This window comes from Geotrypetes seraphini, chromosome 3 (genome assembly GCF_902459505.1).
Source record: "Geotrypetes seraphini chromosome 3, aGeoSer1.1, whole genome shotgun sequence".
Lineage (NCBI taxonomy): Eukaryota > Metazoa > Chordata > Amphibia > Gymnophiona > Dermophiidae > Geotrypetes > Geotrypetes seraphini.
In genome coordinates, this window is record NC_047086.1 from 3452390 (window position 1) to 3578250 (window position 125861).

At 43.1% G+C, this 125861-nt stretch overlaps 1 protein-coding gene across 3 annotated transcripts; it reads left to right on the plus strand.

The window, feature by feature from the left end:
* The first annotated feature begins 349 nt into the window (after positions 1-349).
* On the plus strand, positions 350-100048 carry TUBE1 (tubulin epsilon 1). Of its 3 annotated transcripts, none has more exons than XM_033939736.1 (12): positions 350-472; positions 1712-1785; positions 12059-12111; positions 23258-23318; positions 25030-25145; positions 40552-40673; positions 44428-44615; positions 53175-53347; positions 72253-72393; positions 73435-73575; positions 85835-86009; positions 98138-100047. In XM_033939736.1, exons 1-12 carry the CDS (start codon positions 448-450, stop codon positions 98294-98296), a joined length of 1428 nt encoding a protein of 475 aa, XP_033795627.1. In that variant the 5' UTR covers positions 350-447; the 3' UTR covers positions 98297-100047. The 3 variants fall into 3 exon arrangements, with proteins under 3 accessions (XP_033795627.1, XP_033795626.1, XP_033795628.1); XM_033939735.1 differs by lacking the exon at positions 350-472 and adding an exon at positions 853-901 and having other exon boundaries at positions 98138-100048; XM_033939737.1 differs by lacking the exon at positions 350-472 and adding an exon at positions 1577-1616 and having other exon boundaries at positions 98138-100048.
* The last annotated feature ends 25813 nt before the right edge of the window (positions 100049-125861 follow it).

Here is a 125861-nt window from a genome sequence, read left to right on the forward strand (position 1 = left end):
TCCTGGACCTGCTGGGCTCTGACCCAGCAGAGGCATTGCTTATGTTCCTCCACTGGTAAACTATCTCCTGGACCGTGGAATGTCTAATGTCAAATTCTTTTGAGATCTTTTTCAATCATGTGCACCTGTGTGTGTGTGGGGGGGGGGGGGGAGGGGTCCTCATTTAGAATGCAATGTGTGTGGATCACTTTCTTTCCCCATGACTGTCTATATTGAGGGCAGGCTTGCACGGCCTGGGTCCCCTAGAGGGAGAGGCGCTCTCGAGGCCAAGGCGATTGATTTCGCCTCAGCCGGCTCCGAGAGCGACTTCCCGCCTCCGCCCGACAGACAGAGACGCGCAGGCGCTGCGCTTCTCCGGCGTCACCGCGACCCACTGAAGCCGACGTCACGCCGCCTCCGTTTCCCTGGTGACGGCGCGCGGCCTTCGAACGAGAGCGGCGGCGCGACATGACCCAGTCGGTGGTGGTGCAGGGTGAGCGCGAGAGGGCTCGTGGGGGGGGAGGGGGGGGAATGCGGAGGCGTCTCGAGGGCTCCCTCAACCGCTTCAACTGCGCTTCCCTTCCAAAAGCCCCTCTGTAATGGGGGTCCCCTCTGACGTCACTTCCTGGCAACGGGTTCAGGAAGTGAGGTCAGATGGCAGTTGCTGCTCCTGCCCCCAACATTACAGAGGTAGAGGGGAAGGGAAGCAGCGCAGGGAGAGCAGGATGGCTGCTACGTCCCCTTCTCCTCTCTACGCTCTTCCCATGTCCCATCACTCCTTCCGTGTATGCAACGGTGGCCCCTCCCCCGCGGTACCTCCGCACAAGATATTGCCATCCTCCTGGACAAGTCACTCAATCCTCCACTGCCCCAGGACAGAGAGGGAAAATGCTTGAGTACCTGGGCTATAAAAATACATATGGTTTTAAATTCTTTATTCATTTTTGCATATTACAACAAGTGTATTAGATAAAATCATATGAACTTATAAATACACACTTGATTAACTCTCATATAACATTTCATTACATATTTATATTCTATAATATCTTGAATATTATGTAATACACCTAATATTCAAACAATTATTATTAAATAGAAACCCTCCCATCCCCATCCCCTCCCGTAACAGAATTTCATACAAATATAGTGAGACTATTGATATATTCCTATGCATTATGAGATAAATAAAAATAATAAATAAATAGTAGTACACTAAACCTCCGCAAATCCCAGGCTCCAACCGCCTCTTCCTAGTACTAAAGTCATGGTTACACCAATCAGGAGCTGCTTTGATGTGCCAGATAATGTGTCGAAGCAGCTCCTGATTGGTGTAACCATGACTTTAGTACCAGGAAGAGGCGGTCGGAAAATGTGCCCAGCTTCATAAGTACAATTTTAAGCACACGCCGGCACACCAGCTGCCCTCTCCTGCCTTCAATCAGCTGAAAACCCGTATTCGTGGTTTTTCAAAATTTGTGGTTCCTGGAACGGAATCCCTGCAAATTTTGAGGGAGTATCTCAATGTGGCCTTGTGAGAAGATCAGGGCTTCCTTACCTCACTCTCTCTTTCTCCTTCTCCAGCTGAACTTCAGCTTCTATCTCATACTTTATGGCAGCTACTGTATTTGTTGCAGGTGCCAAGGACTTAATGATATTTTCCTCTTCTGCAGGTGGGGGCTGCATAGTGGCTCCTACTCATTTTAATGGCATTTCTTTCATTCTTTCTCAGTGGGCCAGTGCGGCAACCAGATAGGCTGCAGATTCTGGGACCTGGCACTGCGGGAGCATGCCGCTGTCAACAAGGTAAGGCTGCTCTTCAAAACCGTAACAGCTCAACCAGGGCAAAATGTGCATCTTTTAATATGATTTTCTTTGTTTGAAAGAAAACAAAAAGCATAGACATTACAGCTTTCTATTCACGGTAACACTGCAAATAACAACAAATAAAGATCTCCCTAGTTCATCCAGTCTATCCAATAGTCACATTCATTATTAAAGCAGTGTTGAACCAACAGTCCAGTATATAAGTTTCCAAGTTTATTTACATTTTAATATACCGACCATAAACATGTATCTGGCCGGTTTACAAAGCTGAAAACGTTAGAATAAATTTAAGAATGTAGTAAAATAAAAGCTTGGACATAAAATAGACAAGTACATTGACGTACACAATTTTGAGGGAGAGGAGGACAGGAAAGTTTGTAATCTCTATTATTACATTTTACTTGCTAAGTCCCACTATAAGATCTCTGAGATATGCAAAACCTATACTCGGATGATATGAATGTGCTAAAAAATACTCATACTTTCTACTGATCCATCCTTGCTATTTTTAGGATCGGACCATAAAGTCTGCCATGCACTGGCCCTCCATCCCAAAACCTACTCCAGCCCATCCTGCTCTATATATGGGACACAGACCATAAAACTATTTTTACCATCAGTTTTACTTCCCCACTACTGGAGTTACCATTTAAGCACCACTCCTGCACATCATAAACAGATTTGTAGCTCTTGATGTGTCACATTTTACTTACATACTATCCTCTTTCTATTTAGGGATCCTTTGTGTCTAGCCCAAGCATTTTTAAACTCTATCACTATTTTTGTCTTCACCTCTACTGGGAGGGCATTCCAGGCATCCGCCACCCTCTCTATGAATACATATTTAACATAGAAACATGATGGCAGATAAAGGCCATTGAGAGCCTGTGGGGTCTGCTCATTTGTTTGGGTTTGTGAATTTTAAAAGAGTGATGCTCTCCTTTAAGATGACCTCCCTTCTCAAAGGTAGCACAGAGTCTGCCATACTTGGCGTGGCCACTCGTACCCTGTGGCTTCGAGGTTGGTTGGTGAATACAACCTCTAAGTCTGAGCTCTGTAAATTTCCCTTTCAGGGTTCCTTCCTTTTCAGGGAGTACTTGGACAAGCTTGTTCAGGTCGAGTGATTCTAAGGTGCCTTGGCTTTCGGAGGATCATCCTCACCTGGCTTCTCAAGGTGGTGCCACTCGTGGACATCTGCGTGATTTTTGTCAGTATCGCACTGACTAGGACTCTGTTTTTTTCCCTTCAAGAAGACGATTCTTTCAGAGCATGCAATCCTTTTGAGGAGCCTTCCCAGTGTGGGGGGGGGGAGGTTGTCGTGACTCCACCAGTGGCTCCACCTCCGCCCATCCAGCCCATTGACTTGTTTTGGGTCCTTCCCCTGGTTCCGGTGGGATCCCGTTTGCGGGATTATTACCGGATTGGGGGAGGGAGCGAAAACATAACATCAGTGTGTCCTACAAGTGATTTGGAATGGCTATGCATCTAGAGTTTTACCAGTCCTTACCGAATCTTTTCCTCTCTTCTCCTTGCCAGGCAACTTGGAAGAAGTGGGCGTTTCATCAGATCCTGCAAAGGTTGCTGGACCTCAAAGCAGTGGTTCCGGTCCCACTTCAGGAAATTTGCACTGGCAAGTGCCCAAGAAAGAGGGGTCTATTGGACCCAGATTCTATCTTTTTGCATGGAATCCCTGAAGTCTGTGATTCTTGTGGTTCAGTCTGGGTATTTTCTGACTTCTCTTGACCTGACAGCCTACCTTCATGTTCCGATTTGGGCCTGCCATCAGCGATTCCTTCGCTTTGCGATTTTGGGAAAGTTTTGTGCACTTCCTTTTGGTCTGGCCACTACTCTGCAGACTTTCACCAAAATTATGGTGTTGGTGGCGGTGACCTTGCACAAGGAGGGGCATTCTGATTTATCCCTATCTGGATGACTTGTTGATTCGAGCAATCTTTTCAGGAGAACTCCTGGGTCATGGGTAGTGGAGTTTCTGCAGTCGCTGTGCTGGGTTGTCAACCTTTCCAAAAGCCGGTTGACTCCGTCTCAGCGCTTGGAGTATCTCGGCGTTCTCTTTGATACTGGCCTGGGGAGGGTCTTCCTTCCTGAGGCCTGGGTGCAGAAATTGCAGTCGCAGATTCGCTCCCTGATGAATTGTCGTTGCTCTCGGGCGCAGGATTTTCTGCAGATCTTGGGATTGATAGCGGCCTTCTTCGAAGTGGTGAGGTGGGCTCAGGCTCACATGCGCCCCCTTCAGTATGCTCTACTTCAGCGGTGGTCTCCGCAGTTTCACGATCTGGACTCTCCAGTTCCTCTTCGGGGGTTGGTTCATTGCAGCCTGCACTGGTGGCTTGTCCTCCAGTCTGGTTCAGGGAGTGAGTCTTGATCATCCCCAGTGGACAGTGCTTCTCATGGATGCCAGTCTCCTTGGTTGGTGAGCCCAATGTCTCGGTTGCTCGGTTCGGCAGCTAGGGGCCAATGGAAGCTTCCTGGTCGATCAGTATTTTGGAGACCAAAGCCATTCAATTGGTGTTAATAGCTTTCCAGTCATTGCTGGATGTCAAGTCAGTTCAGGTTCTCTCAGACAATGCCACGGCAGTGCCTTACATCAGTCATCGGGGGGAACTAAGAGTCATCTGGTAGTGCAGGAGGCAGCTCTTCTAATGGAATGTGCAGAGGCTCGGCTTCCCATATAGTGGGAGTGGACAATGTCCAGGCGGACTTCCTCAGTCGTCATGTGCTGGATTCTGGCGAGTGGTGTCTCGAGCTAAAAGCTTTAGAGTTGATTGTTTGGTCGTGGGGTTGACCGGCCATGGACCTCATGGCTACGAGTGTCAATGCCAAAGTGCCAAGGTTCTTCAGTCAGTGCAGGGATTACCAGGCTGAGGGGCTGAATGCTCTGGTGCAGGCTTAGCCGACAAACAGCCTGCTCTATGTCTTTCCTCCATGGCCACTGGTGGGCAGAGTTCTTCGCATTGCTTGGCATGCTGACTGCATAATCCTGGTGGCTCTAGATTGGAATCCAATATACAATTGGCTAACACACTTAATTCCTCGGAACAAGAGTCTGACCTGGGAAAATATAACCTGAATAGAAAAAATTCTTTAAATAATGGACATCAGTATGAGTCCTTAGTGAGTAAACAGAAACTTATGGCTCAGGCCGTGTCTCATGGGTGACCAGCACCAGACCGAAGTCTAAATGAGAACTGCCTCATACATCATTTATTCCTTTACAAAGTTATCAAACGTGTGGATGAAATCACACTCCCAGGAAAAAAGTGTAAATCAGACTTGCACACTGAGGGAGAAAGGATAGAGAAAACACAATAAATACATACACTCCCTAGAAACCAACCCAATAACAGATAAAATGTAATATAATATTAATATGATATAAAGTGCAAAAGTGATCGATAATAAAAGCTAATTATGATATAATGTAAAGTGCAAGTGCTCACATACAGTTCATACTATTCATGCTATAACTAACACAAAGAGTCATGTGATAATAGGCAGAAAATGCTAATACCTAAAGTAAAATTCATGCAGATTCAAGAAGCAAAGAGTTAATGGATAAATAAATAGACAATCCTAGTTCATAAAATAGGCTGAAGAAATACTGATACTATAAAAAATCCATGCTTTCTCATAATAAATCTTAGTCACTTAAAACATTCAGTCTGAAGTTCATGCATGCAATAAGTAATACTGCTTGGAGAGGTGAAAAAATTAATCAGACATTCTTCAAATATTCAAAAATTCTAACTGTCCAAAATCATAAAAAATTTGTAGGAACATGAACGTTATTCATAAGTCCAAAGGAAATAAATAGAAAAAGTTCATGTCCATAGCCCTAAGATTGTGTCCTTGGCACCGTTTATTTTAGGGCACCTCTCAATCAATGGCATTATTCACTTAATGAAGAAATTCATTCACACCAAATCACCCATAGAATAAATATCATCACTGGATACTTTATCACCACTCGACAGGCGCCTGTGGTATACAGATCTGGTTCATCTTCTTGTGTTACATCCTCTTCCTCTCGCCCAACCTTTGGACTCAGGGTCTCATTCCCATGTTCCGTCCAGTCCCTTTTGTCTTACGGTTTGGCTCTTAAAAGGGAATGAGAAGGTGCTACCGGAGGGTGCTTGAAGAGAGAGGAGATTTTTGCCTGCACTAAAACAGCCTCAGCAACTTTCATTGTTTGCTTCAACTTTCTCCTGCCTGCAGGACTGGTGCCAAATCGGGCAGGCATCGGAGGAGACAGCTGGTGACGTCATCGGGGTCCATCTCATCTGTGTGTAAAAGCACTGCCGCTGATGAGATCTGAGGAGCTACTGGAGGGTGCTTGGAGAGAGAGGAGATTTTTGCCTGCACTAAAACAGCCTCAACAACTTTCATTGTTTGCTTCAACTTTCTCCTGCCTGCGGAACTGGTGCCGAATTGGGCAGACATTGGAGGAGACGGTCAGTGACGTCATCGGGGTCTGTCTCCTCCGTGTGAAAAGCGCTGTCGCTGCTAGGCTTTGCCAAAGGGCATAGCCAAAGGGGCATGCCCTGCCCCTTGGGAGCCCCTTGGAGCCGCGAGAAGTTGGGAGGTGTTGAGGGGATATACCATCAAATTGGGTAAGATTTTTTTGTACTTATATTAATGGGTAAAAGAAAAGCTAAACCCAAAAGTTTCACCCCTGCTGCAGCCGGCCCTATGGACCACCATTTAATACCCGTGACCCTCTCACAAGCAAACCAAGAGTGTGCTTCCATTTCAGTTGCATCCTTAAGTCCCCTTAAGAGGACTCCACCCCTTCCACCATTATCCGATGTTAGGGAGCTTATGTCAGCTCCTTTTGATATTTCTGAGGAACCCCGAAAATCAATTACTATGTCCAAATTATAACATATATCATTACCTAAAGCATTAACGTTATCAGACTCTAGTGATGATAATCAGGGAACCTCAGAGGATCCAAAGAATAGACTTGAAAGACTTGTGGTTATTAAATAAGAGTGTGGAAGGGTTATTAAGATCAGTTGTTATACAATCTTCTGATTTTTCTGTTGAAGTTGTAAAGAAGATTGAGAGTGTGGACTCCAATTTAGATCTAGTAGATAAAAGATTAATATTGGTTAAATCACAGATATCCATGCTGCAGCAAGTTTCGAATTCTGCAGTTAAGGATGCCTGTGTGATTCATTCAGAAATGGAAATTATGGAGAATTTGTCACGTTCAAAAAATCTTCGATTTGTTAATTTTCCTGTGACTCACCTGATATCTCCAGAGATCTTATTAAGAAAATATCTAAAAGAGATATTAGGATTAACAAATGCAGAAACTTTTCGTATACAAAATGGCTATTATATCCCACAGAAAAAAAGAGTAACATCAGATCAGGGAGCAGATCTTTTGGTTTCTACGGAGTTTGATTTAACTCATTTCCTAGAAGCTACTCTTTTGATGACTTGTTTAAGTGAGTTAGACAAAAATTTATTGATGAGGTTATATTTTAAAAATAAAACAACTAAGTTCTGTGGGGATAATGTTTTGATATTTCCTGATGTTGCTAGAGCAACTCAAATGCGAAGGAAAGAATTTCTTCGGTTAAAACCTAGGGGTCTCATAATCGAAAGAGAAAAACGTCCAAAAACCGGCCTAAGTCGGCACTTGGACAAACATTTCCCAAATATGTCCAATTGCCGATAATAAAACCGGGTTTTGGATGTATTTCTAGACAACCTAGACCTACATAGTGCCATTGAATGACCAAAGCTAAATGGGGCGTTTCGGGAGGAGTGTCGAGGGTGGGAGTTGGGCGGGACGTGGGCTGGCTTAGACTTAGTCATACAGCATGTATAACCGAAAGTTATACAGCCCACGATCGATGGAACTTGGACATTGTGAATTAGACCATGTAAAACATGGTCTAAGTCACAAAATCTCACCTAAAGTCACCAGATAAGCACTGCAAACACATAAAACAGACCCCCACACACTACCCCAGTGATCACCGACCCCCCCCCTAAAAATAATAATCACACCTTTAAAATTCAGCCTCCAGACCATCATCACCTGGCCGCCTGGCATAGGAAAGCCTAGTCGTCCAGCACAGAGGCGGCTGAAGTCGTCTTGGGGGTGGGTTAGGGACCCATAGAGAGGAGGACCCATGCCCATAAGCCCCTGTAATCACTGCATTGATATTGAAACGTTCACTGCCCTATACATCCCAAAACCCTTTTTACTGGCATATAAGTGGCTCCTGCAGCCATAAGGGCTATTGGGGTGGTAGATAAGTGGGTATAGGGGATTCTGGAGGTGATTTGGGGGGCTCACCGTCACCTATAAGGGATCTGTAGTGAGATGATGACATGGCACCCTTTTTGTGAAGTTCACAGTAGTGCCCTGTAAGGTAACCCACTATTTAGGTGGCATGTCTGGGTGTTCAGTCCATCACTTTGCATACTCCTCCCACATCCAACAGGGCTTGTTCTAGGCATTTTGGATTTGGATGGAAAGTTGGACGAAAATGTGGTATAAAGATGGACGATTTAGTGGCTTGGATGATCAGATCAGCAGGACATATATTTAGATGATTTTTGAAACAAAAAAATTTGGACGTATTTTTCGAAAATGTGTCCTAAGCTATTTTTTGCTTTGGATGACTTGCTTTGGACTTAGACGTCCCTTTCGATTATGCCCCTCCATGGTTATAGCTCTAGCAGCAACTTTCTTTTAAAAATTCCCTTGTAAGTGCATAATTACACTGAATCTGAAATTGAACCCAGATAAAACGAAATTCATCCTCCTAGAAAACGACAAAATACCAACCATAACCAACATTGAAATCAACGCAATCAACTACCCCATACAAACCACCCTAAAACTGCTAGGAATAACTATCGACAGATGCTGCACCATGCAACTGCAAATCAATAAAACAATACAAAAGTCATTCTTAGTCATGAGAAACTTAAGACAAGTTCAGAAATTCTTCGAGAAAACTCAATTCCAGCTCATAGTTCAGTCCTTAATACTAGGCCTACTTGACTACTGTAATATCCTCTACCTCCCATGCCCTACAACCATAACAAAACAACTACAAACTATCCAAAACACAGCACTAAGACTCATCTACTCATTAAAGAAACATGATCACATTACAGAAGCATATCTCCAATCGCACTGGCTTCCGATCCCAGCAAGAATACAATTTAAATTCTACTGCCTACTATACGGAGACAGTCCAAACTACCTGAATAATCGCCTCATCCACAACACCGCAACCAGACATAGACATAGACATTCTCATACCCCCCAATTAAGGAGGTCAAACGGAAAAAACTATGATGGCCTCCTGGCCACTCAAGCAGCCAAACTAGACAACCAAATCGCCAATCTACTGACGGCATCCCTCGACTACAAGACTTTTAGAAAAGAAATAAAGACCATACTCTTCAAGAAAACTCTGAAAAAAGAAATAATACCGCAAGTCTCAAACTTCACCTCTCACTAAAGCCAACTACCCCAAACAAATAACCTTACCCATTTCTCACTCTTTTTGAAAATGATTAAGTTCTTGTTGTAATCCATCTTGGATAATTCTTTTGTAATCCGCCTTGAACTGCAAGGTAATGGCGGAATAGAAATCCCTAATGTAATAATTAAAATACAAGAGAAGGAATTCATTTTTGAGGACCTTCCTCAGCTTCAGCAATTTTTAAGTTTTCGTGAACAGGGGAAAAATATTGTGAAATCGTTTGGGAACCAAAGGAAAGGAGAAAAAGCACCAGTTTCAAGTTTATTAAAATTTGATAAAACGCTAATCAGAAATACAAGGGCTTTCTTTTACTAAGGTATGCTAGCGTTTTTAGCGCATGCAGCATATTAGCGCACACTTTTCCGCACATTAAAGCCCTAACGCAGCTTAGTAAAAGTGTTTAACAATAAAAATTAAAATGGGGAACAATCAAAGGACTTAAGACACAACTTTACTTTAACTTGGGAGAGGGTTTTTTTAATCTTCTCAAGTTTAAAATGTAATTTTCATTAATTGTATTGGAAATTAAGGTGGCTCCCCCAAATTAATGAAAGATTTGTATTAGAGATTGTTGTTGGGTTTTTTCTGGTGTATATCTTTATCCTTTACTGTTCTTTTAGAATTGTATGATAAAAATTTGATTAAAAAAAGAAAGGGAATGCGTAAGTAAGAAAGGATATTCAGATAAGGTGATCTCCACTCTCTTGGATTCTCGGAGACTTTCCACCTCTCAGCTTATGTGCACATTTGGCGTCTCTTTGAAGACTGGTGTTCCGTTTGTGACATGGTTTCCCTTTGCACGTCTTTGCCTCACAACTTGGAGTTTTTGCAGGATGGCCTGGAGAGGGGCCTTGCCTGGTCCTTCCTAAGGTTTCGGGTTGCGGTCTTGTCTTCTTTTCATGGTCTGTTGCATGGTTGGCATTTGGCCTCTTTTTCAGATATGATTCATTTTTTTTAATGTCAATTCACTTTTATTAAAAGCATAATAATAACACCACTGATTCTCCAACAAGCTCAATATCATAACAAGTGGGACCCAGTTTCTTAATGGTCATTAACCCAGTGTCACAAATAAGCATGGAAACAGTCTCTTTCAATCAACCTATTTATTTATTTATTTAAAAACTTAACATACCGCCTGGAGTCACAGCGGTTTCCAATTAAACATACACAAAGCAAGAAAACAAAACAAAACGATAAAAAACATTCTTCATAACATCATTAATACATATGAAAATCAAGTTTACATATTTAAAAATCAGCTTCGCAGCAGTATTCTGGATTAATTGTAATCTCTGGAGACAGATCTTTGTGATGCCAAGATAGATAGCGTTGCAATAATCTAGTCGAGATAATATGATTGATTGGACCAAAACAGAGAAATGTCGATGATGAAAAAGATGTCTAACCTTCCTCAACATTAGTAAACTAAAAAAGCATTTCTTGACCATACAAAAAAGGCCGAAAACTTTAGGAAAGACAAATCAGAAATATACATCTACAAATAGTTTGGTTTTCAACATCTACCTAAGAATATTCTGATTACCACCCCAACCCTCCCCTATAATAACAGAAGTGACCAACACAAAACAAGTTCCAGTTCAGAAATTCTGTTCATTCAGGACCAAACTTCTGGTTCGTTGCGGCAAAGACTGAAGATATGGCTCCCAGACCAAGAGAAAATGTCTTTTGCGTCGAGAAATCAAACAAGCCAAAATCCAGGCAGAGAGTCCTGCAACCAAGACTGCATAATACATTTATGGTCCACCGTTCAAGCCTTCTGAAAGAATAAGCATCTCCCCAAAACAGAAACCCACAACAAGCAGCTTTACCAAACAAAACCCCTACGGGGGAGTTTAATACAGGGATTCCTCACAATCCACTCAGATAACATATATTATCTCAAAAAGATTTTATATTCTTATACTGCCATAAGGCATGCGAGAACGAATTAGGCAGTTGTCTGCATTTTCTGCAAAGAAGGGAGTCAACCAAACTTGAGTGGAAAGCCTGCACTTGAATGAAATAAGCTCTAGTTATGATTCTATAGGTGCATTCTCTCCAAAAGGAGCCTGTGATTATTTTTGATATGCACAAAATGGCTTGACTAATATTAGTGTCCTGTAAGGACACCCCCAATTCCTCACTCCATTTAGTCCTCAACCAAGGAATGGAGCCTGTCCCGGAAGCAGTCCAGTTAGGACTTAAGCACCAGTGGGTGGACAAGCCTTCTCTGATATGCCCCTCTCTTTCATCATGATATTTGTCTGATGGAACAGCAGCTTCAGCAAGGTAAGTGCTCGCAAGTGATGAAACAGCAAGCACTTAGGTTCTCCGCGTAAAATGTCCTACTAACATATTTTCAAATGGATATTGGCATCTTTATTTTATAAAATTAGTCTTTATGTTTTGTAAGATTTAGTTTTTTGTTAGTTTTGTTTGTCCCCCAATTTTGTAATTTTATTGATTTGTTCATTGCTTAGAATTTGAAATAAGCGATTAATCAAATTTTATAATAAACTTGATAAAATGTCGGAAGGAAGTGTTAGCTTCCAAAAGCTACCCAAGAAATGTGTTTAGTCTGATAAGGTTTTACCTAGTTATAATTTTTGTTAATCGTTTATATCTGCATATTCTTTGCTGTTTCACAATTCAAAAAATGTTTAAGTAATGACCAAAAATTATTTACATTTCATGTGAAACATTTCTTTGTGTAGAAAGGAGTCTACGATGAGGCACTGAGCAGCTTTTTCAGAAACGTGGATACAAGGTAAGGAACAACTAGTAGAGATTTGAAAATGGAACACATTGTATAAAATTGTGATGCACTGGTCCTACTTTAAGAATAGACTGGCCAGTTGGTCTAGTATTAGAACTGTTCTGTAGACTGGTGAGCTGCTCCCTTCTCAGCTGCTAAAATTAGTACCTGAAGATAGGAGGGTGGCCAACATTACTCTGATTTTTAAAAGGGTTCCAGGAGAGATCTGTGAAATTTCTGCCCAAGTAAACCTGACTTCAGTGCTGGGCAAAACAGTGAAAACAATTATAAAAAATAAAATTGTGGAACACGTAGACAAACATGATTTAATGAGATGGAGTTAGCATGGCTTCAGCCAAGGGAGATCTTGCCTCACCAATTTGCTTGACTTCTTCGAAGCTGTGAATAAACATGTGGATAAAGGTGAGCCGGTTGATCTAGATTTTCAGAAAGCTTTTGCCAAATTCCTCATGAGAGGCTCCTAAGAAAATGAAAGAGTCATGGGAAAGGAGGCAATGTTTAGTTGTAGATTAGGAATTGGTTATCGGACTTTTAGGTATCAGGCATTAGAGTTCAAATGATTCAGACGCTGTATAGCTCTCCTGGTGCAAGATTATACATTAATAATAATTTATCAGATCGGTTTAACTTGCAAAGGGGGGTTAGACAGGGTTGTCCTTTGTCTCCTTTGCTTTTTGATGTTGTTTTAGAACCCAAAGGGGATACAAGGTATTCTTTATTCGAATTGGGAATATAAACTCTCTGCTTATGCGGATGATATACTGCTTTATTTGAGAAACCCAGAAACTACCATTCCATGCTTACTTGAATTGATAGAGAAATTTGGTAAGTTTTCAGGATATAAGATCAATTGAAGTAAATCTGAAGTTCTTCCGCTTAATGTTCATTGTACCAAAGGATTATTTGAATCATTCTCATTTGTTTGGAAAGAAGATGGATTAAAATACTTAGGGATTACTATTAAAAGCACAATAGAGGACACAGTGAAGGAGAATGAAAACTTTTATTAAGAAAAATAAAAGAGATGTGTGAGCACTGGAATCCTTTACATCTTTCTTGGTGGGGGAGAGTCCAAACTATTAAAATGATGATATTGCCTGTGGTTTGTTATCAAATGAGTATGATACCAGTTTTTTTTCAGGGGTCATTTTACAAAAAGTTAAATGGTATTCTTATAAAATTTGTTTGGCTGGGTAAATGGCCTAGAATTGCTTTAGTATCTCTACAAAAGTCAATTGTGGAGGGTGGGATTAATTTTCCAAATTTTTATAGGTATCATCAAGCCTATATTTTACGTCAGGGTATGTATTGGGTCCTCCCAGAGCTCATGGAAAATGTCCCAGATTGGCTGTATTTAGAATGGTGACTCATGTTTCCTTTGCATCTTTCTCATCTTATTAGTATAAAAATGCCTAGAAAGTATAAAGAAAATAGAATTTTGATAGATATCTGGAAAACTTTACGTTATGTTAGCAATTTATCACCTAATCCAATTTCTTAATCATTAAATCAATCCATTTGGCTAAACTCCAAGATTAAAATTGGCGGATTTCAAATTGTCTGGAAGCATTGGATTATTGCAGGTATACGAACTTTGAATGATGTTATTTCAAATGGTACACTGCTTAGTTTTTCACAGTTGCAACATAAATATGGTTTAAATAAGTCACAAAGTTTTAAATGGTTGCAACTGAAGCAGGCTATTCAGGAGGGGTTCCCTGGATTGAAAGATCTTGATAATCAGTATAGTTTGGAATTCCTTTGCTTTCAGGCGGATTTCTTGGGACATCAAGCCGCACAGAGGTATAAATTGTTATATGGCTATTTGAATAAAAAAACAAAAACTGGTCTTAGAGACATTTGGAGCATTGAGATCAAGCACCAAATTTCTGCATCTCAATGGCCACGTATTTGGTCTTGGAGAATGAGATGTACAGTGTCTGCATCTATGAGACAAACTTGGTTCTTTTTGTTGCATAGAGCTTTTTGGACCCCAGTTAGATTACAAAAGTTAGATAGCTCTAAGTCTAATAGATGTTGGCACTGTGATCTGGAAGCAGGGACTCTAGATCATTTAATTTTTTTCTGTCCTTGTATCAATGCCTTTTGGAAATCAATTTGGTCCCAAATTAATTCTCTATTAGAAAACCATGTAGCCCTATCCTATGATACAGTTTTATTTGGTACTTCTATGAGATTGAGAAGCCAAATTTCAGCAAATAATAATAAATTGCTATTAATAATGACAAGAGTTGCCATTCAGCATATTACTAGAAACTGGAAAGATTATACCAGACTCAATTACACCTTTTGGTGGAACTCACTATGCCATATATATAAAATGGAAAGAATAATTGCTTTACAAAAGGGAAATTATAATAATTTTAAGAAGATTTGGGGGCCATTGATAGCATTTTGTAATGATTAGACACCTTCTTACATAACAGAACATAGTTAGAAGGGAGGGAGGGTATTTAGAGTTATAATTTTTCCTATTTTTGTTTATATGTAATATTGAATTAATTTAATACTATTGTTGGAAGGGATGGGAGGGGGAGGGGTTTTTATTTATATATTTATGCTGATGTTTGATTAGATTTTCAAGTGATTTGTATGATCTAATTGATATTTTATTGTACACTTGATGTAAGAAATGAAAATGAATAAAGATTTGGAAAAAAAAGGAATTGGTTATCGGATAGAAAACAGGGTAGGGTTAAATATTCATTTTTCTCAATGGAGCAGGGTAAATAGTGGAAATTGGAACAAGTGAGGTGATTAAATTTGCATGTGGATTATGAAAAACTGTAGGAAGAACTGGATCCAAATGGCAGATGAAGTTCAATGTGGACAAAAGCAAAGTGCTGCATGTTGTGAAGTATTATCCAAATCATAATAATAATAATAATCACTTTATTCTTCTATACCGCCACAATCTTGCGACTTCTAGGCGGTTTACAATCAAGAGTGCTGGACATTCAGCGAAATACAATAAGTAGATATTCAGAGGAAATACAGAGATCAGAGACCTCAGGAGGCAATAGTATAGAAATACCATTTGCTGAGCGAAAATGTAATATGTACATTTTAGTAGGTAATGTCCGACAGAACCTGTTGGGGATTAATAGCAACGTAAAGTTACGATAAGATTATATTTATAACAGTGCTGTAAATTCAGGTGGAATAGGGAGGGGGGAGGGAGAGGGAGAGCGGGTCAATTGTTTAGGTATTTCTGGAACAGGTATGTTTTTAGGCGTTTCCTGAATTCCCCGTATGTAGTGGGCGAAAGCAGTTGGTCTAGGTCTTTGCCCCATAGGACAGCTTGGTGAGAGAGAAGGTGTTCGTGGTGTTTTTTCATTTTGCAGCCTCTAACTGGAGGGGAAATGAGTTTTGGGTGTGTGTTTCTCTTGAGTTTGTTATTAGAAAATGCGAAAAGGTCCGTTATGTACTTGGGGGTCAGGCCGTAAAGTACTTTGAAGCAGAGGCAGGCAAATTTAAACCTTACTCGGGCTTCCATTGGTAGCCAGTGCAGCTGCCGATAGTAGGGTGTCATGTGGTCGAATTTCTTCAGCCCGAAGATAAGTCTGACCGCAGCATTTTGCATTATTTGGAGACGTCTCATATTCTTTTGTGAGATTGCTAGATAGGCGATGTTGCAGTAGTCAAGCTGACTCAGTATGAGGGATTGCACTAGGATTCTGAATGTTGACGTATCGAAGTATGATTTAATGGTTCTGAGTTTCCAGAGAGTAAGGAAACCTTTTCTGAATAGGGAATCCACTTGTTCCTTCATTGTTAGGCATTGGTCTAGAATAACACCTAGTATTTTCATGGTGGGCTGAATAGGGTAGTTGAGTTTATTGATGCATAGTGGGGTTTTATTGTCAAGCGGGTGAGGGGAGGCAATGAAGAATTTTGTTTTTTCTGGGTTGAGCTTGAGCTTGAAATCTGTCATCCATTGTTCCATCTCATTTATGGCATCGGATGCTTTGGGAATGGTTTCCTAGATGGAGTTGGCGAATGGGATAATGATCGTAAAGTCATCTGCATAGCTGAATAGTTTTATTCCTAGTTGGGTTAGTTTCACACCTAATGAGGACATGTAGATATTGAAAAGCAGTGGGGAAAGCGGTGACCCTTGTGGCACTCCGGATGAGTTGTTCCAGGTGTTGGAGTGTTCGTTGTTAAAGCGTACCTGGTAAGAACGGGATGTGAGGAAGCCACGAAACTAGTTTAGTACCTCAGCTCTGATACCAATGGCGTCTAAGCATTGCATCATTTTCTCATGGTCTACCAGGTCGAATGCAGAGCTCATGTCGAATTGCATGATCAGGGCGTTGAGGCCTTTACTAAATAATAGGCGCAGATAGTCTAGGATGGCAGCGATTACTGTCTCCGTACTGAATAGGGTTCTAAAGCCAGATTGAGTTTCATGCAGGAGAGAGAATTGATAAAGGTAGTCCATTAGTTGGGTGTGTACTAGTCCTTCCATGATTTTTACAATGAATGGGATAGATGCTATTGGTCTGTAGTTTGTTATTAGCGCTGAGGATTCTTTTCTATTTTTTGGGATGGGGGTTATTATTATGTGGCCATTGTTAGTGAGGAAAGTTCCATTTTTTAGGTTGTGGATTAGGTAATGTAATAGTGATATTTTGAATTCTGGTGGTGCCGCTTTCGTAATCTCCGGAGGGCACGTATCTAGGATGCAGTGAGATAATAATAAAAATAAAAATAACTTTATTCTTGTATACCACATTACCATGGAAGTTCTATGCGGTTAACAGATGAAGAGACTGTACATTTACAGCGAAGTTACAATTTCGTTAATGTTACATTTACATTTTAGACGATATATTTTCAGTCATGTTACAATTACATTTTAGACGATAAATTTACGGTGAAGTTATTTTTTGCAGCTAGGTTATATATTCGGAGTAGTTACATTTGCTATAAGTTACAAACAGCGGTGTTACAAATATCAGTGTTACATACGGCGGTAAAGAGTGTGGGGGTGAGTCGAGGTCAGAGGAGGAGGGAGGATAAATCAGAGGAATTTGTCAAAAAGGTAGGTTTTAGTTAACTTCCTGAATGTTTAATAGGGGGGGGAATTGGAGATGAGAGTAGAGAGGCATTTGTTCCATTTGCCCGCTTGGAATGCTAGGGATCGGTCGAGGAATTTTTTGTAGAGGCAGCCCTTCAGGGAGGGAAAGGAAAACAGGTAGGTATTTCGAGTACGAGAGGGGCCAGCAATTTCAAGGTGCTCGGATAGGTAAATTGGTGAAGAGCCTGCTAAGGTTTAGAGTATTTGTTGTAGAGTTTGTTGTAGGTATTCCATTCTGGATCTAGAAAGGAACTCCAGATCTTGTCTGTAGATATTTCGTTATCGTATGAGTTAGCTATTTGGTAGTTGCTGGGGATGATTGTTACATCGTTATTGCTTATACAGTTATTTTTTAGGTTTTTAATTTTGGAATCAAAATATAGAGCTAGGTCCTTCGTGGTGGGTAACTTCGTGTTGTGCTCAGGTGTGGTGTAGCGGGTGGTGTCAAATAGGTTTGTGATTATGTTGAATAACTCTTTTGTATTGATTCCTTGTGAACCTTTGCATGATAAGTTAATTTTGGTGGAGTAGAACGCTTTGCGTTTGTCTTTTATCAGTTGTTTGTAGGTTTTTATGTAGGCTCTCCGTTTGTTGCGGTCAATCAGTTCTCCTGTTTTATTCCAAATTCTTTCTAGTCGCCTAGCTGTTTGTTTCGTTTTTAGTAGTTCGGTGTCGAACCATTTGTTGTGTGTGTTTGCATTGCTTTTGCTTTTATGTAAGGGGGCAATTTTATCTAGGATGGATGTGCTGGTTGTGTTCCAGTGTTCCCAGAAATCTATTCCTTCCTCTATTACTGTATGCGGTTCGTATTCTGACCAATATTCTTCTGGATTAATATAACCTCTTGTTTGATGTTCTTTTTTTTCTTATCGGACGTGTTTTAGATTTTCGGTGTGACCAGATCAGCTTAAAATAATAGGTGAAGTGGTCGGACCAGATGTCGTGATGCCAGGTGCCTTCAGTCAGAGAGATGATTGGGTCAAGGTTTTCCTTTGTGGACATGGCAACTAGGTCTAAATGATGGCCTTTTTCGTGAGTTTGTGTGGGTACGGGGATGTTGTAGTTGAGTAGAGTTAGGAAGTTTTTAAGCTCTATTGCGTCTGTGTTGTTCTCTTCGTCTAGGTGTAAATTTATGTCCCCTGTGATGATGTTGTAGTTGGGGCTGATAGAATTGTGCAGGACGAATTCGCAGAAGTCTTCTTTGGCTTTGGACCAGCTTTTAGGCGGGATGTAGAATAGTATGCTGGATAAGGATTCTTCTAGCTGGGTATTATTGATTTTACAGGCTAGGATTTCTAGGTTGTCGGTCATTTTAGAATTTAGAAGTTCGAGCTCGAATCCTTCTTTAAGGATTATGGCTAATCCTCCTCCTTATTTTCCTGTGCGGTTTAACGTAAGGATTTTGAAATTGTTACCTGATGTTAGATCCACCTTATGACCACAGGTATAAGAATTTGTTGAGTAAATGTTTCACATCTATAACTGAACTCTCAGATGCCTGCTCTGGTGAATCATCAAAGATTTCTATCCAGAAATGCAGGAGAAGGTATCATTCATTAAGTTCGTTATAAATAATAAGAGTGCAAAAAAGTATGTATTGAACAAAACTTAAAGTGAATAAATAGCATTAAAAACATCGCACTTATCTTTTCATTTTGAAGTTATATGCAAGTGCCAATGTGAGAAACCCTACGGGGACCCGTTTCACCATTCGTGGCTTCCTCAGGGGTCAAATCTACAACAGAAAAAAATAAGAAAATAAACAACTAAAATCATAGTAAAACATTTCTGTTAGTGCTTCTGGGTGAAAAACCAATAGTATAATTTAATTCTGTTAGAGAAAACTTACGGTACAGCTAGACTCTGTTGAAGAGACAAAAAAATGGCGCTGACAGCCAGCAGAACGCCGGCGCATGTGCTTTTAACAGGTATCTCAGCTGTCAAGATATCACGCATGCGTGCTTGATACAAAATTAAAATCCAAACACTACTGAATTATCAAAGAAAAGATGTCCAATCTATGGACGTGTTCAATCCTTTTGGTTTCATCGTATCCAGTCTATATATCCAGCGTATTTCCCTTTGTGATAAGCGTCTTTTTCTATCACCCCCTCGGACACTTGATGTTACTCTGTCAATACAGAAACTTTTGAGATCTTCGAAATTATGATGTAGGAGAGAACAATGTTCTACCAAGGGTGCATTCACTCTGTTGTTTTTCAAATTAGATCTGTGTTTCTGGTCCTGAATGTTCTTGTGGAGATGATACAGTCAGGAGCTACTAGTTCAGACATTTCTTCCTTTTCTACTTCATCCAGTGGAAATGATAAGACTCATTTTTTAAACAGAGGTCAAGGATAAAAACGGGGCCGAACAAGGGGCAGGGGATCCCAACGACCAAGGCCGAACCCGCGGTCACAAGCCAGGAGGAATCAGTGGTAGTTTATTTATCTAAGCGTACTTTAACTACCACAGAAGAAAAAGTTCTTTCATATGGCTTAGCCTTTGTACCATCAACTAGATTCAACCAGCTACAGTTTCGGATAGATCTAGAAAAACTGATCAGAAAATTACAATTACAAGTTTTCTTTCATGACTCTCCAATAAGTACAGATCGCACTATTATTTCCCCTAAGAGCACATGGTACCCCCCATTCCTTTAGATCCCACAGTGCAGACATTTAAACAATGTGTTCTTTAAGGGGGGCCGGGCTTAATAATTTTAGCGAACACGGAAGTTATAAGTTAACACTATATGCACAAGCACTTTATGATTTAAGCACTTTACCTCGCTGCAGCTGGAAGTTAAAGAGAATAACGCCAAGCCTATTGGAACAGCTATCAAGATAAGTTTTTTTAAAACTATCTACAAACATACATAATGAGTATCAGAAAATCTAACCTATCATATAGAATAAGGAGGCTGGCAATGGGACATTAGAAGTGTGATGATGGTCCCAAATGTACCCCAGTTCAGTGAGATCACAGAATGCACGGGTATTGGTCTGAACACTTCACAAAATATAATTGAAATTAATAACTATTTATAGAGCTGTGATAATAATAAATAGAGATTTAATAATCATCACAGAATTACATTGTATATCTCCCTATTAGTTGGCATATCTTAAAGACATTGAAACATGGCAAGTTAACCAAAATCAACACAAAAAATATAGTTTCAATAATTTAAAATATGAAGAACTTGATTAGCTATTCAAACATTGAAGAACGACACTTCTATAACAATAACCAAAGCAGGCAAAGGGGGTGCCATAGTGGTCTCTGATTCTGAAAAATATCATGCGACAACTAGGAGAGATTAATACATATGAAAGATCTTCTTTAAATCCCACTAGAAGACTACAGAGACAGATTCAATTATTATCAAAACAGGGTCTTCAGAAAGGATTTCTCACATATAAAGATTATAAATTTCTTAATGAAATGAACCCGATTTTCTACATCTTGCCGAAAATTCATAAAAGGTTGGTTGACCCTCCGGGTTGCCCTATAATGTCCTCAAAAGGATCTCTTTTAGAACCACTTTCAAGATTTGTGGATGAATTTCTGAAACAGATTATTGCTAACATCAGCCTGAAATTTAGCCTACTAGTGCAACATTTTGTACTTAATAAGCTTTTAGAGTTTTAAAAGTCTAGGTTAAGCACTCTTCTGATGCCTCAATGCCAAAGTTGGCCAAAAACTTAATTCGCTAATTTTTGGCTTCATCTTTGGGGTGTCATAGATTTGTAACAAATTTAAGTGGTAACTTCTTGCTTAGTTCACCTGCTCAACTATTGATTACTATTCATCTATGAAAATTTCAAGGCCTGCTTTCACTTATTTGCAGAGATATTACAAGTCAAACAGAGCAGCAAAAATATTAACAACTTTTACCCATCTTTGAAGCCTTGTATTTCAGTTTTGACACCAGCAGTTCAAAAAGCATTGGATAGAGCAACTTTTTCTCTACCAGATGTCAAATTTTGGCAAAATCAATGAATCACAGGGCTTAAAACTCATAAAAGACCTTCACACGAGTCATCAGAAATTATTGACTCAACTAACATCTGAAGGTTTTGATGAACGTTCAACTATCTGTCTCTATCATGAGGCAGTATTTTTAACGCAATTTCATTTTTCACAAAGGTCATGCTGCAATCCATTCTTGAAACCTAATCATCAGGGTTAGAAAGAGTCTGAAGCTTATCAGTGATTCATTGATTGTGCCAATAGTTTCTGGATCCATTGCTTATTAGCCAAATGTTCAGAAAATAAACTCGCTTTTTCAAGCTCTGGAAATAAAACATGTGAAAACAAGCAAAAGATGACATTACTAACATGTCAGGTATTCATAAGCAAATTTACTCATATCAAGAGCAATGGTGTAACATGAAACACATAACAAAAACAGCAAACAAAATCAACTGCTTTTATTCATAAATTATTCTACAGATTTGATTATGCAATGTCATCGCAATTAAGCTTTAAAACAAACAATAAACAGTAAATTATGTGTGGTGTAAAGTTCTTTCATAGTTCAACTTGAATATTTGAAGAGCCCTCCAATGACAAATACAATTAATACTTTTAAACAGCTTAGGGGGTGAAGAGCTTATGTGCACAACGGAAGAGCGGGACTTGGGTGTGATTGCATGTGATGATCTTAAGGTGGCTAAACAGGTTGAAAAGATGACGGCGAAAGTTAGAAGGATGCTAGGTTGCATAGGGAGAGGTATGGCCAGTAGGAAAAGGGAGGTATTGATGCCTCTGTATAAGACTTGGGTGAGACCTCATTTAGAATATTGTGTGCAATTCTGAAGGCCACACCTTCAAAAGATATAAAAAGGATGGAGTCGATCCAGAGGAAAGCTACTAAAATGGTGTGTGGTCTTTGTGATAAGGCATATGGGGACAGAATTAAAGATTTCAATGTGTATAATTTGGAGGAAAGGCAGGAGAGGGGAGACATGATAGAGACATTTAAATACCTACGTAACTCGTATAAATGTGCATGAGTCGAGTCTCTTTCATTTGAAAGGAAACTCTACAATGAGAGGGCAAAGGATGAAGTTAAGAGGTGTTAGGCTCCGGAACTTTTTTACAGAAAGGTTGGTGGATGCGTGGAACAGTCTCCCGGAAGTGGTGGTGGAAACAGAGACTGTGTCTGAATTCAAGAGGGCCTGGGATAACATGTGGGATCTCTCAGAGAGAAAAAGAGATAATGGTTACTCTGGATGGGCAGACTAGATGGGCCATTTGGCCTTTATCTGCCGTGATGTTTCTATGTTTCTAAATAGTTAGTTACACTGCTGTGACTATCAGAATTCAATTGCAGATTTCTTCCTTAGACAAAAAGACACCCTCATGAAAATTTGATATCTGATAGAGAAAAAGTTGCTCTATTCAATGCTTTTTGTACCAAAGTGATTGCTGGTGTCAAAACTAAAATACAAGGCTTCAAAACAGGTAAAAGTTTTCTCGGGACACACGTACCCGTCAGGTTTTCAGTTTACCCACAATGAATTTGCAAATTTATCTCATGCATATTCATTGTGGATATCCTTATAACCTGACGAGCTGAGTGTGTCCCAAGAACATAATTATTGCTGTACTGGGACAGATCAAAGGTCAATCAAGCCCAGTATCCTGTTTCCAACAAATTCAGGTCACAAGGGCCTTTAAGATCCCCAAAAATAAAATAGATTTTATGCTGCTTATCCTAGGAATAAGCAGTGGATTTTCCCAAGTCCATCTTAATAATGGCTTATGGTATAGGAAATATTTTTTTAAACCCTGCTAAACTAACTGATTTTACCACATTCTCTGGCAGCGATTTCCAGTGTTTAATTGCACATTGAGTGAAGACATATTTTCTCCAGTTTGTTTAAAATCTACTACTTAGTAGCTGAGACTAGGTTGAGAACTGCTGGCTTAGCCAAATGTTTGTACAATGGGGTGCAGTAATATGTTATTGCTGCTGTGCGTTTCTTTCCACTTCTGTAATTCTCCTTCTCGTTTATTCATTAGAGTTGATGTTAACGATGGAACAAATGTCCAAAGAAGGAAGATTTGTTCCCTCAAAGCTCGGGTAAGAGAAATGCTGCTGAAGCTTTATTCTTCCTGCATTGGTCACCACTAGTGGATTCTGTAGTAATAATCACTCTTTAAAGCAGTGCTTTCCAAATTGTGACTCGGGACCCCTCCCCATGATGCACCGAGGAGGGAAGGTCCACCATTTAGGATCAGCAGCCCTTAAAGGAGGAGGGACTGTGCTTCCCTCCTCCTCCCAACAGCCTAAGGTATGGGGGTGTGGGGAGCTAAGGGGAGTATCCGGTGGCAGGAGGGAGTGGGCATCCTTCCTGCCTTTTGGGGGGGCCTTAGTTGCCAGGAGGGAGTGAACTTCTCTCCTTCCAATTTTCTTTTGTGTGGAGGGGGAGAACGCCACGGCAGGAGGGAGTGAGCAGTTTTCTTTTGCACAGGAGGGGAGGTTTGGCATGGCAGGAGGAAGTGGGTATTTCTCCTGCTGTTTTCGCTGCCACGGGGGAGTGGGGTTTGTGGTGCTGGTTCACCACGGAGGGCTGTCATTGGTGGGGCAGGGGTACTTCTTTTTTTTTTTTTATGGTGCAGATATTATGCGTGTGTAACGCACAGCATCTGTGCCCATTAAAAAAAAAGGTTTCCTGCCCCAAACAGCTGAGTGGCAGGAGGCTTTCCCCAGGGATTCAAGAAAGGGTAGACAAGTTCCTGCTGAACCAGAGCATACACAGGTAAGGCGAGACTCTAGTAGGGCACTGGTCTTTGACCTAAGGGCCACCTCGTGAGCAGACTGCTAGCACGATGGACTACTGGTCTGACCCAGCAGCGGCAAATCTTATGTTCTTATTCTCTGCTGTTTGGACTTCCCTTGCCAGCTCTGCGCATGTGGGAGTTGCTCTCACAGCCATCAATCGGACCTATCATCAGCAAATTAGTAGTGCGGTGAGAAAATGATCCGGTCAATTTCTAGTCTTCTAGAACCTTCATCATTAAACATTTTGATGCATTCACTAGTAATCTCTCAACTTGATTACTGCAACATCCTATATCAAGGAATAAGTCAGAAAGAATTAAGGCGACTTCAAATTATTCAAAATACAACCATTAAACTGATATTCTTGTATTTTGTTTCAGATCCTCTGTAGTTTTTACCGATGGGATATTCAGAGCAAAAATGTTTAATCACTGGTTACCACTTTCCCACAGGATTACTTCTCACATTAAAAAAAAAGAAATTCCCATACTCTAGGATTCATGGCTAGACTAATTATTCCTTCTTGTACAATCTCCCTTTATGCTGGGACCTAGTGGGAAGTAGTTGCCAGAAACGTCAATCAAAGACAGGTACGTTAGATAGATTGTGAGCCCACCGGGACAGGGAGGGAAAATGCTTTAGTACCTGATTGTAAAAACCGCTTAGATAACCTTGATAGGCGGTATATCAAATCTTAATAAACTTGAACTTGAGCCCTTCCCACTTATCTCCTGGGGCAATCTCTCTGAAGCTGTAGGAGATCTTCTGATCATGTTTCATTTCTCACGGGTTTGCCCTTGTGCTGCGGGGACATCCTTTTGGCGGGAGATCACTCTGCTTCGGGGGGGGAGGGGGGTTGCCGACATTTACTGTTACTATGTTATTTCATTGAGTTTTATCTGTATTCTTTTCTGTTTCTCTTCTTTTGAATGCTGTCTCTTTTGCCTTTTATTTTTTTATCCACCTCTTTTGAGAATGAATGAATTTGTCATCTTTTTTTTCTTCACAGGCAGTCCTGATTGATATGGAGGAAAGTGTAGTGAATGAAATTCTCCAGGGACCCCTAAAGGACTTGTTTGATAGCAAGCAGCTTATTACAGATGTATCTGGCTCAGGAAACAACTGGTGAGAAACGCCCCATGATGCGGCTGCTGAGGAAGAGGGGCATGCCTGGAGGGCTGATGGGCTTCTACAGCTCTGAACCTCGGAAAGGCAAAACGATTGGGGGGATTTTTCAGGACGAAAAGAAAGGTGCGGTGGAGTGAGTGGGGCACATGCACTTGTGACCACTGCTGGCAATAAGCCTCTTAGTACAGTCAAACCTCGGTTTACGAGTAACCCGGTTTGCAAGTGTTTTGCAAGACGAGCAAAACACTCGGCAAAATTTTGACTCGTAAACCGAGCATTGACTCGATTTGCAAGCCCCCACCTGACCGCGGGAACCAACAGTATTGCTCCCCCCGAGGCCACCGGCGCTGCTATCGCCTCTTTACCCCCCCCCCCCGACTGGCCCTGTCCTTACCCCTGCACCGCCGGTGATAAAAGTGCCTGCCGCCGGTCTCGGAGAGGTTGAGATCAGAAGGCCTGAGAATGCGCAGATGCTCAAGGCTCAGCAGCAGACCGGCGGCAGGCACTTTTATCACCGGTTTTGCAGAGGTAAGAACAGGGCCAGTCGGGGAGGGAAGAGGCGATAGAAGCGTCGGTGGCCTCGGGGGGGAGCAATACTGTTGGTTCCCGCGGTCGGGTCGGGTCAGGTGGGGGCTCGCAAATCGAGTGGGGGCTCGCAAACCGCATTTATATTGATGTGGTGTCTTCCTTGGTAAAGACAGAAGCAAAGAAGGAATTTAGTCTGTCTGCAATCTGTTTGTCCTCTTTGATGTATCCTTTTCTTCCTTGGTCGTCGAGAGGGCCCACTGTCTCCTTTGCAGGTTTCTTCCCTTTAACATATCTAAAAAATGGTTTGAAGTTTTTGGCCTCTTGGGCTATCTTTTCCTCATAGGCCCTTTTGGCTTCTCTCACAGCCTTGTGGCACTTCTTCTGGTCGTCTTTATGACTGTTCCAAGCCTCAGTTGTTTTCTCGCGCTTCCATTTTTTGAATGAGTCTTTCTTTTCCCTAACTGCATCCTTCACCTCTTTGGTTAGCCAAGCTGGTTCTCTTTTGGCTTTAGTTTTCCTTCCTTTGGCTATCTGCGGGATGTATAGATTCTGTGCTTCGGTGATAGTATTTTTTAGTAGGGACCGTTTCGATTTCGGCTATCCTTTTCTTGATCCTTTTTCTTACCATGGCTCTCATGTTATCGTATCTTTCTTTTTTAAAGTTAAAGGTCGTGGTTAAGGTCTTTGTTCGCTTCCCCTTCCCGATGTCGAGTTTAAAGTAGATCATACTGTGATCGCTCGTCCCTAGCGGGACCGTGACTTCTACTTCTTTTGTTTGCCCAGTTATGCCATTTAGGACCAAGTCCAAGGTGGCGTTTCCTCTTGTCGGTTCTCCTACCATTTGTTCTAGGAAGCAGTCACCCATCATTTCCAGGAACTTTATTTCTTTGCCGCAGCTTGAGGTTACTAGGTTCCAGTCTATTCCTGGGAAATTGAAGTTTCCCATGATAGTTACATTGCCCGTCCTACATTCATGTCTTATTTCTTCTATCATCTCAGAGTCTGTTTCCTCCGTCTGACCTGGGGGTCGATAGTAGAGACCTATTTTTATGTCTGCTCCGTTCTGTCTGGGGATCTTTACCCAGAGGGACTCCAGTTTCTTTTTCTCCTCCGCCTTCCCTTCTCCAGTAGATTCTACTCCTTCCTGGACATATATGGCAATGCTTCCCCCTTTCTGCCCTGTTCTGTCTCTTCTGTAAAGCTTGTATCCCTGCAATACTGTATCCCATTCATTTTCCTCGTTCCACCATGTTTCTGTTATGCCAATGATATCTATTCCTTCGCGTCTTGCTAGTGTTTCCAACTCCCCCATTTTATTTCTCAGGCTTCTGGCATTCGTGTGCATACATTTAAGCTCCCTTTGTGCTGCCTTCTTGGACTTTCTGGGCTTCACAGTCCTTATTGTATCTTTCACGGCATCTATTTGCGCTCCATTGTTGTCTCCCTCATTTGCTTCAAGTTCTTCCCCTTCATCCTTATTTCCTGCTGTCCGGGCCATCGACTGTTTGTCGACTGTCCGCTCTCCCCTGATCTTCAGTTTAAAGTCTTCTCAATGATCCTCTTCATGTTTCCAGCCAATATTCTCGCCCCTTCTTTGGTGAGGTGTAGTCCGTCCTTCCTATAGTACCTGCTCCTTCCCCAGAACGTCGTCCAGTTGCGCACGAAGTCAAAGCCTTCTTCCTCGCACCATCGTCTCATCCAGGTGTTGATTTCTCACAGTTCATCTTGCCTCTTCGCATCTGCTCTCGGTACTGGGAGGATCTCAGAAAATGCCACTGTCACCTCCCTGACCTTCAGTTTTCTTCCAAGTGAGCGGAGCTGGTTCTTCATTTCCTTCCTATCATACTTCCGTCCGCTCATGTCATTGGTTCCCACGTGGATAAGTACAGCAGTGTCTTCCCCTCCTGCGCTGCCTATGATCCTGATTATCCTGCCGGCCACATCCTTCACTCTTTCTCCAGGCAGGCAGGTGACCAGTCTGTCTTCTCTTCCTCCTGCGATGTGGCTGTCTACATTGCGTATAATGGAATCTCCAATGATGATCCCTATCTTCTCTATTTGAGGGTTTCTTGGGGGTCGCAAGTCCACGTCCATGGTATAAGTCCTGTCTTCTTTCTTCTGTGACACATCCCCAACCTCCGCTTCCGACTCTTCATCAATTATAGTGGTATCTCTTCCCATCTCACCATGGCCTTCTTCCTGGGTAGTTCGGATACAGCTCTCCAACCCTGCTGGTGGGCTTCCTCGATGAATTTCTCAAGTTCCTCGATCTCTTCGCTGGCGCTGGATGTCACAAGCAACTTCTCCTGCTTGCTGGCTTCTTCTTTACAGGTGAGGAGTTCTTCCAGTTCTCTCACTGTTCCCTCCAGCATACGAACTTGTTGTTTCAGGCTATTTAGCTCTCTGCACCGATTGCAAACGTATGCCCTAGTCCCAAGGGGAGGTAGTCATACATATTGCAACCAGTGCAGAAGACTGGAAAGCCCATCTTCTGGGTACCGTGGGCGATCATTTCCCTTCTGAAGTCTGGGCTGTATGTGAACCTTCTGTTTCTGTCGGTTATGTGTGACCCGTCTTCCTATTGTTGTCTTCCTGTTAGTAGTGAGTCTTTTGGTGCTGCTATGCTTTGGGTGTTTTAGGTGAGTGCTTGTTTCTAGGTGTGTTCTAGGTGTGTGGTGTGCAAGAAGTGTTCCCTGCTGTGTGGCTAGCTAAGAAAAGCCTTGTAACTTACGCTTTTGGTCTTTCTTTTGGGTGACCTAACTTCCTGGCTCCTTCGCAAAGGCTCCTTCGCAAAGGCGCACTCGCTAAGGCGAGCGCCTTTGCCGCTCGCCTTCGCCACGCGCCGAACGGCCGCGCACCGTTGGCTCCCTTCCTGTTAAGGGGGAGTCGGGTCGATGACACTGATGATGTGGAGGGGGTGGGCGGAGCTTCCTCTCGCCGCTACCCGCTCCTCTCCGCCACCGCTGGTAGCTCTCTCCTGATCTTCCTGGCTTCTCCCTACCGGCTGCTCACTTGTGCTTCCTCTGCTTCCACTGCCTCGCTGCTCCTCTCCACGCGGCTACCATGAGAGGTAATATTATTTCATATTCGTCATATATTAGAAAATAACTTAAAAAACAATTTTATAATTTGGAAAAAGAAATTAAACATTTGGAAAATAAATTAGTTGATAAATGGGAGCAAAATAACCTTCAGGCTTTATTAAAAGCAAAAGGCAAATACAGTATAATGAGATATCTTCTAAATTTGCAAGGAAAGATTTGTTTTCCCAACAAACAGTATTATGGAAACTCAAATAAGGCAGAAAGATTATTGGCTAATTATCTTAAAGCAAAGAAAAGAAGAACAAAAATTATTGCAATAAAGGATGAAAATGGAGAAACACATACTAAAATTGAAAATATCTTAAGACAATTTCTAAATTTTTATAAAGATATATATTCTTCTGAGCCTTTTGGAGATAGGGAAAAAGATGGTTTAGAATTTTTGAATCTAATTATTGGACCGAAGGTTCCTAACATATAAAAAGAAGTTTAGAGGAGCCTATATCACTAAAAGAATTAGAAGCAGCATTGAAGTCTCTTAGAGCTGGATCTGCTCCAGGTGGTGATGGTTTTACAGTAGAGTTTTATAAATCATTTCAAAATATCCTTTTACCCTATTTATTAAATTTATATCAGTTTCAACTGACTAAAGGTTGTATTACAGGTACTATGGCAGAGTCGTTAACAATTGTTTTACCAAAGCCAAACAGAGATCCTACTTTGGTTTCAAACTACAGGCCTATCTCGTTAATCAATGTTGATGGAAAACTTTTAGCTAAGATATTAGCTTTACGATTGGCTAAGGCTCTCCCTTTTATTACTGATATGCACCAAACAAGATTTGTTGCTAAGAGACATTCTTCTAACAACACTAGATTGGCTTTTCATACTCTAAATTTAATAAAAAACATGAATGATCCGGCTTTCTTAATTTCTTTGGATGCGGAGAAAGCCTTTGATCGAGTTGAATGGACTTTCATGTATCAGGCATTAGAATAGTTTGGTCTGGACAGGTACCTGGAGGACAAAGGGATTGAGGGGTACAGATAGGAGTAGAGGTAAGGTTATAGGGACAGGATTAGAGGTACAGTGGTGCCTCGCATAACGGACGCCTCGCACAGCGAACGCTGCGCACAACGAACTTCTTGTCTTGATTCGTACAACGGACTTCATTTCACACAACGAAGTCGCCCGAGCTGCATCGTTCAGTGGCGCTACATATTTTAAACCTCCCCCCGCCGCCACCGCATATTTTTAAACCTCCCCCCCCCCCCGCCGCCTGGGGACAGGACATTCCCCTCCCTCCCACCCTTTACACGCACATGGCGCGGGATTAAGCCGAAACTGTGCGCTCCTGGAAGCCTTTTCCCAGGCGAACAGACAAGCCGGAAAAAAGTCTTGTCTTCAGTTCCCTCCTTCCACCCAACTCGCCCTCAGTCCTTCCCCCTCCCCAACCTGAAGAGCACAAAGGTGCATTTACCCGCCTGAGAAAGAGAGCACAAAACAAGCCCCCCCCCTCCCCCGCCCAAGTCTCGAGGCCCACTCCGCAAACCCTCTCCCCCAGAGGTGGCCCGCGAGGACTTGCGCCCGGTTCTGCGCTTACCTATCCGCTGCCAGGCCTGGAAGAGTCCGCACAGCAGCAGCAGTAGCCGCCCCGCACCTCCAGCTCCGCACATCTCTCCCGTCCCCGGCCGCCTTCACCAAACAGAAAACCTTTGGGCCTCCGGTGGGAACTGGCGTCCCAGGCCACGGTAAATGCGTCTTGATGCTGGTCTCTCTCTCTCTACCTGGGCGGCCCCACCTCTCCCCCGTCCCTCCCCGCTCGATAAAGTAAAACCCTCTGTACCGTCTCTGCAGGGAACAGCCGATGTTAGTCAGGCTCAAGAGCTAAAATGAGAATTGTTTAACCCTTCCGCCTCCGGTTTAACCTTTGGTAGCAGGTTCGGGGCTTTTTAACAAGGATCGCTTCTCCTAGAGCAAAGGTTCTCAACCCGACGTAAGAGCCAGACAGGTTTGGAAGCGTGCGGCTGGGTGAGGGAGAGGGCTGGCAGGCTCTGCATATAAGGTGAGGTGGAGGGAGGGAAATGTAGGGCTGCAGAACGAATTATTTTCTTTTACATGTATTCTTATGGGAAAACAGGGCTGCAGAACGAATTATTTTGTTTTAAATGTATTCTTATGGGAAAACGCGTTTCACACAACGAACGTTTCACATAACAAACTTGCTCCTGGAACGGATTAAGTTCGTTGTGTGAGGCACCACTGTAAATTATAAAATTAGTCAGAGACCACTGTTCAGGCAGTGGGCCTGATGGGCCGCTGCGAGAGCGGACCGCTGGGCGAGATGGACCTCTGGTCTGGCTCAGCGGAGGCAACTTCTTATGTTCTTATGATTTATACAAATGATTCAGACGTTGTATAACTCCCCTGGTGAAAGATTCTACATTAATAATAATTTATCAGAGCGTTTTAATTTGCGGAGGGGGGTTAGACAAGGTTGTCCCTTATCTCCTTTGCTTTTTGATATTGTTTTAGAACCCTTGTTGTTAGCCATTCAACAGGTAAAGGGGATACAGGGTATTCCTTGTGCAGATTGGGAGTATAAAATCTCTGTTTATGCAGATGGTATACTGCTTTATTTGAGGAATCCAGAAACTACCATTCCATGCTTACTTGAATTGATAGAGAAATTTGGAAAGTTTTCAGGATATAAGATAAATTGGAACAAGTCAGAAATTCTTCCACTTAATGTGCATTGTACTAAAGGATTATTTGATTCATTCTCATTTGTATGGAAAGAAGATAGAGTAAAATATTTAGGTATTAGAATAAAAAACACACTAGAAGACACAGTGAAGGAGAATGAAAAACTTTTATTAAAGAATGTAACAGAAATGTGCGAGCAATGGAATCCTCTACATCTTTCTTGGTGGGGGAGAGTCCAAACTATTAAAATGATGATATTGCCTGTGGCTTGTTATCAAATGAGTATGATACCAGTTTTTTATCCCAGGACAAGCAGGCAGGTATCCTCACATATGGGTGACGTCATCCGACGGAGCCCCGATGCGGATGCCTCACAAGCAGACTTGCTTGAAGAAACTAGAAGTTTCGAGTTGCCCGCACCGTGCATGCGCGAATGCCTTCCCGCCCAGTATACCGGGCGCATCTCCTCAGTTCTTAGTTTTCCGCGGAGCCGAGAAGTCCATCTTTTTGTCTCTCTCCGGTTACTTCGTCGTTCGTGCCTTCTCTCACCGCGGTTTTGTGTTTATTTTTCTCACAAATCGCTGTGTTACTTATTTTCTTTCTTTTAAAAAAAAAAATTTACTTCCATCCTTTCGTCCGGTACCCGCAGCCGCGGGCTTCGACTTTGCGTTGGCTGTCTTTTTGTCTATGTCCCGGCCTGTTACCGGTTTCAAATGATGTTGCAAGTGCAAGCGCACGATATCCCTTACGGACCCTCACGGATGCTGCCTCAAGTGCCTTGGGCCGAATCATCATCCTACCTCGTGCCTGCCTTGCCAAACACTTAAGCCTCGTGCTTTTAAGCGTCGTTGCTTCCTGGTGGATAATCTCTTCGAGATCAAGTCTTCTAATCTCTTGACATCGAAGGTGTCTTCGGCATCGGCCCCAGTCGACGCCTCTCCTTCTACGGCTTCCACCTCGAGCCTCATCAGACCTTCGTCTTTTGGAGCGGCTCTTGCTTCGACGTCCTCGGCTGCCATATCTTCTCCTGTCTCCTCAGGTCAGATAGCTCAGCACTCGGTTCCGTCAGTGGTGATTAAAGTTTCAAAGCCTCCCAAATCGAAACACTCTCACACCACTGTGCGAGAACCTCCAACCAAGGCAGGTGGGCCGGTTTCAGACGCGGAACCCTCCTTACCGGCTGTGCCCCAGACCTCTTTGGAGAAGCAGATTCTTAAAGTCCTCACTACCATGGGACTTACACTGCTTAATCTGCTTCAGCCTGGGCATGCAGAAGTCTCCCGCGAGGTCGAGCTGCCTATGCTCCGATCTGATCCTCCACACTCGATGCAGGGAGTGGAGTCTCTGCGAGTGGCTGGTTGGGCTTCCAAGCACGAAACGCATAGAGTAGAGTCTATGCGAGTGCATCGACAGGATACCTCCCATTCTACCAAGGGAGTCCAGTCTTCGAAGTTGCTTCAGGGCTCTTCCACGCCTATAGATCTTCGATCAACTGCTTCCAAAGCAATCTCTGCTAGATCTTTGAGATCCAGTCGAGACACAGTTCTCGACATCATTCGAGGCCTACTTCGAGACATTCTTCGAGACATCATTCCTCAAAGCCTCGGTCCTCTCCGGCCTCAACGAGACTTCCAACTTCTCATTCCAAGTCTCCGATGCCCGCTCTCGAAGACATCCCAATGTCCAGTGCATCGTCTAAGTCTCCAGGTTCTTTTATGCCATGGTTTCCTGCCGAGGCTTCTACTTCTTCGACTCCAGTTACCTCGACGTCTTCGAGTCCTTCTCAAAGCCGTGCTACTGCAGATCAGTTATCTTTTTCCTCATTTTTGAGACAGATGGCTGTAGATCTGAATGTTCCACTGGACACTGGCTCTAAGTACTCTAAAGAATACCTCGAGACCATGCACCTTCCTCAACCTCCGGCTGAGTCTTTCAAACTGCCATTGCACAAACTTCTTGATCAGACTTTTACTCGATGCATGCAGACTCCCTTTTCCATTCCAGCAGTTCCAGGAAAGTTAGATGTCAGATATAAAACCGTGCATCATAAAGGTTTTGACAATTCCCAATTGTCGCATCAATCCTTGCTTGTGGAATCCTCTTTAAAGAGATCCCATTCTTCCAGAGTATATGCCACAGTTCCTTCTGGCAGGGAAGGGAAGACCATGAATAAGTTTGGACGTCGCATTTACCAAAATGCTATGATGTCTTCAAAAGTACTCAATTACAACTTTCATTTTATTACGTATTTTGAGTTCCTTTTATCTCTTCTGCTGAAATCTGTGAGTTATCTGGATGACAGCATGCATTTTGAATTCCAAGAAGTCATTGCTTCTTTTTCTCAATTGCGTATCCATCTTCTGCAATCATCTTATGATGCCTTTGAGCTCTCTGCCCGAGCAGCGGCTTGCTCTGTGGCCATGCGTTGTCTAGCCTGGCTTCGCACCATAGATATGGACTCTAACCTTCAAGATCGTCTGGCGAACATCCCCTGTGAAGGCAATGACCTCTTTGATGAGTCCATTGAAGCTGCCACTAAAAAGTTCTCTGACCATGCTAAATCGTTTGCCTCCATAGTCAGACCAAAGCCTAAACCAACTCCATCTAAGCCTACTCGCCTTCCTGTCATCTACCAGAGGCGTTTCCCTCCAATGACGGTGCCTTACAATCGCCCTCCTTTAAAGAAACAGCCATCGCAGAAGCAACAAAAGCCTCAACCTTCTGCTACACCTAAGGCTTCTCAGCCTTTTTGACTGTTTACTCCAGAGTGTAACATCCATCGTTCTGCCTCTGTCTCCTTTTCCACCTATAGGAGGTCGTCTCCATCTTTTTTACAACAGATGGACGGTCATAACATCCGACCTCTGGGTCCTTTACATCATCAGAGAAGGATACTCTCTTCATTTTCATCAGGTTCCACCAGACCTTCCTCCAAGAGAGTATCCTTCCAGTCCATCCCAGACCGCCCTTCTTCTTCAGGAAGCTCAAGCTCTGCTTCGTCTCCATGCCATCGAGCCAGTTCCCTTGGAACAGCAGAGCAGGGGGTTTTACTCCCGTTACTTCCTAGTTCCAAAGAAGACGGGCGATCTGAGACCCATTTTGGATCTCAGGGCTCTCAACAAATTTTTGGTCAAAGAAAAGTTTCGAATGTTGTCCCTAGCATCTCTATATTCCCTTCTCGAGCAGAATGATTGGTTATGCTCTCTGGATCTCAAGGAGGCCTACACTCATATTCCAATCCACCCTGCCTTCCATCAATATCTCAGATTTCGGGTGGGGAATCTGCATTTTCAATACAGAGTACTACCCTTCGGCCTGGCCTCGTCTCCCAGAGTGTTCACCAAGTGCCTGGTAGTGGTAGCCGCAGCTCTACGAAATCATGATCTCCAGGTTTTTCCATACCTAGACGACTGGCTCATCAAAGATTCCACATCTCAAGGGGTTATTGTAGCGACCCAACAGACTACCTGGTTCCTACAAAGTTTGGGATTCGAAATCAACTTTCCCAAATCTCAACTTCAACCCTCTAAGAATCTACAATTCATTGGAGCTGTTCTGGACACTGTCCAACTCAGAGCATTCCTTCCTCAACAATGCCTGGAAGCTCTTCTTCAACTCTGTCACACTGTGTCTTCCCGCTCTTCCATCTCAGCGAGACACATGATAATAATAATAATAATAACAGTTTATATACCGCAATACCGTTAAGTTCTGTGCGGTTTACAATAGATTAAGCGAGGTACAAATTGATTGACTTTAAGAGGGGGGAAGAAGAGAGTTAATAGGACCGGAAATGCATTGTTGAGGAGAAAGAGATTAATAGGGCAGATGACATGATGGTGCTTCTGGGTCACATGGCCTCCACAGTACACGTGACTCCTTTTGCCAGACTTCACCTCAGAATTCCTCAGTGGAGCCTGGCTTCTCAGTGGACGCAGGCTTGCGATCCTCTTTCTCAACACATTACAGTCACTCCTTCCTTGAAGCAGTCTCTCCGTTGGTGGATGCTCTCTTCCAATCTTTCCAGAGGCTTGCTTTTTCAAACGCCCCCTCATCAGAAGGTCCTTATGACAGACTCTTCCACCTACGCTTGGGGCGCTCATCTAGATGGTCTACGTACTCAAGGCCTCTGGACCAGTACGGATCGTCAGTTTCATATCAATCAATTGGAACTCAGAGTGATCCTCAAAGCTCTTCATGCTTTTCAACATCTCCTTCACAACACAGTAGTCCTCGTCCGCACGGACAACCAAGTAGCCATGTATTATGTCAACAAACAGGGAGGGACGGGATCTGCCTCCCTCTGTCAAGAGGCTCTGGAGGTGTGGGACTGGGCGATCCGTCACAACACCTTCCTCAAAGCTGTTTACATTCAAGGAGCTCAGAATTGCTTGGCGGACAACTTGAGTCGTCTCCTGCAACCTCACGAATGGACTCTCCATTCCTCCTCTCTTCATCACATTTTCTCACAGTGGGGAACGCCTCAGATAGACCTCTTTGCAGCTCCCCATAACTTCAAACTGCCTCAGTTTTGCTCCAGGATATACTCTCCTCACCGCCTCGAGGCAGATACTTTTCTTCTTGACTGGACGAATCTGTTCCTCTATGCAATTCCTCCATTCTCTCTCATTCTCAAGACTCTGATAAAGTTGAAGAGCGATCATGCCACCATGATTCTTATCGCTCCTCGGTGGCCGAGACAACCGTGGTACTCCCTTCTACTCCCTTCTACTTCAACTCAGCAGCAGGGAGCCATACCTTCTACCAGTTTTTCCTTCTCTGCTTACACAGAGTCACGGATCTCTACTTCATCCCAACCTACAGTCTTTACACCTGACAGCTTGATACCTCTCAACATAACTCCTCTTCAGTTTTCTCAATCTGTTAGAGATGTTTTAGAAGCTTCTAGAAAGCTTACAACTAGGCAATGCTATCACCAAAAATGGACTAGATTTTCTACATGGTGTTTTACTCATCATAAGGAGCCTCAACATTCCTCCTTATCTTCCGTCTTGGACTATCTTTTGCACTTATCTGATTCTGGCCTCAAGTCTACATCCATACGAGTCCATCTCAGTGCAATTGCGGCTTTTCATCAGCCTATTAAAGGGAAACCCCTTTCTGCTCATCCGGTGATTTCCAGATTCATGAAAGGACTTTTCAATATCAAACCTCCTCTCAAACCACCCCCTGTGGTTTGGGACCTCAACGTTGTCCTTTCTCAACTCATGAAGCCTCCATTTGAACCAATTGACAAGGCTCTTTTGAAGTATCTCACTTGGAAAGTAGTATTTCTCATTGCTCTCACTTCTGCTCGATGAGTCAGTGAACTACAAGCTTTGGTTACTGATCCACCATTCACTGTGTTCCATCATGACAAGGTGGTCCTTCGTACTCATCCGAAATTCCTACCTAAAGTGGTCTCAGAATTTCATCTCAACCAGTCCATCGTACTTCCAGTATTTTTTCCAAAGCCTCATTCTCACCCTGGAGAGTCAGCTCTTCATACTCTGGACTGTAAACGTGCTTTGGCCTTCTACTTGGAACGTACCAAACCTCCTTCGATCCAAATAAGTTGGGACATCCAATTTCTAAACGCACCATATCCAATTGGATGGCGGCTTGTATCTCTTTCTGCTATGCCCAGGTTGGCTTACCCCATCACAGTAAAGTCACAGCCCATAAAGTCAGAACAATGGCAGCTTCTGTAGCTTTCCTCAGATCTACACCTATTGAGGAAATCTGCAAGGCTGCTACTTGGTCCTCGGTTCATACATTCACTACTCACTATTGTCTGGATACTTTCTCCAGACGGGATGGTCAGTTTGGCCAAACTGTTTTACAAAATTTATTCTCCTAAATTGCCAACTCCCTCCATCCCATTCTGGTTAGCTTGGAGGTCACCCATATGTGAGAATACCTGCCTGCTTGTCCTGGGATAAAGCACAGTTACTTACCGTAACAGGTGTTGTCCAGGGACAGCAGGCAGCTATTCTCACAACCCACCCACCTCCCCTGATTGGCTTCTCTGCTAGCTATCTGAACTGAGGAGACGCGCCCGGTGTACTGGGCGGGAAGACACTCGCGCATGCGCGGTGCGGGTGACTCAAAACTTCTAGTTTCTTCAAGAAAGTCATCTTGTGAGGCGTCCGCATCGGGGCTCCGTCGGATGGCGTCACCCATATGTGAGAATAGCTGCCTGCTGTCCCTGGATAACACCTGTTACGGTAAGTAACTGTGCTTTTTCAGGGGTCCTTTTATAAAAAGTTAAATGGTATTCTTACAAAATTTGTTTGGCTGGCTAAAATGCCTAGAATTGCCTTAGTATCTTTACAAAAATCAATTATGGAGGGTGGGGTAAATTTTCCAAACTTTTATAGGTATCATCAAGCCTATATTTTACGCCAGGGTATGTATTAAGTCCTCCCAGAGCTCATGGAAAATACCCCAGATTGGTTGTATTTGGAATGGCGACTCATGTTTCCTATAAATTTATTTCATGTTCTTAGTGTCAAGATGCCAAAAAATATAAAGAGAATAGAATATTGATGGACACATGGAAAACATTGCGTTATGTTAGTAATTTAACTCCTAACCCAATACACAAATCAACAAATCAATCTTTATGGCTAAACTCCAAGACTCAAATTGGCTTATGGAAGCATTGGATTATTGCAGGTATACGAACTTTAAATGATGTTATTTCAAATGGTAAACTGCTTGAGTTTTCACAGTTGCAACATAAATATGGTCTAAACAAATCACAAAGCTTTAAATGGTTGCAGCTGAAGCAGGCTATTCAGGAGGGGTTCCCTGAATGGAAAAATCTTAGCAATCAGTATAGTCTGGAATTCTTATGCTTCCAGGCGGATTTCTTGGGACACCAAGCCGCACAGTGGTATAAATTGATATCTGGATTTATGAATAAAAAACCAAAGACTGGCCTTAGAGACATTTGGAGCATTGAGATTAAGCATCAAATTTCTGCATCTTGAGATGGATAACCTGGACATACAGGCCTCACTTGTGTATGATGGACACTACAGACATTTTAAACCTATATTTTCCCATAGCCAGGCCCAGCCTGTTCCTTGCTGTCTGTGAACACATGTATCCTTTGAAATGCTAACCGAGCTGGCCTTTGTGCTGCAAAGTTCCTGTCTCCATTCCCTGCTGGGAGGATATTTCTCCAAGGTTCTGCTGAACTGTTATCAGTGCTGTATGACTTCATATACCAGGCACCCTGGAAAGCCATAAAACATTTATAACGAGCAAGGATCCCTGCAGGATGATGTGGGTGTATCGAGATGAGAGAACTTGGTACCAAAACATTTGCTCCCTGTCTCTGAAGCGAATTATGGGAACCAAGCAGCTGGATTGTTGAAAGGTCACCCTGGCCAACTTTCAGCATACAAGGACGCCATCCTGAAGATGCACAGAATTGTAAAACCACTAATTAGCATCTGCAAGGTGATAAGGATCTCAGCGCTGGAGGAAGAAAGTTCACCAAGCATTCTCTGTTTCTGCAAGGGCCCCCCTTCTGTGGGGGAGGGGAAGTGAGAGAGGCGTAGACTAAGAGGAGGAATAGTTAGATATACATTTTTGTACCAATAGGGAGTCACATGACCAGAATTCGGGGATGTACTTTTTGGAACAAAGGAAGAATTTCTCTGTATAAAAAACACGTGCATCACAGCCTGAGAGACATTCACTTGGTATGCCAGCAGGGACATGCTAGCCCCCTGCTAGGCATATGGGTGTAAGTTCTTCTCTCCATTGCATATTCTGAACTGACAATATATTTTTCTGCTATGCCTTTGCTGCAGTAATTTTGTAAGTTTTTATACTAACAATAAACAAATATTGTCTGTTTTTGAAACATACAATGCTGTCTCGTAGTTATTCTATCTCATTGGCCACGAATTTGGTCTTGGAGAATGAGAAGTACAGTGTCCGCATCTATGAGACAAACTTGGTTCTTTTTGTTACATAGAGCTTTTTGGACCCCAGTTAGATTACAAAAGTTAGATAGCTCTAAGTCTAATAGATGCTGGCACTGTAATCTGGAAGCAGGGACTCTGGATCACTTAATATTCTATTGTCCCTACATCATGGTTTTTTGGAAATCAATTTGGTCTCAAATGAATTGTTTATTAGAAAATCATGTAGCTCTATTGTATGACACAATTTTATTTGGAACATCTATGAGAATAAAAAGTCAAATTTCAGCAAATAATAACACACTTTTATTAATAATAACAGGAGTTGCCATTTAGCATATCACCAGTAATTGGAAAGATTACACCAGACTTAATTACACCTTCTGGTGGAACTCATTGTGCCATATATATAAAATGGAAAGCATAATTGCCATACAAAAAGGGAATATAATAATTTTAAAAAGATTTGGGGGCCACTGATAGCATATTGTAATGATTAGACATCTTTTTACGTAAAAAGTATATTATAGTAATGGAAAGGGGGGAGATATATAGTTATACTATTTGGTTTTTCAGTATTTTTGAATATAATATATGTATAATAATATGCTTGATTTATATTATTTCTGGAAGGGGAGGGGAGGGATTTATATTTATGTTCTATGATATTAATAGTTTTGATTTTCAAGTGATCTGTTTGATTTACTTGATATAATATTGTACACTTGTTATAAGATGCAAAAATGAATAAAGATTTTGAAAAAAAAGAAGCTCAACTGTTTTTGAATCTTATCCCCTTCAAAGTGGCAGGGGGAGGTGGAGAGGCCAAATTTCCAAAAGCAATACAGCCATGTAAATAACTGAAAATTGCCTTCCTGGGGGATGGTAGCTGGTGAGAGAAAGCACATGTAGTTGTATATTTCTAAAATTGCATGTTTTAGCTGAATAAATCACCAGCAGAAGATATAAAGCATGTTTTGTGTCCTTTTCACAATTAAAATGAGCATATTATTTTCACTTGAATGCAAGCAGTGTGAAATAACCATGAGGGGCCAGACAGAGTTGGGGTTTAGAAATGAGGACTCCATGAAGTCAATGACAGTTATTCTCCTTTCTAGTAAATTATTGGAGCCTCTGGGTGATATCTGATGCCTGACCTGTTCCTCTCTGTCTTCATGTTCACAGGGCAGTGGGACACAAGGTGTATGGGGGTCAGTACCGAGAGCAGATAGTGGAGAAGCTGAGGCGAGCAGCTGAGCAGTGCGATTGCCTACAATGTTTTTTTGTAATCCACTCCATGGGAGGAGGTAAGATCTGGAAGTGGAGCCGAGCAGCACTGTAGAGGAATTAGGACTAAAATTCAGCACTTTACAGAGCACTGGAGATTCTTGAAGTCCTAGCTAGCATGTACAATTTAATTTCAGATGGATCCATATGGCCATTCATCTTCCTACATTTTTACTCGGAGAAGAGTTAAGCTCTGGAACGCATTGCCAGAGGTTGTGGTAAGAGCGGACAGCGTAGCTTGTTTTAAGAAAGGTTTGGACAAGTTCCTGGAGGAAAAGTCTTTTATTGAGACAGACATGGGAGAAGCCACTGCTTTCCCTGTATTGGTAGCATGGAATATTGCTACACCTTGGGTCTTGGCCAGGTACTAGTGACCTGGATTGGCCACTGTGAGAACGGGGTACTGGGCTTGATGGACCATTGGTCTGACCCACTAAGGCTATTCTTATTTTCTTATGTTCTTATATTTCTCCAGGAAACAGCCGCCTATTTCTCTTACATCTCATTCCACGAGAGGCTGTTTACAGCACCGTCATGTGATTGACCCTCGATTGGGGGCCACTTTATAGGCAGCTGCTGATATCAACACCATATAGAGAATCTAGACTTACCTGTATGCTCTTTTTTCAAAAGAAACAGAGACTAGGGGGACACACAATGAATTTATAAAGTTATATGTGTACAGTAAGAGAAATACGAGAATATTTTAGGATGCACCAGGGAGGGGAAGGCCCGCCTTTTTGAACATAAGAACATAACATAAGAACATAAGAAGCGCCATCTCCGGATCAGACCTTCGGTCCATCAAGTCCGGCGATCCGCACACGCGGAGGCCCTGCTAGGTATTCACCTGGCTTATTTTATAGCCACTAACTCAAAAACTATCACCCAAAGTGGCTCTAAAAAGTATGCTACCAAAAATTATACAAAAATACCACTTATACTAGTGTTACACCCACATACACTTCTTTTTTTCTTTTTTTCTTTTTTTCAATTTTCTTTTAATTATTTATCAACACTTGCAATAAACTTTTCAATTCACTCAGGAAAAAGCCTCAGAGTAGGAGCCCACGTACAGTCCAATCATAGACTTTACTTCCAGCGTGGTTTTTTTTGCTCCGTGGTTCCAATCATTGGCTAAAAAAACCTGAGACTCAGTTTTATTGCTAAATAGTCTAAAATATTTCTATATTACTGAATTATCTAAAAAGTTTCTATCATAAATATCTTAATCAATCTTAGCAAACGCTACTTCTTTTTTTATCAGTACTGGTTGTGGAAGCAACACTATAGTAGTTTGAAAAAACTAGCAACCAAGCACTTATCTTATTTCAGCGTTCATTTTGTATGTTGTCATGCTACCAGTTCATTGCCGCTGCCTGCCGACGTTTCGCGGATAACACACTTAATCCGCTGCTTCAGGGCTACTGGCAGAAGCATTCAAGCATTGTGCTCAACTGTACATACTGCGAAAAGAGAAGGAAACACGCTCAGTAACTTTCCTAATCCTACTTCACATTTAACAGAGTGTAACTTACTGTTCTCAGCTGCACAGGAGTTTTTCAAACCGAGGCAGAATAGTCCCGGCTGTCATTATATACTCTAGCAATCATATGCTGACAAAGGACGTTATATTACGTATTGACGTCATAGTTCCCGACGTTAACCCTTAACCTTTTAGCCAATGATTGGAACCACGGAGCAAAAAAAAACCACGCTGGAAGTAAAGTCTATGATTGGACTGTACGTGGGCTCCTACTCTGAGGCTTTTTCCTGAGTGAATTGAAAAGTTTATTGCAAGTGTTGATAAATAATTAAAAGAAAATTGAAAAAAAGAAAAAAAGAAAAAAAGAAGTGTATGTGGGTGTAACACTAGTATAAGTGGTATTTTTGTATAATTTTTGGTAGCATTATTTTATAGCCAACCATATCTTTATATGCCTATCTCAAGGAGATATGCATCTAGTTTGCTTTTGAAGCCTAGGACTGTCGATTCCGCAATAATCTCCCCTGGGAGAGTATTCCAGATGTCAACCACTCTCTGTGTGAAGCAGAACTTCCTGATATTAGTCCTGAACTTGTCCCCCCTTAGCTTCATTTCATGTCCTCTTGTCCGTGTCAAATTGGACAATGTAAATAATCTTCTCTGCTCTATTTTGTCGATTCCTTTCAGTATTTTGAAGGTCTCGATCATATCCCCACGCAGTCTCCTTTTCTCAAGGGAGAACAATCCCAGTGTTTTAAGTCGATCCTCATATTCCAGTTTCTCCATACCCTTCACTAGTTTAGTTGCTCATCTCTGCACCCTCTCCAGCAGTTTTATATCCTTCTTTAGGTAGGGAGACCAATGTTGGACGCAGTATTCCAAGTGGGGTCTGACCATTGCCCTATAAAGCGGCATTATAACTTTCTCCGATCTACTCGAGATTCCTTTCTTTATCATGCCCAACATTCTATTTGCCTTATTTGCCGCTGCCACGCATTGTGCCGACGGCTTCAGGGTCCTATCTATCAGTACACCCAGATCTCTTTCTTGTTCACTTTTCCCCAGAGTTGCACCTGACATTCTGTACTCGTATTCCTTATTTTTACTGCCTAAATGCATTACCTTGCATTTCTCCACGTTGAACTTCATCTGCCATTTCTCCGCCCATTTTTCTAACCGACACAAATCGCTCTGGAGTTCCTCACTGTCCTCCTGCGATCTGATTGCCCGGCAGAGTTTTGTGTCGTCTGCAAACTTGATGATCTCACTGGATGTTCCGTTTTCCAGGTCATTGATATAAATATTAAAAAGGATCGGCCCAAGTACCGAGCCCTGGGGCACACCACTAGTCACTCTCTCCCAGTCGGAGAACTTCCCATTTATGCCCACTCTCTGCTTTCGGTTTTCCAGCCATTTGCCTATCCATCTTTGTATATCTCCCTCTATGCCATGGCTTTGTAGCTTCCTGAGAAGTCTTTCGTGTGGAACTTTGTCAAATGCTTTCTGGAAGTCCAAGTATATTATGTCCACCGGCTTTCCACTATCAATTTGCTCGTTCACGGGCTGGGCCTGCTGGCCGGATGGAGTAGGCATCCCTCCAGCCAACCATTGTAAATAAGTAAAGGGAGAGGGAGCGAGGGGTCGTCAGAAGCATGGGGAGGGGTGTCAGGACATTGTTGCTTGGTGACGGGAGAGAGTGGGCATCCCTCCTGCCGATTTTCAATTTGAGTTTTTTTAAATTATTGCATTTATGCTGTGCAGTGGCCTATTACTACCACCAGCAAATTTAGTGAATCTTCGTTACTCTCCGCCAACCTCATTTGCATGTGAGGTTTTTGGAGAATGACTCGCCTTTTTGAAATTGCTACAATAATGACTGTGACAACGGCCCATCGGATTTAAGAATCTAACCCAGAGTGTTTTGACCCCTGAGGCAGGCGTACTTTTGCCACATATGGTGCGTCTGCTCAGAAGGAGCATTTCTTGCTTCCGATACAAAAATTTTGATGATTTTAACACAACGTTAACATTGGTCATCCCGGACTCCTGAGGAAGGAGTGTTTCTCCGAAACACGGACCATGTATATGAGAGCCATTTTTTAAGGATTACAATTTTGTATACTTTTTAAAGAAAGATTTCTGCAGTTTATTTCTTGTTTTCACACCGAGCATTTTTTATTTTTAAGTCATTTGTTGAGCCCTACTCTTTTCACTGATTCTTTCTTCTTTTGTCAGCTTTCAGGCAGCTACCTTCAGATTCCTCCAGCTCTGTCATTGTTTATTCTTAGGTACGGGATCTGGACTGGGTACTTTTGTGTTAAATACACTCGAGGAAGAGTTCCCTGAGGTCTATAGGTTTGTTACTTCAGTTTATCCTTCTGCTGAGGACGATGTCATCACTTCCCCATACAACAGCGTTCTGGCCATGAAGGAGCTGACAGAGCATGCTGACTGTGTCCTACCAATTGAAAATCAGGTAAGGGACTCAAAAGGAATTGTTCATGCTTGTATAAACCGCCAGTCTTTGCTCATATAAAAGAACATAAGAATAGCCATACTTAGTCAGACCAGTGGTCTCAAACTCAAACCCTTTGCAGGGCCACATTTTGGATTTGGAGGTACTTGGAAGGCCTCAGAAAAAATAGTTAATGTCTTATTAAAGAAATGACAATTTTTCATGAGATAAAACTTTTTATAGTTTATAAACCTTTCCTTTTGGCTAAGTCTTAATAATAATACAGTCAAACCTCGGTTTGCGAGTAACGCGGATTGCGAGTGTTTTGCAAGACAAGAAAAACATTCTCGCAAATCTTATCTCGCAAACTGAGCGTTGACTCGATTTGCGAGCACCCCTCCTCCATAGAACCGACATCGCTCCCCCCACTCGCGAATGCCACCCCCCATCCGCCCGCCCGAACAGCATTCATCCTTACCCCATCTGGCACCGGCACGCAGCCCACAGGACATGCCGGTGTCGGTGAAAGAATTCCTGCCTCTTGCCTGGGCCTTGAGCATCTGCGCATGCTGAAGGCCTTCTGGTTCTCGCTCTCTCCGAGATTGTCCGAGATTCTCTGGAGAGTGTGGCGCAGTAGTTAAAGCTACAGCCTAGCACCCTGTGGTTGTGGGTTCAACCCCACGCTGCTCCTTGTGACCCTGGGCAAGTCACTTAATCCCCCCATTGCCCCAAGCACGTTAGATAGAGTACGAACCTACCAGGACAGATAGAGAAAAATGCTTGAGTACCTGACTATAAACCATTTAGACTATAAATGGTATATAAATACTAAAAAAATAAATAATAATAAATAGCGGTGTGTCCTGATACACCACCAAGGGCCACAGGTACACATTTTTTAAGATCAGCAAGATAAGGAGGACACCACTGGAAGCTTCCCCTGACCAGTTAAATATTCCAGAAGTCCTAGTGTTTGTCTGCGTTCTCTCTGGCAAACTTCAGTCTGGTCTTGATGTTTCTCTTAGAGAGCACAGCTCCCATGCAAGTTAAATTTGTGCAGTCTCTTTCCGATTGTAGAGGCATGCACTTTCACATCAACAGTAGCAAGAGTCTGATGTGATGACATTTTAAGGTTTTTAGAGACTTCTTTTAGCATCTTGCGGACTACTATGGAGATCAACTTGCTTAGACGGCCAGACCTGGGCATGTTGGCAGTTGTTTGGAAAATCCTCCACTGATACATGTATAATGTAAAATTCTTTTGAGATCTTTTTAAATCCCTTACCAGACTTATAAGCTGCTACAATCTTCTTTCTGAAGGCTTCAGACAGCTCTTTGATTTCACCATGGTGTTCATTCTCACTGCAGCAGTCATGAGTAGTGCTGCCCGATTCAGGAAAAAAGTTTCGATTCGATTCAGCTTATTGAATCAATTTTTCGATTCGATTTTCATGCCCAATTGGATGTTGTTGTTGTTTTTTTTTTGGGGGGGGGTTCAAACATCCTGGTGGGTATATTTTTTAGCCTTCTCCTAACCACACTGGCGCTGTGGTATAAACAAACAAAAAAGACTTTCCCTCTCTCTGTTAAATCTTAACTCATGTTTGTGGTCTAACACCAGCTCTGGCAGGAAACACATTTCAAATCTGACATATTATAATCACAAAATAGAAAATAAAATTATTTTTTCTACCTTTTGTTGTCTGGTCATTATTCGAATCATATTGATCCCAGGCTCTGCAACAAATATCATCTGATAACCCACTTGCCAGGGTCTCCTGCCCATTTGTCATTTTCTTCTTTCTCTGTATTAACCCTTCATCTTCCATCGCTGTCCTCCCCTTCCCTCTCCCGGAGGTCTGGCATCTTTCCTTTTTTCGTCTCCATCCCCGCAGTTGCAGCGATGGTCCCCCCATCCCCAGATCCACCATCTCTCCTTTTCTCAACTACCCTTTCATCCAGCATCTCTCTCTTGTTCCCCACTACTCCAGGATCCACCAGCTCTCCCTTTCTCTTCCAAACTACTCTCCTATCCAGTATCTCTTTCCCCCCTACACCCTCCCTTGTGTCCAACTTCTCTTCCTTTCTGTTCCTTCTCTCCCTAAATCCTATTGTCCATCATCTCTCTCCCTTTCCTCTGTTTTTAGACCCATTATTTCTTTCCCCCTCCCCCCCTTAGTCCAGCATATGCACATCTCTTTGGACCCACCCTTCCCTCCCTCCTCTGTGTACTTCTACACCAGGGCCTCCACCCCCCTCCGACCTCCGGTCTCACCTCCAGCTAATTATGGCAGCCTGCAGTGGATCGCTGGTGCAGTAGCGATTCTAGTAGGCTGCTGTCGGGCTCCACAGCACATTCCCTCTGCCGTGGTCCCGCCCCTCCTCTGATGTCAAGGGCAGGAGCAGAAGCGGCAGTGGACGGCCAGCAAGAGGCAGTGCTGCCGCTCCTGCTTTAGGAGACCTGAATGAATCAGTGAGCCCAATTTTTTTTTTTTTTTAATGAATCGATTTGAATCGATTCACCAAAGTGATCTTATGGGGACAGACTTAAAGATCTCAGTCTGTATACTTTGGAGGAAAGGCGGGAGATATGATAGAGATGTTTAAATACCTATGTGGCATAAAGGAAGCTCTGAAATGAGAGGGCACAGGATGAAGTTAAAAGGTGATAGGCTCCGGAGTAAGCTAAGGAAATACTTTTTTACAGAAAGTCTTCCGATAGAGGTGGTGGAGACAGAGATTGCGTCTGAATTCAAGAAAGACTGGGATAGTCACATGGGATGGGCAGACTGGATGGGCCATTTGGCTTTTATCTGCCATCATATTTCTGTGTTTCAAAGGAAGATCCAAGTAATATTTCCAAAAATCATAGATCCATAAGTTGCCTATCTACAGTCTCTAAGCTGTTCACTGTGACCATAATAATGACTTTAATGATGGCATTTGGGACTAAAGACCAGTTAATGCTAAATAAAGTCATCACAGCAGAAATCTCAGTGTGGCACGTTTGATAGCATCTTGCATTCCTGCATAATAGAGTCTTGAAATATGTAAAATAAAATTGAGACTGATTCATTACTTGAAGTTCGACTCCATCTGAAATATGAAACTGGACAGTTTGTCATTTGAAGAGCGATTTCAGGGAGGCTCCCTCTCGCACGCTTATTTTCTGTGGCGCTTAATGCATTGAGTGGTGCTTAGTGCGATTCGACAAGGCACGTGTACCTTTTATAGACTCACACATCGCTTTTTTGGCCTAAATCCCTGCACCTTAACTTGTCTGCACACTGGGCGTATTCTATGCCTAGCTTTTAGGAACACCCACGCCCCCTTTTCAAATTCGTGTACCAGAACTGGCGCATACTTTTTATAGAATTGCCTTTTCCAAGTTGTGCGTCTAACTTTTAATTAATGCCAATTGCACCAATTAGGCCTATGAAACCATTAAACTGTGTGAACACCCAACCTAAGGTGCCATGTACGGTATTTGGGGGCCTGTACGCAATTCCTTTAGCTACAGATTTAGTCTTAATCAAAAAGATTTAACAATCTAGAAGTAATATGATCACTTTTAGTGTTGTTAGATGAATTGAAGCAGCTTCTCATGAAACAGAATAGTTTGAAGGCAACCTGCTTTTAGAGAAAAACTGAGTAAAACTGAAAACAGCGCCCTGACTAATGACTGGTATAAATGAACTTCAACAGGAAGATATTTGTGTCATAATCTAAGAAAAGGGACCGAGTCTTAGAAACTGAGTAATCGAGAAGATGCTGATTCAAATGCAACAAACCACATCTTTCTATCAGTTGATTTGCCAGAGATCGACCGGTTCAATTAACAAATTGCTGTATCTGATAAATAGAACCCAACTGACATTGTTGCCTCGTTTCACAAGTAAGCGACACGTTTAGAAATAGAGGAAGCAGCACAATTCATTTGAGAAAAGATCAGCCAAGAATATTAGAGAGAAAGGTTCTGTCTTGACAAGTTGCCCATCCAGACAGAAATTCTCTTTGGCAAGATGCAAGTGCAACAGAAAACATCAGCACTGTTAGATGTTAAAGCAACCCTTCTCGCTTCCTTAGAGATCCTGCAACAGAGTAGCAACACCCAAGGAATGGGCCACAGTTAGGTTCTGCTTTATACAGGGTGTCATTTGTAATATTTCATACACCATGAGGAATAGGAAGGAAGGAGGTTAAAGAATTTAAGATTGCCAGCATAGTTTGTAATTGGTAAAGAGTAGGTGTTGCTTCTCTCGGTTTAAAATATAGTGCAATATGTACTTCAGATGTATTGCTTTATTTTAACTCCCACCAGAAATATTTCGAACTACCAAGCACACAAGCTCCCAGGGCAGTGCTGTTTTCATAGCAAAACGAAAGAAAAAGTCATCCATCCATCATAGGCAGAGAAAACTTTTGTTGCTATGAGCAGGAACCCTCTGCAAAATATACTTATGTTTAAATCCAAAACAAAGAGGAGCAACGCGTTTCTAATCTGCACACAAAAAAGTAACACATGAAATTATCTGGCTGGCTGGCTGGCTTTTTATTTATTTATTTATTTTGATTTCTATCCCATTCTCCCAGAAGCTCAGAACGGGTTACAAGTAGACATTCACAATCGTTTGAAAACAGACTGGTCATGACAACAAATAGGTTACAGTAGACAATAACAGCTTATTCTAAAGACCAGACTGGTCATAGCGAAAAGTACTAGGAGAAGTACCGTATTTTCACGTAGATAATGCGCACCGTGTAAAACGCGCACACGGGTATAGCATGCGAAAAACACAAATTTATGTACAGAAATGTTTATATACCGCGCACACCCGTATACCGCGCATGCTGCCCGACTCTCCTTTCGCCTGCCCCGACTCTCCTCTGGCCACCCCGACTCTCCTTTCGCCCGCCCCGACTCTCCTCTGGCCACCCCGACTCTCCTTTCGCCCGCCCCGACTCTCCTCTCCCCCTTGAAGTCCTGTCCCCACCCTGAAAGCCTGATGCCCCCCCCGAATCCGATTCACCCCCTCCCCCCGCAGGACCGCTCGCACCCCCACCCCGAAGGACCACACGCACGCACCCGCACCCCCACCCCGAAGGACCGCTCGCATGCACACCCAACCGCACCCCCACCCTGAAGGACCGCTCGCACCCCCACAGCCTCCCGACCCCCCCCATCATGTAGAAGCTCCTACCAATGTCCTGCTGCTTCCTCTTGGCCGTCCCGACTCCCCGACACAATCGGGGCAAGAGGGAGCTCAAGCCCTCTTGCCCCAGCCAACCGCGGCACCCCCGACACGATCGGGGCAAAAGGGAGCCCAAGCCCTCTTGCCCCGCCGACTCCCCAACTCCCCGACAATATCGGGCCAGGAGGGAGCCCAAGTCCTCCTGGCCCTGGCGGCCCCCCCCCCCCGCTAGTTGTTCGGGCCAGGAGGGAGCCCAAACCCTCCTGGCCACGGCGACCCCCTACCCCCACCCCGCACTACAGGGCAGGAGGGATCCCAGGCCCTCCTGCCCTCGACACAAACCCCCCTCACCCCCAACGACCGCCTCCCCCAAGAACCTCCGACCGCCCCCCCAGCCGACCCGCGACCCCCCTGGCCGACCCCCACCCCCCTTCCCCGTACCTTTGTGTAGTTGGCCGGACAGACGGGAGCCAAACCCGCCTGTCCGGCAGGCAGCCAACGACGGAATGAGGCCGGATTGGCCCATCCGTCCCAAAGCTCCGCCTACTGGTGGGGCCTAAGGCGCCTGGGCCAATCAGAATAGGCCCGGGAGCCTTAGGTCCCTCCTGGGGGTGGGGCCTTGGGCACATGGTCGGGTTGGGCTCCCTCCTGGCCCGAACAACTAGGGGGGGGTCGCCAGGGCCAGGAGGACTTGGGCTCCCTCCTGGCCCGATATTGTCGGGGAGTTGGGGAGTCGGCGGGGCAAGAGGGCTTGGGCTCCCTTTTGCCACGATCGTGTCGGGGAGTCGGGGGGGCAAGAGGGCTTGAGCTCCCTCTTGCCCCGATCGTGTCGGGGGTGCCGCGGTTGGCTGGGGCAAGAGGGCTTGAGCTCTCTCTTGCCCCGATCGTGTCAGGGGTGCCGCGGTTGGCTGGGGTAAGAAGCTTGAGCTCCCTCTTGCCCCGATCGTGTCGGGTGTCGGGTCCGCCAAGAGGAAGCAACAGGACACCGGTAGGAGCTTCTACATGATGGGGGGGGGTCGGGAGGCTGTGGGGGTGCGAGCGGTCCTTCGAGGTGGCGGTGCGGGTGCGTGCGAGCGGTCCTGCGGGGGGGTGAATCGGACGTCGGGGGGGAACTATGTAAAAAAAATTTTGTACAATGCGCTCAAATATAACGTGCAAGGGTATGCGCGGTACGTAAAAACCACGTATAACGCGCGCGTTATATGCGAGAAAATACGTTATATTGAGGAGGCAGTTTAATGGCCCGATTGGCAGAAGAGGAAGGTCTTTACTGCTCTGCAGAAGGTCATTAGTGAGTCTAGAGATCTGATCTGTGTGGGTAGTTGGTTCCATAGCTGAGGTAGGAAATGGCTGTAGGATCTTTTGTATGCTGTACTCATTTGGAGGGATCTCTCTGTGGGAATGCTGAGTCTTGTTCTGCTTTGGAGCGGAGGGGGCAGTTGAAAACAGCACTGCCCTGGGAGCTTGTGTGCTTGATAGTTCGAAATATTTCTAGTGGGAGTTTTTGTTTTGTTTGGATGGTATCTATTACCCCCCAGCCTCTTTTTTCGGTTCACGGAAGTTTCGCCCCCCACATTTCGCCCCCAGCAATTCGCCCCTCACATTTCGCCCCCGCACATTTCGCCCCCCGGATGTTTCGCCCCCACACATTTCGCCCCCCGGATGTTTCGCCCCCACACATTTCGCCCCCGCACATTTCGCCCCCAGCAATTCGCCCCCCACATTTCGCCCCCACACATTTCGCCCCCAGCAATTCGCCCCTCACATTTCGCCCCCCACATTTCGCCCCCAGGTATTTTTCGCCCCCACACATTTCGGAGCGCAAATCCTTACCTCACGGGCCCTCAGTCCAGCTGCTGGGGAGGGAGTCGAAGTCTGGCCCCGCCCCCGCGATCCGCTAGGACATGAAGGGGGATCGGGGCTTCGGCTCCCGATGTTTAAAAAAAAAAAAAAAAAAATGGAGGGCGGAAAGGAGCGGTCCGCCCTGCACGGGCGTACCTTCTGCTTGGGAGCGTCGCGCTTTCCCTGCGCCCTGCTTCCCGGCTCTCTCCTCGTGTGGCTGGGGCAGGGTAAAGGGTGGGGGGGGCTGCTTGAGAGGAGTCGCCGCTGGAGAGGAGTCGCTAGCCGCGCCGGCGTTTCTGAGCCGGCGACTCCTTCCTCCTAGGGCGCGGGTCGCGTTGGCGCTGCGACAGCGTTCCGGGCCGGCCTCTCCCTCCCCCCCCAGGCCACGGGCCGCAACTCCCTCCTCACATGCCGCGGGCCGCGTGGGGACCAGTTTAGCGTAGTGGCCAGCGCTAAAAAAGGGAGGGCGGAAAGGAGCGGTCCGCCCCGCACGGGCGTACCTTCTGCTTGGGAGCGTCGCGCTTTCCCTGCACCCTGCTTCCCGGCTCTCTCCTCGTGAGGCTGGGGCAGGGTAAAGGGTGGGGGGGGGGGGGCTGCTTGAGAGGAGTCGCCGCTGGAGAGGAGTCGCGGCGGTAGGATGAAAAACGGCGGGCTGTTATTGTGAATCCAGCTCGGGCATGCCTGGAAGCCAGCGATTCAGACACCGCCTCGGACCTGGCGTCAGATGACAGTGATGCCATGGAGCAGAGTCGGGAGGAGACACCGCAGGGGCTGGAACTACCCTGACGCTGGAGCTGCTTGCCAGAATAGAGGGAGGGAGTGGGCATCTGCAAAACAGATGCAGAGAATTTTTACAAAATGCAGCCTAATTTTGGGTCTCTTTTATTTTAAGTTGGTGCAGTTACCAAGCCCCGATCCCCCTTCATGTCCTAGCGGATCGCGGACGAAAAAGGGGAAAGCCCGGGGGCGGGGCCAGACTTCGACTCCCTCCCCCCCTTGGCTTCGCTCGCGCACACCAGCAGCTGGACTGAGGGCCCGTGAGGTAAGGATTTGCGCTCCGAAATGTGTGGGGGCGAAAAATACCTGGGGGCGAAATGTGAGGGGCGAATTGCTGGGGGCGAAATGTGTGGGGGCGAAATGTGGGGGGCGAATTGCTGGGGGCGAAATATGTGGGGGCGAAATGTGTGGGGGCGAAACATCCGGGGGGCGAAATGTGTGGGGGCGAAATGTGTGGGGGCGAAATGTGTCTGGGGGCGAAATGTGGGGGGCGAAATGTGGGGGGCGAACCTTCCGGATCCCTCTTTTTTCAATATTGTAGCTTTATTTTAAAGCAAGATGGAGATAAAGTGCAGAAGCTCCTGATTGCACCATAGATGGGTATCTTTGGGTCTTGCACAAGCTGTACTGTCTAACTCCAGAAATCTCAGCTGTCTCTTAGATTAAATAGAATGAGCTGAGAGAAGGGGCAGAGCCAAGGAGTTCATTTTGTTCCTATTAATCTTCTTGAGAAAAACTTGAATGTTTGGATTTTTATCTGTTTTCCAAGGCTTTGGTTGAGATTGTGAACAAAATTTATCATATGACTAACTCCGGAAATGCCAGGATAGGTGTGAAACAGAAGAGCCTTGTGAGTTCCAGCAAAGGATGTGTTAAAGAGACTGAGAAACCATTCGACACCATGAACAACATTGTGGCTACCTTACTGCTCCATTTGACCAGGTAAAAGGAGGGTAGCAATGAAGCAGGATATCATGTTATGAAAGAAATAATGTAATCCCAGGAAGAACAGAAGGCTCGGTGTCTGAATTTTATCTAGAAATATATTTATTGTCTTTGCTATGTATGGCAACAAAGAACATCTTGGTGCATTCTAACACAAAAAAGAATCAAACAACATACAGTTTAAATGATATATGTCCATCAATGATTATTATAGTGTAAGGATTGGTGTCTCCATTTCAAATGTCTGTTTCCCATTTTTCTCTTTAAAAAAGATGGGTAAGCACCTTTTACACTAAATTTTAATTTTCAGTTCACTAGTTTTTGTATATCTATTCTGGTCCCCTCCCACAAACTATGATGGACAATCTGTTTCCATATGAGCAGAAGTGATGTTCAAGGCACTGACTCTATAGTCTCATGCAGGGGCTTCTGTACAGCTTCTTTTTCCCGAAACTGTAATTTAAGGCTTTGTCTTTTGCTCCTGGACATTTGGAAGATGTCTGTGCCTTGATTAGAAGAAGCTGGAGCTAAGACATTATTGTTCACAGTTCTCCAAAAACATGCCACTCACACTTACCCCAACACCCACACCTAAGAACATAAGAATTTCCACTGCTGGGTCAGACCAGTGGTCCATCGTGTCCAGCAGTCCGCTCACGTGGCAGCCCCTGGGTCAAAGACCAGTGCCCTGAGACTAGCCCTACCTGCGTACGTTCCAGTTCAGTAGGAACTTGTCTAACTTTGTCTTGAATCCCTGGAGGGTGTTTTCCCCTAATAAAGACTCCGAAAGAGCATTCCAGTTTTCTACCACTCTTTGAGTGAAGAAGAACTTCCTTATGTTCGTACGGAATCTATCCCCTTTCAATTTTAGAGAGAAACATGTAAACAGTTCTAGTATCACAGACTATGCTTTGATTTTCTTAAAACCATTGCGCAGTGGTTAAAGCTACTGTCTCAGCACCCTGAGGTTGTGGGTTCAAACCCATGATGCTTCTTGCGACCCTGGGCAAGTCACTTAATCCCCCCTCCCCCATTGCCTCAGGTACATTAGATAGATTGTGAGCCCATCTGGACAGGCAGGGAAAAATGCTTGATACCTGAATGAACTCATGTCAACCGTTCTGAGCTCTCCTGGATAAGTGTAAAGTGATGCATGTCGGTAACAAAAATCTCATGCACGAATACAGGATGTCCGGGGTGGTACTTGGAGAGACCCCCCAGGAAAGAGACTTGGGAGTTTTGATTGACAAGTCAATGAAGCTGTCCGTGCAATGCGCGGCGGCGGCGAAAAGGGCGAACAGAATGCTAGGAATGATAAAGAAGGGGATCACAAACTGATTGGAGAAGGTTATCATGCTGCTGTATCGAGCCATGGTGTGCCCTCACCTGGAGTACTGCATCCATCACTAGTCGCCGTACATGAAAAAGGGCACGGTACTACTCAAAAGGGTCCAGAGAAGAGCGACTAAAATGGTTAAAGGGCTGGAAGAGTTGCTGTATAGTGAGAGATTGGAGAAACTGGGCCTCTTCTCCCTTGAAAAGAGGAGATTGAGAGGGGACATAATTGAAACATTCAAGATACTGAAGGGAAGATAAAGACAGATTGTTCACCCTCTCCAAGGTAGGGAGAACGAGAGGGCACTCCCTAAAGCTGAAAGGGGATAGATTCCGTACAAACGGAAGGAAGTTTTTCTTCACCCAGAGAGTGAGCAATAGTGGCTCGTGGCCTGTAGGGGGCGATATCTATGGGACGTTAATGGAATGGACAGTGCAGGACATGATGGTGCAGTATTTTTGTGGAGTTTTTCTACAAAAGTGCCTGCTTTTCGTATGGTTCTGGGTAACTCTAGTTAGATACAAGCATATGTGTTAGTTAAGACCACGCCCAATAGAAGCGTACGAAAAGTTGGTGACTAAAAATCTGAATGTGGATGTAGCCAAGGCCAGAAAAACACACTACAGATTAATATTAAGGAAAAGCATAATAATATTCTCCTTATGTACTTTGCTATTAAGCCAGACCATAGAGGAAATGGATATATATTTAATACATATATATTTAGCCTCGTGGTTCTAATTGATACCGGATGTGCTTAGGCTGGTTAGGAAGAGTATATTAGATTACGTATCCCAAAATGGAACATAATATGTATTAAGTGTGTTGGATGTGTGAAAGGGGCCCCGAATGATAGATGTATGAAAGATATATATGAAAGAATGTTGTGTACTTAATTTCTAATATTTTCAATATTTTAAACCTGAAGGAACACTAAGGAAAAATCCTAAGGCAACATCTGGAAATAGTTAAGTTAGAATCAGAGACCTGTATCAATCTCCAGCATAGGAAGGGAGGGCACATGTAGCCCACACTTACGAGTGTGTCAATGTAATTTGAAGCTGTCAGTTTTTATATAGCTCAGAGCCCTATGGTGCTAACAGGGTCAAGAACTTTTCAGCAGTTTGAATTCAAAGTTTCTTTGGATATGTAATAATGTATGTTCAGAAATGAATTTAAACAAGAAATATAATTTCTGAAACTTTTATTCCATGTTAAAAAAAGTTCTTTGTCCAAATCTAAGGACAGCCTCTCTAAGTGGATTGGCTGACAGCCAATGATGTCAAACTGGACTGAAGGTATATATTGAGGAGCTACGAATTATCGAGTTGAGATCTTTATCAGAAGGCCAGCGTTTGGCATCTGTAAAGTTCTCCCAGTGACGTAATAACCTTTTGAGAATTAATATGAATAATTAATAAAAAAATAATATTTTGGAACCTTTTACATCATGTGCCATTTGTCATATTCATTTTACCCACCCATGAGCAAACCTGGATGCACAACAGTGGTAGATAACTGGAACGCTCTTCCAGAGTCTGTTATAGGGGAAAACACCCTCCAGGGATTCAAAACAAAGTTGGACAAGTTCCTGCTAAACTGGAATGTACGCAGGTGAGGCTGGACTCATTTAGAGCACTGGTCTTTGTTCTAAGGACCGTCACGTGAGCATACTGCTGGGCAGGGCCGCCATCAGAAATTTCTGGTCCCCTTACTGAGCAATCCTATTGGGCCCCCCACGCGCCCCTTCCCCCCCCCCCGACGCCCCCCCTTCTTCCATGGGCCGAATACACACATACTTTTCTGCTAATGCTCTACCTAAGCCAGTCCCGTAAAATCTTCTCACGTCCATTGGGTGATTTGGCATAAAGGAGATATTCATAAAAAGAACGTCCGTCAAGATCTTTACTCATAGACTGTGCCATTTGCTTTAAATCATCTTCCATCATTAATCCAAATTGCACAATTCTTTCTCTGTCTTTGTCCTGAATGGCATTTTCCAGTCAACAAATTTATGAGCCGGCGCGGAGAACGCATTTTTAAACAAATGTAGTTTATCCTTGTACTCCTTATGTAATTTTAATCATCTATGGATATGTTTGTATGTTTATTGTTCAAATGGTTTTATTTATTTCCCCAAATTTATTTTTGTTATACGCATTGAAAATATTTGAAATTGCGTTTAAATCAAAATCTCAATAAACTTGAAACGAGTGCCCGTTAAATATCAGCAGCAGTAGAAAAAACAACTGCTTTTACATACAAGCAGCAGCGAGACCTACCGCAACCACCAAGAGCCCACAGACCCGATCCTGCCAGGAGTGTGAACTCCTCCCCCTGCAGTCCATTGGAGAGATCAATCTGCCTGCTTTTAAATATCAGCAGCAGTGGAGATCAACTGCTTTTACACCTAAGCAGCAACGAGACCAGCCACATCCACCGAGAGCACACAGACCCGATCCTACCAAGAGTGTGAACTCTTCCCCCCATGCAATCCGCTAAGAAGATCGACTGTCGGCTCCGGGCGGCTTTCCCGCAGAGGAGAGAATCCTGCATTCACCGTGGGCCTCATCTGGGGCAGCCTCCTTGGAGCGGCTGGGGCACGGGCAGTGTGTCTGGGAGGGAATGCATGGATGGGAGAACATCGCAGGGGAGGAGACATAGGCATCCTGGGACTGTCTGCCAAGTCTCTTCCATGAAGAAGCCCTTTCTGGAAACGTCAATCGCTCCTCCTAAACTTACTTGCTCCACTTCATCACTGACGCTGAAACCGTGGATTGAAGACAAAGTTTTATTTTATTTTTCTTTCCAGCTTATGATTTATCTTTAATCTTATCTATTGTTTTGCCTTTTGTCTTTGTTTTGTTCTATTTCTATCATTTAAATTTCTCCAGAATTCTACTGTTCAACGGCTCCCCCTTCTGCTTCTATTCCTTTCTCTCCTCTCTTCTACCTTCCAAAGTATTTAGATCAATGCTGTCTTGTTAAAATGTTTATTTTATTTTTATTTTTCCTCTAACTCTACTTTTCACTTCTCTATTACCCTCCAGGTACTTTAGTTAGATTGTGAGCCTTCGGGACAGTAAGGGAATTTTTCAAGTACCTTTCTTATTTCTAATCTTAATGTATATTTTCTGTAAACCGCTTAGAACCTAACGGATGTAGCGGTATATAAGAAATAAATTACATTACATTACATTACATTGTAGGAGGGTTAAATACTCAAAACTTAGAAGAATAACAATTTACTTAAAGTTTTTGCTACGCCAGCTTTCTGGTATCTTTACATACAGTGGTGTACGTAGCATATGTAACACCCGGGGCCCATCATTTTTTGGCACCCCCCCATCTGTAAGAAAAACATGATTTTTAGTAACAAACCACACGTCACACATGAGTACCTAGGAAAAGGCAGCATCTTACATATTGCAGTGAGCAGTACATCAATACACCCATTGTAAAACTAAACAAGCCAGACCAGCACAGATCAATCCTACACCGTCAATCCTAACAGAAAACCATGTCTTTCGAACACACAGAACACAGAAAATACCTTCGCCTAGTATGGAATATGTCATCACAAACTAACCCCTCCCCCTTTTACAAAACTGTAGTGTGGATTTTAGCCACGGTAGTAACAGCCCTGACGCTCATAGAATTCTGAGCATCAGAGCTGCTACCACCACGGCTGGCGCTAAAAAACGCTCCACAGTTTTGTAAAAGGGGGGATAAAATAGAAATACACAGTTCCAACGCTCTAGCTCAGAGGTGCCCAAACTTTTTGAGCTTGTGAGCTACTTTAAAATGACCAAGTCAAAATGATCTATCAACAATAAAATTAAAAAACACAAAGCACACTATACGCTGAGAAAATGTTAATTATCATTCCTATTCTGGGTTTTTTTCAAAGAGGTCAAGGCAGATGACTCTATGCATTGTCACCTCAGTAACAACCATACAAAAATAGACAAATATACCCTCCATCCTTTTTATTAAACCACAATAGCAGTTTTTAGCGCAGGGAGCTGCGCTGAATGCCCAGCGCTGCTCTTGACGCTCATAGGCTCCCTGCGCTAAAAACCACTATTGCGGTTTAGTAAAAGGGGACTGTATTGTAAAATATAGACAGCAGATATAAATTCAGAACTGTGCATAGTAAGTGAAGGGAAGTTTTCATCTCTGGGAATTTACCCAGTTAACTATTAAGTTATTTGGGCAAATTCCTTTGAAAACTGTGGTAATACTGCCTCCACTTTGCTAAATTTAAAATAAAATCATTTTTCCTACCTTGTCTGGTGATTTCATGAGTCTCTGGTTGCACTTTCTTCTGACTGTGCATCCAATCTTTCTTCCCTTCTATCAGCCTGTATGCTTTCTCTCCTCCACACCTCATTACCTCCCCCAACTTTTTCTTCCTCTCTCCCTGAACTTTCTTTCTGTTTCTCTTCTTTCCTTCTGTTTCCCTGCCTGCCCCCTTTCTTTCTTTCTCCCTGCCGTTCCCCAAGCCACTGCCGCTGCCATCGGGGAACAGGACCCACCAATGGATAACAGGCCCCAAAGCCGACGCCGACGCATGCTCTCCCTGCTTCGGGCCGATCAGTCTTCCTCTCCCCGACGTCAATTCTGCCGTCGGAGAGGAAGTTCCGCCCAGCCAGGCAGCAATTGGCTGGCCCGAACTTCCTCTCCGACAGCAGAATTGACGTCGGGGAGAGGAAGACTGATCGGCCCGATAGATTAGATCGCCAAGACAAAGTGAGTCCTGGGTGATCGACTCACTTTGCCTTGGCGAGATACTGGCGCCCCTGTCTTAGAACACTGCCTAGGACCCTGGGGGAGCCCGGGCCCCCTGTCAGCTCCGGGCCCCTGAATGCAGGACTGGTAGTACTGCCCTGATGGCGGCCCTGCTGCTGGGCAAGATGGACCACTGGTCTAACCCAGCAGAGGCAATTCTTATGTTAATGGTATAGAAAATTGAATTAATTAATTAAGGTTCCCAAGGGTTCATTCTCTTCAAGCAGAAAGACTCTGACTCAGTTCAGATGTAAGTAATAGAAAGGGTTTCTTCTAGGTGTTATGGCACACTGTGCCTTTCTACCCTGAGAGTGTAATACACAAGACAGCCGTATTCCTCTTTCTTGTACATCCCACTTTATTCTGGGACCAGTGGGTCATTTCCTTCTACCTGCCAGAATCTGTAGGAGATCTCAAAATTTCAGAAGCTTTTACCTCCTTCCCCTCATACGTCATAACTGAGCATGCTCCTCTGCTCACCAGTCTTTCTTCCTTCAAGCCAGGCTGTAGGAGCTTATCTTTTCTGCTTGTGTTTACTTTCGTGATATTTCAGTATTTTTCATTCGCGGTTCTCGCCATCGTGCTGTGGGGGTTTTCTGTGGGGACATCCTTGACTGCAGGAGATCACAGACTGTTGGTGGTTGATCATTGGAACAAGCTTCCAGTGCAGGTGATCGAGGCAGACAGCGTGCCAGACTTTAAGAATAAATGGGATACCCAGTGGGATCCCTACGAGGGTCAAGATAAGGAAATTGGGTCATTAGGGCATAGACAGGGGGTGGGTAAGCAGAGTGGGCAGACTTGATGGGCTGTAGCCCTTTTCTGCAGTCATCTCATCTTCTATGTTGGAGAACGTCTGCTTCTGGGGGGTTTGCTGCCTGGCAGTAAGCCCCCTGGAGCTTGCTCACCCCAGGTTCATCCTCTAGTTGAGTGGAGTGCAGGCTGAGCAGTTCCGTGGAGGCGTAACCGGAATCGGAGCCAGACTATGTTCCTCCACCAAGCGTTTGCGCAACGTGTCCATGGGTGACGAAGTCTCCGGCCGTGGTAATCAGGCTGGTGGGACAGTAAGAAGATATTAAATCCAGTTTTCCAAGTTCCCTGAGGCACAGGATCTCCTTGTGAGATATTTCAGCTCTGCCTGCAGTTTCTCTCATTCAGCACATTTCACAGTGAGTAAAAGATGTGTTTCCTGTCAACACATGTTTCTGTGAAAACAAGCTAACAGCTTGAATCAGAGATTTGGGGGGGAATCTTTAAAAAGGAGGTTTTAGGTGGTTTCACTGCATGCCCTATGCCCCCCCCCCCAACCCCTTAAATCCCCAAATCTCTGTTTTTAAGGGTTCTCTGTGGTTTTCCCGGGCTATATTTAGTCAAAACACCTTCAGTGGCCATCTTGGATTTTTTCAGTTTAGATTTTAAAGTTATTTTTCATACTTGCCAGCTTCATTTTTGAAAGAAAAGCCACATAGATGAACTCCCCAGGGCAGGATGGGATGGATTCATGCCTTATTTGCGGTGGATGGCTGTTGGATGCGCAGAAGTGTTCTACGTACACTGCAGCCCGCCAGGGCTGCAGTTTCTATGTTTCTATGTTTCTATAAGGTTTGCTCAGATGCAGTGCCTTTGACCTCCGAGGAGGATCTTCAAGTGCCTTCTGCCCCCAACTCCTGCGAAATTGGCCTCAGGGGGCCCCTGGGGAGTGCGCTAGCGGTGTTTCGGTGAAATACAAGCACGGCTCCGGAAATAAATTTCATAAATCTTTCAAGCATTCCAAATCTAAGGTGCAAAAGTCTGCTACCACCGTGGAGAATGGTTTTCCCCCAGAATTTGTGCTTTATCAGGCATACTTAGTTAAAAAAATTTCTGCTTATTTTCTTTCCACCAACCTCTGTATCAGTCACAGGGACCCCTGTTCCAAAGGACCAGGGTCTTCTTGCCTTCCTGCGGGGGTACCGGGAAATACATCAGCTGTGCCCGCAGTTGTGCCAGATACTCTTTCCATTCCTCTGCTTTTGTAGGGCAGCACTGCAGTGGCCATGGATGTGGCTCAAGGCTTTGAATATTTTGGCCCACTCTTTAATCCTGGTGAAATTAGACTACTGCAATAGTTTACTCAACAGAATTACTCAGAAGGAAATCAGACGCCTATAAATAATTCAAAACGCCGCCATCAAGCTCATTACAAAATCTAAAAAATTTAATCGCGTGGCTCCTCTCTTACACAAAGCACACTGGTTGCCAATAAAACATAGGATTTTTTTCAAAATTTCATTAATAACCTTCAAAACATTACAAACTAAAACCCCTCAATTCATCGAAAAATATCTTATTCCTTACGAACCTTCCTGTTGTCTTAGATCTACAGACCGCAGATTACTAACCATTCCCTCATTGCAAATAATTGGTACCAAACGCCAGGACATCTTCTCGGTAGTTTCTCCTCAGCTTTGGAATACTCTTCCTACCTTCATGAGAAGAAAAAAACCTAGATCGCTTTAAAGGCCAACATGTATGACCTCACAGGAAAGCTTATAGCCCTCCTCCTTCTCTACCTACTTGGCACGAGAAACTGGATCTCCAGAGCCTTAGCATTTGAACTTATCCCAACCTACTTCACATGGAACAGAATCATTGGGCCTGAAAAATCACTTCGCCAACCTCGTATCATCCATGACTACAAGGAATCAGGTCCCTTCCCAATCTCCGTGGTTAATACCACCTGACACTCCTCTAGACCATCGCACAAAAGAAAACGACTCCTAAAAAACTTACAACGCACTGAGCCCTCAACACCTTCTGAACATCACATTATTTCTGGTGCATACCTGAACATTCGCTCGGTTAGGAACAAAGCTCCATTGATCAAAGATTGACTAGAAGAAACCCACCTAGACATCCTACTCTTAACCGAAACATGGCTAATATCCGATCAGGACGCTATCATAGGCGATTTACTACCCTCAAATTACAAAATCATTCCTTTATTAAGAAACTCCAAGAGAGGAGGTGGTTTAGCAATAATCCTCCGAGATCACTTCCAGTTTCAAACTCTTGACTCTAAATTAAACAATGACCTGGAAATTCTCACCTGCAAAATATCCAAAGTAGACTGTAAAGATTATCTGATCGTCACAGTATTCTACACACACCCCAATAAATGGAACCTAGCAAAAGAAGACCTCTACGAATTCCTCCTCACAAACTCGGTAGCCGGCGCCTACAATCTTTTTGCCAGCGATGTCAACCTACACCTTGAGCAGGAAGAGAATTCCAACGTTGCAGATCTACTTTCCTTCCTCACATCGCTAGGCTTTTCCAAACCACCTCCGACTAAAACCCACAGGAAAGGTCACCATTTAGACCTGATCACATTTCTCTCCAATGCTCCTACTACCCCCAGTATAAGCTTCAATGATGAAACCTGGGTCAACACCCCCTGGTCAGACTACCTTCTATGTAATTTTAAATTACACTGGCTCAAAAACCAAACCAAAAGGCAACCAAAGATCAACCTCAAAGAGAAAATGATATGGACAAGAGGACAACTAAACCCAGTAGAATTTTGGTCACACTATAACTTAATATCCATCCCCGATTTAGACCCCAAGTTCATCATAGGATGTAAAAACTTCAGCAACCAAGTTCTAGACAACATTGCACCATTGAAAATATGTAAGAAAAGACACCGACTACTAGCCAGCTGATATGATGCCGACCTATTAGCATTAAAACGAGAAGTACGTAAATTAGAAAGAATATGGTGCAAATCCGGAAAAGATAATGACAGACACACTTGGCGACTAAAAGTTATAGAGTACAAAAGAATGATCAAACGTTGCAAATATTACTCCCAAACAATCAATTCTCCCTCACTTAACAGCAAAGAACTCTTCAGAATAGTCAATTCCCTATTCGAAATCGATTTACATAAACGTTCCCACTCAGATCTCCCACCCTTGGCGGCAAACCTAGCCGACTACTTCGCCACAAAAATTCACAATTTGAAAACGTTTCTCGCAACTACAAGCACAGACCCATCAATCAATCTACCTGCCCTAGATAACGAAGGCTCAACTGCTAACATGACCTAGAATCATTTTGAAAACCCATATTGGAACCAATTCCTCAAGCTCTACTCTAAATATGCTAAATCCAACTGCCTGCTAGATAACTGGCCATCAACTATCATGAAAACAGCTCCTTTCCCTTTCAAAGCTGAACTTTTCAACTGGGTCTCCCTCTGCTTGACCACTGGCTACTTCCTGCTGGAACTCGGGCACATTCTTGTGACTTCAATTATCAAAAACCCCAAAGAACCAGTCTCTTCAACCTCCAACTACAGACCCATTGCCAACATACCCCTCTTCCTCAAACTAATGGAAGGCCTAGTTAATCTTGACCTCTTGACCTACCTTGAGAAATTTAACATCCTACACGACTCCCAGTCAGGATTTCGCACAAACAACAGTACGGAAACTGTCTTAGCATCGTTAACCGACCACCTCTTCCATCTGTTTTCTCTGGGAAAAAGCACACTGATAGTTCAGTTTGACTTAAGCAGTGCCTTTGACCTCGTCGACCATGACATTCTGATCAGATGCCTCGACTCGATAGGCATTTCGGGACAGGTACTAACCTGGTTCACAGGCTTCCTAAAAAACCGCACCTATCAGGTACACAGTGATGGAACCTTTTCCCATTCTTGGTATAACCCCTGCGGAGTTCCACAGGGCTCCCCTCTCTCCCCTTCTCTGTTCAACATCTACATGGCATCACTGGGACATAATTTAAACTTGAAATCCTACTTATATGCAGATGACATTACGTAACCTCACTAACACAAGAGACTGAACAACTCACCTCCTCTGTTCTCACTATGGTAGAACAATGGACTACAATGCTCCTGCCTAGCTTTTAAGATCATTCACGGCATCCTTCCTCCTTTAATCCCACTATTTTATAAACTCCTTGAGTCCTGACTCTACCAGACCCGCCCAAAAGTATAAACTATCCTTCCCCTCTCTAAATGGTATTCACTATGCAGGCAAACTGGGAAAATCACTTCTCTTCAGAATCACAGGTCTTTGGAACGACCTTACTACCCCGCTGCAGAACCTGGGCTCCCTCCAATTATTCCTCAAGCAACTGAAAACCTGGCTTTTCACTAAAATGTAATTCTATCCCCCCTTACTCTTCTCTTCTATATATAAGTTCATGTAAACCTTTTTTCCTTCTCTTCCTATATTTTAAGTTCTTGTCAACCATGCCGAGCTCCACATTCGTGGAGATGATGCGGTATATAAACTTAAGGTTTAGTTTAGTTTACACATTTCAAACCCAGAAAAAACTAAGCTTTTCCTCGCAAGTCCCAACGATAAACTAACTAATACCTCTCTGAACCTAAACGGGCTAACTTACCCAATCAATTCCACCATTAAAATCCTTGGAGTCACCCTGGACCGATGCCTGACTTTTGAAGACCATACCAACGCTCAGGTTAAAAAATGCTTTTGCACCCTCTGGAAACTCCATACCATCAAACACTACTTTGACTTTCTCTCCTTTCGATTGTTGGTCCAGTCTCTAATCTTAAGCACCTTAGATTACTGCAATATCATATTTTTGGGATCCTTCAAGAAAACCATCAAATGTCTGAGAATCATTCAGAATACTGCCGTCCGTCTCATCTATGGTCTCAAAAAGTCAGATCATGTAAGCCCGTTCTACAGAAAACTTCACTGGTTGCCAATGGAGGCAAGGGTCATCTTCAAGTTTGCCTGCCTTTGCTTCAAAACCCTAATGGGTTCATCCCCAATCTACCTGTCGTGTCATTTTGTGTTTCCAGGCACCACTTGCACACGTAGTGCCTATCTATTTGCCTTCCCCTCTCTGAAGGGCTGTGTCTACAAGAGATTCCTTGATAGAACACTGTCATTCCAAGCTGGCAAATGGAATAAATGTCTAACCATCCTCATTACAAGTGCTCCCTCCTTCCAACTCTTCAGGAAATCAATTAAAACCTATCTCTCTGATAAATTTCTCTGACTCCATCCCACCTTGTTATATCACTGAATTACCAGCTGTATCTTTGACATATTTCCGGATATACCTAACCTCTCTCGGCTTACTAATGTAATCGAAGTTTGTTACCAATGTACTTGACAATATTCTCTGTAACATCGCTGTATATGTACAGTCTCTTCCTCTGTAAACCGCTCTGAACTGCTTGTGGTATTGTGGTATACAAATAAAGCTATTGTTATTATTATTTATAAACGCATTCAAAACTTAAATTCTACACTTTTTTCCATCCTTCAATTTTCAAAAGAAACCATTTTCAGCTTCCCCGTACCTTCTGTACTTTCCTTAATTGTTATTCTTTTCTATATCAATTGTATTTCTTTCCTACTTACCTTTTGTTTCACGTTAGTTAAGATCGACGCGTCTCATGTTAGTTATGCTATTTGTTTTAAATGCTGTTTTAAACTGGGTTTTTTTTTAAATGCTATTTGTTTTAAATGCTGTTTTAAATCATTTGTATTTTTATTGGAGTTGTTAATGTTAATCCCCTTTATATCCTATCTGTAACTCACTTAGAAGCTCTGATGAGCGATGGAATCAAATTTTAATAAAACTTGAAATTTAGCAGATCTCCAGGATCCGGACCTGTGTGGAGCACGTGATTTGGGGGAGGACCCCGCTGTGTGCAGAGTCTTCAAACCCGAGCACCTTGTAGATTTAATCTCTGTAGGAATTGCAACTGCAGATGGAACAGCCGGTCACTGCGGAATGTCCCCTCATGAGTGACTAGAGGCCACAATCTGCCTCTTCCTGATCATTTTGACATTGTTTGGATTCTTACAGATATCTGGGAGACTCCAGAGGGTCCCTTGAAATGGTCTCTAGCCACGTCGTGGCTTTATCCCACGGTGGATGGCTTTAACAAGCACTTTATTTCCCTGAAGGTGGATTCTTTGGTGGCACAGATCACCAAGCACACATCACTTCCCAGCGATAGGGGGGTGGTCCAAAAGGATGTCCAGGACCAACGCGTGAATTTAATCCTTAAGCGTCTGTTTGATTCGGTCGCAGCTGGTGTTAAAGCGGCGTCAGCCTCCTCCTTCGTGGCTCGGACATGCCATTCCAAGCTGTGCCATGATCCTAACACTGTGGTGCTTCATGATTTGGATTGTCTTATCTCCAGAGTGGATTACATGGCTGTTGCCTTGTATCAAATACACTGTTACAGTTCTTGATATCAAGCACTCAAAGAATCTCACAATCTCACTCCCAATATTTCTCTGTGAGGGCAATTTACCAAAACCCAGATTCTCTAATGTCTATAGGGATCCTCAGACCACCGCTTGAGTAATCTAACTCACAGCGGTATGAATCCTCATTGATCCCAGTGACATTTATCATAATAATTAAATATACTGGTATTCATTAGTATTATTTTTGTTGTTTTATTTTATCATTAATTTTTATAAATGTATGTTATTTAGCTTTTTTTTAATTCAAAACAACAAAAATAATACTAATGAATGCAAGTATATTTAATTATTATGATAAATGTCTCTGGGATCAATGAGGATTGATACTGCTGCGAGTTAGATTACTCGAACGGTGATCTGAGGATCCCTATAGACATTAGAGAATCTGGGTTTTGGTAAATTGCCCTCACAGAGAAATATTGGGAATGAGGTTGTGAGATTCTTTGAGTGTAGCCTAGTGTGACATCTTGAAAGTTTTCGCCAAGCTTGGCACTTATTCTGTTTCGGCTTGCAGAATGCTATGGATCAGGCTATGGTTTGGTGATTCATCTTCTAAAGCTACATTGAGCCGGCTGCCCTTTAAAGGTCAGCTCCTGTTTGGCCATGGTCTGGATGACCTTATGGTCAGTGTTCAGGATTGTAAATCCAAGGCATTGCCTGGGAGCAGGTACCACCATTCTAGGAGTTTGAGGCTTTCTAATTTTTGTCCCTTCCAGCATTCTTAACCATACTCAGGTCCTTCCACAGGACCTCTTTGTCTGCCAAACCACGCTTCACTGGGTCTCGCCATCAGCAGTCCACTGCAAGTCAGCCAGCGGCTTCTGCTAAGAAACAGTTTTGACGCCAGGTCAATGTCTCTGCGCATCGGGGGAGGGGGGTGTTGTCGTCCTTTCTGGTGGAATGAAAGGCCATCACCTCTGACTGCTGGGTTCTGGAGGTTCTCAAAGATAGAAACATAGAAACATAGAATATGACGGCAGAAAAGGGCCTACGTCCCAACAAGTCTGCCCACTCAAATAACTCTCCCCTCTAAATTCCTCTTTGAAGTGAGCCCATGTGTTGATCCCATTTGATTTTAAAGTCAGTCACGTTCTGGCCTCAACTACCTGAAGTGGAAGATCATTCCAACGGTCGACCACCCTTTCGGTGAAGAAGTACTTCCTAGTGTCACCATGGAATTTTTTTAAAATTGTGTTTGTTTTTTGTAATCTTGTCCATTTATATAATATTTTATCTATGTTTATATAATTTTTTACCTATGTTTATAATTATTTGTTTTATCTTGTACATCGCCTTGAATGTAGAGTAGGCGATTAATCAAATCATTTAATAAACTTGGAAACTTGGCCCCTGATTTTCAGCGGATACCCCCTTGTCGCCTAGGGCCTGTAAGGAAGAAGATATCTTCTTCCACCTCAATGTGGCCAGTAACGTATTTGAACGTCTCTATCATGTCACCCCTCTCTCTGCGTTCTTCAAGAGAATAAAGGTGCAACTTACCTAGTCGTTCTTCGTAAGGGACATCCTTGAGCCCTGAGACCATCTTGTTGGCCAATCGTTGAACCAATTCCATTCTTAGCACATCTTTCCGATAGTGTGGCCTCCAAAATTGTACACAGTACTCCAGATGTGGTCTCACCATGGACCTGTACAGCGGCATCACCACCTCGGGCTTTCGGCTGACAAAGCTTCTCCGGATGCAACCCAGCATTTGTCTAGCTTTAGATGAGGCTTTCTCCACCTGATTGGCTGCCTTCATATCTTCACTAATGATTACTCCCAGGTCTCGTTCTGCCACAGTTCTGGTTATGGTCTCACCATTCAGAGTGTAGGTTCTGCCACCAAGGTGCATAACCTTACACTTTTTGGCATTGAAATTCAGCTGCCAAAGAGTAGACCAGTGTTCCAGAAAAAGTATGTCCTGTGTCATAGCGTCGGGCATGGTATCTTCGCCCACTATGTTGCACAATTTAGCATCATCGGCTAATAATATATGGCAAATAAGATGGCTACAAATTGGAGTTTCTCTGTCCTCTGACTGAGTATTTTCTGGGTTCTTCTGTAGACTGCCTCGAAAAGGTGGTTCGGTGCAGATCACAGTCCGCAGACTTTTGGATATTTCGGCATTTGAACCTGTGCCAGAGCGAGACTTAAGCTCTAGGAAATACTCAATATACTTCATCGTTCCAAAAAAAGAATCTGACGATTGGAGCCCAATTCTGGACCTCAAGGCAGTCAATGCAGCCCTGAAAGTCCCTCATTTCTGCATGGAGGCGATGCACTCAGTGATCACATTGGTGGCGCTGGGGGAGTTTCTAGCCTCCCTGGAACTGACAGAGGCATATCTCCACATTCCCATTTTCCTGGACCACCAGAAGTATCTATGATTCCATGTTCTGGGGCAACATTTGGATTGACAACGGCATTCTGGATGTTCACCAAAGTGATGGTGATGGTGGCAGCCCATCTCCGCACCCATGTCCTGGTTCACCCATATCTAGACAACTGGTTGATCAGAGCTCCCTCTCTGTCCAAAAGGTGTCAGGCTGTCTGGCAGGTGGTACAGTTGCTGCAATGTCTGGGCTGGGTGATTAACTTCAGGAAGAGTCACCTCGAGCCCACCCAGGATTTGGAGTACCAGGGAGTTCAATATCACACGAATCAAAACAAAGTGTTTCTACCCATGTCCTGTCAGGAGAAGATACAACAGGTTATCAGACCTTCTGGCCACTCTGATCTCAAATGCTTAACAATATCTCCAGGTTCTGGGGGCCATGGTGGCAACAATCAGTGTGGTCCCATAGGCCAGAGCCTGTCTGTGTCTGCTGAAGGAGGCTCTGCTTTTGGACTGGAATCCACATGCACCCCTGCCCTGGATAACAGTGATGCGCAACAGTTTAGTGTGGTGATTGCATCCTCTCTAGCTGTCCAAGGGACTTCCACTCCGGATCTCAGATTGGGTGATCCTGTCGACAGATGCAAGTCTCCAAGGCTGGGGAGCAGTGTGCATGACTGTCCTGTTTTAGGGCCAGTGGGCACCCTCAGAACACAATTAGTCAATCAATTGCTGGAACTGCGGGCAATTTGGCTGGCCTTTCTCCACTTCAAGGGTTGTCTCTGTCATTGAGCTGAGGCTCAGCTGCTCTTCTGGTGAACAGAGAGGCACCTTGTGGTGCTGTCTGCGGTGCAAGTGGCAGGGGTGGACAATGTTGAAGCAGATTTTCTCAGTCATCAGACACTGGACTCCGGAGAGCGGTCACTCTCTCAAAGAGGAGATTGTGGCGAGTGGTTAAAGCTCCAGCCTCAGCACCCTGAGGTTGTGAGTTCAAACCCATGCTGTTCCTTGTGACCCTGGGCAAGTCACTTAATCCCCCCATTGCCCCAGGTACATTAGATAGATTGTGAGCCCACCGGGGCAGACAGGGGAAAATTCTTGAGTACCTGAATAAATGCATGTAAACCATTCTGAGCTCCCCTGACATAAACATACTCGAAAAATGGGCCACGACATGGCAAATGAGGTTTAACATGGGTAAGTGTAAGGTGATGCATGTCAGTAGCAAAAATCTTATACATGAATACAGGATGTCCGGTGCAGTACTCGGAGAGACCCCCCAGGAAAGAGACTTGGGAGTACTAGTCGACAAGTCAATGAAGCCGTCCATGCAATGTGTGGCGGCGGCAAAAAGGGCAAACAGAATGTTAGGAATGATTAAGAAAGGGATCACAAACAGATCGGAGAAGGTTATCATGTCGCTGTACTGGGCCATGGTATGCCCCCACCTGGAATACTGCATCCAGCACTGGTCGCTGTACATGAAGAAGGACATAGTACTACTCGAAAGGGTCCAGAGAAGAGCGACTAAAATGTTTAAGGGGCTGGAGGAGTTGCCATACAGTGAAAGATTAGAGAAACTGGGCCTCTTCTCCTTTGAAAAGAGAAGACTGAAAGGGGACATGATCGAAACATTCAAGATAATGAAGGGAATAGAAATAGTAGATAAAGACAGGTTGTTCACCCTCTTCAAGGTAGAGAGAACGAGAGGGTACTCTCTAAAGTTAAAAGGAGATAGATTCCGTAGAAACATAAGGAAGTTCTTCTTCACCCAGAGAGTGGTAGAAAACTGGAATGCTCTTCTGGAGTTTGTTATAGGGGAAATCACCCTCCAGGGATTCAAGACAAAGTTAGACAAGTTCCTGCTGAACCAGAACATACGCAGGTAAGGCTAGACTCAGGACAGTGATGTTGCGTACTGTTCCTTCCTTTCTTCCAAAAGTGGTTTCAGCTTTCCATGTGGATCAGGAAATCTGGCTTCCTGCTTTTGCTTTCTCTGGTTCAAGGGAGCAGGACTAGGTGTTGTGGTCCTTGGACATGCACAGCAGTTTTATGCAGCATCTGGAGGTCACCAACGAGTTTCACCTCTTTGACCACTGTTTGTTTTAGCAGGTCCTGCCGCAGAGGGAAGTAAGCTTCTAAAGCTACCATTTCCAGGTGGATTCGCATGGCCATTTCGGCGGCCTATATTGCAGCTAGAAAGAAGCCCCACCCTCGGGGTATGGGCTCATTCGACCAGAAGGGTTTCATTCTTTTAGGCAGAGTCGTCGACTGTTTCTCTTGAAGAAATATGCAGGGCCGCTACCTGGTCCTCCTTGCATATATTCACCAAGTTTTACAGGATCAATATGGCAGCCAAGCAGGATGCTGCTTTTGGAGCTTCCATTTAGGCAAGTAGGCTCATCAGTTCAACCCTGAATTTTTGGGACTGCTCTGTTAGTCCCACTGGTCCTGGAATAAAGTGGGATTGTACAAGAACGAAATATTAGATTCTTACCTTTGCTAATCTTCTTTCTTGTAAATCCACACTTTATTCTGGGAACCCGCCTTATACTTTCTGATTCGCCAATTGTCTGTCTTACAAGTACTGGTAAGCTGGATTTTTGTTTTCTGTCCAGTTATAAGAGTGCCATCAGACTGTGTTTAGTACTTAATTGGGGGTGGGGGGGAGTCCTTTGTTCAGGTCCCCCTTCTAATAGTGCAGGCTGTGTCTCCCTATAGCACTGTTTTGTCGTTCAGGTTTCTAATGTTTCATAACCTGTTATTTCGTTTTTTATTGTGGTTGCATTTGTTTCTATGCGCAGAATTAATTTGCTTGCCAGGGAGTTTCCTGTTCCTCTCTCTTTCTCTTGTTCTTATTCTCTACAGATGTTCCTGGCTTTTTTAAGACTGACTGGTAAGCACAGGAACATGCTCAGTGATGAGGGGGAGGGGTAAAAGCCTCTGAAATTTTTAGGCTTCCTACAGATCCTGGCGGGAGGAGGGAAATGACCCACTGGTCCAGGAATAAAGTGTGGATTTACAAGAAAGAAGATTAGCAAAGGTAAGAATCTAATCTTTTGTTCTAAAGGCCCATTTATTTCTCCTAGCATTCTGGAAATTTAAACACTGTACAATGAGCGAGGTTCTCCTGATCTTTGATGTATGTTCTCTGCTTAACTTTCAGCTCAGCCAGGTTTGAAGGCTCTCTCAATATGGATCTTAATGAGATCAGCATGAACTTGGTTCCCTTCCCTCAGCTTCACTACCTGACTTCCAGCCTGACTCCTTTATATAGCCTGGCAGATGTCAGTGTACCTTCTCGACGGTAAGAAACATAAACGTATAGGACTTGAAGTTGAAACCAAAATCACTCATTTACAGCAAGGATTAAATGGATTATTTGAAGGCTCTCCTACCTCTTATTGAACCAACACTATGCACAACAACTCTAATAAAAACACCCAATCAAAGCAGAGTGTATTGGCAAACAGTGATTTTGTGCTAATGAATTTGACAGTTTTCAAACTGCTTTCATGTACATAAACAGCTGATTCACAGTATAGTGGTCCTCTCCCCCTCGCTACAGGTTAATATGTGGGTACGTTTTATCCCTAGCACAGAAAAGGAGTGGGGAGAGATTGGGAGAGGGAAACCCATATAGAGACTAAGTAGTGAAATTGTGTGGTGGCCGTGTTAGTCCACTCCTCAAGGTAATATGTAGAAATAAAACAAGAAAAAAATATAATACCTTTTTTATTGGACTGACTTAATGTAATTTGATTAGCTTTTGAAGATGACCCCTTCCTCGGATCAGAAATCAGAGACTAAGGGAGGAATTCATCAAGACTTAAATGGTCCTAACACTGCCTGACACATTGATATTTAAGTTGCTGCAAGTTAAACAGTAATGGGATAATAATATGCAAATATTACACCTGGCAGTCTGGAGTCCGTGGACTCGATGAAAACCTAGCATCAACTAAGCCGGCATGAAGGTCATCTTGGAGGGAGGGATCATTTGGTCTGGCTTCGGCTTCCTGCAACCCTGAAACACCAGAGCAGTAAGGCCTGGGATTGCAGAGGAACTGGGATAAGGTGGGGAAAGGGGGCAGACTAGCTACAGAGCAGGCAGAAAGGATACCTTGGGAAAAGAGGGATACAAACCATCGGTAACATTTTTCCCCCTCTTTTTATCTCGGTTTATATTCAAATGGGTTTATATGTGAGTACATACATTATGCATTGTATGTGTGTATGGGGGGAGGGTCCATTTGTCTTCCCTAGTCTGCAGTAAATTATGTGAGCAGTGGTGCAAAGAAAGGGCAATACTCACAGGTCCATGATCCCTCTCTGTGCTTCTGCTTAGGTTGGATCAGATGTTTTCTGATGCTTTTAGCAAAGACTACCAGTTAATTCAAGCTGACCCAAAACACAATCTCTATCTTGCCTGTGCTCTGCTGGTGCGAGGAAATGTGCAAGTTTCTGACCTTCGTAGGAACATAGAGAGGTATGAAACATACTTATGCATTTTGATAGTTTCTTTATTGATAGCAGAATATGTGAATTCTTTAGCAACTCTCCAGACCGGTATAGCTGAAATAGTATTCTTACAGATGGGTATATATCTCATTATGACCAGCAGATGGAAACTGAAACAAAACTTTGGAACTGTACATAATAGGTTACTCTCCCTTATTCCCTGTTTTCTTTCAGTCTCCAGCAGGTGTGAGTGAGTTGTACCCATCTCCCTTGGTAGGGCTGTTGGAATTTGTTTAGGGCTTCTTGTCCCCTTTGTGGTGCTGGATTGAGCTTGGGTGGACCCTGTTTGGGAGTCCTTCTGACTTCGGGGGGTGTCAAACCTGACAGGTCATGTGCTGGGTCCCTCCCCCCTTTTCCTCCACCTCCCCAACATTTTTTAAAGGTGCCTCAGCAGTAAGCCTTGCCCCAAATTCAAGTAAGGCATACTGCTTTGAGAGCCAGTGGAGTCTGTTCTGTGAAAAAAACAATCCTGAGACAGTGCCAGTCTAAAGGGTTGCTTTCCTTTAAATTTAACGTAATTTACTGTATTTTTTTACCTAACCGCCACTTTTCTTTTAGTTAGCTAGTGTATGGAGCAATTTCTTCTCAGTTTGGGAACAGATCACGACAGATCAGTGGGTCCTCAGCATTGTGTCTCAGGGGTATCAACTAAATTTCCTATCCCATATCCTGCCTTCCCAAGCCCCAAGCCCCATCACCATCCACAGTTCCTCCATATGTCTCAACTTACAGCAGAGCTCTCACTTCTCCAGAACAATGCCATAGAAGAAGTGCCACCTCTCCAGAGCAATTAGGGGTTTTATTCAAATTTTTTTCTAATCCCTTGAAAGACACAAGGCCTCCGTCCAATTCTCGATCTCAAACCTCTCAATGCTTGCCTAAAAATGGAAAAGTTCAGAATGCTCTCCCTTCCCGTGATTCTGCCTGTCCTAAAACAGCACGATTGGTTATCCGCCCTAGATCACAAGGATGCCTACACTCATGTTCCCATTCATCCTTCTCACTGGCGCTTCCTCTGATTCAAATTTCTCAATCACCATTCCAATACAAGGTCCTGCCATTTGGCCTATTGTCAGCTCCACAAGTATTCACAAAATGCCTGGCAGTAATTGCGGCACATTTAAGAACACAGCATCATATTGTGTTTTCGTACCTGGACGATTGGCTATTAGTGGCTCACTCCAAGGAATGTCTTCTCACCATTCAGACCAGTGTAGGGAATAAGCAGTCGGGTGGACAATGGGGAACCTATAGACATCATTTACCTTGATTTTCAAAAGGCTTTCGACAAGGTGCCACATGAAAGGCTGCTTAGGAAGCTGTGGAACCACGGGGTGGGAGGGGATGTGCACAGATGGATCGAGAACTGGTTGTCGGGTAGACTGCAGAGAGTCGGAGTAAAGGGACAATACTCTGACTGGCGGGGAGTCACGAGTGGTGTGCCACAGGGATCGGTGCTGGGGCCGTTACTCTTCAACATATTTATCAATGATTTGGAAAAGGAGGCAAAGTGCGAGGTTATAAAATTTGCAGACGATACCAAACTGTGCGGCAGAGTTAGGTCCAGGGAGGAGTGTGAGGACCTGCAAAGGGACCTGGACAAGCTGGAAGACTGGGCAAACAAATGGCAAATGCGCTTTAACGTGGAAAAATGCAAGGTCATGCATATAGGGAAAAAGAACACGTTGTTCAACTACAAATTGGGGGGGGGCATTGTTGGGAGACAGCAGTCTTGAGAGAGACTTGGGTATGCTGGTGGATGCATCACTGAAGCCATCTGCACAGTGCGCAGCAGCCTCGAAAAAAGCCAACAGGATGCTGGGCATCATAAAGAGGGGCATAACAACCAGGACGCGGAAAGTCATCATGCCATTGTATCGAGCGATGGTGCGTCCACATCTGGAATACTGCGTTCAATATTGGTCGCCGTACCTCAAGAAGGACATGGCGGTACTTGAGAGAGTCCAAAGGAGAGCAACGAAACTGGTAAGAGGGCTGGAACACTGCCCATACGCCGAGAGGTTGGATAGGCTGGGGCTCTTCTCTCTGGAAAAAAGGAGGCTCAGGGGAGATATGATAGAGACCTTCAAGATCATGAGGGGCATAGAGAAGGTGGATAGGGACAGATTCTTCAGGCTGAAGGGGTCAACAGGCACTAGGGGGCATTCAGAGAAACTGAAGGGAGATAGGTTCAGAACAAATGCAAGGAAGTTTTTTTTCACCCAAAGGGTCGTGGACACTTGAAATGCGCTACCGGAGGAAGTGATCAGGCAGAGTACGGTACAAGGATTCAAACAGGGATTGGACGGATTCCTGAGGGATAGGGGGATCGTGGGATACTGAGAGAGGTTCTGGGATGTAACACAGGTATAGAAAGCTAACCAGGTAATAAGTATAGAAATCCAACCAGGTCGTGCATGTGCAAGACCGGAGGGTTAGGACTTCGATGGGAAGATAGGACTCAATGGGAAACCAAGGTGGCAAGGGGGCCCCTTCTGGTGACTCAGACAGGCCGTGACCTGTTCGGGCCGCCGCGGGAGCGGACTGCTGGGCGGGATGGACCTATGGTCTGACCCGGCGGAGGCACTGCTTATGTTCTTATGTAAATAACTTGCAAAGTTTGGGCTTCATCATCAACTTTGAAAAGTACAAGCTAACTCCAGTGCATACCCTAACTTTCATCGGAGCACTCTTAGACACCAACTCTGCAACGGCCTATCTGAATCAGGAAAGACATCAGGCAATCATCCATTTCGCAAACCAAGCAAGACAATCAGCTCTTTTACCAGCTCGAGAGATATTGCGATTGCAAGGCCACAAGGCAGCCTCACTTTCATTAGTGCCACATGCCAGACTCCACATGCGTCCATTGCAGTGGCACCTCAAGTTACACTGGAACCAGCGTCTCCACTCGCTATCGAAACTGTTTCCCCTGCCGTCCAATATCAAGAATTCCCTTCTGTGGTGGATTCATTCCACCTCCCTTCAGGCAATATGTCCATTCTAGTTCTCACCGCCTTCTCTTACCATCACCACCGATGTTTCCACTCAAGACTGGGGGGCACACCTCAACAATCTTTGGACTCAGGGTCAGTGATCACCAACTGAAAAGTCCCTCCATATCAACCAATTGGATTTCAGAGCAGTTGTTTAAGCTCTTCAAGCATTCTGTCTCTGGATATGTCACAGGAATTTTATTCAGACTGACAATCAAGTAACCATGTTTTATATAAATAGGAGGGTTCAGGATCCCTCAAGCTCTGCAGCGAAACATATCATCTCTGGACCTACACCCTGACTCTCAAAATAGATCTTCATGTAGTCTACATTCCAGGAGATCGCAATATCTTGGCAGAATTCCTCAGCAGGAAACTCGACCCCCACGAATGGGTCCTCAATTCTGCAGTGGTATCAAACATTTTCCATCAATGGGGGACTCCTCATGTGGATCTCTTCGCCTCTCCAATCAATTCACAGTGCACCCTCTTTTGTTCTCTATGTCCAGCCCCACGAGTTCTAGCAAGAGATGCTTTTTCCATTCTGTGAAACCACGTTCTCTATGCGTTCCCACCATTTCCAGAGTTCTTCAGAAGGTCTTAACAGATAAAGCACACTTCATTCTCATTGCACCCAGATGGCCCAGGCAAATCTGGTTTCCACTGCTTCCAATTCCCTTAGGTGACCATCCTTCTCTTCTATCTCAACACAACGGCCAGCTTCTACATCCCAATCTCCGCAGTCTTAGACCAAAGTTTAGCTCAAGATGTTCACTTTGTCCAATCAGTTTTAAGTAACCTCTTTGCAGTATAGACTGTTTCCACCTCCCGTATGTTTTTTCAGCTTGGGACTCACCATCATAGCTCCTGCTTGTCTCCGGAGAAAGCAAAGTTGCTTACCTGTAAGATGTTCTCTGTAGACAGCAGGGGAATGCAGCCACACTTGCCCGCCCACCATTCCCTCGTCTCTATTGATAGGAATGAAACTGACAGAAGGAGGGGAGGGGGCTCGAGGACCAGGGCTCCTGCACATGCTCAGTAAGCTCAAAGCTTACTATAGCTAGGAGAGGGCACTGACGCATTAGGCTCAGTCAGAGATTTCACCATCAAGTATGGCTGTATTCCCCTGCTGTCTATGGAGAACACCTGATACAGGTAAGCAACTTTGCTTTCTCACCATCACAAAGTGAACTTTAGAACAAAGAAATCATTATCCATTCTTCTCCTACCTGTGGAGCAAAGAATGGCTCTTAGCCAGAGAAGGAAGAGTACCTACTTTACTGAAGCTCTTCCTTTTCTGCTAAGAGTGGGAACAAGTGTAGGAACGGTCCTGGATTTCAACCTGCTTATCTGACATTGCTACCTGGTTGTCTCATCTTTATCGAAAATTAAAACTGACCAAGACTGAGCTCCTTATCTTTCCACCTAAATCCATATCTCATCTTCCCCCATTTTCTATTTCATCCTCCCTGTCTTGTTGGTTCGCAACCTCAGGGTGATCTTTGATTCACCTCTCCTTCATTTCACATAGCCAACAAAATTTGGCCCTATAACCATGGAATTTCTCGATGACTGAAAATTCACTGAAGCACTTACATAATGCCTTGGTTACCATGTATAGATCTCAACAAAGCTGCTCCTTGATATGATTCCCTTTGGTATCTCCCGTTACAGAATGATGTCGTGTGTGATTTACATTTGCTGCTGAGGCCTATCTTTCTAAGATCAAGAATAAAAACCAGAAAAATGTTTTGTGCAAAAGTTTAAAGATGATGGTAACTTTTTTACATAAGAACAGGTGAATCCAGGTCACAGTGTCTGGTGGAAACCCAAATAGCAGCAACATTCCATGCTACTGATCCAGGGCACACAGGGGGTTCCCCAATGTCTGTCTCACTAGTAGACTATGGACTTTTCCTACAAGAACTTGTCCAAACCTTTCAACGAGTTCCAGAGTTTAACTATTCTTTGAGTGAAAAAATATTTCTTCGTATTGGTTTAAAAAGTATTTCCATGTAATTTCATTGAGTGTCTCCTGTTTGTTTTTGAAAAGGTGAAAAATCAATTTACTCTTTCCTGTTCTGCACCACTTAGGATTTTTTACACCTGAAACATACTTCCCCTGTGTGGTCTCTTTTCCAAGCTGAAAGGCCCTAACCTCTTTAAGTCTTAACTCGTACGAGAGGAATTCTGTCCCCTTTATCATTTTGATTACTCTTTTTTGAATCTTTTCTAATTCTGTGATGTTATCTCGTGTTTGGTTTGTGTTTTCTATAATGACTGAAATATTGCAGGAGTTGCATAATATTCAAACATTATGTAGGCAAGGGTGTGCCCATAGCACTGAATTTTGTGGTTCTGGATGAAAATACTACCATGTGACAGAAATCAAGGTTTCAAAATAAAATCAATGTCTCAGAAACTAATCTCAATTAAACTCTTAATGGACTTGGTGAATTCTGTGTGTGTCTTCAACCCTCTAAACTTGAGATGTACCAAGCCAGTGTGGTTTTCAGGATTCCCACAATGAATGTGCATGAGAGAGATTTGCATAGGATGGAGGTAGTGTGTGTACATTTAAGAACATAAGCAATGCCTCTGCTGGGTCAGACCTGAGGTCCATCCTGCCCAGCAGTCCGCTCACGCGGCGGCCCAACAGGTCCAGGACCTGAGCAGTAATCCTCTATTTATACCCTTCTATTCCCTTTTCCAGCAGAAAAATGTCCAATCCTCTCTTAAATCCCAGTACTGTATTCTGCCCTATAACGTCCTCTGGAAGCGCATTCCAAGTGTCCACCACACGTTGGGTAAAGAAGAACTTCCTGGCATTTGTATTGAATCTATCCCCTTTCAACTTTTCCGAATGGCCTCTTGTTCTTTTATTTTTTGAAAGTTTGAAGAATCTGTCCCTCTCTACTCTCTCTATGCCCCTCATGATCTTATAAGTCTCTATCATATCCCCTCTAAGTCTCCTCTTCTCCAGGGAAAAGAGACCCAGTTTCTCCAGTCTCTCAGCGTATGAAAGGTTTTCCATTCCTTTTATCAGACGTGTCGCTCTTCTCTGAACTCTCTCTCGAGTAACGCCATATCCTTCTTAAGGTATGGCGACCAAAACTGGACACAGTATTCCAGGTGTGGGCGCACCATCGTCCGATACAGCGGCAGGATAACTTCTTTCGTCCTGGCTGTAATACCCTTCTTGATTATACCTAGCATTCTATTCGCTCTCTTAGCGGCCGCTGCGCACTGTGCAGTCGGCTTCATTGACCTGTCCACCATTACCCCCAAGTCCCTCTCTTGGGTACTCTCATTCAATGACATCTCTCCCATCGTATAGTTGTACCTCGGGTTTCTGCTTCCCACATGCAATACTTTACATTTCTCAACGTTGAACTTCATTTGCCATTTTGTCGCCCATTCTCCTAGTTTGTTCAAGTCCCTTTGCAATTCCTCACAGTCCTCTTTAGTCCGAGCTTCCCTAAATAGTTTGGTGTCATCTGCAAATTTTATTATCTCACACTTCGTCCCTGTTTCTAGATCATTTATGAATATATTAAATAACAGCGGCCCGAGCACCGAGCCCTGCGGAACACCACTCGTGACCCTCCTCCAGTCAGAGTAGTGTCCCTTCAACCCTACCCTTTGTTTCCTACCTGCCAACCAGTTTCTGATCCATCTATGTACGTCTCCGTCCACCCCATGGTTCTTCAGTTTCCGGAGTAATCGTTCATGGGGCACCTTGTCAAAGGCTTTTTTGAAATCAAGGTATATGATGTCTATGGGGTCACCTCTGTCCATCTGTTTGTTAATTCCTTCGAAGAAGTGTAGTAAGTTGGTTAGGCACGATCTCCCCCTGCAGAAACCATGTTGGCTGGTTATAAGAAGTTTGTTTCTTTCCAAGTGATCATCGATGCTTTCTTTTATCAGTGCTTCCGCCATTTTTCCGGGAACCGAGGTCAGACTCACTGGTCTGTAGTTTCCCGGGTCACCTCTTGATCCCTTTTTAAAGATGGGCGTGATGTTGGCCGTCTTCCAATCCTCCGGGATCACGCCTGTTTTCAGGGATAGATTGCATATTTGCTGCAGTAGTTCTGCTATCTCCTCCTTTAGTTCCTTCAGAACCCTTGGATGGATTCCGTCCGGACCTGGAGATTTGTCTATTTTTAGTTTATCTATCTGCCTGCTCACATCTTCAAGGCTTACTTCCATGAATGTTAATTTTTCTGCTTGATTTCCATTGAAGAATTGCTCAGGTTCCGGTATGTTGGTTGTTCGTTTGTAAATACAGACGAAAAGAACATGTTCAGTCTTTCCGCGACTTCTTTCTCCTCCTTCACTACTCCCTTCCTGACTCCATCATTCAGCGGTCCCACCTCCTCCCTAGCTGGCTGTTTCCCTTTAACATATCTGAAGAACGGTTTGAAATTACGAGTCTCCCTGGCTAACTTCTCTTCATACTCTCTTTTAGCTTTTCGAATCACACGGTGACATTCTTTTTGATACTTCCTGTGCTCTATCCAGTTTCCTTCAGTTTTGTCCTTTTTCCATCTCCTGAATGAATTTTTCTTATTACTTATCGCTTCCTTCACTATTTTAGTCATCCATATTGGGTCCTTTATTCGACTCTTTTTGCTCCCCTTTCTGAATCTGGGGATGTAAAGATTTTGCGCCTCGCTCACCATGTCCTTGAAAAAAGACCAGGCCTGTTCTACCATCCTCCATTTCTTGGAAGTGTTCCTAAGTTTATTCCTTACCATTTTCCTCATTGCTTCATAGTTTCCTTTTCTGAAGTTGAAAGTTGTCGCCATGGTTCTCTTTCCTTTTGGTATTCCTGCTTCAACCTTGAATTTGATCATGTTATGGTCACTGTTTCCCAACGGTCCCACTACTTCCACTTCCTTTGCTGGTCCCATTAACCCATTTAGGATTAGATCCAAAGTGGCATTTCCTCTCGTCGGTTCTCTAACAAGCTGCTCCATGAAGTAATCTTGTGTAGCCTCCAGGAATTCTGTTTCCCTAGCGCATTTTGAGTTTCCAAGACTCCAGTCTATCCCGGGGTAGTTGAAATCTCCCATAATAACTGTGCAACCGTTTTTGCATTCTTGTTTCATCTCGGCTTCCATTTCCTTATCGATATCTCCTGTTTGCCCGGGTGGGCGATAGTATAGGCCCATTTTTATTTCATGTCCCTTTCTTCCTGGTATTTTAACCCATAGCGATTCCAGCTTGTTGGTCGTCTCCGCTGTGTCTATTCTTGTCGATTGTATGGTTTCTTTTATGTATAGGGCTATTCCACCTCCTTTCTGTCCTGACCTGTCCTGGCGATAGAGCTTAAATCCCGGCAGTGCTGTATCCCATTTGCTTTCCTCATTCCACCATGTTTCAGAGATTCCAATGATGTCTAAGTCTTCTGCATTGGCCACGGCTTCTAATTCCCCCATTTTGTTTCCTAGGCTCCTTGCATTAGTATATATGCAGTTTAGATCCTGGCATTTAAGTGTCTTCATTTCCTTTCCCTGTGTTTCGGTCTTTAGTGTCTTCTCTTTTGGTCTTCTCTTTATGTTATAATAATAATAATAACTTTATTCTTTTATACCGCCACAATCTTGCGACTTCTAGGCAGTTTACAATCAAGAGTGCTGGACATTCAGCGAAATACAATATGCAGATATTCAGAGGAAGTAAAGAGAGCAGAGACCTTAGGAAGGCAATAGTATGGAAATACAATTTGCTGAGTAAAAATATAAGATGTGCATTTTAGTAGGTAGTGTTCGACAGGACCTGTTTGGAATAAATAGCAACGTAAAATTATGATAAGATGAAGATAACAGATTATATATATAACAGTGCTGTAAGTTCAGGGGGATAAAGGAGGGGGGAGAGAGAGAGGGGAGAGCAGGTCAATTGTTTAGGTATTTCTGGAACAGGTATGTTTTTAGGCGTTTCCTGAATTCCCCGTATGTAGTGGGCGAAAGCAGTTGGTCTAGGTCTTTGCCCCATAGGACTGCTTGGTGAGAGAGAAGGTGTTCGTGGTGTTTTTTCATTTTGCAGCCTCTAACTGGAGGGGAAATGAGTTTTGGGTGTGTGTTTCTCTTGAGTTTGTTATTAGAAAATGCGAAAAGGTCCGTTATGTACTTGGGGTCAGGCCGTATAGTACTTTGAAGCAGAGGCAGGCAAATTTAAACCTTACTCGGGCTTCCGTTGGTAGCCACTGCAGCTGCCAATAGTAGGGTGTCACGTGGTCGAATTTCTTCAGCCCGAAGATAAGTCTGACTGCAGCATTTTGCATTATTTGGAGACGGCTCATATTCTTTTGTGAGATTGCTAGGTAGGCGATGTTGCAGTAGTTAAGTTGACTCAGTATGAGGGATTGTACTAGGATTCTGAATGTTGGCGTTTCGATGTATGATTTAATGGTTCTGAGTTTCCAGAGAGTAAGAAAACCCTTTCTGAATAAGGAATCCACTTGTTCCTTCACTGTTAGACATTGGTCTAGAGCAGTGGTCTCAAACTCAAATCATTTGCAGGGCCACATTTTGGATTTGTAGGTACTTTGAGAAATGACAACTTTGCATGAGGTAAAACTCTTTATAGTTTATAAATCTTACCCCACCCCCCTGAAGGCCTGCATGTTCCCCCTTCTTTGCAGTGTCCTCTAGCTTTCCCCCTTGGCCTCCCGGTCTTAGTTTCAGCTAATTATCGCAGCCTGCAGAAAGGATCACCGGTGCTATAGCGTACCTTGCAGGCCACTATCGGCCTCCACAGCATATTTCCTCTGCCACGGTCCCGCCCCTCCTCTGATGTCAGGGGCAGATAGCGGCAGAGGGAACATGCTGCTGAAGATGATGGCAGCCTGCATGGATCGCTACAGCACCGGCAATCCTCTCTGCAGGCTGCAGTAATTATCTGAAGGTAAGATCGGGAGGCCAGGGGGGAAGCTGGAAGATGCTGCAAAGAGCAGGCAGCACTAGTATAGACCGCGAGCTGCAAAATACTACCTGGCGGTCCGCAAGTTTGAGACCACTGGTCTAGAGTGACACCTAATATCTTCATGGTGGGCTGGATAGGGTAGTTGAGTTTATTGATGCATAATGGGGTTTTATTGTCAAGCGCATAAGGAGAGGTGACGAAGAATTTTGTTTTTTCTGGGTTGAGTTTGAGCTTGAAATGTGTTATCCATTGTTCCATTTCATTTATGGCAGCGGATGCCTTGGGAATGGTTTCTGAGATAGAGTTGGCGAATGGGATGATGATTGTAAAGTCGTCTGCGTAGCTGAATAGTTTTATTCCTAGTTGGGTTAGTTTCACACCTAATGAGGACATGTAGATATTGAAAAGCAGTGGGGAAAGGGGTGATCCTTGTGGCATTCGGGATGAGTTGCTCCAGGTGTCGGAGAGATCGTTGTTGAAGCGTACCTGGTAAGAGCGGGATGTGAGGAAGCCGCGAAACCAGTTCAGTATCTCAGCTCTGATACCAATGGCGTCTAAGCATTGTATCATTTTTTCATGGTCTACCAGGTTGAATATAGAGCTCATGTCGAATTGCATGATCAGGGCGCTGAGGCCCTTGCTAAATAATAGGCGCAGATAGTCTAAGATGACAGCGATTACTGTCTCCGTACTGAATTGGGGTCTAAAGCCGGATTGAGTTTCATGCAGGAGAGAGAATTGATTAAGGTAGTCCATCAGTTGGGTGTGAACTAATCCTTCCATGATTTTTACTATGAATGGTATAGATGCTATAGGTCTGTAGTTGGTTATAAGCCCTGAGGATTCTTTTCTATTTTTTGGGATGGGGGTTATTATTATGTGGCCGTTGTTAGTGAGGAAAGTCCCATGTTTTAGGTTGTGGGTTAGGTAGTGTAATAGTGATATTTTTAATTCTGGTGGTGCCGCTTTCATAATCTCTGGAGGACATGTATCTAGGGTGCAGTGAGATTTAGAGTATTTGTTTTATAGTTTGGTGTAGGTAGTCCATTCTGGATCTAGAAAGGAACTCCAGATCATGTCTGTAGGTATTTCATTGTCATATGAGTTAGCTATTTGGTGGTTGCTGGGGATGATTGTTACATCGTTATTGCTTATACAGTTATTTTTTTAGGTTTTTAATTTTGGAATCAAAATATAGAGCTAGGTCTTTTGCAGTGGGTAGCTTCGTGTTGTGCACAGGTGTGGTGTGGCAGGTGGTGTCAAATAGGTTTGTGACTATGTTGAATAACTCTTTTGTATTGGTTCCTTGTGAGCCTTTGCAGGATAGGTTAATTTTGGTGGAGTAGAACGCTTTGCGTTTGTCTTTTATCAGTTGTTTGTAGGTTTTTATGTAGGCTCTCCATTTGTTGCGGTCTGTCAGTTCTCCTGTTTTATTCCAAATCCTTTCTAGTCGCCTAGCTGTTTGTTTCGTTTTTAGTAATTCGGCGTCGAACCATTTGTTGTGTTTGTTTGCATTGCTTTTGCTTTTATGTATGGGGGCGATTTTATCTAGGATTAATGTGCTGGTTGTATTCCAGTGTTCCCAGAAGTCTATTCCTTCCTCTATTACTGTATGCGGTTCGTATTCTGATCAGTATTCTTCTGGATTAATATAACCTCTTGTTTGATGTTCTTTTTTTTCTTATCGGACATGTTTTAGATTTTCGGTGTGACCAGATCAGCTTAAAATAATAGGTGAAGTGGTCGGACCAGATGTCGTGATGCCAGGTGCCTTCAGTCAGAGAGATGATTGGGTCAAGGTTTTCCTTTGTGGACATGGCAACTAGGTCTAAATGATGGCCTTTTTCGTGAGTTTGTGTGGGTACGGGGATGTTGTAGTTGAGTAGAGTTAGGAAGTTTTTAAGCTCTATTGCGTCTGTGTTGTTCTCTTCGTCTAGGTGTAAATTTATGTCCCCTGTGATGATGTTGTAGTTGGGGCTAATAGAATTGTGCAGGACGAATTCGCAGAAGTCTTCTTTGGCTTTGGACCAGCTTTTAGGCGGGATGTAGAATCGTATGCTGGATAAGGATTCTTCTAGCTGGGTATTATTGATTTTACAGGCTAGGATTTCTAGGTTGTCGGTCATTTTAGAATCCAGAAGTTCGAACTCAAATCCTTCTTTCAGGATTATGGCTAATCCTCCTCCTTTTTTGCCTGTGCGGTTTGACGTAAGGATTTTGAAATTGTTATGCATATTCACTGTGGATTGAGAAACCCTGGCTAACTTTGCCCATTTTGTACTTCTGTTTTGTGCATCACAGGTTGAAACCCTCCCTGCACTTTGTGTCCTGGAATCAGGATGCCTGGAAGACTGGCCTGTGCTCAGTGCCTCCTGTTGGACATTCCCACTCCCTGCTGGCACTGGCAAACAACACCTGTGTGAAGCCCACCTTCATGGAGCTGAGGGATCGCTTCAGTAAACTCTACAAGAAAAAGGTTCGTTATGGTAGAAGCATCCTTCAAAGAATGTGCTTTCACAGGACGCTCACATTTGTTATGTAACTACCTCTAAGCTTCCATTTTCATATACAGTAGAACCTTGGATTGCAAGTAACTTGGTTTGCAAGTGTTTTGCAAGACAAGCAAAACATTTTATTAAATTTTAACTTGATATACAAGCAATGTTTTGCAATACAAGTACATACAGTATACACACATCACAACTGAGCCAATGGTTCTTCTCTCTCTGACTCTGTGGGAGTGCAGTGACTGTTCTAAATGAGCGAGGTCTTGCAATACAAGTACATACAGTATTTTGTATTAAAGTTTTTCGGTTGTGGAACGAATCCTCTGAGTTTTTATTATTCCCTATGGGAAAATTCGCTTTGATATACGAGTGTTTTGGATTACAAGCATGATTCTGAGATGAATTATACTCGTAAACCAAGGTTTTACTGTATAATATTAATCTCGGTAAAGTACTATGACAACAAAACAGGTGATGTTTGTAACTATTAGAGTTGTGTATCCAGAGCATCATCAAAACAAGTGTTCTTTCTTTCTAGAAAATAACAGTTAAGGGGGAGAACAGTTAATCAGCGGGCTGGGTTGGAGGGCAGAGGAGAAGGGTTAAGGATAGAAGGTTATATAAAAAAGATGGGTTTTCAGTCTGCTTTTAAACAAGGGAAAGGAAGGGGCTTGGTGGACAAACTCAGGTAATTTATTCTAGGCATAGGAGGCAGCTAGATGAAATGAACGAAATCTGGAATTGGCAGTGGAGGATAAGGGTACAGCTAAGAACAGCTTATCTGAGGAACGGCGTTCTCTGGGAGGTGTATAAGGAGAGAGAAGAGAGGAGAGATATTGAGGGGCAGCAGAATGAACACACTTGTAGATCAGCAATAAGAACTTGAACTGTATGCGAAGTCTATATAGGCCCTGCCCTGTACATCATGGACTGTCTCAACAAATCATTTTAGTATTTTATTCTTTTCAAGTGTAAATCAAGAAAATAATAAAAAAACGTGCTGATGCAAACTGTGAATTCAGAGGGGGAGGAAAAAGTAGAGCACTTTAAACGCCCCAAGCTATAACCAAAAAGGCAAAAATCAATTTGTCATTGCCAATATGTTTAAATAGTCATAAAAAGACTGACTACAGTTTCACTTAGCTGAGTCTTATTATGCTAATGACGCCAATATGGCAGAATCCCGTTGAGTTCTGTCACCCCCTCGACAGACCTCCGTTTCGGTGCCTTCAGGAGCAGGGACAAACAGATCCTCAGGAGACCAGAGAGCAACAGATAGGGAAAGTGCTTGAGTACCTGAATATAAACCACTTAGTTGTGCGGACAAGATGTCGAGAGATCAGCCAAGGGTTGTATGGTTCAAAAAACTTTATTGATGGATATGCCACAATAACTCAAAGACTCGACACTGGCAGTGTTTCGGCATCTGTGTCTTTATCAAGAGTGTGTGATGAAAGTAACATAGAACTCTTGACGCTGAAACACTGCCAGTGTCGAGTCTTTGAGTTATTGTGCCATATCCATCAATAAAGTTTTTTGAAACTGAAGAACCATGGGGTGGAAGGAGACGTACATAGATGGATCAAAAATTGGTTGGCGGGTAGGAAGCAAAGGGTAGGAGTGAAGAGACTTGTTTTCCAAACAGACAATGTATTATGGAAATTCTAATAAGGCGGGAAGATTATTGGCAAATTATCTTAAAGCAAAAAAAAGAAGAACTAACATTAATGGGATAAAAGATGATAATGGTATAATAACCAATCAAACGGATATAATTTTAAAGCAATTTCTAAAATTTTATAAGGACCTGTATTCTTCCGAGCCTTATTTGGAGAGGCAAAAAGATGGTAAAAATTTTTTAGATTTAATTATTGGACCTAAGGTTCCTGATCATATAAAACGGAGTTTAGATGAACCTATATCATTAAAAGAATTAGAAACAGCGTTGAGATCTCTTAGAGTTGGATCCGCACCAGGTGGTGATGGATATACAGTAGAATTTTATAAAACATTTCAAAATGTCCTTTCCCCATATTTACTAAATTTATATCAGACACAACTTATAAAAGGTGATATTAAAGGTACTATGGCTGAATCAATAGTAATTGTTTTGCCTAAGCCAAATAAAGATCCTACTTTGGTTTCAAACTACAGGCCTATATCTTTAATAAATGTGGATAATAAACTTTTGGCAAAAATTTTGGCTTTGAGATTAGCCAAAGCTCTCCCACATATTATAGACACGCATCAGACGGGTTTCGTCGCTAAAAGACATTCCTCTAATAACTCAAGATTATTGTTTCATATGTTAAATTTATCAAAAAAAATGGATGAACCGGCTTTTACAGTTTCCTTGGATGCAGAAAAAGCGTTTGATAGGGTAGAATGGAATTTTATGTATCAGGCTTTAGAATGGTTTGGTATAGGTTCTGGATTTATACAAATGGTAAAAACATTGTATAGCTTCCCGATTGCAAGATTAAATATTAATAATATGATATCTGATGGTTTTCAATTGCAGAGGGGAGTTAGACAAGGTTGTCCTTTATCTCCTTTGTTATTTGATGTTGTATTAGAACCCTTATTGTTAGCAATACAGCAAGCAAGGGGGATACAGGGTATTCCATATTCTGACATGGAATATAAAATTTCGGCTTATGCGGATGATATTTTACTTTATTTGAGGAATCCAGAGTCTACCTTATCTTGTCTATTGGAATTAATTGATATGTTTGGCAAATTTTCAGGTTATAAAATTAATCGGAGTAAGTCTGAACTTATACCTTTAAATGTTCATTGTGTAAAAGGATTATTTGACGCTTTTCAGTTCATATGGAAAGAAGAAGGATTTAAATATCTTGGCATTCAAGTTAAAAATACAATTGAAGATACAGTAAAAGAAAATGAAAATTTGTATTGAAAAGAGTTACAGAGTTATGTGAGCAATGGAATCCGTTACATCTTTCTTGGTGGGGGAGAGTTCAAACTATTAAAATGATGATCTTGCCTGTAGTTTGCTACCAAATAAGTATGATACCTATTTATTTTCAGGGGTCCTTTTATAAAAAGCTTAATAGCATTTTAACGAAATTTCTTTGGCTTGGTAAAACGCATAGAATAGCTTTGGTATCTTTGCAAAAATCAATTAAGTAGGGAGGGGTAAATTTTCCAAATTTTTATAGGTACCATCAAGCCTATATTTTACGTCAGGGTATGTATTGGATCCTCCCAGAACTGATAGATAATGCACCGGATTGGTTATATTTGGAATGGCGCCTTATGTTTCCCCTAAATTTAGTTCATCTTCCAAGTATCAACATGCCTAGAAGATACAGAGAAAATAAGATATTAATGGATACTTGGAAAACGTTGAGGTTTATTAGTAAATTAACACCTGTCCCAATAAACAAGTCAACTAATCAGTCTTTATGGATAAACTCCAAGATTAAAATTGGCGGAGCTCAAATCCTTTGGAAGGACTGGATTATTGCAGGCATTAGATCTCTGAATGATGTTATTTCGGAAGGTAAACTGCTGGAATTTTCACAATTGCAACATAGATTTGGTCTTAGTAAAAAACAAAGTTTTAAATGGTTGCAATTGAAGCAGGCCATTCAGGTTGGGTTCCCTGAATGGAAAACATTGAATAATCAATATAGTTTAGAGTTCTTATGCTTCCAAGCAGACTTCCTAGGGCATCAAGCCGCATTGTGGTATAAATTAATATCTGGATATTTGAATAAAAAACCAAAAAAATGGTCTAAGAGACATTTGGAGCATTGAGATTAAGCATCAAATTACTGCATCTCAATGGCCACTAATTTGGTCTTGGAGAATGAGATGTACAGTGTCAGCATCTATGAGACAAACTTGGTTCTTTTTATTACATAGAGCTTTTTGGACCCCTACACGTTTGCAAAAATTAGATAGTTCTAAGTCCAATAAATGCTGGCACTGTAATCTGGAACCTGGGACGTTGGATCATTTACTGTATCATTGTCCCTACATTAAAAGTTTTTGGAATGCAATTTGGCCACAAATTAATAAATTTAATTCATCTTATTTGCATTTTGTATATCCAATTAGCATTTCTAACTTTACCCTGCAAAAAAGGAGAGGGAATCCTCTCCCCTGGAATGTAATCTCTGTAGTAAGAAGAAAAATCCATCTCTATAGCAACCAGGTCAAAAGCCAAACCTTATCTGCCACAGGTCTTTGGAGACCAAACTGGGAACACATCGAAACAATGGAACTTCATAAAACTAAGCTACAGCCTGGGTGTATCTGCTCTGGTCTTCAACAGAGCTTCTATATTAATTCTAGTGACCTGAGAGAAGGCCTACTCCTGTTTCCAGTGACCTCAGCACAAAACACATATTTAGGTCAATATATTATCCCATATTTGTCTTATCTGGTTTGTGTTCTGGCTTATCCAATTGTAATTTTATATAGCCATTTATAAACCCTTCTCCTCTGCCCTTGGATTAGGTCCTTATCTTATAAATCAAACTCTGACTAGTAAATCCAGAGCAATGGGAGGAAAATATAATGGCTATTTTATGTTTCATGTTTGCCCATTCCACCACATATCTGTCCATTTTTAATAGGCTGCCACGCCCAGGTTCAAAAGGGCCTTATCAGACCGCTGCTGTTCAATGTTTTTATAAACAATCTAGAAACAGGGACGAAGTGCAAAGTAATAAAATTTGCAGATGCCGCCAAACTATTTAATGGAGTTGGGACAAAAGAGGACTGTGAAGACTTACAAAGGGATCTGAACAAACTAGAAGAGTGGGCGACGAGATGGCAGATGAAGTTTAATGTAGAGAAATGTAAAATTTTGTATGTAGGAAACAGAAACCCGAAGTACACCTATACAATGGGAGGGCTGGTAATGGGTGAAAGTACCCTAGAAAAGAACTTGGGGGTAATAGTGGACAAGACAATGAAGCTGTCGGCATAGTGCGCAGCGGCCTCAAAGAAGGCGAATAGAATACTAGGTATTATCAAGAAAGGTATTATAGCCAGAACAAAAGAGGTTATCCTGCCGTTGTATCGGGCGATGGTGCGCCCGCATCTGGAGTACTGCATCCAATATTGGTCGCCGTACCTTAAGAAGGATATGGCGTTACTCGAGAGAGTTCAGAAAAGAGTGACGCGATTGATAAAAGGTATGGAAAACCTTTCATATGCTGAAAGATTAGAGAAACTGGGGCTCTTTTCCCTGGAAAAGTGGAGACTTAGAGGGGACATGCTAGAGACTTACAAGATCATAAAGGGCATAGAGAAAGTGGAGAGGGACAGATTCTTCAAACTTTCGAAAACTACAAGAACGAGAGGGCATTCGGAAAAATTGAGAGGGGACAGATTCAAAACCAATGCTAGGAGGTTATTCTTCACCCAAAGGGTGGTGGCCACCTGGAATGTGCTTCCAGAGGGTGTGATAGGACAGAGTAAGGTATTGGGGGTTCAAGAAGGGATTGGATGATGTCCTGAAGGAAAAGGGGATAGAAGGGTATAGATAGAGGATAACTATACAGGTCCTGGACCTGATGGGCCACCGCGTGAGCGGACTGCTGGGCACGATGGACCTCTGGCTGATCTCTTGACATTTGTCCTCACGACTTCTTTGTTGAACGTTTTCGTCCCGTCGTTGAGGCCTGTCCTTAGCTTCCAATTAAGTGTAAACCACTTAGACCATAAGTAGTATAATAAATAACATAACATATATTAAATTTACAGCTGACACTAAACTGTTCAAAGTTGGGTTTTTTTTAAATTCTTTATTCATTTCAAAGTTCTTAAAACACACGCAGATTATGAAAAATTGGAAGACTGGGCATCCAAGTGGCAGATGAAATTTAATGTGGACATATGCAAAGTGATGCACATTGGGAAGAATAACCTGAATCACAGTTACCACAGCGGAGGGTGGGGTAAATTTTCCAAACTTTTATAGGTATCATCAAGCCTATATTTTACGCCAGGGTATGTATTAAGTCCTCCCAGAGCTCATGGAAAATACCCCAGATTGGTTGTATTTGGAATGGCGACTCATGTTTCCTATAAATTTATTTCATGTTCTTAGTGTCAAGATGCCAAAAAATATAAAGAGAATAGAATATTGATGGACACATGGAAAACATTGCGTTATGTTAGTAATTTAACTCCTAACCCAATACACAAATCAACAAATCAATCTTTATGGCTAAACTCCAAGACTCAAATTGGCTTATGGAAGCATTGGATTATTGCAGGTATACGAACTTTAAATGATGTTATTTCAAATGGTAAACTGCTTGAGTTTTCACAGTTGCAACATAAATATGGTCTAAACAAATCACAAAGCTTTAAATGGTCGCAGCTGAAGCAGGCTATTCAGGAGGGGTTCCCTGAATGGAAAAATCTTAGCAATCAGTATAGTCTGGAATTCTTATGCTTCCAGGCGGATTTCTTGGGACACCAAGCCACACTGTGGTATAAATTGATATCTGGATTCATGTTTTTTAAATTCTTTATTCATTTTTGCATATTACAACAAGTGTATTAGATAAAATCATATGAACTTATAAATACACATTTGATTAACTCTCATATAACATTTCATTACATATTTATATTCTATAATATCTTGAATATTATGTAATACACCTAATATCTAAACAATTATTATTAAATAGAAACCATCCCATCCCCATCCCCTCCCGTAACAGAATTTCATACAAATATATTAAGACTATTGATATATTCATATGCATTATGAGATAAATAAAATAATACCCACCCTTTTCCCTTCTATCAAATATCTTACTTTGGGAAAATGTTATCAATCATTACAAAAGTCTGTTAATGGTCTCCAAATTTTCTGAAATTTACCAAAATATCCTTTTTGTGTTGCTATTTTACTTTCCATTTTATATATATGGCATACAGAATTCCACCAAAAGTTATAATTTAATCTGTCATAATTTTTCCACTTGTATGTTATTTGTTGAATTGCTACTCTAGTCAAAATAAATAAAAGTTTATTGTTATTTGATGAAATTTGACTCTTTGCTCTCATTGCCGTTCCAAATAAAATAGTATCATATGTCAAGGCTACCGGATTATCTATCATCCTATTTATTTGAGGCCAAATTGATTTCCAAAATAATAATATGAATGGACAATAGAATAAAAGATGATCTAATGTCCCAGCCTCAAGATGACAGTGCCAACATCTATTAGACTTAGAGCTATCTAGTTTTTGTAAACGAACAGGGGTCCAGAATGCTCTATGCAACAGGAAAAACCAAGTTTGTCTCATAGATGCCGACACTGTACATCTCATCCTCCAAGACCAAATTCATGGCCATTGAGATGCATTAATTTGGTGCTTAATCTCAATGCTCCAAATGTCCTTGAGACCACTTTTTGTTTTTTTATTTACAAATCCAGATATTAATTTATAACTGGATTCATGAATAAAAAAACAAAGACTGGTCTTAGAGACATTTGGAGCATTGAGATTAACCATCAAATTTCTGCATCTCAATGGCCACGAATTTGGTTTTGGAGAATGAGATGTACAGTGTCTGCATCTATGAGACAAACTTGGTTCTTTTTATTACATAGAGCATTCTGGACCCCAGTTAGATTACAAAAGTTGGATAGCTCTAAGTCTAATAGATGCTGGCACTGTAATCTGGAAGCAGGGACTTTGGATCACTTAATATTCTATTGTCCCTACGTCATGGTTTTTTGGAAATCAATTTGGTCTCAAATTAATTGTTTATTAGAGAACCATGTAGCTCTATCATATGATACAATTCTATTTGGGATGTCATGAAAATAAAAAGTCAAATTTCATCAAGCAATAACAAACTTTTATTGATAATGACAGGAGTCACCATTCAACATATCACCAAGAATTGGAAAAATTATAATAGACTTAATTACACCTTCTGGTGGAATTCGTTGTGTCATATATACAAAATGGAAAGAACAATTGCCATGCAAAAAATAAATTATAATAATTTTAAAAAGATTTGGGGACCATTGATAACTTTTTGTAATGATTAGACGTCTTTTTACACTGAAAGTACATTTATAATTAGGGGAAGGGGGGTGGTATATAGTTATATTAAGGATTTAATCAATAAGTATGAATGTAATGTTTATATGTTATTATTTAATTACAATATCTGTGGGATAGGGGGTGGAGGGAGTAAATTTATGTTTTTAAGATGATAATAGGAAAAATTCAAGTGATGTTGTATAAATTAAATTGATGTAATATTGTTTACTCGATGTATGATGAAAAAATGAATAAAGAATTTGAAAAAAAAAAACAACAACTACCAGATGCTAGGGTCCTCCTTGGGGGTTAGCGCCCAAGAAAAATATCTAGGTGTCATTGTAGAAACTACATGGAAATCTTCTGCCTAGTGAGCAACTGTGACAAAAAAAGCAAACAGGATGCTAGAACATAAGAACTGCCATCACCGGATCAGACCTGAGTCCATCAAGTCCGGTGATCCGCTCACGCGGAGGCCCAGCTAGGTGCGACCTGGCGAAAGCGTAGTCAGTGGTATCCCTCTATTTGCCTTCCGAGGAGATGTGCATCTAACTTGCCCTTAAATCCTAGAATGGTGGGTTCCGCAGCAATCTCCACCAGAACTTCCTGGCATTTGTCCTGGGCTTGTCCCCCCTCAGTTTCAGTCCATGACCTCTTGTCCTAGTCACATTTTTTTTAATAATTCTTTATTCATTTTAAAACTTTCATCAAGTGTACAAATATTCATAATAAACACAATTAGTCTGAGAACTTGAACATCTTATCATTATAACTTATAAGTAGAAATGTAACCCTCACCCCACCCTCCCTCAAATCCCTCTATTCATTATAAGATCATATATTTGTAACCCTCCCCCCACCCAATCCTAGTCACTTTTGACATCAGAAATAACTTTTTGTCCATCTCTATCTTGTCGATTCCTTTTATTATTTTAAAAGTCTCAATCATATCCCCTCGCAGTCTCCTCTTCTCAAGGAGATGTGATCTTCTCTGCCCTGGCCTTTATCCTCAGTAGGAAGGATCAATGAGAAAACCACCTGTACAGCCCACTGCTTCACCTTCTCTCCCAGTGCCATAAAATCACTGAGGGGTACCTTTCAATATCATTAGTGCCAACATGGATGAGCAGCATAGGATAATAGTCATTAGGCATGATTAATCTCAGCAAGATCTCCATAACATCTTGAATTGTGGTACCAGGCAGACAGCATACCTCCCAGAACCAAATGTTTGGTCTGCAGATGGACACCTGTATACACCTCAGAAGGGAATCACCTAACGTCACTACCTTTCACCTCCTTGTAGTTACAGATCCAGAAACTTTGGGGATTTCCTATGAGGCGCCTCAAATGCCTGGGACAATCAGAGCCTTAGGCCCCTCCCCAGTGCATCCCAGGATTCACCAGGAATAGGAAGGACCACCATTTTGTAAGAGGCGGGCCTGCCAGTTGGAACGGTTAGGCATCGCTCCAGCCGTACATCGTCAATAAGTTAGGGAGGGAAAGGGACATGAGGAGAGTTGTCAGGGGACTTGGGCGATGGCAGGAGAGGGCAGTAGTATCGGGGAATAGTGCAATATGGTGGGAGGGAGTTTTCCAAGCCGTTTTCGTAGCTCAAGTTCTCCATCCCTTTTACCAGCTTTGTTGCTCATCTCTGCACCCTCTCGAGCAGTTTTATATCCTTCTTTAGATAGGGAGACCAGTGTTGGACACAGTATTCCAAGTGTGGTCTGACCAATTCTCTATAAAGCGGCATTATAACACCCTCCGATCTACTCGTGATTCCCTTCTTTATCATGCCCAACATTCTATTTGCCTTCTTTGCCGCCGCTGCACATTGTGCTGATGGTTTCAGGGTCCTATCTATCAGTACCCCCAGGTCCTTTTCTCGCTCACTCTTACTCAGAGTTGCACCTGACATGGTGTACTCATGCTCCTTGTTCTTTCTGCCCAAATGCATCTTTGCACTTTTCCACATTAAATTTCATCTGCCATTTCTCTGCCCATCTCTCCAAATGGCTCAAGTCTCTCTGTAGTTCCTCGCTGTCCTTTTGTGATCTGATTGTCCGACATAGCTTTGTATCGTCTGCAAATTTGATGATATCACTAGACGTTCCTTCTTCTAGATCGTTGATGAAAATATTAAATAAGATGGGCCCAAGAACTGAACCCTGGTGCACACCGCTTGTCACTTTCTCCCAGTCTGAGAGCTTCCCATTTATGCCTACCCTCTGCATTCTGTTTTCCAGCCATTTGCCTATCCACCTTAGTATGTCTCCCTCTATTCCTTGGCTTTGTAATTTCCTGAGAAGTCTTTCGTGTAGAACTTTGTCGAACGCTTTCTGGAAGTCTAGGTATATTATGTCCACTGGTTCCCCGTTATCGACAGATTTGTTTACAGTTTCAAAGAATTGTAGTAAATTTGTCAAACATGACTTCCCTTTCCTGAAGCCATGTTGACTGGCTCTCATCAGGTCGTGTGTATCCAAGTGCCGGGCTATGCTATCTTTAATCAGTGCTTCAACCATCTTTACAGGGACAGACGTAAGACTCACCGGTCTGTAGATGCCCGGTTCTCCTCTTGACCCTTTTTTGAAAATTGGGGTGATGTTCGCTATCGTCCAGTATCTGTCCAGTTTTGATTGACAGGTTGGCAAGATTTTGCGCTGCGTCCAGAATCAGATCTTTTTTTGTTGTTGTTACCATAGACACCTTAAATGTAGGCCATCCTTTCAAAGGCCTTCATTTAAGGTGCCGGTCTCACACCTACAGATGCCTTAGGCCACTTCTGGCGCAAACCACATCTATGCCAAATTTAGGCGTCCCTATGGGCCTCTGTAGGTGCAAGACATCTACCGCTACCTAACTTCAGAATGCCATTTGAAGAATTTGGCTCGTAGTGTATGCACTACCACTATTCCACTGTGAGTGAATGTATCTTGGGACCTCTTCTCTTCTTTCTCTGTACGTATTCTGTTGTTTCTCTGATCTTCCCCCATGCTTTTTAGTTCCATCTTTACGCTGATGACTCCCAAGTCTAGCTCTCCATACCAAAACTTTCAGCTGGATTCCAGGCCCAAGTCCCAGGCTGCTTGTGTGAAATTGCTGCCTGGCCAAATAATCTCAGCTTCTTATCTTCCACCTAAGCCGATTTCTGTTCTTTCCACACTCTCATCCTTCCTGTCTCATCAGCTTCTAAGCTTAGAGTCATCTTTGATTTTTCTCTCTCTCTCTCTCTTTTTTTTGTCTGTGCTACCAAGTCTTTATTCACACTCATTACCTTCTGTTTAGATTACTGTAACCTGCTCTTCACAGGTTTACCATTAAACATCTCTTCCTTTCAATCTGTTCATCCCTCCCGAGGAACTCCATTCATTCAATACTGTTCTCTTCCACTCCATTGCTGTACGCCTGGAATAGACTTCTGAGTTGGTGCATCCTGCTTTTTGAGGGTGCTTTTAACTGTTAATGCCTTGCCCATTCTAGCCCCATATTTTAGTCATCCCTAATCTCTTATTTGTCCTGTTTGTCTCTGTTACATGTTTCAATAGCACTGCATTTAGCTAGTATGTCTATAGAAATGATGATTAATATGTTTTTAATTTCACAGCCAGATGTCCTTGCTGGATAACTAAGCCCATCCTTTACTATTGCCAACTACAAGCACAGGCTTTTTTTATTTTTTTTTTTACTAATACAGGCTGAAAACTGGGCAGTGCGTTTTACAAGCAGAAAACCTAGGTAATTCCTATAAAACAATCCCCAAAGGCACTGTTAAACGATTTTTAAAAGAGCAAAGTTATACACAAACAGAAAGAAAGGCTATTTTGGGGGGGAAAGTAATACAGAGAGAGAATTTTAGCAAACGTAAGCCCCCTGGTCCACCCTCTGTGTTTGTAGCCTAGTTATTTGCCCCAGAGAGCTTGCAGTCTAAGTTTTAAGTGAGCAAGTGACTTCACAGTGTGAGGTTCGCTCGAAGCATTAGGGCTGCTCCCAATCTAGATGCCTCTGATTTCACGCTGACCGTTTTTCCCATTGCAGGCTCACCTTCACCACTACTTGCACGTGAATGGAATGGAGCAGAGCTGCTTCACTGAAGCCCTTTCATCCTTGGCATCACTGATAGAGGAATACGATCAGCTGGATGCTACTAAGGGGATGAGCATCTCAGACCCACCCAGACTCAATGTAGCTGTATGAGACTCCCCAACCCCCCAGCGCCATAAGAGCAATCAGCGAAAAGAGGCAGCTTCAGTGGTGAAGAGAATCCAAACATCACAGCGTTGGATACGATCTGTGTCGGTGGATAAATTCTTAGAATCTTGTAAGCCACTGTTCACCGTAAGCAGTCAACTGCCATCCTGCTTATTCATTGCTGCCTCAGTGGAGAAACCTAACTGGCTGCTTTGTCCTGTACATTAAGCTAATACACTTTATATTGTCTGAATGGAAAGATATTACCACTTTGTGAAGCTTTGGTATAAGCTGTGTGTTTTATAGCATATCCAGTCAAAAGCGTGCGTGGACAATCGCGTGCAGGACGTCAGCGCACTGGATTTCAACACTATTTTAAAGTGCTCTGAGGGGGTGTGGGGGTTTAGTTAGAAATGTTTCCCCTCCTGTCGGGGTTGGGTGGGGGTTAAAGGCTGTTTCCCCCCACAAACACACCCCCAACGGGAGCGCCAACATTTCTAACTAAAGTAAGGGGTCCCCCCACACCCTCCCCCCTCACAGCGCTTTAAGATAGTATTGAAATCCACCATGCTGGCGATTGTCTCATGCAGTTTCATCTATGTACCATTTTATAGTAGCTTTCCAGCATTCAAGAAAGTTTGGGCTCCTTTAGATTTGTATAAATTTGAATAAAGTTTCAAGTTTATTTAAAATTTGATAAAAACGCTTATAAAAGATTTCTAAGCGAAGTACGTAAAAATGGGGAATAAAATCTCTATTATGCTTGTGCCAAAAGATGTACGTAAAGAGACTTCAATAGGTATACCATAGAAGAAAGCAGCAATCTGATACATTTAAATACTTAAAAGGTATGAATATACAAACTAATCTTTTCCATAGACGGGGAAGTGGTAGAGCTAGAAGCCATGAGTTGAAGTTGCAGGGTGGGAGACCTACAACTAACATCATTGAAAACAGAAAGGGTGGTGGTTTCCTGTAATTCCCTCCTGGGAGAGGTGGTTGCAACAAAATCAGTGATGGAATTTAAGAATGCATAGGATAAACACAGAGGATCTCTAGGTAGAAAAAAGATGGAATCCAATTAAGCAAAACTTAAATGATCTCAGAACTGGACTGGGAAGTAAGACCAATGCTGGGTAGACTTCTAGGGCTAAATTCACTAAGCAAACCGATTGGTTTGCGAACCCTTTGCGATTTCCCTCTGACCCGATTCACTAACCTGTGTGGCGATCCCATCCTGATCTGTGCATGCAAATGAGGGGAATCGGCATGCAAAGCAGGAAGGACGCAATTCACTACACTTTTTTCCCTACACACTGACTAGCCAGCCGATCAAGAACAAGCGATTGGTGAGGACCAGTCGCTTGTGTAAAAGACTGCTCTGCCCCGACTCTTCTCTCTCTGGCTCTCCTGCTCTCTCTGCCTCCCCCGACTCTCCTGCTCTCTGCATAAACAATGGACAATCAGTTACTTCCTTAAACTCCTCCCTAAGGAAGTCCCTGATTGGCTGAGGTGCCCCAGGCCCCTCCCAAGGGAGGAGCCCGAGACGCTTCATCCAATCAGGGCCTTAGGCCCCTCCCTTGTATCAGATGATGCTTTTGGGCATGGCCTAAGGCCGGTATTGCGTAGTGGCCCGGCAGAGCAGCAGGAGCAGGAGGACTTTGCGCTTCCTCCTGCTCCTGAAGATCAGATCACGGAGGCCTAAAGAACAGGAGGGACCGGGCACCCCTCCTGCTCCCAACGATTTTCAAGGTACAGGGAGGGGGTTGGCCCGGCTGGCCTAGCTTACCTACAGGGAGGGAGGTGGGCCGGGCCTGGCCAGGAGGCGTTTGAGATGGCAGGAGGGAGTTGGCATCACTCCTGCCTTTTGTGGGGCATCAGCGCAGGGGGGGGCATTTTTTAGGGGTTGGGGGGGCTTTTTTTTTTTTTAAAGCAGTTATTTTGCATGTGTAATACACGCAAACTATCTGCCCGATTAAAAATAAAAAAAAGCCGGCAGAAGCCCTAACAGCAGTGACAGGAGGCTGCTTCTCCTGTCTCTACTGTCAGGGTCTGCGCATGCTCCAGGATCGCTCTAGCAATCCGTGCCATGGGGGGAGGGGCATGTCAACGATCATCCCCATTTACATGCAGGCATTTTGTGAATTCGTCGGCCTGCATGCAATCGGGGGTTAGTGAATCTAGCCCCTAGTCTGGGTCCCATAAATGGCAAAGGCAAATCGGGATCAAAGCTGTATTGGACTTCGACAGCATCAGAGTTTATTTATTTATATACCACGTATAGCCTAAGTGGTTTACATCCAGGTATTCAAGCATTTTTCCATATTGGGACAGTATAGTACCTGGCAAGATTCAAGAAGAGTAAAACAGATTTTATGCTTCTTATCCTAGGAATAAGCAGTGGATTTCCCCAACGCCCTTTGGACTTCTCTTTTAGGAAATTATCTAATCCTTTTTTAAATCCCTGCCAAGCTACCTGATTTCAAAACATTATTTGGCAACAAATTTTCATTTTTTTAAAAAATACAAATCTGCCCAAGAATACCTGGTAGGAGCCTGTTCAGTAGAGGAACATGGATGTTTATTTTCCTCTATTGAATCCTAGTGTAATCAGCATATGCACACGTATGCACTTGGCACAATCACCTACACCAGTCAGAGAGCCTGAGGGGTTTGTTGTGTAACATAGTAGATGACGGTACATAAAGACCCGAATGATCCATCCAATCTGCCTAACCTGATTCAATTTAAATTTTTTTTTTTTTTTTCTTCTTAGCTATTTCTGGGCGAGAATCCAAAGCTTTACCCGGTACTGTGCTTGGGTTCCAACTGCCGAAATCTCTGTTAAGACTTACTCCAGCCCATCTACACCCTCCCAGCCATTGAAGCCCTCCCCTGCCCATCCTCCTCCAAACGGCCATGCACAGACACAGACCGTGCAAGTCTGCCCAGTACTGGCCTTAGTTCAATATTTAATCTTATTTTCTGATTCTAGACCCTTTGTGTTCATCCCACGCTTCTTTGAACTCAGTCACAGTTTTACTCTCCACCACCTCTCTCGGGAGCGCATTCCAGGCATCCACCACCCTCTCCGTAAAGTAGAATTTCCTAACATTGCCCCTGAATCTACCACCCTTCAACCTCAAATTATGTCCTCTGGTTTTACCATTTTCCTTTCTCTGGAAAAGATTTTGTTCTACGTTAATACCCTTCAAGTATTTGAACGTCTGAATCATATCTCCCCTGTCTCTCCTTTCCTCTAGGGTATACATATTCAGGGCTTCCAGTCTCTCCTCATACGTCTTCTGGCGCAAGCCTCCTATCATTTTCGTCGCCCTCCTCTGGACCGCCTCAAGTCTTCTTACGTCTTTCGCCAGATACAGTCTCCAAAACTGAACACAATACTCCAAGTGGGGCCTCACCAATGACCTGTACAGGGGCATCAACACCTTCTTCCTTCTACTGACTACGCCTCTCTTTATACAGCCCAGAATCCTTCTGGCAGCAGCCACATTGTTTTTTCGCCTTTAGATCTTCGGACACTATCACCCCAAGGTCCCTCTCCCCGTCCGTGCATATCAGCTTCTGTCCTAGCATATACTCTGCATTTCTTTGCATTGAATTTTAGTTGCCAGGCATTAGACCATTCCTCTAACTTTTGCAGATCCTTTTTCATATTTTCCACTCCCTCTTCGGTGTCTACTCTGTTACAAATCTTGGTATCTTCTGCAAAAAGGCACACTTTTCCTTCTAACCCTTCAGCAATGTCACTCACAAACATATTGAACAGGATTGGCCCCAGCACCGAACCCTGAGGGACTCCACTACTCACCTTTCCTTCCTTGTGGTGTACAGTTAGGGTACAGTAGGTACTTCTCTTGGTGTGTTTTTCTCTAGGACTTTTTTTTTTTTTTAAAGGTACCTAAAAAAATACTTACTAAGCATAGAAATGTCTGGAAATTAGCAATGTTTTGAAACAAAAAATTGCTACATTCAGGATGAAAATTTTTTTGCCAAAATGTCTACAAAATGCCTCTCCATGTTACTACTCAGACTAGTGTTGTTGGATTTCTCAACAGCCTTCAACACTATAGATCATAATGTCATGCTTACAAGACTGGCAGAAACAGGGATCTGTGGCGCAGTATTTACATGGTTCAAATCCTATTTGTCAGAGAGACAACAATCAGTTCTGTTCAGCAATAGCACATCATTCCCTTGTGCACTGAACTGGGGGGTGCCATGGGGGTACTATCTGTCTCCCATCTTAAGCCTTTGATTGAGCTGCTTCTGTCAATGGACACAAAATTCTAGATCTAGGCCGATGATGTAAAACTACTCATTCCCTTTGAACCAGATCTACCTACACCCTTGAGTAAACTTACTGCTTGTCTAACCGCAGCTCAGGAATAAGCAAGCAACAAACAATGCCTGATCCCAAGCAAAACCTTGACTTCATACAGGCCAAAAGATATTTTGAATTCCCCCTAAAATCACAGGTCAGGAATCTCTGGTTACTGCTAGACTCATCACTGACTCTGATTCCGCAAATTCAAACTACCTTTAAAAACTGTCTCTATTATCTTTGGCAGCTAGGAAATCTTTTGAAAAGACAAGTCTGAGCACAGTGATCCATGCCATGATAACATCACGACTAGACTACTGCAATGCCCTGTACACTGATCTACTCAAAGAGCGTTTGCATCAGCTGCAACTAATTCAGAATGCTGCAGCACGACTAATAGAAGGCTGCAAGAGATTTGACCACAACACACCCTTCCTGTACAAACTACACTGGCTACCAGTATCTTACACAGCTAAATGTAAATCTCTGTAACCCCTCTAGGAAACCAGTCTTTGCTCAGTTTCTCAGTAGGTGAAGGTGAGCTGTGCCAGTCTCCCCTTATTTAGGGCTGTTGGAATTTGTATAGTGCTCCTTTTCCCCGTTCTTGTGCCGGACTGAGCTTGGGGGGCCTTGTTTGTGTCTCCGCCGACCTCGGGGGTGTCACACTTGACGGGTCACGAGTTGAGCCCTACCCCCACTTCCTTTCCTTCCCCATATTTTTGTAGAAGTGCCTCAGCTGTAAGCCTTGCCACTGTTACCGGAAAGTGATATATCTTTGAGAGCCAGTGGAGTCTGTTCTGAAAAAAAAAAATCCTGAAGCAGTGCCAGTCTGAAGGGATCCTTCCCTTGTCTGTTATTGCATTTTTATTGTTAACCAGCACTTCTATTTCAGCTAGGTCGCGTATTGTGCAATGAGCACTTTTAAAGGGAAAAAGTGCTCATTGTGCTCCAGATGCGAGGCAGCTGCAGCTGGCCTGTGCACGTGGTGTGAAGGCCGCTGCAAAGGGGAATCCTCGGGGTCGAGAGTTCCCATTCATGAGTGCCTCACTCACCGACAGCTTCCCTCGCTGCCCACACAGGGATTCCCCCAGCTGCCGACAGTCAAGGAAATAAAGTTTCCCTTACCTCTGATGATGCTGGAGACTCCCTTGCCGCTGCTGGCTTCCCTGCTTTAGCGGCTGGGGTGATTCAGGCCTCTCAACCGCTACAGGCTTTGGGGGTTCCATTTTGGCAGGAAGCACCTCCATCTTCTCTGTAGCCTCAGATGACCTTCCCCTTGTATTGAAGAGACGGGCAGGTTTCTTCTGGGTCCCCTGCTCTGGCTTATTTTCAGGCGGCCGGGAGTCCTGCTTCTGCCCCGGAGATCTCAAGTTTGTCAATCGCTTTTTGTGGATTCCTCCTTTCTGAATAGAAACCGTGTGCACAGTCATAGCTGCTGTCTCTCCCGGGTGTTTCTGGCATCCTTGGATCTCATGGAGGCATACTTCCATCTTCCAATCTACCCGGAGCATTTCCATGTTGTATGACCACCTTTCCAGTTTGCAGCTCTGCCGTTTGGGCTCACAACAGTATCACACAGTGCTGTTATTGTTGTTTATTTATTTATTTATTTCGATTTTTATCCCGTTCTCCCAGAAGCTCAGAACGGGTTACAAGTAGACATTCACAATCATTTGAAAACAGACTAGTCATGACAACAAATAGATTGCAGTAGACAATAACAGAGCTTATTCTAGAGACCAGACTGGTCATAGCGAAGAGTACTAGAAGTATATTGAGGAGGCAGTTTTTAATGGCCCGATCGGTGGAAGAGGAAGGTCTTTACTGCTCTGCGGAAGGTCATTAGTGAGTCTAGCGACCTGATCTGTGTGGGTAGTCGGTTCCATAGCTGAGGTAGGAAATGACTGTAGGATCGTTTTTTACGCCGTACTCATTTGGAGGGATCTCCCTGTGGGAATGCTGAGTCTTTGTTCTGCTTTGGAGTGGAGGGGGCGGTTAGGGGTGTATAGGCGTAGCTTGGATGCTATGTAGGCTGGGGGATTTTGGTAGAATCTCTTGTGTGTCATAACCAGGGCTTTGAAGATCGCTTTTTGACTGGTAATCAGTGAGCTGCATAGAGCACTGGAGTAATGGGGTCATTGTAGCTGAGGTTGTATAGGAGTCAAATTGCTGAGTTCTGGACTTTTTGGAGGCATTTTAGATCTCTTGCAGCAATGCCATTGAATAGGGAGTTGCAGTAGTCTAGTCTAAAGAGTACGTAGGCATATAGCAATTGGGCTAAGTCTGTTTCTGGGAGGTAGGGTTTGATCCTTCGCAGTTGGCGTAGGTAATAAAAAGATGTGGAGACTACCTGTGAGACGTGGGCGGAGAAGGACAGGTAGCCATCCAGTATAATTCCAAAACTTCGTACCTGGTCTTGAAGGGGGTGGATTCCCAGGATAGTGTCGGACGGGTGAAAGTAGTGTTCTTTTTCCTGATCCAGAGTAGTTCAGTCTTTGAGGCATTCAGCTGGAGTTTATTAGCTGTCATCCAGTTTTTCATATCAGAGAGGCAATATAGGAGATTAGTGAGTTGGGTTGGCCAATTGTCACCTAGGGGGAGCAATAGTTGAAGGTCATTAGCATAGGAGTGAATCTTAATACTGTATTTGTGTGCACTCACTTCAGAGTCTGGTGGCGACCAATCGCTATATAAAATCAGTGAGTAAACGGCGCAGGAACAATAAGCCACAATGGTTCTCTGCGGAGATCTCGGACCTCATAAAAGAGAAGAAAAAAGTGTTCATCTCCTACAAACATACAGGATCTCAGGACTCTAGAGAAGTCTATTTGACTAGGGCAAGAGCCATCAAAACAGCAGTTAGAGAGGCCAAATTCCGAATGGAGGAAACTTTAGCAAAGAACATCAAGAAGGGCGATAAATCCTTCTTCAGGTATATTAGCGACAGAAACCGCAGCACAAGCGGGATAGTACGCCTTAGGAAACCAGACGGGAACTATGTAGAAGCAGACTCGGAAAAAGCTGAATTGTTAAACGAATACTTCTGTTCGGTCTTCACCCGCGAGACGCCAGGTTCCGGCCCTCAGCTACAGAAAAAGGATGGCTCAGTAGACCCGTTTAGTAATTTCAAGTTTACAACAAGCAGTGTCTACTGTGAGCTGTCAAAACTCAAGGTTAACAAAGCAATGGGGCCAGACAACCTACACCCCAGGGTGCTCAGGGAGTTAAGGGACGTCCTGGCGGAACCACTATCCGCGCTCTTCAATCTCTCCCTTAGTACAGGTAAAGTCCCTTTGGACTGGAAAACGGCTAACGTCATTCCACTCCACAAAAAAGGTTGCAGGACAGGCTGAGAACTACAGACCAGTGAGTCTCACATCAATAGTGAGCAACTATTGGAATAATGGAAACTCTAATCAAACACCAATTAGATAAGATCCTGGATGTGGAGAATCTACGGGATCCCCGTCAACATGGATTTACCAAGGGAAAATCCTGCCAATCCAACTTGATCAGCTTCTTTGACTGGGTGACGGGGAAGCTCGATGTTGGAGAGTCCTTGGACATTGTATACTTGGACTTCAGGAAAGCATTTGATAGTGTTCCACACCGCAGGTTGTTGTGCAAAATGAGTTCTATAGGATTAGGTGACACTTTGACAAAATGGGTTGGAAACTGGCTTGGTGGTAGGCTTCAGAGGGTGGTGGTGAACGGCACCCCCTCAGTAACGACGGCAGTGATCAGCGGAGTGCCACAGGGCTCGGTCTTAGGCCCGATCCTTTTCAATATCTTTATAAGGGGCTTGGCTGAGGGGCTTCGAGGTAAAATAACGTTATTCGCCGATGACGCCAAACTATATAATATAATAAGCAAGAGCACAACGGACAATATGAAACATGACCTATTCCTATTGGAGCAATGGTCTAGGACCTGGCAACTGAGTTTCAATGCCAAGAAGTGCAAAGTCATGCACCTTGGCAGTCAAAATCCATGCGAGACTTACACCCTAAATGGCGAGATCCTAGCAAGGACTGTTGCAGAACGGGACTTAGGGGTAATCATCTGGAGGCCTCATTACCGCAAGGATGTACTGAGGCTTGAGTTAGTCCAGCGAATGGCCACCTGGATGGTCTCGGGACTCAAGGATCTCCCGTACGAGGAACGGCTGGATAAATTACGGCTATACTCACTCGAACGCAGAGAGAGGGGAGACATGATCGAGATGTTCAAATACCTCACGGGCTGTATTGAGGTAAAAGAAGATATCTTCTTCTTCAGGGGTCCGACGGCAACAAGAGGACATCCATGGAAAATCAGGAGCGGGAAATTGCACGGCGACACCAGGAAATACTTTTTCACCGAAAGAGTGGTTGATCGCTGGAATAAACTTCCACTTCAGGTGATCGAAGCAAGCAGCGTGCCTGATTTTAAGAAGAAATGGGATCATCACGTGGGATCTCTGCACAGAGTTAAATAGGGGAGGGTCATTAGGGTGGGCAGACTAGATGGGCCACGGCTCTTATCTGCCGTCTTTTTCTATGTTTCTAATACAGATTCGTTAGATCTGATCACTTGTCATCTCTCCTCAGTTCTAGATTACCTTCTACATCTCTCTGACTCTGATCTCAAAACTAATTTGGTCCCCTCTGTTCTATTATAGCTTTTCATACCCTTCTGGATTTAAAAAAAACCCTTTTATCAGCACATCCTTTAGTATTCAGATTCATGAAGGGTCTTTTTCATGCCAAATTGCCAATCTTAATGTTATGCTTTCAACCCTGATGAAGCCTCCCTTTGAACCACTTGTGTCTTCATCTCTCAGATATCTCATTTGGGAAAGTAGTGGTTTTAATCCTCTTTACATCTCCCTGTCGAGTCAGTGAACTTTGTGCACTTGTATCAGATCCATCATATACAATATTCTACCACAATAGGGTGGTTCTTTGTACTCATTTGAAGTTCCCCCCGAAGGTCATCTTGGAATTTCATCTGAATCAGTCTCTAGTTCTTCCTGTCTTCTTTTCAAGACTACACTCTCAACCTGCAGACGTGCTCTTCTTGCTTACATAGATCGGACCAAGCCTTATAGAGCTTCTATTCAACTGTTCCTCATACCTACTTCAGCTCTTTCCATAGTATTCTCATGCATAGCAACATTTGTGCACAGACAAAAATCCCAATACATTTTCTCTCTGAAATATCTTTCTTTTCAGAAGCGCAAATATCTTGCATACATACAAAGAAAAGAATGTTATATAACAGCATAAAAAAAATACACATAAGCAAAGAAAATCCTATAACCTAATATGTGAGTCACAGGTCATAGAATCATCACAGATCATAGAAAGGAGACATACTTGCACAAGTGAGAGATAAAACCGGACACAAAGAAATATATATACTGTATATGTATCAGAGAATTCCTATGGCAAACTGTTATCTGATGACTTCTAGCTCACAGCAAGGCACTATTATGCTGTGCATACTCTGGCACAGGGAAAGAAGGAGAAAAAATGACAGGAACAGGAAATCAGTCTTAGTGAAAGCAAGTAAAGGTGTTGTGAATGATATAAAGAAAGACCAAGTGAAACTTGAAGAATGGTCTAAAATTTGGCAGCTAAAATTTAATGCTAAGAAATGCAAGGTCATGCATTTGGGCTGCAAAAACCAGAGGAATATTACATTTTATTTCTTTTAATCTTATGATCGTCTTTTAATGTATCCTTATTCTAAATTTTGTTAACCGTCTCCAGTCCCTTTTTGGGAATGACCTGGTATATAAGACAAAGGATTAGATTATGTGCACGACGGAAGAGCGGGACTTGGGTGGGATTGTATGTGATGATCTTAAGGTGGCCAAACAGGTTGAAAAGGTGGCGGCGAAAGCTAGAAGGATGCTAGGTTGCATAGGGAGAGGTATGGCCAGTAGGAAAAGGGAGGTATTGATGCCCCTGAATAAGACTCTGGTGAGACCTCATTTAGAATAGTGTGTACAATTCTGGAGGCCGCCCCTTCAAAAAGATATAAAAGTCTGTCCAAAGGAAGGCTACTAAAATGGTGTGTGGTCTTTGTGATAAGGCGTATGGGGACAGACTTAAAGATCTCAATCGGTATACTTTGGAGGAAAGACAGGAGAGGGGAGATATGAAAGAGACGTTTAAATATCTACATGGCGTAAATGCACATGAGTTGAGTCTCTTTCAATTGAAAGGAAGCTCTGGAATGAGAGGACATAGGATGAAGTGAAGAGGTGATAGGCTCAGGAGTAATCTATGGAAATACTTTTTTACAGAAAGGGTGCTAGATGTGTGGAACAGTCTCCCAGAGGCAGTAACTTCTTTTTCTGCTATATCTGTATAAGAATAAATTACATTGTGAAACTACGTGGTCCCGAGTGGTGGTATTATCTGTCTCTACTTTCTTAGTTAATGATATGGACCAGGACCAGACAGTCTGTGTTTCAGCAAATATTTCCTTCCTCAGGAATCCAGTTGCTCCACTATCCAGTCAAACACGTTTGTGATACATATTCTCCAAGCACCATGGGAAACTGACAGAAAGCATGGAAATGGTTCCTGTGAAGAGCTGTTGCCAGATCTTTGAGATAGTGCAAAAAGATATGGCAAGGTTAAACTTTGTGGGGGAGGGCAAAGTTCGAAAAAGCTCTAGGCAGGGGCTGGCCAAGCATCTTGCCAGATGGTGGATCAATTGGGCTCCTGAGGAAGGCAATTTTTGCTGAAACACAGACTATGTTGGGTTCTGGTCCATCATCTACTGCCAGGGGAGGAGTGTGTGGCACAGTGGCTGGAGCTACAGCTTCAGCACCCTAGGGTTGTGGGTTCAAATCCCGCCCTGCTCCTTGTGACCCTGGGCAAGTCACTCAGTCCTCCATAGCCCCAGGTACGTTAGATAGATTGTGAGCCCACCGGGACAGATAGGGAAAATGCTTGAGTACCTGATTGTAAAACCGCTTAGATAACCTTGATAGATGGTATATAAAAACCTAATAAACTTGATCCACATTTGTATATCGACATATTCCACCAGTTCATGTTCATATTGTGGCATTTGCATATCCTCCAAGCTCCAGAATAGCTGCTGCTGTCTGAGAGACAGTGTTTCATCTTTCAGAAGACTAATTCTGATCATGTGAAATCTTTGTTCTAGATGGCAAAAGTGTGAAAGGAAAATTCACCATGAAAACTGAAAGTGCATGTTCACCATCTGTGGGATGTTTTCAGTAAGAATGCTGATAAAGCTCAATCCATCCCCCTACAAGCAGGAAATGTCTTACTGTGGGTTATGGTTTCTTTACAGAGGCAGAGCTAATAGATTTCTTTAAATACTGTGAAATAAATGAGGGCTGGGAGTCCTACACAAACTGAAAAGTTTCTTGTCTTATCAGATTGTATGATAAAATAGTGGGTTAAATGTAAATCAAGAGACTGAAAAGTAGGCCAAGTGCATTTTTAGGGTTGGAAAATATGAATCAAATGTGAAAAAATGAAGGGCAGAATCAGGGAAAGGAGAGTGAATGCTTATCATCTTCTAGAGCAGATGAAACATGGGATGAAGCTAATAGATTTAAAAGAAGAAAAATGTTTCTTCACAATGTGTAATTAAACTGAAATTTGTTGCTGATAATGTGGTGAAATCCTGTTCGCTGGGTTTAAAAAAGGTTGGATAATTTCCTAAAAGAGAGGTCCATTAGCCATTATTGAGATGACTTGGGGCAATCCACTACTTATTTCTAGGATAAGTAGCATAAAATCAATTGTTTTACTACTTGGGATCTAGCTAAGTACTTGGAACCTGGTTTGGCCACTGTTGGAATCTTTGGTCTGTCCCAGTATGGTAATTCTTCTGAACTTAATGTACCAAATAACAAGGTGATGTGTGAATCAACAATAGGAGCGCCATAGGATGATAAAAGAGAGAAAATCATGTAAGTGTCAGTCCAGATCACAGGCTGTCCTTAGTGGCTAAGGTATGTAGTTTGTAGGGGAGGCCAGCCAAAATAGATGGTTTTTAAGGCCTATTTGCTTCTTGAAAAGGATACAGGTTTATCAACCAGCAATGGGGAGATTTCTAGACAATTGAGATGATCCGATAGCCCTATACCAACCAACGTGGAAGGGTTTCAAATCAGCTGGTTAGCCAATAACCTGGATGAAATAGCGTCAAGGCATTGTTGGAAGGAAGTATGATTAATGCAAGACAGGTTGAAAAAAAATAGAGATGGATATCATCCGAGCAAAAAGCTTTACAATTGTATTCTTGGACAATGAGTGCTAATAGGCTTAAGAAAATACTAAATGGAAGAGGAGCCAAGATAGACCTTGACAAAGAGGATATGGTACTCGGATGAGAAACAGAATGAATGAAGAATGTCCAGTTCCAGTGATGCCAAATGAATTAAGGGCCCAATACATAGCCACCGGTGTTAAAAGTTATTTTCAGCGACTGGCATTGAATATCTGGTTTAATTTTTGGCTACAGCAACTTATTCATTGTTAATCAGTTAAGTGCTTGGCAGCTAAATATAGATCTGCCTGCTATTTAGGCGGCCTATTGTAGACTCTAAACCAGTATATCGAGATTTCAGGTGTGCCGTGACTGACTGCCTACAGGACGTGCTTCCTCTTTTTCAGGACCCCCCACTGGCGGCTCAAGGCCCCATCTGGAGGGCTTCCACGCATTGGTGGATGTCGAAGTGAGGACATCACGTGTGTGTGTGACATGCCCTCAAGCCATGGCCACCAGTTTAGTGTGTTGTGGCTTGTAAAGTTTGCGAGACACTGCCGGTTTGGCACGAATTATCTAAGCCTAGCCGGCTGTGTGGCTGGTTAGCAGTTACTCATTGACTGCAAGTATGCAGCAGGAGATATTGCCCACTGAATTTCCATGGTTAGATGCCAATATGCTATTTAACTTGCCAGGAGTCACTCCTAGCTGCTTAAATAGTTGTGAATACTTTGGGTATGACACACACACACACCCTGCCCCCTGAAAATGTCCCTGCTTCGAGTGGTGGGAGGAAGGATTTTCTGGGCAGTCACTAAGCAAGTAGGTTGGAATGCCCAACTTTGTGGTTGATTTGAGAATGAGTCAGCCCATAGAGGCAGGGGCAGAAAGTAATAAAAGGGATTTTGTTTGTGAAACAAAGGTCTTTGCCCAACCCTTCTGACACCCTAGCACCGAGAGGAAGTCCTGGGAGCCAGGACAAGAGACGTTTTGCTCCAACTCAGCAGCGAAAAGAAGTGCCTGGTGGGAAAAGACACTCCAGATAGGAGAAGTGGGAGAGGGTGTGTCTGGATGGCACAGAAATATTGAGGACACGGAGGATCATACTCTGGAATGCCAGGAACGGGATGGCAATTACCACTTGCTGTTTCCTGACACTAGCAGACTGAATTGAAACTGGACTGGATTGTGGGTTTTCCTTTTGAACTGTGGAAGGGAAGAGACGAGGGATAAACTGTTGTCCTGGGTACTTGTGAACTGAGTTTATCAAGTTACTGTTTAGTAAAGCAAGTTGAAGTGACCACCAGAGTTAGTCTGGCCCTGGCCTGCGCCCAGCTCAGAATTAGACTTTTGTAGATCCCGGTCAAGGTACTCTACCCAAAGAGCTTAGCTGGTGCCCGAGACATTTGGGAGAGACCAGGGGTAAGCCTCTCAAATAATAGAGCATGACTGATTTACGTTAAAGGCCGAAGAGCGATGAAGTGAATTTGCCAGAACCACATCTCGTTTGTCCCGGCTAAAAGCTGCCACAGTGGTTTTGATGCTATGGATGGAGCGAAAACCATGGAAAATAACCTAAAAACAGCCATTCTGCCTCAGACCAAATTATCCTAAGATATGAGTTCTCATAGAATTCTAGGTGGGTTACAGATATTTTTAATGTTATATATTGCTTTACATATCATTTATTTATTTAATTTGTTTTCTACCTCGTTGTCCCCAAAGAGCTCAAAACGAGTAACAGGTTAAACATACCTAGGGCTCCTTTTACCAAGGTGTGCTATTGTTTTTAGCGCATACACTGGATTAGCACGCGCTACAATGCACGCTAGCCGCAATACTACCGCCTGCTCAAGAGGAGGCGGTAGCAGCTAGCACACGGGGCATTTTAATGTGCGCTATTCCACGTGCTTTTGTAAAAGGAGCCCCTAATTTCAGTTCAAGTTTACAATTTACTTGACACATACTAGGGGTCTAATATTAATATACATAATATACTATTTACTGATTACAACACATATTTTAACATACATTTTAAAACATTTAATTGTAATACTATCATCAAAACAGTAGGTAACAACAGTGGCATACCTAGGGTATGTGGCACCCGGGGCCCATCATTTTTTGACACCCCACCCCCCCCATGTAAAAAAATATTTTTTGTAATAACCATGAAACGGAATAAATGGTCATAATAGAAACAGGCAGTGAAAATTTTCCTTTATTGAACCTCATGTATGTAACCATTATTCCAAACATAACATAACATAAGAACATAAGAACTGCCATCTCCGGATCAGACCTTTGGTCCATCAAGTCCGGCGATCCGCACACGCAGAGGCCCTGCCAGGTGTACACCTGGCGTAATTTATAGTCCACCATATCTTTATATGCCTCTCTTAAGGAGATATGCATCTAGTTTGCTCTTGAAGCCTAGGACGGTCGATTCCGCAATAATCTCCTCTGGGAGGGCATTCCAGGTGTCAACCACTCTCTGAGTGAAGCAGAACGAAAATGATAAAAGGGATGGGATAACTTACCTATGAGGAAAGGCTGAAGTGGCTGGATCTCTTCAACTAGCAGAAGAGATGGCTCAGGGGTGATATGATAGAGGTGTATAAAATACTGAGTGGAGTGGAAAGGGTTGATGTGAATCACTTGTTCACTCTTTCCAAAAATACTAAGACTAGGGGACATGCGATAAAGCTACTAAGTAGTAGATTTAAAACAAAATGGAGAAAATATTTCTTCACACAACATGTAATTAAAATCTGGAATTCTTGCTGGAGAATATGGTGAAATAAGTTAGCGAGGTTGTAAAAAAAAGGCTTGGATAATTTCCTAAAAGAGAAGTCCATAGGCCATTATTGAGATGGCTTGGGGAAATCCACTTATTCCTCGGATAAGCAGCATAAAATATGATTTACTACTTGGAATGTAGCTGGGTACTTGGCCACTGTTGGAAACAGGATACTGGGCTTGATGGACCTTCGGTCTGTCCCAGTAATGGCAACCCTTATGTTCTTATTGGAGTAACAATGCATTTTAAAGAACATTAGCATTCTTCAGATCAGAAATAAGCAGATAAAGACAAATATCAGTATATATAAGTGAAACATGAAAGCCTTCCAATCATAGACTCACAGGAAGTGGGAAACAGAGAGGACTAGATGGGTGGAAGACAGATTATAGGAAGGTGACAAAGCAGTTTAAACTCATGAAAGTCAAGGCCTTTAAGTCCTGTCTGGTGAGTGTCAAAAAATTTTATCATTTTGATTTCAAAGGTCTTATGTTCCTGGATTGTCTTAAAATTTCATTATAAAATGATTGATGCAGTGTTCTTTATTCCAAAGCGTTGTCCGACACTGCAATTTTTAATATGATATCTGTGTAAATTGATCCTAGTCTTTATCATCTGGCTTGTTTCACCAATGTAGCACCCTTCTTTACACTTTTTGCATTGAATGATATATACCACACTGGAAGATGAGTATGTGAAAGTTCCCCTAATGTTGAATGTTTTTCCCATCCAGTCTGCCCAACTGCAGCATCCATTATCTCTTCCTCTCCCTAAGAAATCCTACTTGCCTCTCCAACACTTTCTTGAATTCAGTCTTTCCACCACCTCTACCGAGAGACTGTTCCACACATCTCTCACCCTTTCTGTAAAAAAGTATTTCCTGGGATTACTCCTGAACTTATCACCTCTTAACTTCATCCCATGCCCTCTCCTTCTGGAGTTTTCCTTCATTTAAAAAAGACACCTCTTGTACATTAATGTCACAGAGATATTTAGACATCTCTATTATATCCTCTCATCTTTTTTCCAGAATATATATATTAAGGTCTTCAAGTCTGTTTTCATATGATAAGAACATAAGAACTGCCATCTCCGGATCAGACCTTCAGTCCATCAAGTCTGGTGATCCGCACAGGTGGAGGCCCAGCCAGGTGTACACCTGGCGTAATTTTAGTCACCCATATCCCTCTATGCCTCTCATAAGGAGATGTGCATCTAGTTTGCTTTTAAATTCTAGAACGGTGGATTCCGCAATAACCTCCTATGGGAGAGCATTCCATGGATCCACCACTCATTGCGTGAAGCAGAACTTCCTGATATTTGTCCTGGACTTGTCTCCCCTTAGCTTCAGTCCATGTCCTCTTGTCCGTGTCACATTGGACATTGTAAATAATTTTTTTTCCTGCTCTATTTTGTCGATTCCTTTCAGTATTTTGAATGTCTCGATCATATCCCCTCGCAGTCTCCTTTTCTCAAGGGAGAACAATCCCAGTCTCTTAAGTCGTTCCTCATATTCCAAGTTCTCCATATCTTTTATTAGTTTGTTGTTCGTCTCTGCACCCTCTCCAGCTGTTATCCTTCTTTAGGTTGGGAGACCAATGTTGGACACAGTATTCCAAGTGTGGTCTGACCATTGCTCTATAAAGTGGCTTAATAACCCTCTCCGATCTACTCGTGATTCCTTTCTTTATCATGCCTAACATTCTATTTGCTTTATGACAGCCACCACTAATCAGTTTTGAATCGGCCTTCTGGATCAATTCCATCCTATTTAAATTTTTTTGAAGATGGGGGTCTCCAAAATTGCACACAATATTCCAAATGGAGCCTCACCAGAGACATTTACAACGGCATTATCATCTCCCTTTTCCTACTGGCCATTCCTCTCCTTATGCACCAAAGCATCCTCCTGGCTTTTACTGTCACATTTTCTACCTGTTTTGTCACCCTGAAATCAGACACAATCACCCTCTTCTTCCACACACAGAAGTACTTCCCCTCCTATACTAAACTGTTCTCCTGGATTTTAGCAGCCCAAGTGCATGACCCTGCATTTTATTTATTTATTTATTTATTTATTTATTTTTTGCGTTAAATCTTAATTGCCAATTACCAAGCTTCACCAGATTCCACCTCATGTTATCCACACCCTCCAGAGTGTCTACCCTATTACAGGGTTTGGTATCATCTGTATAAAGATAAACTTTGCCAGACAGTCCTTTTGCAATATCACTCACAAAGATGTTAAATAGAGTCTTCCCAAAGACAGATGATCCCACCAACAATATCCTTATCCTCCGAGCAAACTCCATTTATGACTACTCTTTGTCTCCTTCCACTTAACCAGCTTTAATCAGACTATCTGGTAATTCCCAAACTCCTCCTTACTTCGACTCTTGTGTAAAGAGACCACATCCGCCCTTCTCCAGTCCTCTGGGATCACTCCAGCCTCTAAGGAAGCATTGAAAAGTTGAGACAATCGAGATGCCAGAACCTCTCTGTAGGGTCCTGTGAGATAGAAACATGATGGCAGATAAAGTTCAAATGACCCGTCCAGTTGACATAGTTTGCAGGTTGTTCTATTGCAGGGCTATTTGCCATTCTCTTTGTGGGTTTGTGTGGGGAATTTGTTTTTCACCTGTTTCTGTTTCAGATTAGGTAACTGACGGAAGGCCAGCATAGGTGGAGCTGGGAATATTTCTTTCAGTAATTCATCCTCATGGAGTAGTGGTTGTAGATCTTTAATAATTTTTCTTTCAATACATACCATCCTACAATCAAATTGAAAACTGATTATTCCCCAGAAAAAGTGAATTTTCTAAACACCACAGTTTTTATCAACAATGGTTATATACACTACTGCTACCAGACGTAAGAAGTGCTGTACAGAGCCACGCAGGAGCCAGGAGACAAATATCTATAAACTCGTAGAAGAAACCTACAGACAGATGCAGCTACCTTCACACATGTGTTAGAGAAGACAGCTACAGAAATTAAGACATACAAGATAAAGAATTCTGTTTAAGAAAAATGGAGAATTTGGAAAATCATACCTAGAATCTCAATTGAGAGTCCTTAATTTTCCTCAATCTAACTTTCAGTCAGCGAAGGACTTATTTACCTTTTGTTTCCAATTGTTATATCTGTAAAATGAGAAATAAAAAAAATATATATCTACCATTTGGATGCCTAGTCTTCCTGCCTCCCATGGTCTTTTTGAAGTTTCAAACAACTTTCTCCATTCCAAAGCTCTTCAGAGGGATTTGGCTTCATGGAACCAATGGAACAGTAGGTAGGAGTCACCATAGTTGCCAGACTTCATGGCTATTGTGGAGACAGCCTAGTGTAGGGCAAGTAGTCAGTCCTGGAAATGTCCTGGTTTATCAATCACCTGGAGACTGGCCCTAAAGCACTTCCATTCCCAGCTAGCAGGGAAGGCAGTTAATGCAAAAATCTGTACAGGCAAAAAAAAAAAAATCCTAACCTCAGCCCTGAACACATCTCACAAATCCCCCTGTACATTTGGCCCAGCCCCTAGGGAACACCCTTGCTTCTAAGATGGTCCCTAGTCCTGAGACTAATAGACTACTGCAACATCGTTTACTTACCCTGCCCCGCAGTCATGATAAAACAATTACAAACTGCAAAATACAGCTCTCAGACTGATATACTTGCTGAAAAAATACAACCACATTACCGCCACACACTGGCTCCCAGTACAAGTGCGTATACTATTCAAATTTTACCGTCTACTATACAAAGCCCTGACCTACTTGGACGATCGCCTTATCTGGAATAATTCAACCAGACCAAGGAGAATCCAGACACCATTTACTCACTCTCCAATCATAGGCACACAGCACAAGAAAATGTAGCCACCCAGGCAGCGAAACTAGACCACCACCTCTCCAACCTACTGATCACAACCCCAGACCACAAAACCTTCCGAAGAGAAATAAGACCTTGTTATTCAGGAACTATCCTATACCTTTCCAATTAAGTAACAGACCTGTAATTTGTTCCTAATCCTGTAATTCACCTCAAAATGTCTTTTATAATCCTCCTAGAACCACAAGTTAAAGGTAGAATAAAAGTCCCTAATGTAATGTAAAGTACAAATACAGTCCACACCCCAGTTAAAGTGCTGAGTATAAAGCCTTACAGTTTCCCAACGAGAATACACATTTCTTTTCTCTTTTACAAGGAGGGAAAAGGCCTCAGAAGCCGCGGGGACCAACGATGCCCCAGGGCTATGAGAGAGGGAGATGTGACAAATCTACTACCTCCCCTGCACACTTCAGTCCCTGGCTGTAAAAAAACCTCCTTTGAATCTTCAGTACTTGGTTCCAATCAGGATCAGCTTTCACGATGCTTCAGCCTGTGAAAACCCCCCGCGGCTTCTGAGGCTTTTTTCCTCCTTGTAAAAGAGAAAAGAAATGTGTATTCTTTAACCGGGCTGTGGACATCCAGTTCCTCAAGGTCTGTAATGTAAAGTATATCCTCATTTTATCATTTTGGGGACCCTCTTCTTGGGCTGCTATGACACTGTGCGTCTTTGATCACCATTTTTTTAGATTTCCCATGTTCAACATTTTTTGTTTTTCTTCTTCTTTGATCTTCGTTTTGCATCTGCTCTCATTGTCCACCGTTTCTTTTATTGTAAATGGTAATAATGTACCTTCTCTGTACTTACACTTTTAACACCCAACATCTTTTGACAATTTTCTCGTGAGGATTAAGCTGTTGTGTTCTCTTTTGTTCAGTAAAGAAGAATAAAGATATTCTGAGCAGCTGCTTTATGTCGAAACTCTGTTTGATTTCTCTTCATTTCTTTACCACCTCATCACACTTCTTTTTCCCGGTAGACGTGAAAGCAATTTTCCTCACTGCTTTATGGCATTCCCACAGGGCTAGAGGACTGGCATCGGGCTTTTATTACATTGCTCACATACCATCAGCTCTTTTCAAGTAAACTCCTGATATTTTTCGCTATTCAGAAGTGAACAATTCAGCTTGCATTTTTTCAGTCAATACCACACTGTGACTGGGGAGAAAAGCTGAACAGTCGCTCACCCTATGTTTAAGAATTAGAAAGTGATTAATTCTACTATGGATTAGAAAACAAAGTACTGTCATCGTACTGGAAACATTCAGGTCAGTTTCTAAAATGGGAACAATCCGCATTTATTCAGCTCCACAATCTGGATATGTGGCAGCACTGAATAATAATAATAATAATAACTTTATTTTTGTATACCGCATTACCATGGAAGTTCTTTGCGTATAACAGAAGAAGAGACTGTACATTACAGCGAAGTTACACATTTTTTTTTTTTTGGCATAGCTACATTTACATTTTCGGCGACGCTACATTTACAGTGAAGTTATTTTACAGGTCGGTTACTATTGCAGAGAAGTTACATTTGTTGTAAGTTGCATATATATAGCGGAGTTCATAGAGTAGTGTTACATACGGCGGTGATATATACTGCGGAGTTCGATAAAGCCGAGCAGAGGCATTAAGTAAGGGAGGTAACGAAGAAGGGGTGATTAGTTGGATAGGGTGATCCATTTTGTTAAGCCATTTGGTGGCTGACAGGATTGGAGGAGTCGAGAGTCTGAGGTAAGTCAAGGTCCGAGGAGGAGGCAAGGAAGAGGGGGGGAGAAGTTAGAGGAATTTATCAAAAAGGTAGTTTTTGATTGCCTTCCTGAACATTTGGTAGGGGGGGGAATTGGAGATGAGTGCTGTGAGGCATTTGTTCCATTTGCCCGCTTGGAATGCAAGGGATCTGTCGAGAAATTTCTTGTAGAGGCAGCCTTTCAGGGAAGGAAAGGAGAACAGGTAGGTGTTTCGTGTACGAGAGGGGCCAGCAATTTCAAGGTGCTCGGATAGGTAGATTGGGGAAGAGCCTGCTAGGGTTTTGAAGCTGAGGCAGGCGAATTTGAAGATGATCCTTGCCTCCACCGGCAGCCAGTGGAGTTTAGCATAATAGGGGCTAACGTGGTCATATTTTTTGAGGCCGAAGATGAGGCGGACAGCAGCATTTTGAAATATTCTTAAGCGTTTGATGGTGTTTTTATAGGATCCCAGGTATATGATGTTACAATAGTCCAGTATACTTAAGATTAGTGACTGGACCAGAAGACGGAAGGAGAGATGGTCGAAGTAGCGTTTAATGATGCGAAGTTTCCAGAGGGAGTAGAAACATTTTTTGACCTAGGCACTGGTATGATCTTCGAAGGTCAAGCATCTGTCTAGGAGAACTCCAAGGATTTTTATGGTGGGGTTGATAGGGTAGTCTAGGCCGTTCAATTTCAGGGAGGTGTTTGTAAGTTTATGGTTAGGACTTGCCAGGAAAATTTTGGTTTTTTCGGTGTTCAGTTTTAATTTGAATGTGAGGTCCATAGTTCTAGCTTGGTGAGGACGGAGGAGGTGAGTTGTTCCATCTGTTGTGTGAATGAAGTAAGGGGAATGATAATGGTGATGTCATCTGCGTATATGAATGATTTTAGGTTTAAGTCAGCAAGTGTCCGTGCCAGGGGGGGCCAAGTAAATGTTAAAAAGGGAGAGGGATAGAGGGGAGCCTTGTGGGACTCCGCAGGGGTTGCGCCAGTAATGGGAGAAGGTTCCATTGCTGTGGACCTGGTAAGTACGGTTAGTTAAGAAGCTTGAGAACCAGTTTAGTACTTGGCCGGTAATGCCGATCGAGTCAAGGCAGTTGAGCAGGATATTGTGGTCGACCAGATCGAAGGCGCTGCTCAAGTCGAATTGGAGTACTAGGGCGCTTTTGCCCAGTGAGAAAAGGTGGAGGAGGTAGTTGGTCAGAACAGCCAGGACAGTTTCTGTGCTGTGGTTTGTGCGGAAGCCGGATTGGGAGTCGTGAAGGATGTGGAACTTTTCTAAGTAGTTCTTGAGGTCATGGTTAATAAGGCCTTCCATGAGTTTTTGGAAGAGTGGGATGTTGGCGATGGGTCTGTAGTTGGTGGTGGAGGAGATAGGTTCCTTGTTGTTTTTGAGGCGGGGGGAGACAAGAATGTGGCCAAGTTCAGTCGGGAAGTGACCTGTGGACAGGCATAGTGAGACCCAATTGAAGAGGTCGGCTTTGAATGAGGGGGGAGCGGATTTCATGATAGTGGGTGGACAGTTGTCTAATAGGCAGTTGGAGTTAGCGTATTTTGGGTAGAGACTGAGAAAGAGGTTCCAGTCTGGGCTTTCGAAGGAGCTCCAGGTCATGTCTGTAATTGAACCTATTGTGTCTGTTGCAGGAAGGTTGAATATTGGCTCAGGGCTTGGGGATATAAGAGACGATTTTAAAGTGTGAATTTTGTTGGCAAAATGGTCTGCTAGGGTTGTAGCAGGGGGTGGGAGGTCAGAGCAGGAGCGTTTGTGTGAATCTATGTCTAGGAGGGAGTTGACTATTCTAAAGAGCGCTTTACTATTTAGAGTAGGGGAATTGATTAGTTGGGAGTAATGTTTACTGCGTTTTTCGTTGATCAATCTTTTGTATTCGTTGACTTTCAGTCGCCAGTTGAGTCTATCGTTGTCAGTCCCTAGTCATATATATCTCTAGTCAGTCGAGGACGATTCATTTCAGCACGACAAACTGGCCGCAATGAATCATCACATTTCAAATCTGGGTCCACCCCCAAAATTAACTTCCCCCCCTCCTCCCCAATCCCCTGGCAGCAGCGGTTGAGCCCCCTTCAGCTTGCCCTCTCCCATTACCTTAGCTCAGACGCTTTCTCCTTGGCATCGGAAACCAGGGATAGGGGTGCAGGGACAGGCTTTCTCGCGGATTGCAACTGAAAGGGCGAAGCAGCCCGAAAAGACCAGCGGCAACTTCAAAGAGAAAACCTTGCCAGAAGAGACGACGAGTGAGCCGGCAGTGCCTCTGGAGTACTGGAAATAGGCTCAGAATGGGACTATTCAGCGCGGCTGCGATAAAACGTCCCATCCCATCAGTTGAGAACAAATTCACGGATAAGGGGATTCTGTGTTTAATGGCTGTTGCTAAACACAAATGCTTTTGAATATTGATCCCATTATTGATTCTGGGGTGGCTTTTAAACTGCATTTTTGTCCTACATAGTATTAAAATCATCTTTGTCTACGAATTGAAGATGGTTTATTAGTAATCATTTTGGCAATTTTCCTGGTAAAACTAATCAAGTTTCAAGTTTTGTTATTCCGCCTTTTCAAAGTTTCAAAGCGGCTAACATTCTTAAAACATTTGAGTGGGGTAAAGACAATTAAGACAGAATAATACAAAGACATCAAATGTTAAAATGACATCATTTAAAAAAAAAAAAATCCAGAACAAAAACAAAAACAGCAATGACAACAACAAATAAGCATTAAAACATACGACTGTACTGGCACAAAAAGGAGGAGGAAGAACTGCAATATTTATGAAATAAGGATAAACAAAAGGTAGGCTGGACCCAGCAGAAGAAGAAAATTCTACTATTTGGTTAAAAGAGAATATTCTTAAAAGGACAGTTGCGCTGCAAAAGCATCTTCAAAGAGAATCGTTTTGAAACTTGATTTAAATTTGTCTAATGAATTAATTTCTCAAAATATAATCTGGCACTAAATTCCATAATGTGGGTGCGGTGACAGAGAAAATGCAGTTTCTCATAATATTAATAACCCTTAATGATGGGATAACAAGTAAGTTCTGGCAAATGAGGTTCAACGTGGATAAGTGTAAAGTGATGCATGTTGGTAACAAAAATCTCATGCACGAATACAGGATGTCTGGGGCGATACTTGGAGAGACCTCCCAGGAAAGAGACTTGGGAGTTCTGATCGACAAGTCGATGAAGCCATCCGCGCGGCGGAAAGGGCTAACAGAATGCTAGGAATGATAAAGAAGGGGATCACGAACAGATCGGAGAAGGTTATCATGCCGCTGTACCGGGCCATGGTGCGCCCTCACCTGGAATACTACGTCCAGCACTGGTTGTTAAAACTACCTTTTTTAGACTACGCCAAATTTGCTCAACATCCAAATTTTTATATCCTAAATCATTGAATATATTAATTCATTCAATGATTATCTCAAAAGGAAATTAGGCGATTGCAGATAATCCAGAATGCTTCCATTAAACTAATTATGAAAGCAAAGAAGTTGGATCATGTGACTCCTTTACTTCAAAAAGCTCATTGGCTTCCAGTGTCTCATCGTATTCTATATAAATTATGTTTGTTTACATTCAAATCTCTCTTCTTTAAAACTCCAGCTTTTATCTATAAAGCCTTGATACCATATAATTCTTCTAGATTATTGAGATCAAATGACCATTTATTGGTCATTCCTTCTCTTAAAATTATCAATACTCGACAGCAATTTATCTTTACTATTACGGCGCCTCAGACTTGGAATTCCCTCCCACTTTACTTAAGAGAGGAAAAGAACTTGGAAAAGCTTAAGAGCAAACTTAAGAGATGCATTCAATATTTAATTGAATTGCTTATTTCTCTTCTGTTTATTTTTTTAAACCTTCTATTTTGTTTTGTTTTTCCCTTCCTGTTGTTCTGAACCTCTAATTCTTGACTCCTATATTACATAAATTGTATTTCTTTCCTTTCCTTACCTATTGTTTCATTGTGTTCGTAAATGAGTTTTTTATTATGTTTTGCAAGCTTAGTCCCTTTGTTAAGTTTTGTATGTTTATTTTATGTATATTTTAACTATGTATTTTGCTGATTTGTACATCACCTAGAATTTGGAATAGGCGATTAATCAAATTGTAAATAAACTTGAAACTTAAACTTGAAACTTGCTGTACATGAAGAAGGACACGGTACTATTCGAAAGGGTCCAGAGAAGAGCGACTAAGATGGTTAAGGGGCTAGAGGAGCTGCTGTACAGAGAAAGATTAGAGAAACTGGGCCTCTTCTCTCTCAAACAGAGGAGATTGAGAGGGGACATGATCGAAACATTCAAGGTAATGAAGGGAATAGACTTAGAGGTCCTTTTATCAAGCTGCGCTAGCAGGGTTAGCGCATTGGACATTTCATCACGTGCTAACCCCCACAGCCAGCTAAAAAACTAATGCCTGCTCAATGCAGGCATTAGCGGCTAGCACGGTAGGTGGTTTAACGCACGTTAAACTCTTACCGCGGCTTGATAAAAGGACCCCTTAGTAGATAAGAACAGGTTCACCCTCTCCAAGGTAGGGAGAACGAGAGGGCACTCTCTAAAATTGAAAGGGGATAGATATCGTACGAACGTAAGTAAGTTCTTCTTCACTCAGAGAGTGGTAGAAAACGGGAACGCTCTTCCGGAGACTGTCATAGGGGAAAACACCCTCCAGGGATTCAAGACAAAGTTAGACAGGTTCCTGCTGAACCAGAACGTTCGCAGGTAGGGTTAGTCTCAGCTAGGGCGCTGGTCTTTGACCAAGGGCCGCCGCTTGAGCGGACTGCTGGGCACGATGGACCATTGGTCTGACCCAACAGCGGCAATTGTTATGTTCGTATGGTAAGATGAACGGAGTGCATGATGGGTGGAGTGGGGTGTAAGGAGTCGATTAATGAATTCTGGTTGCCCGATTTGTCTAGTTTTAAAAGTCAACAATATTATTTTATAAGTGATACGATGTGAGATTAGGAGTCAATGGGATTTAGTCAGTAAAGGTGTTATGTGATCAAATTTTTTTGCATTATAGATTATTTTGATGGCTGTATTCTGAATTAACTGTAGGTGTCAGACTTCAAATAGGAGATGACTAGTGAGTGGATAAGGATGTTGAGAGATGCTTGATCTAGAAACTTAGTGAGAGAATGTATCATTTGGAAATGGAAAAGCATTTTTGTATCACTGAACTAATTTGATCATGAAATGAAAGTGTATCATCTAAGATAATTCCCAGAAGTTGAATAGTTCTTATGGATTGGATGGGTGTGGATCTAAATTCTATAGGTGAAAGCAGAGCTTGACCCTTTTTGAGTGGGAAGACCATAGATTTAGATTTTTTTTATATTAAATGAAAGCATGTTGGAATTAAGCCACCTACTTATTTTTTCCAACTTTTAGTTGATAACTGATATGTCATTGGGGTCATTCAAATCGATTGGATGGCTTAGCTATATATCATCAGCATAAGCAAAGACAGTAAAGCCAATCGATTGTCCAAGAGTGGTCATAGGAGCTAGGAAGATATTAAAGAATAGGGGAGATAGGATAGACGCTTGGGGAATACCAAAATAAGAACATAAGAAGTTGCCTCCGCTGGGGCAGACCAGAGGTCCATCCTGCCCAGCGGTCCGCTCTCGCGGCGGCCCATCAGGCCTAATTGCCTGAACAGTGCCCCTGACTAATTTTGTAACTGCCTCTAATCCTATCCCTAATACCTACCTCTACTTCTATCTGTACCCCTCAATCCCTTTGTCTTCCAGGTACCTGTCCAGACCCTCTTTGAAGCCCTGTAGCGTACTCCTGCTTATCACACCCTCCGGTAGCGCGTTCCATGTATCTACCACCCTCTGAGTGAAGAAGAACTTCCTGGCGTTTGTTCTAAACCTTTCCCCTTTCAATTTCTCTGAGTGCCCCCTTGTACTTGTGGTTCCCCGTAATTTGAAAAATCTGTCCCTGTCTACTCTTTCTATGCCCTTTATGATCTTGAAGGTTTCTATCATGTCTCCTCTAAGTCTCCGCTTTTCCAGGGAGAAAAGCCCCAGCTTCTTCAGTCTGTCACTATATGAGAGGTCTTCCATACCCTTTATTAGCTTAGTTGCTCTTCTCTGGACTCTCTCAAGTACTGCCATGTCCTTCTTGAGGTACGGCGACCAGAACTGGACACAGTACTCCAGGTGCGGGCGCACCATTGCACGATACAGTGGCAGGATGACTTCCTTCGTCCTGGTCGTGATACCCTTCTTAATGATGCCCAACATTCTGTTTGCCTTCCTTGAGGCTGTGGCGCACTGCGCCGATGCCTTCAATGATGTGTCTACCATCACTCCCAGGTCTCTTTCAAGGTTACTCTCCCCTAGCGGTGATCCCCCCATTTTGTAAGTGAACATCGGGTTCTTTTTCCCTACATGCATGACCTTGCATTTCCCTATGTTGAAGCTCATTTGCCACTTTTTGGCCCACTCTTCCAGCGCTGTCAGATCTTTTTGGAGATTTTTGCAGTCCTCCTTGCTTTCAACCCTGCTGTATAATTTGGTGTCA

Coding starts and splice junctions, on each gene's coding strand:
- TUBE1 (XM_033939735.1), top strand. CDS start 868: ATGCTTGAGTACCTGGGCTATAAAAATACATATG. Junction 12,112..23,257: donor TTCAGAAACGTGGATACAAG/GTAAGGAACAAC, acceptor TTTATTCATTAG/AGTTGATGTTAACGATGGAA. Junction 23,319..25,029: donor TTTGTTCCCTCAAAGCTCGG/GTAAGAGAAATG, acceptor TTTTCTTCACAG/GCAGTCCTGATTGATATGGA.